At 42.0% G+C, this 126,883-nt stretch overlaps 3 protein-coding genes across 5 annotated transcripts in view; 2 read left to right on the forward strand and 1 right to left on the reverse strand.

Moving 5' to 3' along the window:
* zfpm1 (zinc finger protein, FOG family member 1) overlaps positions 1–16,899 on the forward strand; it is a 104,192-nt gene extending 87,293 nt beyond the window's left edge. For both annotated transcript variants that reach the window (XM_062961644.1, XM_062961643.1), the window contains exons 5-10: positions 6,349–6,454; positions 7,912–8,121; positions 8,244–8,468; positions 9,253–9,348; positions 10,208–10,363; positions 11,255–16,899. In XM_062961644.1, the coding sequence (XP_062817714.1) occupies positions 6,349–6,454; positions 7,912–8,121; positions 8,244–8,468; positions 9,253–9,348; positions 10,208–10,363; positions 11,255–13,590 (3,129 nt within the window). In that variant the 3' untranslated portion in view covers positions 13,591–16,899. The remainder of the gene's footprint in view (positions 1–6,348; positions 6,455–7,911; positions 8,122–8,243; positions 8,469–9,252; positions 9,349–10,207; positions 10,364–11,254) is intronic.
* Positions 16,900–29,465: 12,566 nt separating this feature from the next.
* Positions 29,466–43,848, reverse strand: LOC134293617 (thyrotropin-releasing hormone receptor-like). Its single transcript, XM_062961726.1, has 4 exons — positions 43,554–43,848; positions 38,492–38,971; positions 36,432–36,819; positions 29,466–31,097 (listed from the first exon to the last, which is right to left on the reverse strand). The coding sequence occupies exons 2-4, from the start codon at positions 38,857–38,859 to the stop codon at positions 30,678–30,680; spliced, it is 1,176 nt and encodes a 391-aa protein (XP_062817796.1). The 5' UTR covers positions 38,860–38,971; positions 43,554–43,848; the 3' UTR covers positions 29,466–30,677.
* Positions 43,849–50,143: 6,295 nt separating this feature from the next.
* zc3h18 (zinc finger CCCH-type containing 18) lies at positions 50,144–117,769 on the forward strand. Of its 2 annotated transcripts, none has more exons than XM_062961568.1 (19): positions 50,144–50,344; positions 53,873–54,486; positions 58,722–58,806; positions 59,058–59,212; positions 60,944–61,036; positions 62,697–62,854; positions 65,055–65,087; positions 66,786–66,912; positions 68,423–68,697; positions 88,104–88,304; positions 90,215–90,340; positions 96,400–96,501; positions 101,252–101,395; positions 102,899–103,048; positions 106,999–107,159; positions 109,411–109,616; positions 111,818–111,917; positions 114,911–115,007; positions 116,960–117,769. In XM_062961568.1, the coding sequence occupies exons 2-19, from the start codon at positions 53,887–53,889 to the stop codon at positions 117,186–117,188; spliced, it is 3,042 nt and encodes a 1,013-aa protein (XP_062817638.1). In that variant the 5' UTR covers positions 50,144–50,344; positions 53,873–53,886; the 3' UTR covers positions 117,189–117,769. The 2 variants fall into 2 exon arrangements, with proteins under 2 accessions (XP_062817638.1, XP_008120469.2); XM_008122262.3 differs by having other exon boundaries at positions 50,145–50,344; positions 109,408–109,616.
* Positions 117,770–126,883: the final 9,114 nt, after the last annotated feature.

Below are 126,883 nucleotides of genomic sequence, written 5' to 3' on the forward strand. Positions count from 1 at the left end.
ATGAACCTTGTAAAACTACAACAACTCCTGGGATTTGATAGCAATGACCCTTGCAAAACTACAACTCCCAGGATTCCATAGCAGTGAACCATGGCAGCGAAAGGTGTGCCAGACTGCATCCATTCCCGAAGGCCAGGCACTTATGCATGGAAGTGGCTCCAGAATGGGTCCCCGGTTTGGACGAATCCCGTCCTCATCTTTGGTTGCAAGGAATCCCCTTTTTCCCCCTGGGTTCCGGCTTCCACTCAGAGCCGCCGAATCCCTCTCCTTCCCTTCCTTTGGCGCATGCAAAGTGGGGTCCGCGCTGGCTGCCCCAGATCCCGCGTCCCAAGCGGATGCGCCCGGGATCCAGTTTCCGATGGTTATCGCGGCCTCGGCGGATCGGAGACACTGACCTCTTTGTTTCCAGAACAAGGAGCGCTTATCCGACGCTTCTCTCCCCGGTCCCTTTGTGTATGTGTGTCTGTGTGTGTCTGGCAAGGCCATGGCTGTGAACGGAGCATGCATGCGCCAATGTGGGCCTGTTTATAGGACAACAAGGGGGAAAGGATGCGCATTGCGCACCTATGGAGCGGCCTCTTTAAAGTCCGTATTCGAGAGAGATTGGTTGCAAAAGGATCTCAGGGATTTGGTGAAGGTGATCCGGATGCATCACTGCGCATCATTAAGTTTATAAACAGAGGCTGGGTGGCCATCTGCCGGGAAGGCTTGGATTTATTTATTTTATTTATTACATCATTTCCATCCCGTCCTTGAAGTCCTTATTCAAGAGAGATTGGTTGCCAAAGGATCTCAGGGATTTGGTGATGGCAACCTGGGTGCATCACTGCGCATCGTTACGTTTATAAACAGAGGCTGGGTGGCCATCTGCCAGGAAGGCTTGGATTTATTTATTTTATTTATTACATCATTTCCATCCCGCCCTTGAAGTCTGTATTCGAGAGAGATTGGTTGCCAAAGGATCTCAGGGATTTGGTGATGGCGATCCGGGTGCATCATTACGTTTATAAACAGAGGCTGGGTGGCCATCTGCCGGGAAGGCTTGGATTTATTTATTTTATTTATTACATCATTTCTATCCCGCCCTTGAAGTCCTTATTCGAGAGAGATTGGTTGCCAAAGGATCTCAGGGATTTGGTGAGGCGATCCGGGTGCATCATTACGTTTATAAACAGAGGCTGGGTGGCCATCTGCCGGGAAGGCTTGGATTGTGTCCTCCTGGGTAGCCATCTGCCAGGGTGGTTTGGATTGTGTCTTCCTGCCTGGGGTTGGACTAAATGGCCTTTGGGGATCCCTTACAAGCGTTCCATTCTACCGACCACATGTGTCAGAATGAGGTTGGATTGGATGACCTTTGGAGGCCTCTTTCAAACTCTAGGATTTGGAACAATGGTGTCCAACTGCCCCTTATGTTGGAGAAGACAAAATGATGGTCAGGGAAGGAATTATAGTTCGTACAGGAAGGAAAAATGCAATGTCTTCATCAAGATAGATAGATAGATAGATAGATAGATAGATAGATAGATAGATAGATAGATAGATAGATAGATAGATCAGCGTTTCTCAAAAGACAGATCATCAAAGACCATCAGAAAACACATATTTTGGATGGTGTTGGGACGATCCATTTGGCAGAGAAGGCTGAGGATCTCTCTGCCACTCCTTTGGCCCAATTCTATCGTTCAAGGGGCTCTTCGATTGTAGGTGAACTATAAATCCCAGCAACTACAACTCCCAAATGTCAAGGTCTATTTTCCCCAAGCTCCGCCAGTGTTTACATTTGGGCATATTGAGTATTCGTGCCAAGTTTGGTCCATGTCCATCATTGTTTGAGTCCACAGTGCTGTGTGGATGAAGAGAACTACAACTCCCAAACTCAAGGCCAATGCGCACCAAACCTTTTAGGTATTTTCTGTTGTTCATGGGACTTCTGTGTGCCGAAATTGGCTCAATTCCATCATCGGTGGAGTTCTGAATGTTCTTTGAATGTAGGTGAACTATAAATCCCAGCAACTACAACTCCCAAATGGCAAAGTCTATTCTCCCCACACTCCTCCAGTGTTCACATTTGGACATATTGAGTATCCATGCCAAGTTTGTTCCAGATCCATCATTATTTGGAGTCCACGGTGCTTTCCGGATGTAGAGAACTACAACTCCCAAACTGAAGGTCAATGCCCGCCAAATCCTTCCAGTATTTTCTGTTGGTCGGGAGTTCTGTGTACCAAGATTAGTTCAATTCCATCAAGGTCTATTTCCTCCAAACTCCACCAGTGTTCACATTTGAGTATTGGTGCCAAGTTTGGTCCAGATCCATCATTGTTTGAGTCCACAGTACTGTGTGGATGTAGAGAACTACAACTCCCAAACTCAAGGTCAATGCCCGCCAAACCTTTTCGGTATTTTCTGTTGGTCATGAGAGTTCTGTGTGCCAAGATTGGCTTGATTCCATCGTTGGTGGAGTTCAGGATACTCTTTGATTGTAGGTGAACTATAAATCCCAGCAACTACAACTCCCAAATGTCAAGGTCTATTTCCTCCAAACTCCACCAGTGTTCACATATGAGTATTGGTGCCAAGTTTGGTCCAGAACCATAATTGTTTGGGTCCACAGTGCTGTCTGGATGTAGAGAACTGCAACTCCCAAACTCAAGATTATGGATTGTCAACTAATGGAAAGGACCTCAAATTGATGGATGGAGAGGTTGCATCCTTTGAGTGAGGCTTTCCTTGAACAAGATGGCCTTTGGAAGTCCCTTCTGACTCTTACGGCTCTGCAGTCACGCCGGAAACACAATCAAAGCCCTCCCAACAGATGGCCATTTGGCCTTTGCTTGCAAAACCTCCCAGAGAGGGAGACTCGGCGTGACTTTTGTGCTCCTTGGCGGCACATTGGGACGAAGACAGCTGCTTTTTCTTGCGCCGTCAGCAGAAGCGTGTGAGTGTGTCAAAAGCGAGTGTGCGAACGTGTGTGCGAAGGGGGTTTATTTTATTTTATTTTATTTTTATCACGCCGTGAGCACTCTGCTCCTCGGAGTGATAAGCCCTAAACCGACCAAGACTGTCAGTCTGAGTTGGAGGGTTTAGAAATATTGGGACGAATAATTAGATTTCATATCGTTACGGCTGCAGCCATCGAAGGATCAGGCAGATTAATTTTTTTTCTTCCTCCCTTCCTTCCCTCTCTCTCTCTCTTTCTTTCCCTCCCTTCGTTTCATTAATATTCATTAGCGGCACATGAAGGTGGAGGGAAGGAGAGCCCAACCCAGGGCGTATTTGGGGAAGGGGCTTTTGGGGACCCAAAGGTTTTATATATGGGCAGAAAAGGGGCATTTCGGTCCCTAGTTATTGGGTTGTGACTCTGGAGACCCCGCTTTGCCGTTTCGGGGAGTCACATTCTCTCAGCCTCAAAGGAAAGCAAAAGGCAGACCCTGCCCAAAAAAAAAAATCTTATAAAGAAGCCCCGTAACAGAGTTGCCACAAACCAGAAATGTCCGTAAAGTACATCATGTCAAGGTTGGGAATCCCTGTTCTGGGACCAAAACTATTTGTATTTATTATTATTTATCACTTGTATTTGCATATTTGGATAGAATTAGTTTGTTGGAGACGGGGCCCAGGTCCAAGCAGGAAATGCTTTTAGGTTTCTTATGTATCATATATATACATACATATATACATACACACATGCATACACATATACATATGTATACATATACACATATACATATGCATACACACACACATATATGCACATGCTTATGCATACATACACACATATATACACATATACATATGCATACACATACATATATATGCACATGCATATACATATGCATATATCCACACATATACGTATGCATACATACATGTATACACACATACACATATACATACACACATATACATATGCATACACACACATATATCTGCACATGCATATACATATTCATATATCCACACATATACATATGCATACATACACACATATATACACACATACACATATACATACACACATATACATATGCATACACACATACATATATATATATATATACACATGCATATACATATGCATGCATACAAACACATACATATGCACGCACACACATATATATACACATGCATATACATATGCATACAGACACACATTTGCGTATGCATACACACACATATATATGCACATACATATGCATTCATACACACATATACATATGCATACATATACACATATATATACACACATACATATGCAGACATACACAAACACATATATACACACGCGTACACATATACATATGCATACTCACATATGTACACATACACACATATATATACACACAAATACGTATGCATATATATATATACACACACACACACACACACAGTGTGAAGGTCATTTTATACACAGTATAAATGTTCAAGGAATTAGTTGGTGTCAATCTAACTACCAAAAAGCAAAGGTGTCACACTATCTCAACCAACCTAGTGGATGTTGCATTATAATATAGTATAGTGTCCCTATGGATACAGGGGTTATACTATACTATGACCCCCCTGTATCCATAGGGATACATACCTGAGTTTAGTGTCGAAACAGAGAGCTGGGAGTAATAGTGTACCCTATTGAAATGAACAACGTCTGTTGGGTGTGATCATGAAGTGGCCCTAGAACTTTGCCAATGTGGAATTGCTAGGAGAGGACATATTTTGTTAGGAAAGCGTGGCCGGTGAAACTGGACAGCCCTCTGTCTGGAGGGTTTAGATGATGCCTCCCCGCCTGACAAGAAGGGGCTGGACTGGATGGCCTTTGGGGCTCCCTTCCAGCTCTATTGTCTGGTTCACGTGGTCCTTGCTTCCTCCCTGCCGGGAGCCAAGGTCCAGGGGATGAAGTGGCCGCTTCCTCCCAGCCGGCCGCGGGTCAGGCCGGGAAGGAAATAACAAGCTTGTTGTGATCGCAGTCACGGCTCCGCTGGCCGGCGGCCATGCCATGGGGCGGGGGGCCAGATGTGGGGCTTCTCTTCATAGGAAAGCCATCCTCAGATGCATTCAGCCTGGTGCCGACTTTCATTTCCATGTGCAAAGCTGCGCACAGACAGGGCGAAAAGTGGGAGAGATTTGGGGGAACTTGGCTGTTTTCTTCTTATGGGAGTCCTTGTCTGGTGAGCTGGAATGCAACAGAATAGTCTTGCTGCTTGGAAGCCTGGGTACTTGCGTTCTGGGGAAATGTTTTTTTGGGGCTGCTAAAATTGCAATGAATAGCCTCGCTGCTTCAAAGCCTGGCTGCTTGCTACCTAGGGAAATCTTTGGTTGGTCAGCTTCAATAGTACAGAGTAGTATCGCTGCTTCAAAGCCTGGCTGCCTTCTACCAAGGTTAATCCTTTGTTGGTCTGGTTGAATTGCACTGAATAGCCTTGCAGCTTCAATGCCTAGCTGTGTTATACCTAGGGGAATCCTTGTTTGGCGAGCTGGAGTAGCACCTTCAATCAAAGAACTGCTTTGAAGCCTGGCTACTTCCTTAGTAGGGGAATCCTTGTTTGGCCAGCTTGAATTGAACTGAATAGTCTCGCAGCTTAAAAGCCGGGCCGCTCTCTACATATGGGCATGGTGTTTTTGTTTTTTTTTATGGTCACTCCTTGGAAAGTGATTAGTTTTGTGGCCAAATTTGGTGTGATTTGGCCCAGTGGTTTTGTTGTTAACTCGGTCCTAATTATGCATATATATATATATAGGTGATAATAATAATAGTAACAACAACAATAACTGCAAAGGCTCTGGCATAAACCAGTAAAAGAGGTCCCGGTGGTGATGGCCAAAAAATCTCAACCGGCATTTGGAAACAATAGACATTGACAAAATTACGATCTGCCAACTGCAAAAGGCCACCCTACTGGGATCTGCGCGCATCATCCGAAAATACATCACACAGTCCTAAATGCTTGGGAAGTGTTCAGCTTGTGGTTTTGTGATACAAAATCCAGCATATCTATCTTGTTTGCTGTGTCATACTATGTCGTTGTGTCAATAATAGTAATAATAATAATAATAATAATAATAATAATAATAATAATAATAATGTTATACATTAAACGAAGGTGATACACACCTTTTGGTTCTCACTGAATAGCCTTGCAGCTTCAATGCCTGGCTGTGTTATACCTCAGGGAAATCCTTGTTTTTTGAGCCGTAGTCGCAACCTCAATCAAAGAAGCCTGGCTGCTTCCTTTGTAGGGGAATCATTGTTTGGTCGGCTTGAATTACACTGAATAGTCTTGCAGCTTAAAAGCAAGATTTGCAATTCTCTTCCGGATTATAAATACATTTTGTTTTTGCAATATTTTCCAGCCAAATCACCCGGTGTCCCTGATGCTGGAAAACGAAGATTGCTGGCTGTCGGCGCTGCCGTTGGTTCCTGCCGAAAGCGACGCCAATTCAGTGATCTACAAGAAAGGTTGGTATTTGGAGTTACTGTATTTACATATGGCATCCTGGGAGTTGTAGTTTCACATGGTCTCAAGCCTCCTCCGGTGGAGAGTGTCTGTGCCTCATCAAACTACAACTCCCTTTATTCTGTGAGCCGCCCCGAGTCCCCTTCGGGGGAGATGGAGGTGGGGTATAAATAAACTTATCATTATTATTATTATTATTATTATTATTATTATTATTATTATTATTATTATTATTATTATTCCATAGTCCTGAGCAGGCACCTTATGTTGGAGAAGACAAAATGATGGGCAAGGAAGGCATTATAGTTTGTACAGGAAGGAAAAATTCAAATGTTTTCAGCAATATATATATAGATGGACCGATGCCGCCACCTTCAGGCATCCATTTGTATTGCAAATCCCAAACTTTTGCAAAGTTTGTCCAGTCTGGTTCCAAAAGATAATCAGATGCACAGAAAGAGAATAATAATAATAATAATAATAATAATAATAATAATAATAATAACAACAACAACAACGACAATGACAACGACAACAACAACAGCCAGCAGAGTGTCTGCTGTGGACTCATCTTGTTGTGTTTCTAACAACAACAATAATAATAATAATGAAATGAATAATGACATAATGAAATGAAAATGAGCACGCAAAAATACTGTGGGACTTCTGAATACAGACTGACAAAGTTCTGGAACACAACACACCAGACATTACAGTTGTGGAAAAGAAAAAGGTTTGGATCATTGATGTTGCCATCCCAGGTGACAGTCACATTGACGAATAACAACAGGAAAAACTCAGCCGCTATCAGGACCTCAAGATTGAACTGCAAAGACTCTGGCAGAAACCAGTGCAGGTGGTCCCGGTGGTGATGGGCACACTGGGTGCCGTGCCAAAAGATCTCAGCCGGCATTTGGAAACAATAGACATTGACAAAATCACGATCTGCCAACTGCAAAAGGCCACCCTACTGGGATTTGCACGCATCATCCGAAAATACATCACACAGTCCTAGACACTTGGGAAGTGTTCGACTTGTGATTTTGTGATATGAAATCCAGCATATAGATCTCGTTTGCTGTGTCTTATAATAATAATAATAATAATAATAATAATAATAATAATAATAATAATATACATCACACCATCCTAGACACTTGGGAAGTGTTCGACTTGTGATTGTGTGATACGAAATCCAGCATATCTATCTTGTTTGCTGTGTCATACAATAATAATAATAGTAACAACTTTATTTTTATATCCTGCCTCCATCTCCCCGAAGGGACTTGGGGAGAAGCGAGATATAAACGAACATAAACATAACAATAATTACAATTATGATTATTAGTATAAACAACTTTCCTGGATCACTTAATATATATCTAGTTTATTATTATGTCACCTAATATTGCCTTATGGCCAAAACGCTTTTTCCGACTGTCCCGTGTCTTGTCTGCAGATGATGCGATTTGGTGCAAAACCACGACGGCCATTGCGGAAGGGGAGGCGCTGAGGGCGTTTGTCATGGCCGAGCCCATGGGGATCCCCAACCACAGCGTGAAGACCGAGAGTGGGGAGCCCGCCTTCGCTGCCTCGCTGCCCCCCGAAATCCAGCTCCTGCCCCAGCAAGCTGGCATGGCCGCCATACTGGCCACGGCGGTCGTGAACAGTAAGTGGCTTCCCCTTCCGTAATATGAAGGTACAGGAATACTATTGAATATTTAGACCTCAGTATGACCAAGCGTGTTCTGTTGTATTCTATTCGCCATGTCTCTCCTTCCTTCCGTGCAGAGGACGTCTTCCCCTGCAAAGACTGCGGCATCTGGTACCGGAGCGAGCGCAACCTGCAGGCTCACTTGATGTATTATTGCGCCAGCCGGCAGAGCGCGGCTTCGCCCGCCATGGACGAGAAGCCCAAGGAGACCTACCCCAACGAGCGCATTTGCCCCTTCCCGCAGTGCAAGAAGAGCTGCCCCAGCGCCAGCTCCCTGGAGATCCACATGCGCAGCCACAGCGGTACGGGACGGGCCTCTCTATCTCCACATGCGCAGAAGTGGTTTAGTGAACCTCTGCTTGGACCAACTCTCTTGTTTGGGCAAGAGGACAACATACATGGATGGATGGATGGATGGATGGATGGATGGATGGATGGATGGATGGATGGATAGATAAATGGATGAAAGGATGGATCGATAAACGGATGGATGGATGGATAGATAAATAGATGGATGGATAGATAAATGGATGAAAGGATGGATCGATAAACGGATGGATGGATGGATAGATAAATGGATGGATGGATAGATAAATAGATGGATGGATAGATAAATGGATGAAAGGATGGATGGATAGATAAATGGATGGGTGGATAAACGGATGAATGGATGGATAGACAGATGAATGGATCAATGGATCAATGGATGGATGGATGGATGGATGGATAGATAAATGGATGAAATAATGGATGGATAGATAAATGGATGTATGGATGGACATAAATGGATGAAAGGATGGATGGATAGATAAATGGATGGATGGATGGATGGATGGATGGATGGATGGATGGGTGGATAAACGGATGGATGGATAAATGGATCGATGGATAAATGGATCGATGGCTAGATAAACAGATGGATGGATAAATGGATCGATGGATAAACGGAGGATGGATGGATAGATAGATAGATAGATAGATAGACAAATAGACGGATAGATAGAGAGATAGACAGACAGACAGACAGACAGACAGATAGATAGATAGATGTTCTTCTACAGCCATTGTGTCTGGTTTCTGTTTCAGGAGAGAGACCTTTTGTCTGCCTCATCTGCCTTTCTGCTTTCACCACAAAAGCAAACTGTGAGCGACACTTGAAGGTCCACACTGACACATTGAACGGTAAGTCTTTTGAGCCAGCTATGCTGAAACTAGTAATGTGGGAAACATATCCTATATGGACGCCATAGCTTTTGAGCCAACTATGTCAGCAACTTAGTTTTGGAATCACCATAGCTTTGGAACGAGCTATGTGGGCATCATCTCCTGCATGGACACCATTGCTTTGGAAGCAGTTATATGGATCCCATAGCTTTGAAATGAGCTGAGGACACCAGGTTCTATATGGACACCATAGCTTTGGAGCTAGCTATGTAGACACCATGGCTTATATGGACACCACAGTTTATGTGGACCCCATAGCTTTGGAATTAGTTTTGTGGACACCATGTACTGTATGGACACCATAGCTTTGGAACTTGCTATGTGGGCGTCATCTCCTGTATGGACGCCAAGCTTTGGATGCAGTTATATAAACCCCATAGCTTTGGAATTAGCTCTGTGGACACCATGTCCTATATGGACACCATAGATTTGGAGCTAGCTATGTAGACACCATGTCCTATATGGACACCGTAGTTTTTGTGGACATGACAGCTTTGAAACTAGCTATATTGGCATTGTATCCTGTATGGATCCCATGTGTGGAGAGATGCTATGAGAGATGTTCTCCACCACATGCCTCATCTTTTACTCATGTGTGCTGCTCGAAGTCATGCTCTACTATCATCACACAAGGTATGGGCCATGGTGGTAGAGCATTGACTTTGCATGGAGAACGTCCCACATTTGATCTCAAGGTCTTCTAGCTGGGATGGGGAATGAAGCAGCCCAGTCATAGGCCTGACAGACTATGGGCAGCCTCAAGGTTGGTGTTGTAAAGCAGTTTCCCACTTCCACACGTCATGCTTTTTCTCCGCAGGGGTCTGCCACAGCTGTGGCTTCATCTCCACCACCAGAGATATCCTCTACAGCCACCTGGTCACCAACCATATGATCTGCCAGCCCGGCTCCAAGGGGGAGGTCTATTCCCCAGGCCCCACTGGCCCGGCTCCTGGCAACAAGCCCCTCAACCCAGGTAAGAAAAAAGGCAGGGTATCAATGCAATCCATCAATAATTATATCTCCAGAACCTGCGATGCAATGAAGCCAGTCCTGCCCGGTGTTCAAAGTGTATGGCTGGAGAGACCCAGACTTAAATCAGCCCCTTCAATCAGGATTGAGTGAGAATGTTCAATAATATTCCAAAAAAGGTTGAAAATGTTGTTGTTGGATATGAATTGCAATTTTCGTAGTTCTGGACCTATTGTATACAAAATTTGTATGGGTACGTTTCGTGCAGAAAACAGGGTTTTCTGCTCAGAAAACAGTTGTGCGTATGTGTTGTCGAAGGCTTTCATGGCCGGGATCACAGGGTTGTTGTATGTTTTCCGGGCTGTATGGCCATGTTCCAGAAGTATTCTCTCCTGACGTTTCGCCCACATCTATGGCAGGCATCCTCCCAACCTCTGAGGATGCCTGCCATAGATGTGGGCGAAACGTCAGGAGAGAATACTTCTGGAACATGGCCATACAGCTCGGAATACATACAACAACCCAGTTGTGCATATATATTTTTATGCATAAAACTCTGCTTTTGCAGAAATGCTCTTTTCTGTGCCAAAATCCCAAGTGCAAATTTTGTACAGAAAACATTCTGTATTGCGAATACTCACATTATTGCAATTCACTTGAAGATTGTGAAACCTACCAGAGCAGGAACTATATACAGTATATAATATAAATGTATGTATTATAGTCTCTGATATAGAGTCTTGACTGTGACTTCTAAGCTCTTAATGCCACTGAGATACAGGCAAAAAATGACTAAAGACACAACAATACTTCCCCTAGATCCCAGTTGTCTGAATGCCGTCAGCATGAGAAGGCTCAAAGGCCGTCTTTGTGTTTCTTTTTCTTCCGTCTGCAGGTGTGAACACACCCGTCCCGGCGCCCAGCTTCAAGTGCAGCTTTTGTGGTTATGTGGCGGACTGTTTGCTCAGCCTCCAACAACATGTGGTGCTCCACAGTGCCGCCGTTGCCGCAGCCTCTGCCGCAGCCTCCGCCGCGGCCATTCCTCCAGGTTCGGATTCCAAAGCTGCGCAAAGCCATCCAGATGTCTCAGCCAAGGCGGCGACACAGGGAGCATCATTGCCCAGCACAAACGAAGTGGCAAATGGCTCTCCTCCCCAAGAAGCCAGCTCCTCCGCAGCCGTATCCGACGGGGTGCTGCAAGTGCGGATCAAGGAGGAGCCCCTAGACGAGGGGGAGGCGTCCGCCGGACCCCTTTTGGCACAGACGGCGACTGGTCCCGAGTCGGAACCGGAGGCCTCTTCCCGAGCGTCTTCTCCCCGCAGCATGCACTCCGTGAAGGTCAAGTCCGAGGTCGCCAGCCCCACTCCGGGGTCCAGCCCAGTGCCCAGCGAACCCGGATCCAGCATCCCAGGCAGCACGATCTTCCTGCCCCAGTATGTCTTCGGCCACGAGGCCACGGTGGTGCCGCAGGCGTCGGAGATCCTGGCCAAGATGTCGGAGCTGGTGCACAGCCGGCTGAAGCAAGGCCACGGAGGAGTCCCCCCGAACCTTTTCCCGGGTACCCCAGTGCCCAAGGGGGCCACCTGCTTCGAATGCGAGATCACGTTCAACAACATCAACAACTACTACGTCCACAAGCGGCTGTATTGCTCCAGCCGCCGGGTGACGGAGGAGAACTCCCCCAGCGCTCGGAAGTTGAAAGCGGCCCCCTCGTCAGCTGCCCCCAAGGGCCCCCCTGCAACACTCCTCTCACCACAGCAGCCTGGGGAGGACAAGACCACGGAAGAAGGGGAAGCTGGGGGAGGGGCCACTCCACCCGCCCTAGAGATCAAGCAGGAGGTGAAGGTGGAGGAGAGCGCAGCCAAAGCCAGCCCCTCACCCGAGGCGGACGCAGCGGGGCGCACGAGTGAGGACAGCCAGAGTCCCGGGGCCAGCTCTGTGGAGGAGCCGGACGATGACCCCAGCCGCACCGTATGTGAGGCCTGCAACATCCGCTTCAGCCGGCACGAGACCTACATGGTGCACAAGCGCTATTACTGTGCCTCCCGCCACGACCCTCCGCTGCGCCGGAGCGGGGCTGCCGGGAAAGTGCCCTTCCTGCCCCAGCCCATCCGCACTCGCAAGCGGCGCAAGCTGTACGAGATCCACAACGCCGCCAGCCAGCTCAACAGCAGCAGCAGCAGCACCCCAGAAGCCCACCGCCCCGAGGTGCCACCAGTCGTCCCCGCTCTCATTTCCGTGGTCAAGGCGGCCCCTTCCCCAAGCTCAAGCCCCGATGCCGATGGGCCCATCGACCTGAGCAAGAAGCCCCGGCTTCACGGCGGCAGCGGCGGAGAGGTGCTCCCGGCCTCCCTGCTGCCCCTGGCGGACTACCACGAATGCACCGCTTGCCGCATCAGCTTCCACACCCTGGACAGCTATCTGGCCCACAAGAAGTACTACTGCCCGGCCACACCGTTACAGCCCAGCACTCTGGAGCAGCTGCAGAAGATCAAGGGAGCGGTCCCGGCTCTTCTGAAACCTCGGGGAAGCCCAGAGAGGTCGGGGGACGAACACGAGGGGCCCCCGCAGGTCAAAGTAGAGAAGGCCACGCCGTCCTTGTGCCCCGCCGCTCCCCAGCCCACCTTTCCCGGCTTGGATCCCCTTCAGCAGCGCTACCTGGATGCCAAGGCCCTCCACCTCCAAGGCGGGAAGGTGTCGCTGGCGGCGTGCCCCTACTGCCCGCTCAATGGGGCCGTCAAGGGGGACTTGGTGGAGCACTTCCGCAACGCCCACGGCCTCTTTGCTGCCAAAACGGTCTCCGGCGCCACCTTGATCGAGGCCACCCGGACGCTGGCCGAGGGCAGCCACTTGCTCCCCCCGCTGCCCGCCGCCTCCCCGCCCCAGACCCTCCCCCGGTTGCGCAAGGACAGCTTCAACGGCAAGGAGCCCCCCATCCCCCCGGTGTCGAACGGGAGTCCACGTCCCTCCGCCTCCCCGCAGCCTCTTTTGCCCGCCTCCCCCTCCGTCCCATTGCCCGTGTCTCCTTTGCCCGAGGTGCCCCCCAACGCCCTTCCCGGCTTTACGGACAAAAGCGTCCAGACCCCGCCGGGCAAAGGACCGCCGGCCCCCGTGACCAACGGCAACCACCGGTACTGCCGCCTCTGCAACATCAAGTTCAGCAGCCTCTCGACTTTCATCGCCCACAAGAAGTACTACTGTTCCTCACATGCGGCCGAACACGTCAAGTAACGCGTGGCGCATGCGCATCACTTACTAGCCGAGAAGCCTGGCTTCTTTCTGGTTCGACATGGCGCTTGGGAGCCATTCGGTTGAGAGACAAACTCTTTGGATTTGGACGGAAGGATGGCTTTTGCACTAGAGCCGCTCAAGGGCTGACCGGTTGTCCCTTCAAAGTCCAGTGAGTTCAGGGACTGAGAGGGGGGAGTTTGGGGCATTTAGACCAGGCCTGGGCCAACTTGGGCCTTCTGGGTGTTTTGGACTGCAACTCCTACCATTCCTAACAGCCTCAGGTCGGATGCAAAAGTGAATACAAAAGGGAGTCCTGAGTCTGAACATGCTCAGTACAATCACATGTCAACTCCCATTATTCCTAACAGCCTCAGGCCCTTTCCTTTTCCCCCTCCGCCGCTTAAGCGGCGGAGGGGGAAAAGGAAGGGGCCTGAGGCTGTTAGGAATGGTGGGAGTTGCAGTCCAAAACACCCGGAGGGCCCAAGTTGGCCCATGCCCGATTTAGACGAATCAGAGAGCATTAAAATATATGTATATGGGTTCTCCCTCCCTCCTTTCTCAAGGGGACACACCATCTCTTTTTCCTTTCGTAGCCATTTCCTTGTGACATTCGCCCCCCAAAAAAACGACACCGGCCTAAGTGACCCACTTCCAAGAAGGGACCCCAAAGAGACGTGGTTGTCTATTTCCTATCGACTTAAGCTCTGGCTCACATCCATCCGCCAAGCGGGTTTCCCAATCGTTCCCGTCTCCTGGCCCATGAATTGTAGACATGCACTTGCGCTGAGAAAGCAAAGAATATACAGTGCAAGGCGCAACTGCTCCTGAGCATGTGCAGAGCATCCATTCGTCACCCAAAAGTACATGAAGGGAATATAAAGTGCAAGGTGCAACTGCTCCTGAGCACGTGCAGAGCATCCATTCGTCACCCAAAAGTACATGAAGGGAATATAAAGTGCAAGGTGCAACTGCTGAGCACGTGCAGAGCATCAATTCGTCACCCAAAAGTACATGAAGGGAATATAAAGTGCAAGGTGCAACTGCTGAGCACGTGCAGAGCATCAATTCGTCACCCAAAAGTACATGAAGGGAATATAAAGTGCAAGGTGCAACTGCTGAGCACGTGCAGAGCATCAATTCGTCACCCAAAAGTACATGAAGGGAATATAAAGTGCAAGGTGCAACTGCTCCTGAGCACGTGCAGAGCATCAATTCATCACCCAAACATAAACATACTGCCATGCAGGGAATACAAAGTGCAACTACTCCGAAACATGTGCAGAGCATCCATTTGTCACCCAAAAGGAGACATATATCCATGCACGGGGTATCTGTATGACTTCCCATCATCTATTTATACATGTCTGTCATGTCTCCTCTCAGCCTTCTGAGAGGAGTGTCAATTTGTCACCCAGGATATAAAGTGCTAGGTGCAACCGCTCCTGAGCATGTGCAGAGCATCAGTTTGTCACCTGAAAGTAGACATACATCCATGTAGGGAATATAAAGTGCAAGGCGCAACTGCTGACCATGTGCAGAACATCAATTTGTCACCCAAAAGTAGACACATATCCATTCAGGGAATACAAAGTTCTAGGTGCAACTGCTCCTGAACGTGTCCAGAGCATCATTTCGTTACCCAAAAGTACACACATATCCCTGTAAAGAATATAAAATGCACGGTTCATCTTCTGAGCATGTGCAGAGCATCAAGTCATCACCCAAAAGTAGACCTATATCCATGCAGGGAATATAAAGTGCTAGGCGCAACTGCTCCTGAGCATGTGCAGAGCATCAATTTGTCACCCAAAGGTACATGCAGGGAATATAAAGTAGTAGGCGCAACTGCTGAGCATGTACAGCACATCAATTTGTCACCCATAAGTAGGCGTACTACCATGCAGAAAATATAAAGTGCTAGGCACAACGGCTGGCCATGTGCAGAGCATCAATTTGTCACCCTAAAGGAGACATACTACCATGCAAGGAATATAAAGTGCGATGCGCAACTGCTCCTGAGCATGTGCAAAGCATCAATTTGTCACCCAAACATAAACATACACCAATGCAGGAAATACAGAGTGCAAGGTGCAACTGCTCCTGAGCATGTGCAGAACATCCATTCGTCACCCCAAAGTACATGAAGGGAATATAAAGTGCAAGATGCAGCTGCTCCTGAGCATGTGCAGAGCAACAATTTGTCATCCAAAAGTACATGAAGGGAATATAAAGTGCAAGATGCAACTGCTCCTGAGCATGTTCAGAGCATCATTTTGTCACCCAAAAGTAGACACATATCCATGCAGGGAATATAAAGTGTTAGGCGCAAATGCTCCTGAGCATGTGCAGAGCATCAATTCGTCACCTGAAATTAGACATATATCCATGCAAGGAATATAAAGTGCTAGGCGCGACTACTCCTAAACATGTGCAGAGCATCATTTCGTCACCCAAAAGGAAACATATAAACATACATCAATGCAGGAAATACAAAGTGCAAAGCACGACTGTTCCTGAACATGTGCAGAACATCAGTTAGTCACCCAAAAGTACATGCATGGAATATAAAGTGCAAAGCACGACTGTTCCTGAACATGTGCAGAACATCAATTAGTCACCCAAAAGTACATGCATGGAATATAAAGTGCAAAGCACGACTGTTCCTGAACATGTGCAGAACATCAATTAGTCACCCAAAAGTACATAAAGGGAATATAAAGTGCAACTGCTCCTGAGCATGTGCAGAGCATCAATTTGTCACCCTAAAGGAGACATACTACCATGCAGGGAATATAAAGAGCTGGAGAAATGTTTGTTCTCTTGTGCAAGCGCTGGAATTCCATTTTTTCATTTTGTCGCTCTATCTTATGGGATCTTGGGATCTGTAGTTGGTGGGGAACTAGATCTCTCTGGCAGAGAATCCTAAACTCCAAACACCAGGGTTCCATAAGAGTTCATAACGGAGTTTCTTTTCCCCCAGGACTAAACTCATTCCACACCCCACATCCCTGGGCATTTCTGGACAGACTTCTGGCAGGCCATGCGCGCCCAGTAACGGATGGGGTTTCATCCTCCTCCATTGGTCCCATTGCAACCGCCTGCCTTCGGGGCTGTGTCCCCCCCCCCCCTTTGTCCCCCCTTTTGTCCCCAAATCGTCTTTCCGGTGGGTTTATGTAGAATCGATGTGGACTGGAACTGAAAAAAAAATGCAAACAAGACAGCACTGAAAAAAAAAAAGGAGGGACCGACTCTCCGTTTGGCAATTCTGTGTATAAGTTGTGTACATAAATAAATGTCTAATGAACCTGTTGCCTTTGGAGACTCTTTGCAGAAATTTGGGATGGGTTCAGACCCATTTGGATGCGGACAAACGGGGTGCATTTTTCTTGCTATACAGGCGCATTTTGGATGCTGTGCAGGGGATGCAATGCGCTTCTCTACTGCACTAGGGGTTGTCACGTACCTTTTAAGTTGTTTCTGACACATGTACAATTGCAAAACCCAATTGCAAGGTTTTCTTGGCATGATTTGTTCCAGAGAAGAGAGGGGTTAATCGTCACCCTGACTTATTTATGAGTCAGGTCTCACCTTCTTCTCAGCAGTCAGACCACTTAAGCATCAGCGAAAGTGGCACCGACAAACGACACCTCAGTCGTAAATTATCTGCTGATCCCAGCGGTTCTAAAGACTTTATTTACAAGCTATATATAACTCTAAACACCATCACTCTCTGGACACATGTTTCCTCCGGCAAGGACAAAGCATAGGGCATCCTCTCTATTTGCAGAGTCTGCTATCAGTGCCAGCAAGACACCTCCCAACATTCCACAGTTCATGACGAATGTTCCTGTAACACTCCTAAGTAGCGCGAACACTGGGAACCAACACGGAGGCCAATAAACAATCTAATATCTTTATTAAAGCAATTAAGTTTCAAACAAAAATAAGCAGAATAGATAGTCAAGCAGTTGACCTTTCAGGAAATATCAAAATTAGTCCAATAAATGAAAGTCTTATGTCCAGTATTAGAGTCCAAAGTCCAATAACCAAAACACACTCAAACTTAATGGAAGTTTGAGTGGGGAAAAGAGCAAAGTTCCTCAGGAAAGTACTTGAAGTAAAAATCCAGAACAAGGTTTCAAGGCAAAGCTATGGCTGTTCGTGATGGATCTGAAACGCAGTCCAAACTTGGCAAGAGATGAGTCACGACGCCCGGTCTAGTCAAAGGTAAGCGCGCCGGCAGGCCGCTTGGAATTCAGGAGCAAGAGACGATGAACTCTTCAACCAGAAGTTAAGTTGACACCGCACAGAAGATTCTCAGCGCAAGACTTTTAACTAAGTTCATAGCTCCCCCAAGCAGGTGTTTGACTCCCCAAAACTTCCCAAGAGAACTGAGCCGCCAAAATATCACGCCAGGTGCTTGCCTCCCTAATTCTTCCCAAAAGAACTGGGTTTAGCCACAATCGCCTCACTCTGCTAAACTGACACTTTGTCTTAAATTTTGCCTTTGGGAGCGATCTGTTTTCAAGAAAGCCCTTCTATCAAAACGTAAACCCTCCGGAGATACGGGAAGCACCGGCACCATCTCAAGGGCAGCCTTAATTGGCTCTGGCACAGAAATGTCAACAGGAGGCATCTGGAAAGGAATTGAATCTTGTTCACTTGGGAAAAAACCCAAGTCCTCTTCAGTTTGATCAGCAATGGCTGCGGGGTCAGGGGACAAAGGTGCCTGAAACATCACAGTTCTGTCCATGCAGTTGAAACGGAAGTCTTGACCCATTGGCCCTGCAGGCAATCAATCAGGGCTGGCATGTAATTAATTTCTGTGCTGCTGGAAAGCTTACCAGAACACATAAACACAATCCAACAGCAACAATTTGATTTAACATTTCACATTCTTAACAACAAAAACACTGACCGCCATGACCATCTTCTGAGGCTGAGAGAGTATGACTTGCCCAAAACGTGACCCGGAGGGTTTTATCTGAGCCAGGATTCAAATCCGGGTCTCCAATATGCAACCCATTGCACCACATGGCCACCTATGACTTGGTAAAAGTTTGTTAAAAGTTTATTTCTATGTCGTGACATTTCCCAGTTGTATTTCTTCCTGGGCATTTGGGGTTTGGGACCCTCGCAGTGGGTCAGAACGCTCTGAAATGGGTTGCAAATGGCAGCAGAACCGATGTAGAAGTTACGTATTTACATTAGCTTTCTTGGTCCTTTGGAAATGGAATTTGGAGAGATACAATGCACCGCATTTCGAACGAATCCGATAAGTTTGTGATACTCGAATGGAAAGCATTTTGATTTGTTCCAAATTATATTCCCTTCCTTCTTTTATTGTCTCAGCCCAACCAATTCCTCTTGCGCATTGCATTTTTCGCCACACGATGTCACCAAAGCCTTCCAAGGACACAAATTATTCCAGACTCCCGTGTGCCAAGGATAAGACGGAAAGTCCAGAGTGCCTCTGGGCATGTGCGGAGTGTATTTATTGATCCAGATAGAGCCAAAATTTGTAGATTCGGTTAAATCCACGTCTTGTCTTATTGTCTGTTGCTAATTTGGATGGTTAATAAGGACAAGGATACATAATAGTCCATTGCGTTTTAATATTTCGCTGCATTTTTATCTCTGGATTTTAAGAAGTTTTGCGCTGTGCTTTGCAGAAGCAATGGGGATGCTTGCAAACAATGGGAGACATTGATTGGATATATTTTCCCAATGGTATCCAAGGCAATGCACCAATTTTGCAGCAATCCTTTCAAGTTCGGACTGATGCACCACCGGTAGAAAGCTTCTAATAATACAATGCATTTTGGTATGCTTGATTTGACCCGGCTTGTGAATGCATAATCCTGCCTTTAGGCCTTCATGCGCTAACCACTGGCCTCGTCTCGACTCTGAGCTTCGGAGCGCATAGATATGTCTGAAGGAATTAAATCTGCCTCTTCCGCCACCGGCTTTCTCTCTGTTTGTGCAAAGGCCCTTATATATAAGGGAAGGGACCTCCAAAGGCCATCTAGTCCAACCCTATCTCTGTCATGTAGGGGGGCACAATCAAAGCCTTCCCGACAGATAACCATCCAATCTCTAGAAACCTGCAGCAAAGGGGAATCCACAGGAATCAGGGGCAGCAGATTTCACTGACCATAAGGAAGTTCTTCCTAATGTTTAGATGGGATATTATTATTATAATTATTATTATTATTATTATTAATTACAGTGGCTGGATGGCCATCTATTGGGGTGCTTTGATTGTTATTCTCCTGCCTGGCAGAAGGCTGTAGGACTGGATGGCCCCTGGGGTTACTCCTATTATTATTATTATTATTATTATTATTATTATGACACAGCAAACAAGATCGATATGCTGGATTTCGTATCACAAAATCACAAGTCGAAGACTTCCCAAGTGTCTAGGACTGTGTGATGTATTTTCGGATGATGCGTGCAGATCCCAGCAAGGTGGCCTTTTGCAGTTGGCAGATCGTAATTTTGTCAATGTCTATTGTTGCCAAATGCCGGCTGAGATCTTTTGGCACGGCACCCAGTGTGCCCATCACCACCGGGACCACCTGCACTGGTTTCTGCCAGAGTCTTTGAAGTTCAGTTTTGAGGTCCTGAGAGCGGCTGAGTTTTTCCTGTTGTTTTTCGTCAATGCGACTGTCACCTGGGATGGCAACATCAATGATCCAAACCTTTTTCTTTCCCACAACTGTGATGTCTGGTGTGTTGTGTTCCAGAACTTTGTCAGTCTGGATTCGGAAGTCCCACAGTATCTTTGCGTGCTCATTTTCCAATACTTTTGCAGGTTTGTGATCCCACCAGTTCTTTGCTGCTGGGAGGTGGGACTTGAGGCATACGTTCCAATGAATCATTTGGGCCACGTAGTTGTGCCTCTGTTTGTAGTCTATCTGTGCGATTTTCTTACAGCAGCTGAGGATATGATCCATGGTTTCGTCGGTTTCCTTGCACAGTCTGCATTTTGGGTCATCAGCTGATTTTTCGATCTTGGCCTGAATTGCCTTTGTCCTGATGGCTTGCTCCTGGGCTGCAAGGATCAGGCCTTCTGTCTCCTTCTTCAGGGTCCCATTCGTGAGCCAGAGCCAGGTCTTCTCCTTATCAGCTTTTCCTTCCATTTTGTCAAGGAACTTTCCATGCAATGTTTTGTTGTGCCAGCTGTCAGCTCTAGTTTGTAGTGCGGTTTTCTTGTACTGGTTTCTTGTCTGCTGTGCTTTGAGGAGTTTCTGATTTTTGCCTTCAATCAAAGCAGGTTCTTCACTTTGCTTGACATATTCTGCCAGGGCATGTTCTTCTTCTTTGACTGCTTGTTTTACTTGTAAGAGTTATTATTATTATTGTTGTTGTTGTTGTTGTTATTACTACAATTATTATTATTATTATTATTATTATTATTATTATTATTATTATTACTACTACTACAATGGCTGGATGGCCATTTGTTGGGGGTGCTTTGATTGTTCTTTTCCTGCCTGGCAGAAGGTTGTAGGACTGGATGGCCCCTGGGGTTACTCCTATTATTATTATTATTATTATTATTATTATTAGGTACCTGGTGTTGCCCAGGTTATTTGAAAAAGTCAGTGTTTAATTCTCCAAAATGCATATGGTTGTGGGTGAACGACAGTTGCATTTGGCTAGCTTGATTAGCATTGAATAGCCTTGCAGCTTCAAAGCCTGGCTGCATCCTGTCTGAATATTTGCACATAAGCGAATGGCATGTCGAGTTGGAGCCAAACATAGCCGAGGATGCATCTAGACGGTCAAATTAATGCAGTTTGGTCCTAGTTGGAGCCAAGAAAGATGCTTCTGGGCACCTTCAACCTTTAAGAATAGGAATAGTTAGTATAAATGGAATAAAAAAGGTTGATTTCCCAATTTCGCTCCCAAATTCTTGGTGATTCAGTGCTGTGGATAGTAATACGAACTAATGTTTTTTGGATGTTTAGTTTTTTCTTCTTGTGCAGCCCCTTGGATATTTTTTAATTGCGGCACTTGATTTGTTTCTCCGACAAAACGGTTTTGCATCACGAGCAGATGCTTTGGGCAGGTTTGTGCTGGACTGAAGTAATGCAATCGACGATAATAAGGTTTCCAGCAGAAAAGGAAAGAGTCCTTCCTTGGTGACTCACCGGGAAGCAAAATTGGAACAGGCTGTGCAAATGGGAAGGATGCGAGGGACACCCAAGCTGGCACGTCCTTCGGATCTTATTTCTCCAAAATTTCCCATCCAAGTAGCACGGCTGCCTTCCCAAAATGGCCATTTCCATAATGTGGGAGATCTATGGGGATAGTCTTTGGGGATCCCTTTGCTGGATGGGCATCTGTTGGGGGAGCTTTCATTGTGTCTTCCTTCCTGGCAGAAGGGTGTTAGACTAGATAGCCTTTGGAAGTCCCTTCTTGTCTCCTTGTCTGGCGGTTTTCTTGTCTTTGGAAGCGCAACCTGTCAGCAGAATCGGGGTCTTTGGGGACGGTCTGTCCTTGTTCCTTGTCTTTCAGGTGGCAAGTCGACCGTTCCTTTGGCATTTCTGTATCCGAAAGGGCGGCCTTTGAGTGACGGGTCCCGGAGGTCAGTCTTCAAGTGCCCTTTCACTTGCAATTCCCAATGGCAAAGCTGATCTGGGTAGCTTTGCTTTCTTCTTCTGACACTTTCTTATGTCGAATGCATGCATTCGGAGCAAGATTGGGCACCTAACATCCACATATTGTCTTTGCTGGATGGGCCTCTGTCGGGAGGGCTTTGATTGTGCCTTGCTGTCTGGAAGGGAAAGGAAATTGGACTGGATGGCCTTTAGGGATCCCGTTGTTGATTGGACATCTGCTGGGAGGGCTTTGATTGTGTCTTGCTGTCTGGAATGGAAAGGGAATTGGACTGGATGGCCTTTGGGGATCCCTTTGCTGGATGGGCCTCTGTCGGGAGGGCTTTGATTGTGTCTTGCTGTCTGGAATGGAAAGGGAATTGGACTGGATGGGCTTTGGGGATCCCGTTGTTGATTGGACATCTGCCTGGAGGGCTTTGATTGTGCCTTGCTGTCTGGAAGGAAAAGGGAATTGGACTGGATGGGCTTTGGGGATTCCTTTGCTGGATGGGCCTCTGTCGGGAGGGCTTTGATTGTGTCTTGCTGTCTGGAAGGGAAAGGGGATTGGACTGGATGGGCTTTGGGGATCCTGTTGTTGATTGGACATCTGTCGGGAGGGCTTTGATTGTGCCTTGCTGTCTGGAAGGGAAAGGGGATTGGACTGGATGGGCTTTGGGGATTCCTTTGCTGGATGGGCCTCTGTCGGGAGGGCTTTGATTGTGTCTTCCTGTCCGGAAGGAAAAGGGGATTGGACTGGATGGACTTTGGGGATCCTGTTGTTGATTGGACATCTGCTGGGAGGGCTTTGATTGTGCCTTGCTGTCTGGAAGGGAAAGGGGATTGGACTGGATGGTCTTTGGGGGATCCTTTGGCTGGTATTGCATTCAATCCCATTGTTGGCATCTTGGGGTGCATCCGCACTGTCAAATTGATACAGTTTGATACCGCTTGGAGTGAATGTTGAAGGAAAGAGCCATTCCCTTGAATCAAGGATAATGCAGTTACTTGCCATGGTTGTCATTTGCCATCAAGTTGTCTTTGGATTGTTGTTGTTGTTGTTGCTGTTGTTTTATTTATCTGAGTCTCTCCTGAAGGCGACAGACAGAAAAGTATTAGCGTACAATTTAAAACGTACCAACATGCAAACATTGAAACGCAATTATTTTAAAATGTCACGAGGTTCATCTGCACTGTAGAACTAATGCTGTGGCGAAGTATGGTGGTATATATTACAGTAGAATCTCACTTATCCAACATTCGCTTATCCAATGTTCTGGATTATCCAACGCAGTCTGCCTTTTAGTAGTCAATGTTTTTGTAGTCAGTGTTTTAAATTCATTGTGATATTTTGGTGCTAAATTCGTAAATACAGTAATTACTACATAGTATTATTGTGCATGGAACTACTTTTTCTGTCAAATTTGTTGTATAACATGATGTTTCGGTGCTTAATTTGTATAATGATTACTTAATTTGATGTTTAATCGGCTTTTCCTGAATCCCTTCTTATTATCCAACATATTCACTTATCCAACGTTCTGCCGGCCCGTTTATGTTGGATAAGTGAGACTCTACTGTATATTTATAATCTTATATTACCTGCTTAGAACTGGATTATATGAGGCCCCTTCAACACAGCTGTATAAAATGCACACTGAAGTGGATTATATGGCAGTGTGGAGTCAAGATAATCCAGTTCAAAGCAGATAATATCTATATATATAAAAGGGTAATGAAATTTCAGCCTAGGACAAAACAACAAAACTACACATCCCAGAAACACTAAACTTGGCAGCACAACCCCTCATCCATGCCTCTACGTTCATACAACAAAAAGCTCCAGCTACTCCAGAAAACGGCCGGGCTTTGAAACTGCAAGGCTATTCACTGCTATTCCACCTGGCCAACAAAGGATTCCCATAAGCCACAGCAACGTGTGGCCGGGCAAAGCTGGTAAGATTCTAAATGGGTTCTATAGCTGTGTGGAAGGGCCTTGAGTCTACACTGCCATATAATCCAGTTAAAATCTGATAATCTGTATTTTAGAGGCAGTGTGGAAGAGGCCTAAGTGAGGCCTAACTCTGCCTGTCCCCTGGGCTGAGTGGGTTGCTAGGAGACCAAGTGGGCGGAGCTTAGCCTTCTAACTGACAGCAATTGGATAAAAACAATTATTCCTCTCCCTCTAATTAGGACTTTATTTTTCTTTTTGTTGTATGAACGTAGAGGCACGGGTGAGGGGTTGTGCTGCCAAGTTTAGTGTTTCTGGGATGTGTAGTTTTGTTGTTTTGTCCTAGGCCGAAATTTCATTACCCTTTTATATATATAGATGTAGCTGTAAAGAGAAACGAAAAACAGAAATAGATATGGTTCGACCCTTCCTGATGCTAGGAAATAATCAACCTAAAATTGCTCGTAACCATAACCACGGGTTTAATGGGGCTTTTGAGTCGGGTAATGAAGGGCCTCTTTGTTTGGCCTCTGACAGCTTTTTTCTGGATGGAAATGAGTTTAGCGTCCAAACTCATCCAGCCTCATCCATCTCTCTCCCCATCGTTAGCCCCGGCTAATTGCAGTTTCCTTCTGAATCACTCTGACATCCACTTGGCTTTAATTGGAGCTGCAAACCGGGAGCGGCAAGGCATGATCGGGCTGTGGGTGTAAATCCCAAAGGTTATGGTGGTTTTGCACCCATTTGGGTGGCGTTTACACTGCAGAACGGGTGCCGCTTGACCCTCTTGCACTGCAACTTCCCAATGCGATGCAATCGTGGGATTTGTAGTTTGGTGAGATACTGAATGCATCTACACTGCAGAATGAATGCCGCCTGACACCGCTTGTTGATACAGTATTATTGTTCTTAGCGTTATTGTTATTAACAGTCTGCCTAATCAGATAGAAGCATGGACTTCTGAATTTATTATTGATCTGTTATTGTTGTTGTTGTTGTTGTTTCTGGTCTGCCAAATCAGATAGATTGAGAAGCATGGACTTCTCAGCTTATTATTGATCTGTTGTTGTTGTTGTTGTTGTTGTTGTTTCTGGTCTGCCAAATCAGATAGATTGAGAAGCATGGACTTCTCAGCTTATTATTGATCTGTTGTTGTTGTTGTTGTTGTTGTTGTTGTTTCTGGTCTGCCAAATCAGATAGATTGAGAAGCATGGACTTCTCAGCTTATTATTGATCTGTTGTTGTTGTTGTTGTTGTTGTTGTTGTTGTTTCTGGTCTGCCAAATCAGATAGATTGAGAAGCATGGACTTCTCAGCTTATTATTGATCTGTTATTGTTGTTGTTGTTGTTGTTTCTGGTCTGCCAAATCAGATAGACTGAGAAGCATGGACTTCTCAGCTTATTATTGATCTGTTGTTGTTGTTGTTGTTGTTGTTGTTGTTATTTTCGGTCTGCCAAATCGGATAGATTAAGAAGCATTGACTTCTCAGCTTATTATTGATCTGTTATTGTCGTTGTTATTGTTGTTGTTTCCAGTCTGCCTAATCAGCTAGATCGATAAACATTGACTTCTCAATCTATCATTGAACTGTTGTTGTTGTTTGTTGTTGTTGTTTCTGGTCTGCCAAATCAGATAGATAGAGAAGCATGGACTTCTCGGCCTATTATTGATCTGTTGTTGTTGTTGTTGTTGTTGTTATTTCCAATCTGCCAAATCAGATAGATTGAGAAGCATGGACTTCTCAGACTATTATTGATCTGTTGTTGTTGTTGTTGTTGTTGCTGTTGTTTCCAGTCTACCTAATCAGATAGATCGATAAACATTGACTTCTCAATCTATCATTGAACTGTTGTTGTTGTTGTTGTTGTTTGTTGTTATTTCCGGCCTGCCAAATCAGATAGATAGAGAAGCATGGACTTCTCGGCCTATTATTGATCTGTTGTTGTTGTTGTTGTTGTTGTTGTTGTTGTTATTTCCAATCTGCCAAATCAGATAGATTGAGAAGCATGGACTTCTCAGACTATTATTGATCTGTTGTTGTTGTTGTTGTTGCTGTTGTTTCCAGTCTACCTAATCAGATAGATCGATAAACATTGACTTCTCAATCTATCATTGAACTGTTGTTGTTGTTGTTGTTGTTGTTTCTGGTCTGCCAAATCAGATAGATAGAGAAGCATGGACTTCTCGGCCTATTATTGATCTGTTATTGTCATTGTTGTTTTTGTTATTTTCGGTCTGCCAAATCAGATAGATTGAGAAGCATTGACTTCTCGGCCTAATAATGATCTGTTGTTGTTTGTTGTTGTTGTTGTTGTTGTTGTTGTTGTTGCTCTTCTTCTTCTTCTTCTTCTTGTTTTCAGCCTGCGAAATCAGATAGACTTAGATCTATCATGAATCTGTTGTTGTTGTTATTATTGTGGTTGTTGTTGCTGTTTCCGGTCTGCCAAATCAGATAGAGAAACATTGACTACTCAATCCATCTCAATCTATCATTGATCTGTTGTTGTTGTTGTTTCCGGTCTGCCAAATCAGATAGATTGAGAAGCATTGACTTTGGGTGCATCTACACTGTAGAATGAATGCGGTTTGACACCACTTGAACCGCCATGGCTTTAAGGCTATGGCACCCCAGGAGTTGTAGTTTTCCAGGATCCTTAGCCTTTTGGTGCCTCACCAAACTACAACTCCCAGGATTCCATAGCATCGAGCCTGGGCAGTTCAAGTGGGATCATGGGATCTGTAGTTCGGCGAGTCATCATCGCTCTATGTCTGGACCTTGCTGAGGACCTTGCGAAACTACAACTCCAAAGAACACCAAGGAGATGTAGCGCAATGCTACAACTCCCAACAGAGCCTGCTATCAATTTACAGAAACCCAGTATTTGATTCCTTGGTCCCGTGGAGCGATGCGCTATCTATCCAATCAATCTATATATATATTTTTTTTTCCAAGCAGGCAATATTCAATTTTATTTTATTTTTGCACTCATCCAAGCAAGGAGGATCACTTTGCTTGTGCGTGGCACGTAAATCCTTTGAGCCACAATGAGCAAGATTAAAAGAGTGTTATAAATTTTCAATTAAAAGCGCATTTGGGCACGCAAACGTTCCGCTGGAGAGAAGCCAGCCTTGCAGAAGAAGAAGAAGAAGAGAAATAGGAATGACGGTGTTTGCTTTGAACTTTCCTACAGAACGGTGCCTGGGAGGAAGGAACGGCTCATCGGTTGCAATTGGTGCCAGACTCTGCAATGTTAATGCTCTGAGCTGCTGAACTTGTGGTCCGAAAGGTCGCAGTTTAGAATCCAGGGAGCGGAGTGAGCTCCCGCTGTTAGCCCCAGCTTCTGCCAACCTAGCAGTTCAAAAACATGCAAATGTGAGTAGATCAATAGGTACCGCTCTGGCTGGAAGATAACGGCACTCCATGCAGTCACGCCCATGGCCACATGGCCTTGGAGGTGTCTACGGACAACACCAGCTCTTCGGCTTAGAAATGGACATGAGCACCAACCCCCAGAGTGTGAGTAGAGCAATAGGTACTGCTCCAACAGGAAGATAAAGACACTCCATGCAGTCATGCCAGTGGCCACATGAACTTGGAGGTTTCTATGGACAACGCCGGCTCTTCGGCTTAGAAATGGAGATGGGCACCAACCCCCAGAGTGTGAGTAGAGCAATAGGTACTGCTCCGACAGGAAGATAACAGCACTCCATGCAGTCATGCTAGTGGCCACATGGCCTTGGAGGTGTCTATGGACAACGCTGGCTCTTTGCCTTAGAAATGGAGGTGGGCACCAACCCCCAGAGTGTGAGTAGATCAATAGGTACTGCTCCGGCAGGAAGGTAATGGTGTTCCATGCAGTCATGCCTATGGACACATGACCTTGGAGGTGTCTACGGACAACGCCGGCTCTTTGGCTTAGAAATGGAGATGGGCACCAACCCCCAGAGTGTGAGTAGAGCAATAGGTACTGCTCCAACAGGAAGATAAAGACACTCCATGTAGTCATGCCAGTGGCCACATGAACTTGGAGGTTTCTATGGACAACGCCGGCTCTTCGGCTTAGACATGGAGATGGGCACCAACCCCCAGAGTGTGAGTAGAGCAATAGGTACTGCTCCGACAGGAAGATAACAGCACTCCATGCAGTCATGCCAGTGGCCACATGGCCTTGGAGGTGTCTACGGACAACGCCGGCTCTTCGGCTTAGAAATGGAGATGGGCACCAACCCCCAGAGTGTGAGTAGAGCAACAGGTACTACTCCGACAGGAAGATAACAGCACTCCATGCAGTCATGCTAGTGGCCACATGGCCTTGGAGGTGTCTACGGACAACGCTGGCTCTTTGTCTTAGAAATGGAGGTGGGCACCAACCCCCAGAGTGTGAGTAGATCAATAGGTACTGCTCCGGCAGGAAGGTAATGGTGTTCCATGCAGTCATGCCTATGGACACATGACCTTGGAGGTGTCTACGGACAACACCGGCTCTTTGGCTTAGAAATGGAGATGAGCACCAACCCCCAGAGTGTGAGTAGAGCAATAGGTACTGCTCCGACAGGAAGATAACAGCACTCCATGCAGTCATGCCAGTGGCCACATGGCCTTGGAGGTGTCTATAGACAACGCCAGCTCTTCGGCTTAGACATGGAGATGAGCACCAACCCCCAGAGTGTGAGTAAATCAATAGGTACTGCTCTGGCGGGAAGGTAACCATGCTCCATGCAGTCATGCCAGTGGCCACATGGCCTTGGAGGTGTCTACGGACAACGCCGGCTCTTCGGCTTAGAAACCCAAGTAACAAAGGTGGAGGCATTACTTTTCATTCAACCTTTGTATTTAATAGAAGCCAATGGATTCAAGGTTCTGGATCACTTTCGGAGGAGATATTCAGCACCTCGGATAGCTCTTCTAAAATGTATTGTAACTTTTTAAGCAGAGGGCCAATTCACAGTCCCTTTATCTATTGGGGGGGGGGGGGGGGGCTGGACTAAAATTTGTTGTTGTTGTTGTTGTTGTGCGCCTACCAGCTTAGAAATTGTGGGAACTGAAGTCCGAAACACCTGGAAGGCCAAAATTGGCCCATGCCTGTGATAGGAGTAAGCAAACCATTATACCACACTATCTCTTTACCATATTTGCACCAAAGTCATCACCAGAATTCAATCCTTTATAGTCATGAGCATGTGTCCCTTTGAATGAAATTAGGATCGCATTTGGCTGCTTAGCCGCTGCGTCACAGAGTTGGCTCACATTCAATATGTGATCCTCTCCCACTCCTAAACTGTCTCCTTCCACCATCCTAGGCTTCAACATATACTCAAATACTGACAAAGTTTCCTCTTTATTTTAAAAAATTCCAGATTTCTAGAGATGACTCAGAAGAAGTTACCAACAATATCAGAATCGAACCTCTAGGACAACAAAGCAGGCACATTAAACCACCCAAAAATTAAATATCCTAAAATAAAATCAAGCTTTGCTGTCAAACACATCATCCACCCAGCAAGGAGCAGATTTGCATTCATTTTTTGCATTGCCCTTTTTTCTGAATTTCATTTGAAGGCTGTCACAACTGGTTTGCAACCCAACTCGATCCCATTTTCACAGATCTCATTTTGCAGAACCTCTTGTGGGCCGAATATATTTGGATTTATAACTCTTCCTGCTTTAAAAAGATATTTGATTCCTTTAAGACAGCATGCCCATTTCCAGGCTTAGCCATCCAAGACGTAGAACACAAGAGCAGCGGCGTGACTTCAGAGGATGGAGGAAAACACAAAACACATCAAGGCAATGCTATTATTTGTTATAATAATGCTGAAAAGCTATTTTCTGGGAGAGAAAAGACCAAGTCGAAATAGGCCGCCGGTTTGTGGAAAGAAGGAAGATCTCCATCATGAAGGATGTCAACAGAAGCAGGCTGGCAATAGACAGACAGTTGTGTTTGTGAAGGGACATGTTCTAGGATGCGTTTTGGATCTAAAGGAGAAAGAGAAGCAAATGGTGAAGAGCTGAAGATCAAGATCAATGAGGAAAAAGCCAAGACCGAGATGGGGAATTGGCTGAGAAAGTGAAGTTGCAGATGGAGAAAGAGAAGCAAATGGTGAAGAGCTGAAGATCAAGATCAATGAGGAAAAAGCCAAGACCGAGACGGGGAATTGGCTGAGAAAGTGAAGTTGCAGATGGAGAAAGAGAAGCAAATGGTGAAGAGCTGAAGATCAAGATCAATGAGGAAAAAGCCAAGACCGAGACGGGGAATTGGCTGAGAAAGTGAAGTTGCAGATGGAGAAAGAGAAGCAAATGGTGAAGAGCTGAAGATCAAGATCAATGAGGAAAAAGCCAAGACCGAGACGGGGAATTGGCTGAGAAAGTGAAGTTGCAGATGGAGAAAGAGAAGCAAATGGTGAAGAGCTGAAGATCAAGATCAATGAGGAAAAAGCCAAGACCGAGACGGGGAATTGGCTGAGAAAGTGAAGTTGGAGATGGAGAAGTCCAAAACACGTGGAGGGAGGGCCAAAATTGGCCCAGGCCTATTTAGAGAACGCTGAAGTTGGGTCCCTTCTCTTTTTCTCTGGATGCCGACTGCTGTTTTCTCCAAGTGGTGGAGTCCTTCTCCTCTGCTTCTCCAGCCTTGGCGTTCTCCAGCCGCTGGACACCGACCTCCTTCTGGACACTGGATCCACTGGTGGCCAGACAGGAGCTGGCCCTCCGCTTCGGTTGTGCCTCCTTCCGGCACTTGCAGAGGCCCTTGAAGGCCAGGCGGAACTTCTGGGACATGGCGTTGTAGACGATGGGGTTGATGGCGCTGTTGGTGTAGATGCAGAGCCTGCAGAAGAGGAGGAACCAGCGGTCCAGGTAGGGCCGCGCCACGAAGGAGTTGACCAGCACCAGGGTCCGGTAGGGCATCCAGAGCAGGGCAAAGAGCACCACCACCACCGCCAACATCTTGGTCACCTGGAGAGGAGAAGAACGGGAAAGAAAGAGAGAAGGAGAAGGATGAGAACTGGCTGAAGAGGAGAAGGTGATGGCCGGTCAATAGGAGAAGAAATTGTTGATGAGAAGAAAGGGAAAAGTGAAGGAGGAGATGAAGGATGAGAATTCTTGAAGAGGTGAAAGTGAAGGTCCCTGGTCAAGTTGGTTCCTGGTCAAGGTGGTTCCTGGTCAAGGTGGTTCCTGGTCAAGGAGTCCCCTGGTCAAGTTGGTTCCTGGTCAAGGTGGTTCCTGGTCAAGGTGTCCCCTGGTCAAGTTGGTTCCTGGTCAAGTTGGTTCCTGGTCAAGGTGGTTCCTGGTCAAGGTGGTTCCTGGTCAAGGTGGTTCCTGGTCAAGTTGGTTCCTGGTCAAGGTGGTTCCTGGTCAAGGTGTCCCCTGGTCAAGGTGTCCCCTGGTCAGGTTGGTTCCTGGTCAAGGTGGCTCCTGGTCAAGGTGGTTCCTGGTCAAGGTGGTTCCTGGTCAAGGTGGTTCCTGGTCTAGGTGGCTCCTGGTCAAGGTGGTTCCTGGTCAAGGTGGTTCCTGGTCAAGGTGGTTCCTGGTCAAGGTGTCCCCTGGTCAAGGTGTCCCCTGGTCAGGTTGGTTCCTGGTCAAGGTGGCTCCTGGTCAAGGTGGTTCCTGGTCAAGGTGGTTCCTGGTCAAGGTGGTTCCTGGTCTAGGTGGCTCCTGGTCAAGGTGGTTCCTGGTCAAGGTGGTTCCTGGTCAAGGTGTCCCCTGGTCAAAGTGGACCCTGGTCAAGGTGTCCCCTGGTCAAGGTGGTTCCTGGTCAAGGTGGACCCTGGTTGGTGAGGGATTCAGGACTCTTAAGGCTGGGTCTACACTGCCCTATATCCCAGGATCTGACCCCAGATTATATGGAAGTATAGACCCATATATTCCAGTTCAAAGCAGTGGCTGAGGGGGAAAAGGAAGGAGCCTGAAACTGTTAGGAATGGTGGGATTTGTAGTCCCAAACACCTGGAGGGAGGGCCAAAGTTGGCCCATGCCTGGTTTAGCCACAGGTCATGTTGGTTGAGGATTATGGGAGCTGTAGTGCAAAATACCCAGAGTGTCCATCTTTTGGATTTAATTTCATTTCTCCTTTATCCAGGAGTCTTTCCAAGAAAGTATTAAAGGGAAAAAAATAGTCAAGAATGAGCCCTGTAATAAAGCTGAAAAAACCTCCAGGATCCTTCTGGCTTCCCGGCTGGCATCTGTCCTCGGTGATAATTCAACACAAAAGCAACGCAAAGCCAATTTATTGGCACGCCGAGGCTGACAAAACTTGGCAAGCGGAAAGGGCAGGTGACACATCCAATGGGTAATTCTTGCTTAAAAGGCTCTGCTGCGAAAAATAAAGCCACACAGGATTGTTATTATTATTCCAAAGCTCGGCATCCCTCCGGTCTCAGATCAAGAATGGAAAGTATTTTTTTAATCTTCCCAGAGGCAGGATTGAAAGCACTCTGTACATGCTCAAGAGGACACTCTTCATGGCCGCAGGTTCCTATTGAAACAATTCTTGTCTTGCTTTGTAAATTAACATCCACGAAAGGCAGTTTTCTTTCTTTGGAGATGGCGATGGTGATGGAGATAATGCTCATAATGATGGTGATGATGCTGATGGTGCTGATGATGGTGATGGTGGTGGTGATAAGTGATGATGATGATACTGATGATGATGGTGATGATGATGGTGATAGTGATGATGATGATGATACTGTTGATGGTGATGATGATGATGATGGTGATAGTAATGATGATGATACTGCTGATGGTGATGATGGTAATGGTGATAGTGATGCTCATGATACTGCTGATGGTAATGATGATGGTGATGTGATGATGATGATGGTGATGGTAATGATGATGATACTGTTGATGGTGATGATGATGATGATGATGATGATGATGGTGATAGTAATGATGATGATACTGCTGATGGTGATGATGGTAATGGTGATAGTGATGCTCATGATACTGCTGATGGTGATGATGATGGTGATGTGATGATGATGATGGTGATGGTAATGATGATGATACTGTTGATGGTGATGATGATGATGATGATGATGATGGTGATAGTAATGATGATGATACTGCTGATGGTGATGATGGTAATGGTGATAGTGATGCTCATGATACTGCTGATGGTAATGATGATGGTGATGTGATGATGATGATGGTGATGGTAATGATGATGATACTGTTGATGGTGATGATGATGATGATGATGATGGTGATAGTAATGATGATGATACTGCTGATGGTGATGATGGTAATGGTGATAGTGATGCTCATGATACTGCTGATGGTGATGATGATGGTGATGTGATGATGATGATGGTGATGGTAATGATGATGATACTGTTGATGGTGATGGTGATGATGATGATGATGATGGTGATAGTAATGATGATGATACTGCTGATGGTGATGATGGTAATGGTGATAGTGATGCTCATGATACTGCTGATGGTGATGATGATGGTGATGTGATGATGATGATGGTGATGGTAATGATGATGATACTGTTGATGGTGATGGTGATGATGATGATGATGATGGTGATAGTAATGATGATGATACTGCTGATGGTGATGATGATGATGGTAATGGTGATAGTGATGCTCATGATACTGCTGATGGTGATGATGATGGTGATGTGATGATGATGATGGTGATGGTAATGATGATGATACTGTTGATGGTGATGATGATGATGATGATGGTGGTGATAGTAATTATGATGATACTGCTGATGGTGATGATGATGATGGTAATGGTGATAGTGATGCTCATGATACTGCTGATGGTGATGATGATGGTGATGTGATGATGATGATGGTGATGGTAATGATGATGATACTGTTGATGGTGATGATGATGATTATGATGGTGGTGATAGTAATGATGATGATACTGCTGATGGTGATGATGATGATGGTAATGGTGATAGTGATGCTCATGATACTGCTGATTGTGATGATAATGATGGTGATGTGATGATGATGATGGTGATGGTAATGATGATGATACTGTTGATGGTGATGATGATGATGATGATGATGGTGATAGTAATGATGATGATACTGCTGATGGTGATGATGGTAATGGTGATAGTGATGCTCATGATACTGCTGATGGTGATGATGATGGTGATGTGATGATGATGATGGTGATGGTAATGATGATGATACTGTTGATGGTGATGATGATGATGATGATGGTGGTGATAGTAATGATGATGATACTGCTGATGGTGATGATGATGATGGTAATGGTGATAGTGATGCTCATGATACTGCTGATGGTGATGATGATGGTGATGTGATGATGATGATGATGGTGATGGTAATGATGATGATACTGTTGATGGTGATGATGATGATGATGATGATGATGATGGTGATAGTAATGATGATGATACTGCTGATGGTGATGATGGTAATGGTGATAGTGATGCTCATGATACTGCTGATGGTAATGATGATGGTGATGTGATGATGATGATGGTGATGGTAATGATGATGATACTGTTGATGGTGATGATGATGATGATGATGATGGTGATAGTAATGATGATGATACTGCTGATGGTGATGATGGTAATGGTGATAGTGATGCTCATGATACTGCTGATGGTGATGATGATGGTGATGTGATGATGATGATGGTGATGGTAATGATGATGATACTGTTGATGGTGATGGTGATGATGATGATGATGATGGTGATAGTAATGATGATGATACTGCTGATGGTGATGATGATGATGGTAATGGTGATAGTGATGCTCATGATACTGCTGATGGTGATGATGATGGTGATGTGATGATGATGATGGTGATGGTAATGATGATGATACTGTTGATGGTGATGATGATGATGATGATGGTGGTGATAGTAATTATGATGATACTGCTGATGGTGATGATGATGATGGTAATGGTGATAGTGATGCTCATGATACTGCTGATGGTGATGATGATGGTGATGTGATGATGATGATGGTGATGGTAATGATGATGATACTGTTGATGGTGATGATGATGATTATGATGGTGGTGATAGTAATGATGATGATACTGCTGATGGTGATGATGATGATGGTAATGGTGATAGTGATGCTCATGATACTGCTGATTGTGATGATAATGATGGTGATGTGATGATGATGATGGTGATGGTAATGATGATGATACTGTTGATGGTGATGATGATGATGATGATGATGGTGATAGTAATGATGATGATACTGCTGATGGTGATGATGGTAATGGTGATAGTGATGCTCATGATACTGCTGATGGTGATGATGATGGTGATGTGATGATGATGATGGTGATGGTAATGATGATGATACTGTTGATGGTGATGATGATGATGATGATGGTGGTGATAGTAATGATGATGATACTGCTGATGGTGATGATGATGATGGTAATGGTGATAGTGATGCTCATGATACTGCTGATGGTGATGATGATGGTGATGTGATGATGATGATGATGGTGATGGTAATGATGATGATACTGTTGATGGTGATGATGATGATGATGATGATGATGATGGTGATAGTAATGATGATGATACTGCTGATGGTGATGATGGTAATGGTGATAGTGATGCTCATGATACTGCTGATGGTGATGATGATGGTGATGTGATGATGATGATGGTGATGGTAATGATGATGATACTTTTGATGGTGATGGTGATGATGATGATGATGATGATAGTAATGATGATGATACTGCTGATGATGATGATGATGGTAATGGTGATAGTGATGCTCATGATACTGCTGATGGTGATGATGATGGTGATGTGATGATGATGATGGTGATGGTAATGATGATGATACTGTTGATGGTGATGATGATGATGATGATGGTGGTGATAGTAATTATGATGATACTGCTGATGGTGATGATGATGATGGTAATGGTGATAGTGATGCTCATGATACTGCTGATTGTGATGATGATGATGGTGATGTGATGATGATGATGGTGATGGTAATGATGATGATACTGTTGATGGTGATGATGATGATGATGATGGTGGTGGTGATAGTAATGATGATGATACTGCTGATGGTGATGATGATGATGGTAATGGTGACAGTGATGCTCATGATACTGCTGATGGTGATGATGATGGTGATGTGATGATGATGATGGTGATGGTAATGATGATGATACTGTTGATGGTGATGATGATGATGATGATAGTAATGATGATGATACTGCTGATGGTGATGACAAAGGAGCAACCCTACAATTGTTTGGCATGTCCAACCAAGGATGGGTATCTCACCTGCTTCCTGGAGGAGACGTAGGCCGTGCTTCTTGGTCCGGCGGTCCGGTTCTGGTCGGCGTCCTGGCCATCTCTTATGGTTGCCACCTGTGGCAAGACAGGGCTGTGGAAGAGGACCTTCCCGATGAGCACATAGAGGACGGTGACGAGGGCGAGTGGGGTGACGAAGAAGAGGGCAAAGTCCAGCAGGTAGATGGGCAGGTAGAGGTTGCGGGAGACCTTGTAGCCGCACTCCAGCCGCTGGCCGGCGTTGACCGCGATGTCCACCAGGAAGAACCAGATGAGGCCGTAGAGCGAGGTGACCGCCCAGACCAAGGCGATGATGCGCTTGGCGCGAGAGACCGTGCACATCGTCTGGGCCCGGATGGGGTGGCAGAGGGCAATGTACCTTGGGGACGACAAAGGAAAGAGGGAAGAAGGGGCCCGGAATTAGGAAGGGAGACCCAAGGTTGCATTGCATTGCATGCATAAGTCCCTAGTTAAACCGCTAGCTGCAGGAAATCTGCTGACCAGAAGGTTGGCAGTTTGAAGCCATGAGTTGGAGTGAGCTCCCGATTGTTAGCCCTAGCTTCTGCCAACCTAGCAGTTTGAAAGCATGCAATGTGAGTAGATCAATAGGTACTGCCTCGGCGAGAACGTAAAAGGGCACCCCATGCAGACATGCTGGCAAAAAACGATCGGAGATGGAAAGGGAAGCTGGATGGCTATCTGTTGGGAGGGATTGAATTGTGCCTTCCTTCCTGGGTGAAAGGATTGGACTGGATGGCTTTGGGGTTCCCTTCCAAGTATAATTGAATAATAGACATCCTTGGAGTCTCCTTCCTTTGCCGAAGGCTTAGAAAGAGAAGCTGGATGGCCATCTGTTGGGAGGGATTGAATTGTGCCTTCCTGCCTGGGAGAAAGGGTCAGACTGGATGGCCTTTGGGGTTCCCTTCCAAGTATAATGGAATTATAGACATCCTTGGAGTCCTGGTTGAGTCTCCTTCCTTTGCCGAAGGCTTAGAAAGAGAAGCTGGATGGCCGTCTGTTGGGAGGGATTGAATTGTGCCTCCCTGCCTGAGAGAAAGGGTCAGACTGGATGGCCTTTGGGGTTCCCTTCCAAATATAATTGAATAATAGACATCCTGGGAGTTCTGGTTGAGTCTCTTTCCTTTGCCAAAGGCTTGGAAAGAGAAGCCAGATGGCTATCTGTTGGGAGGGATTGAATTGTGCCTCCCTGCCTAGGAGAAAGGGTCGGACTGGATGGCCTTTGGGGTTCCCTTCCAAGTATAATGGAATCATAGACATCCTGAGAGTCCTGGTTGAATCTCTTTCCTTTGCCGAAGGCTTGGAAAGAGAAGCCGGATGGCTATCTGTTGGGAGGGATTGAATTGTACCTTCCTACCTGGTTGGACTGGATGGGTCAGACTGGATGGCCATTGGAGTCCCTTCCAAATATAATGGAATTTACCTGGGAGTCCAGGAGAAGCCGGATGGCCATCTGTTGGGAAGGATTGAATTGTGCCTTCCTGCCTGGGAGAAAGGGTCAGACTGGATGGCCATTGGAGTCCCTTCCAAGTATAATGGAGTTAACCTGGGAGCCAGATGGCTATCTTTTGGGAGGGATTGAATTGTGCCTTCCTGCCTGGGAGAAAGGGTCAGACTGGATGGCCATTGGAGTCCCTTCCAAGTATAATGGAGTTAACCTGGGAGCCAGATGGCTATCTTTTGGGAGGGATTGAATTGTGCCTTCCTGCCTGGGAGAAAGGGTCAGACTGGATGGCCATTGGAGTCCCTTCCAAATATAATGGAATTTACCTGAGAGTCCAGGAGAAGCCGGATGGCCATCTATTGGGAGGGATTGAATTGTGCCTTCCTGCCTGGGAGAAAGGGTCAGACTGGATGACCATTGGAGTCCCTTCCAAATATAATGGAATTTACCTGGGAGTCCAGTAAAGTTTTTGAAACAGAGGCTGGTGACCATCTGTTGGGATGGCTTGGATGGTGGGAAGAAGAGGGTTGGTCTAGCTGACCTTTGGGGCCCCAAACCTTTAATGATTCTGCTCTGTGCCTCTGCTTACCTTTCCACGGTGAAGGCCGTGATGGAGCAGGAGGAGGCGTTGATGCCCAGGTACTGGAAGTAGGTGATGCCGAGGCATCCGGCCAGGCCGTAGACCCAGCTCCCGGCCAGGCTGTCGGACACGTTGGGCAGCCCGGCGGCCACCAGCACCATCAGGTCGGCCACGGCCAGGCTGACCAGGTAGCAGTTGGTCGGCGTCCGCATGTGCCGGGCCGTCAGCACCACCAGCACCACCATCACGTTGCCCACGATGCCCACCACACAGATGCCCAAGACCAGGAAGACCGAGACCACCTTGTATTGCAGAAGACCCACGGTGGCATCCAGGGACACGTTTATGGGGCTCTCCAACTTGCTGCTATTCTCCATGGTTCCAATGAAAACAATGCGAAGCTATGCTCAATTCGGGGAGATGACGGATTTATTTTCCTTCCCTTTCTGCTCCAAATCCATTGATGATGGGCACATCAGCCGGAAAACACTGGAAAGAATGCAGATGGTGAGAAATGGAAACGTACCCAAAGCCTTTGGGAGCTGCTTTGGATGCATCTGCACTGTAGCATTAACACAGTTTGATGGCACTCTCAATAATAATAATAATACAGTACAGTCTCACTTATCCAACATAAACGGGCCGGCAAAACGTTGGATAAGCGAATATCTTGGATAATAAGGAGAGATTAAGGAAAAGCCTATTAAACATCAAATTAGGTTATGATTTTACAAAGTAAGCACCAAAACATCATGTTATACAACAAATTTGACAGAAAAAGTAGTTCAGTACGCAGTAATGCTATGTAGTAATTACTGTATTTATGAATTTAGCACCAAAATATCACGATGTATTGAAAACATTGACTACAAAAATGCGTTGGATAATCCAGAATGTTGGATAAGCGAATGTTGGATAAGTGAGACTCTACTGTAATAATAATAATAATAATAGTAACAACAACAACACACAGTCCTAAATTAAGAATCTAATTTAACATCCAATAATAATAATAATAATAATAATAATAATAATAATAATAATAATAATGCTTTGATTGAAGTCAAAAATCAGAAACTCCGTAAAGCACAGCAGACAAAAAACCAGTACAAGAAAACCGCACTACAAACTAGAGCTGACAGCTGGCACAACAAAACATTGCATGGAAAGTTCCTTGACAAAATTGAAGGAAAAGCTGATAAGGAGAAGACCTGGCTCTGGCTCATGAATGGGACCCTGAAGAAGGAGGCAGAAGGCCTGATCCTTGCAGCCCAGGAGCAAGACATCAGGACAAAGGCAATTAATAATAATAATAATAATAATAATAATAATAATAATAATAATAGAAGACCTGGCTCTGGCTCACGAATGGGACCCTGAAGAAGGAGACAGAAGGCCTGATCCTTGCAGCCCAGGAGCAAGACATCAGGACAAAGGCAATTAATAATAATAATAATAATAATAATAATAATAATAATAATAATAATAATAAATAATAGCTGATAAGGAGAAGACCTGGCTCTGGCTCACGAATGGGACCCTGAAGAAGGAGACAGAAGGCCTGATCCTTGCAGCCCAGGAGCAAGACATCAGGACAAAGGCAATTAATAATAATAATAATAATAATAATAATAATAATAATAATAATAATAATAAATAATAGCTGATAAGGAGAAGACCTGGCTCTGGCTCACGAATGGGACCCTGAAGAAGGAGACAGAAGGCCTGATCCTTGCAGCCCAGGAGCAAGACATCAGGACAAAGGCAATTAATAATAATAATAATAATAATAATAATAATAATAATAATAATAATAATAATAAATAATAGCTGATAAGGAGAAGACCTGGCTCTGGCTCACGAATGGGACCCTGAAGAAGGAGACAGAAGGCCTGATCCTTGCAGCCCAGGAGCAAGACATCAGGACAAAGGCAATTAATAATAATAATAATAATAATAATAATAATAATAATAATAATAATAATAATAAATAATAGCTGATAAGGAGAAGACCTGGCTCTGGCTCACGAATGGGACCCTGAAGAAGGAGACAGAAGGCCTGATCCTTGCAGCCCAGGAGCAAGACATCAGGACAAAGGCAATTAATAATAATAATAATAATAATAATAATAATAATAATAATAATAATAATAAATAATAGCTGATAAGGAGAAGACCTGGCTCTGGCTCACGAATGGGACCCTGAAGAAGGAGACAGAAGGCCTGATCCTTGCAGCCCAGGAGCAAGACATCAGGACAAAGGCAATTCAGGCCAAGATCGAAAAATCAGCTGATGACCCAAAATGCAGACTGTGCAAGGAAACCGATGAAACCATGGATCATCTCCTCAGCTGCTGTAAGAAAATCGCACAGACAGACTACAAACAGAGGCACAACCATGTGGCCCAAATGATCCATTGGAACTTATGCCTCAAGTACCACCTCCCAGCAGCAAAGAACTGGTGGGATCACAAACCTGCAAAAGTCTTGGAAAATGAGCACGCAAAGATACTGTGGGACTTCCAAATCCAGACTGACAAAGTTCTGGAACACAACACACCAGACATCACAGTTGTGGAAAAGAAAAAGGTTTGGATCATTGATGTCGCCATCCCAGGTGACGAAAAACAACAGGAAAAACTCAGCCGCTCTCAGGACCTCAAGATTGAACTCCAAAGACTCTGGCAGAAACCAGTGCAGGTGGTCCCGGTGGTGATGGGCACACTGGGTGCCGTGCCAAAAGATCTCAGCCGGCATTTGGCAACAATAGACATTGACAAAATCACGATCTGCCAACTGCAAAAGGCCACCCTACTGGGATCTGCACGCATCATCCGAAAATACATCACACAGTCCTAGACACTTGGGCAGTGTTCGACTTGTGGTTTTGTGATACGAAATCCAGTATCTCTATCTTGTTTGCTGTGTCATACAATAAAATAATAATAATAATAAAATACATCACACAGTCCTAGACACTTAGGAAGTGTTCGACTTGTGATTTTGTGGTACGAAATCCAGCATATCTTGTTTGCTCTGTCATAATAATAATATTATTATTATTATTATTATTATTATTATTATTATTATTCATACAACGTCGTTGTGTCAATAATAATAATAATAATAATAATAATAATAATAATAATAATAATACATCACAAAGTCCTAGACACTTGGAAAGTGTTCGGCTTGTGATTTTGTGATACAAAATCCAGCATATCTATCTTGTTTGCTGTGTCATAATATAATAATAATAATAATAACGACGACGACAACAACAACAACATTGAATCATGGAATCAAAGTGTTCTCAAACTTCATCAGTTTTGCGGTGTTGATTGATGCTCCTCGGTCCAAAGAGCTGTCCAAGGTCTTGAATTATATTTGCAAAAGGGAGCGAAAGAGAGACCTTGCAACCAAATCTGTGGCCTGTCAACTCCCAATTTTGCAACGTGTCCGGGCCTTTTATAACGAACGGCATAATGAATCTATGAATCACTTTTAAAAGCCAGATAATTGATGGATCCCGGGGCCTCCAGTCGGCTGAGACCGTCCGTCTGTCCCGCTTTGTGGCAGATCGTGGCTTCCTCCCTTCCCATCTCCTGACAGCTTTTGCCTTCCCTGCTGAGCCACCTTATCAGGCAAGAAGCAACTCTTTGCAAAAATTGAAAGGGGAAAAAAAAAAAGATTGCAATGGAAAGGCAATTGCTTTTATACGGCTTTGCACAATATAGGAGAGCTAGGAGGCACACAAGGACTGCAAAGAATTTGGAATACAAGCAGAATAAAGTGCAAAGCTGTGGAATCATGAGAGTAGGATAATAATAATAATAATAATAATAATAACAACAACAATAATTACACGATCTGCCAACTGCAAAAGGCCACCCTACTGGGATCTGCACGCATCATCCGAAAATACATCACACAGTCCTAGACACTTGGGAAGTGTTCGACTTGTGGTTTTGTGATACGAAACCCAGCATGTCTATCTTGTTTGCTGTGTCATACAATAATAATAATAATAATAATAATAATAATAATAATAATAATAATAATAATAATACATCACACAGTCCTAGACACTTGGGAAGTGTTCGACTTGTGATTTTGTGATACGAAATCCAGCATATCTATCTTGTTTGCTGTGTCATACAATAATAATAATAATAATAATAATAATAATAATAATAATAATACATCACACAGTCCTAGACACTTGGGAAGTGTTCGACTTGTGATTTTGTGATACGAAATCCAGCATATCTATCTTGTTTGCTGTGTCATACAATAATAATAATAATAATAATAATAATAATAATAATAATAATAATAATACATCACACAGTCCTAGACACTTGGGAAGTGTTCGACTTGTGATTTTGTGATACGAAATCCAGCATCTCTATCTTGTTTGCTGTGTCATAATAATAATAATAATAATAATAATAATAATAATAATAATACAACACACAGTCCTAGACACTTGGGAAGTGTTCGACTTGGGATTTTGTGATACGAAATTCAGCATCTCTATCTTGTTTGCTGTGTCATAATAATAATAATAATAATAATAATAATAATAATAATAATAATAATAATAATACATCGCACAGTCCTAGACACTTGGGAAGTGTTCGACTTGGGATTTTGTGATACGAAATTCAGCATCTCTATCTTGTTTGCTGTGTCATAATAATAATAATAATAATACAATAATAATAATAGTAATAATAATAATAATAACAATAATAATAATAATAATAATAATAATAATAATAATAATAATAATAATAATAATATAATACTGGTATTTGCACGCATCATCCGAAAATACATCACACAGTCCTAGACACTTGGGAAGTGTTCGACTTGGGATTTTGTGATACGAAATCCAGCATCTCTATCTTGTTTGCTGTGTCATAATAATAATAATAATATTAATCCATTTAGAGCAGAAGAAAATCGACAAAAATAATATCCTTAATTCCCATTCTCCTCTGCCGTGAACCCATCATCCCTTTGCTTTCAAAGCATCCCAGTAACTTTTTCCTGCAGGACTTGTTACCTTATTCTCTTCCGGATCTCACGGTCTGCAAGTGCCCGGCAAGGAGACTCAATAGGAATCCAGGCAATCCCCCATTGGGATCAATAGGATTTCAAGCCTCTCCGGCACACAGCATCAATGGGAGCCTCTTTGGCTCACCGATGGGTGATATAAAGGGGATTTCTCATCAGCTGATGCAGCTCCATCCTGGCAGGAGAACCTATGAGAGCAGAGGCTGCAATATTCGCAAAGGAGGGATAAATGAAATAATACAAGCCGGGATGTTTGCTGGATTCAAGGAAGGATCCGAGGGCTTGACCGGCTTCAAGGGCTTGACCAATGCATTAAGGAGATGCCGTGACAGCCGGAGCCAAGTGACATGGGTGGGAAGGAATGCCGCCCCCGAGGATAATTAATTAGAATCTTTGATTGATTAATTATCCTCACTTTCTCCAATGCAGGATCCAGAGTAGTTTCTAATATGTAATAATAATAATAATAATAATAATAATAATAATAATAATAATAATAATCTCAGCCGGCATTTGGAAACAATAGACATTGACAAAATCACCATCTGCCAACTGCAAAAGGCCACCCTACTGGGATCTGCACACATCATCAGAAAATACATCACACAGTCCTAGACACTTGGGAAGTGTTCGACTTGTGGTTTTGCGAAACAAAATCCAGCATATCGATCTTGTTTGCTGTGCCATACAACGTTGTTGTGTTGATAATAATAATAATAATAATAATAATAATAATAATAATAAAATACATATTATTATTTGTCAATTCCTGTATGCTATTTATTCAACAGCTGTGAGTCCATGGACTGTAATAAAAGTTTATATGTATGATGATTCTTATTAATATAATAAGAATAAGAATCCATATTATTATTTGTCAATTCCTGTATGCTATTTATTCAACAGCTGTAGGTCCATGGACCTTAATAAAAAATTATATTTACTATTATTATTAATAATAATAATAATAATCTATATTATTATTTGTAAATTCCTGTATGCTATTTGTTCAACAGCAGTAGGTCCATGGACCTTAATAAAAAATTATATTTACTATTATTATTAATAATAATAATAATCTATATTATTATTTGTAAATTCCTGTATGCTATTTATTCAACAGCTGTAGGTCCATGGACCTTAATAAAAAATTATATTTACTATTATTATTATTAATAATAATAATCTATATTATTATTTGTAAATTCCTATATGCTATTTATTCAACAGCTGTGAGTCCATGGACCGTAATAAAAGTTTATATGTATGATTATTATTATTATTATTAATAAGAAGAAGAATCTATAATATTATTTGTAAATTTCTGTATGCTATTTATTCAACAGCTGTGGGTCCATGGACCGTAATAAAAGTTTATTATTATTATTATTAATAATATATAATAATCATCATCATCACCCATATTATTGTTTGTAAAGTCCTGAATGCTATTTATTCAACAGCTGTAGGTCCATAGACCTTAATAAAAATTTATATTTACTATTATTAATAATATTATTAATAATAATCATCATATTATTATTTGTAAATTCCTGTATGCTATTTATTCAACAGCTGTGGGTCCATGGACCATAATAAAAGTTTATATGTATGATTATTATTATTAATATAATAAGAATAAGAATCCATATTATTATTTGTAAATTTCTGTATGCTATTTATTCAACAGCTGTGGGTACATGGACCGTAATAAAAAGTTTATATGCATAATAATAATAATAATAATAATAATAATAATAATCATCATCATCATCATCATCCATATTATTATTATTTGTAAATTCCTGCATACTATTTATTCAATAGCTGTGGGTCCATGGACCGTAATAAAAGTATGTTGTTGTTGTTGTTGTTATTGTTGTCATCATTATTATTGGGTTGCTGTGAGTTTTTTGGGCTGTATTTGTAGAGCTCCCATAGATACATCCATTTTGAGTCAAGTTGCATAGGTTCCAGACCATACAATGATGATGATGATTATTATTGTTGTTGTTGTTGTTGTTGTTTATTCATTCGGTCCTTTCCGACCGATGATGATGATGATGATGATTATGTTGAATTCCCGGTCTTCTGTCCAGTATAGTTGGCAGTAATGGATTTGTTATAATAATAACAACAACAACAACAACAACAACAACAATAATATATTTGTGCAGCTCCTGTAGATATATCCATTTTGAGTCAAGTTGCATAGGTTCCAGACCACACCATTATTATTATTATTATTATTATTATTATTATTATTATTATTATTATTATGTTGAATTCTGTCTTCTGTTGTTGTTCTATTGTAACAACAACAACAACAACAACATATTTGTAGAGCTCCCGTAGATACATCCATTTTGAGTCAAGTTGCACAGGTTCCAGACCCACGCTATTATTATTATTATTATTATTATTATTATTATTATTATTATTATTATTATTCTGTTCCATTCCCAGGATCCCCTATCCAGGACTCCCCTAGGCAGGAAGCAGCCAGGCTTTGAAGCTACAAGGCCATTCAATGCTAATCAAGGTGGCTAATTACAACATTCCCATGTGTTGTCGAAGGCTTTCATGGCCGGGATCACAGGTTTGTTGTATGTTTTCCGGGCTGTGTGGCCATGTTCCAGAAGCATTCTCTCCTGACGTTTCCCCCACATCTATGGCAGGCATCCTCAGAGGTTGTGAGGCCAGTGATACATATATGTCTGACCTTTACATTGCTGTAAGTTTTCCGGGCTGTGTGGCCATGTTCCAGAAGCATTCTCTCCTGACGTTTCGCCCACATCTAGGGCAGGCATCCTCAGATAACATTCCCACTTTCTTCCAACAGACAAGAGTTCTTTTTCCCACCCTGGACATTATTCCACAGATACAGTAGAGTCTCACTTATCCAACATAAACAGGCCGGCAGAATGTTGGATAAGTGAATATGTTGGATAATAAGGAGGGATTAAGGAAAAGCCTATTGAACATCAAATTAGGTTATGATTTTACAAATGAAGCACCAAAACATCATGTTGTACAACAAATTTGACAGAAAAAGTAGTTCAATACGCAGTAATGTTATGTTGTAATTACTGTAAATTACGAATTTAGCACCAAAATATCACGATATATTGAAAACATTTGACTACAAAAATGGCTTGGATAATCCAGAATGTTGGATAAGTGAGACTCTACTGTAATAATAAAACTTTTATTTATACTCCGCCACCATCTCCCCAATGAAAAGAGATGTTATCTATCTATATATCTATCTTATCCAACGTAAACGGGCCGACAGAACATTGGATAAGTGAATATGTTGGATAATAAGGAGGGATTAAGGAAAAGCCTATTAAACATCAAATTAGGTTATGATTTTACAAATTAAGCACCAAGACATCATGTTAGACAACAAATTTGACAGAAAAAGTAGTTCATTACACATTAATGCACAAGCGAGTGTTGGATAAGTGAGACTCTACTGTATATAAATCCCACTTGCATAGTTTTCCAACAGACCTCCCAACCTCTGAGGATGCCTGCCACAGATGTGGGCGAAACGTCAGGAGAGAATGCTTCTGGAACACGGCCAGAAAACTCACAACAGCCCACGATGCTTTCCCACTTTTCTGCTATCATTTCTTGCTTACGTGGGAGCGCCGGTTCGAAATCCCATGACATTTGGCCTTCTTCCCTAGGATGATCATAAATGCCTTATTAAAATGTTCATTTTGGAGAGAAGGAGACGAGTTCGAGCTCCTCCTGCTCAGCAAGACAGCTTTGATTTGTGCCAGAATTTCATTCTGTTTGATGGTTCTTTTCTCCTTGAAGTTGGGACCAAACCATTCATTCGGCTTCGTTGGCATCATCGCTGGGTCCGGGCTCCCTCTTGCGTCTGCAAATACAAAAGCCACATTTTGCAACTGAGCATCCTTTATCCGAAATGGACCACAGCTCTGGTTTTATTTGGATTTTGCAATCCTTCCATAGGGATCATTAGATATCTTGGAGAGCTGCTTCTCATATAGGATTTCCAGGACTTCATGGGTGCATCCGCACTGGAGAGTTAATGCAGTTTGACGCCGCTTTAAGCGCCCTGGCTCATTGCTATTAAGTTTCTGTGTTTGCATTGCATTTTAATTCTTGAGAAAACAAAGGTAATACTGCAATAATATCTATATATATAAAAGAGTGATGGCATCACGGCGACCCACAAAACAACAAAACTACAGGCCCCCCAACCTCGAAATTTGACAACACAAGCCATCATCCACGCCTCTAGGTTGATACAACAAAAAGAAAAGAAAAATAAAGTCCTAATTAGAGAGAGAGGAATAATTGCTTTTATCCAATTGCTGCCAGTTAGAAGGCTAAGGGTCTCCTAGCAACCCAATAAAAAATAATAAAAAAACACTAAAAAAATTAATACAATAAAATACTATAATAAGAGAAAATAACTAAAAATAACACAAGAAAATAATAAAATATAATAAATAAAAATATAACTTACAATAAAATTAATTTAAAATTCAAATAAAGTCAAATAAAAATTACACAACAATTTTTAACCAATACCACCACCACTTTGCCACAGCAACGCGTGGCCGGGCACAGCTAGTTAATAATAATAATAATACTGTTTTACTGCATTTTAATTCTTATGAAAGCAAAGGTAATAATAATAATTATAATTATAATAATAATACTGCTTTATTGTAAAGGTAATAATAATAATATTAGCAATACTGTTTAATTGCATTTTAATTCTTAAGAAAGCAAAGGTATTAATAATAAGAATACTGTTTCATTGCATTTTAATTCTTAAGAAAGCAAAAGTATTAATAATAATAATAATAATAATAATACTGTTTTATTGCATTTTAATTCTTAAAGCAAAGGTAATAATAATAATAATAATAATGCTTTATTGCAAAGGTAATAATAATAATATTAGTAATACTGTTTAATTGCATTTTAATTCTTAAGAAAGCAAAGGTAATAATAATAATAATAATAATGCTTTATTGTAAAGGTAATAATAATAATACTGTTTCATTGCATTTTGATTCTTAAGAAAGCAAAGGTAATAATAATAATAATAATAATAATACTGTTTTACTGCATTTTAATTCTTATGAAAGCAAAGGTAATAATAATAATAATAATAATAATAATAATAATACTGCTTTATTGCAAAGGTAGTAATAATAATAGTAATACTGTTTAATTGCATTTTAATTCTTAAGAAAGCAAATGCATTAATAATAATAATAATAATAATACAATTTATTGCATTTTAATTCTTATGAAAGCAAAGGTAATAATAATAATAATAATACTGTTTTATTGCATTTTAATTCTTAAGAAAGCAAAAGTAATAATAATAAGAATACTGTTTTATTGCATTTTAATTCTTATGAAAGCAAAGGTAATAATAATAATAATAATACTGTTTTGTTGCATTTTAATTCTTAAGAAAGCAAAGGTAATTATAATAATACTGTTTTATTGCATTTAAATTCTTAAGAAAGCAAAGGTAATAATAATAATAATAATATTTTATTGAATTTTAACTCTTAAGAAAACAATGGCAATAATAATAACAATAATAATACTGTTTTATTGCATTTTAATTCTTAAGAAACAAAGGTATTAATAATAAGAATACTGTTTTATTGCATTTTAATTCTTAAGAAAGCAAAAGTAATAATACTGTTTTATTGCATTTTAATTCTTAATAATTATATTAATAAATATATTAATACTTAATAAATATATTAATACTATTAAAGTTTTTATTGTATTTTTATTTGTAATTCGTCCTATTTATATTTTTATTGCATTTTAAGTCTTAAGAAATAAAATGTATTATTGATACTTGTTATGTTTGTATTGCATCTAAATTACGGTAAGAAATAAAAGGTATTTTTACTACTGGGTTGCTGTGAGTTGGAAGTATTACTAATTCTATTATTATTTTCCAAGCCTAGCTATATGTTTTGAATCTGTGCTCTTTAAATGGAAATGCGCATGCGCGCCCCACATTGTCATTCCTGCCTTTTTCCTCGCTGATTGGCTAGCCGGATGTCCTGTCACCGCTCTTTGATTTCCCTATCCCCGCCCCTGTTTCTGCGCACGCGCACTTCGGTGTCTCCTCAGTCTCTTTTTTAACTCCCTCAGCTTCATTTAGATTGCAGCTACCTCATTGGCTAATCCCTTCCGTCGCTCCGCCCCCCTCTCTTTCCCGGGCTCTGATTGGCCACCGAGCCCGTCTTTTCACGGCTCCACTTTCGCCCCGCCCCCTCTCTGAGCACGCGCAGTTCGGTGTCTCCTCAGTCCCTTCTCTCCTCCCTCAGCTCTAATGAGGATGCAGAATGCAGCTCCCTCATTGGCTACCCGCTTCCCTCCATCGCTCCGCCCCCTCTCTTTCCTTGGCTCTGATTGGCTACCTGGGCCCTCTTCCCTGCCTCACCTTGTGCGCACGCGCAATTCGGTGTCTCCTCAGCTCTGTTTAGAATGCGGCTCCCTCATTGGCTAAGGACTTCCCCACCGTCGCCCCGCCCCCTCCGGCTGTCCTCTACTGCGCATGCGCGATCCGTTTTTTTCCTCCTTTTTCCTAGAGCCGCCTCGCGCTCGCCGTTGCCGTCGCGCCCGGATGACGTTGCGCCATGGCCGCCCTGCTTCGCCGCCAGTAGGGAGGCCCTGCCGCGCCGCCTCAGGGAACGACTCCTCCCGGCCTTCCCTTCGCCGCCTGCCTGCCTGCCTTCCTTCCCGCCGGGCCAGGTGAGGAGCGCGAGGCCTGAGGCCTACTGAGGGAGGGGAGGGGAGGGGAGGGGGCCGGGCCTACTCAGCCGCAAAGAGTTCTTTCTCGGGAACCAATGGAATGACGGGCCTCTGGAGCCCTTTCTGGCCGACGTTGATCCGCCCAGCACAGGGCTCTCCCGGCAAGATGGGCTCACGGGGAGGCCGCTTTCGCCTTCCTCTGAGGCTGAGAGAGAGGATCCTCGGGATGGTAGGGACCCCAAAGGCCACCTAGTCCAGCCCCCGGATGTGTCTCTAGAGTTCTATCTATCTCATAGGATTTTAAAGCTGGAAGAGACCCCACGAGCCATCCAGCCCAACCCCAAGACGTATGTTTAGAGTTCTATCCATCTATAATAGGATTCTAAAGCTGGAAGGGACCCCAAGGGCCATCCAGTCCAGCCCCTGGATGTGTGTTTAGAGTTCTTTCTATGTGGGTTTAGAGTTCCATCTATCTATCTATCATAGGCTTCTAAAGTTGGAAAGGACCCCAAGGGCCATCCAGCCCAACCCCAGGATGTGTGTTTAGAGTTCTGTCTATTTATCATAGGATCCTAGAGCTGGAAGGGACCCCAAGGGCCATCTAGCCCAACCCCAGGACATGTTTTTGGAGTTCCATCTATCGATCATACATAGGATCCTACAGCTGGAAGAGCCATCCAGCCCAGCCCCTTGGATGTATGTGTGTTTTGAGCTCTGCCTATGTATCTATCATAGGATCCTAGAGCTGGAAGGGACCCCAAGAGCCATTCAGTCCAACCCCTGGATGTATGCGTCTATAGAGATCTGTCTATGTATATCATAGGATCCTATAACTCTGTCGATTTATTTGTCTGTCTTTTTATCTATCATAGGATCCTAGAGTTTGAAGGGACCCCAAGAGCCATCCAGCCCAACTTCTGGATGTATGTGTGTATAGTGATCAATCAATTGATCATAGAATTGTTGGACTGGAAGGGACTCCAAGGGCCACCCAGTCCAACCCTGGATGTATGTGTGTATAGGGATCTATCTATCTATCATAGGATCCTAGAGCTGGAAGGGACCCCAAGGGCCACCAGCCCAACCCCTTGCTTTGCAGGCAGAAGCAATCCAAGCCCTCCCAACAATGGCCACCCAGCTTCTGCTTAAAAACCTGCAGAGAAAGAGACTCCATCACACTCCGAGGCAGTTTGCATTCCCTGAAAGGCCATCCAATCCAACCCCATTCTGCCAAGCAGGAAGACAATCCTAACAGATGGCCTCTACTTGAAAAACCTCCAGAGAAAAGCAAAACGAAATCCAGTTCCATATTCCATAGTTGGAACAGCTCTTATCATCAGGAAGTTCTTCCTCATGTTTAGGTGGTATCTCCTTTCCTGCTATTGGAATCTGTTCCTCCATTGTGTCCTGGGTCTCTACAGCTGCAGAAGACAAGCTTGTCCTCTCCTGAATGTGGCAACCGTTGATATTTAAATACAGCTGTCATGTCCCCTCACAGACTTCTTTTCTCCAAGCTAAACATCCCCAGCACCCTAAGCCAGACCTGAACCTTGCCCACCATTCTCTGGATATATTCCAACTTGTCCATATCCTTCTTGAATTGTGGTACTCAAAGCTTGACACAAGGTTGCTCCAGGTGAGATCTGACCAAAGCAGAAAAGAGGGGGGGGGGGGGGACTATGATTTCCCTTAATGTAAACAGTAGACTCCAATTGAGTCACAATGGACTAGGTAGGTCTTAGGCCTGGTGCAGCATGGCTTCTTGTATGAATCTAGATCCTTTTGTGTGTGCTGTGCCATTCATTGGTCGCCACACACTATGAAAAGATGCCTTGTACTGAATTGTACTATTGCTCTGAGTGTTGTTCATAGTCTCTGACAGTGATATCTCTTCTCAGCTTTGCATGATCCTTTCAACCAGAGGTTAGTCCTGAATCTAGAGCCACCTGGAAGGTGACATTTGTAGGGAGTACTGTGGTAAATTGAGAAGCATAATTAAGTCTAGCAGTTTAGGTTGTTCATTTATTGGTGTCCTGTCAAATTGTGTTTTTCTTTAAACTATCAGAACCATGATTTTTAACTCTTCTTCTTTAGAAACTTCATATATTATGCTAAGCTTGCAGTCTTTCACATTGTAAGCAAGTTGCCATGTTGTGTTCAGATGAAGTTACTATCTGATTTGGCTTAATAATTTAAGATTGTGATTAGAAAACAACTGGTACTGCAGGCCTTTTTGATCATGGATGTGTTTGATGTCTACTTTGACCTCTGTAGTAGTAGTATCTGAATGTTTAGTTTGTGGGCAGCTTACCCACGCTATCCTTTACTACCTAGGGCCAATGTTTAACAGAAAGCAGTTAGAAACATTTTCAAATCCTGAAACGTTAGTTCAGTTAACACTTTGGTGAAGTGCGATGGTCTAAAAATGTTTTATTCAGGATAATTCCGACCAAATCTATCCTGATGCCTGTGTCCTGAATCTGTCCTCATGCCTATGTTTGGACATGTGTATATAGTGTTGTCACAGCATGTAAAAGTTAAACTTTTTTAAAGCTTGTTGGTTGCCTACCAATATATTCCATACCATGATAACTGATCACTCAATGTATATCATTTTGTGTTGGTCAGTCTTCATCATTTGCAGAATGTTTGTTTTGGTGGTCTAGTAGTATAGGCCACAAATATTTGCTTCAGGAGAAAGGATGTATATGTGTGTGTGTGTGTGTGCGCGCGCGCGTGTGTGTGATTACTGAGCAGTATGGAGAGATGTTTTAGCCCTCTTATGGAAATCCATAGGGACCAGCAGGGTGCAATGTCTTGAGTGTTAATTCTGGAGACCAGGGTTCAAATCCTACTTGGGCATGTTGCACCCTCTCAGCCTCAAAGGAAGGCAAAGATAAACCCCCGCTAAACAAATATTGACAAGAATACTGTGTGATATGTTTGTCTCCCCTGAAAATATACTTTGTCGTCTGCCTCAAAGTCTGGTATTAGAAACCCAAGAGTGTCATGATTTTATGTGCTCTGCAGTCTAAGTCTCTGAATTTTGGCTTTAGGTGACATTCACTTTACAGAGAGTTGGAAAATGGGATCTTGTGCTACTGAAGCAGGCGATTTGAGGCAAAAATAGGCTAAATTGTCACTGTGTGCATAATGGCTGGGCCTGACCCGCCTAATAAACAGTAGATATCACTCAAGGGTCAGACGCTTGGATTTGGAAGAATACTTGAGATCTCATTTTTTTGTGTATCTACACAAGATGTTGAGCTTACTGCTTACATGGAGCTCCAGGTTGCTACCTTGTGCACTGTGTCCTTTGTAGCTGAGCATGGGGGGATTTTGCTTTGAAAACCATGGTCATGGACACGACTATAAGACGGAGCTGCCCATTCTGTCTTTTTGGATTGTAAACTGGGCTTTTGCATGTAGAGAGCATCTGTTCCAGATAGCTAAATCATGCAAGAATGATTGAGAAGCTGGTTTCAGATGTAGCTGTGATCCAATCATTTTTGTTCCCCTCCATTATAGACTAGGAGGCCCTAATGGATGCTCCCGAAAGCCCTGAGCAAAACCCCTGCTCTCCCAATGAGGAAGAGGAAGAAGAGGAGGACAATGACCAGCAGCTCTCCGACGACGAACTCCTGAAAGACAGCGACTCAGACCAGGATGGAGAAGAGGGACTGGACAACAATTTGGGGAAAGACAATGGTGCCGACGGATCACTGAGCCACAAGGGGGAAGAAGAGAACCATTCCGACGAAGAGGACCGTTTAAGCGAAGCCAAGTCTCAGGACTCTGACAACAACGAGCCAAGCGGCCTGCTTAAGGGCTCTCTGTTGGTCAAGGAGGATAGAGCCAATGACCTTGCGGACGAAGCCTCCTCTGTCACTCGGGAACTGGACGAACATGAACTGGACTATGATGAGGAGGTTCCCGAGGAGCCCAACACCGTTGCCGCTGACGACGAGGCAGACAAGGCGGCGGGAGAAGAGGAGGAAGAAGAAGAGGAAGAGAAGGGAGACGAGCCCCCCGAAGACGGGAAACAGCCTGGCGCAAAGAGCGAGGATGACAAGGACGAGCAAGAGCCTCCCAAGGAGAAGAAGAAAGAGGAGGATGGGGAAATTGATGATGGAGAGATTGACGTAAGTTCAGCAAAAATTTTTAGCCATAGATTCTGACCACCAAACTTTGGCAATTGTGGGCTGCAAAGCATTTTGGTGCCCTTTTCTTGTTTTGGACTGTTTCCATTTTTGTTTAAGAATCCAAATATTATTTATTTATTTATTTGCAACATTTATATCCCGCCCTTCTCACCCTGAAGGGGACTCAGGGTGGCTTACAAGTTATATGTACATACAATATACAGTAGAGTCTCACTTATCCAACATTCTGGATTATCCAATGCATTTTTGTAGTCAATGTTTTCAATACATTGTGATATTTTGGTGCTAAATTCGTAAATATAGTAATTACTACATAACATTACTGCGTATTGAACTACGTTTTCTGACAAATTTGTTGTATAATATGATGTTTTGGTGCTTAATTTGTAAAATCATAACTTAATTTGATGTTTAATAGGCTTTTCCTTAATCCCTCCTTATTATTCAACATATTCGCTTATCCAACATTCTGCTGGCCCGTTTATGTTGGATAAGTGAGACTCTACTGTATTAGTAGCATAGCACAATATAAGCCTTATTAATTACTATATTGTACTATACCACTATATTGCAATATTATTAGTAATATTACATGTAATATATAATATACAGTTATAATAGTTTATTATTATTATATTGTATTACATTATAATATTATCAACATTATATGTATATACAATATATTATATTATTAATATAGTATAATATTAGTATTATATGTTATATTGATACAGGAGACATAGTGGAATTGTGTCTTACTGGCCCCCCTTCTTCACTCTGGTCCTGGAGTGGCATGTTAACATTTCATGGCAGCATTGTTTTTGGTACAACTGGACCCATGACAATTTCACAGCAACTTTGCTCCCTATTGCAGCTCAACTTAAAAACAAGATAGAGATACCAGTAACCACTTGAGTCCACAGCTGATGAACTCTTTTGGGATGTTTAAGTTGGGGGAAAAAGTTTCTATGGATATTGAAATTAATTCTCTTCCCTGTCATATTTTAATGATAAGCACTGTCAACCCCTACATGTGGGATTCTCTGTAACTCTCCCAGTATTTAATACCTTGCGCTATTTGTGTGGTGTATCCAGAGTCCTAGTCCAATACCCAGACCACTTTATTAATGTTCATCGCACCTTTATCCGTTTCAAGACGGTCTTTTGAGTAGACTGTCCAGTCTTGATACTTGAGGACAAGGAAGAGGAGCAGTGGAACAGGATGTGGTTTGTCTTGTATCTAGCATTTGAAAAAGGCACTTTGCTCTGGAGTTCAAGACAGCTATCTTAAAAGCCCTGTAAGCATCAAATAAAATCGAGGCCACTAAGGCAGCAATAGTTTTCCTTCCAGGAGAGGGAAGTGAAGCTATTATGGTAAGTGGTTCAGACAGTTAAAGTGACAAGAGAGCTGACAGTGGATGAGAACAAAGCTAAAAGAGATGAGGAGCTCTGGAACTATTAGGCCTCTTCCACACAGCTGAATAAAATCCCACATTATCTGGCATATATGGCAGTGTGGACTCAGATAACCCAGTTCAAAGCAGATATTTTGGGATTATCTGCCTTGATATTCTGTGTTATATGGCTGTATGGAAGGGCCCTTAGACATGCCTTTACCTGACTGTTCATGGTTATTTATTTATTTATTGGCAACATTTATATCTCACCCTTCTCACCCCGAAGGGGACTCAGGGTGGCTTACAAATCATATGTACATACAATATATTATATTATTCATATAGCACAATATAAGCATTATATATTGCTATATCGTACTATAACACTAGCCTCTGTTGGCATTATAACTCTATCCTCAATTTTATTGGGTCCCTTTTATTCTGGTATTTTAACTGATGATGTTATTTTTATATTGTTGCTGCAGTCCCCCATTGAAGTTGACTGAATTTTACTTGGTGGTTGGTTGATATTATTAACTCTTGTTTTATTGTCTTACTGTGTTTCATTTTTTTGTATATTTTTCAATGTATTTATGCTGTTGTTTTTGTAAATTGTTTTAGTCGAGACTTGCCCCATGTGAGCCGCCCCGAGTCCCCGCGGGGAGATGGGGGGGGGGGGGGGGGGCTCCCATCTGATGACATAGGAGACATTAATAATATCCTGGTTAATAATATCCTGCCATTAGAAAGTGAAAAAAGGCACCATTTGACTTGGTATTCGGTGTGTCTCTGTCCAGTGTTATTTCAATTGTCATGCACCATATTTAAAAATAAAACTTCTTGCTTCCCAAAAGAGCAGTAAAAAGAGGATGCTGTGGCAGTGGATAATGAAATGTTGTTAACTTCCCCTCCTAAAAGCTGCTTGTAACATAGGCTGCCTATTAATCTAATAGAGCGGAACCTCCTCTCTGTACCTGGCACCCTTTGCATTGATAAATTGGGAGATCCCAGGGCAATAAACACAACCGATGTTTTGTGCCAAAGTGGGAGGCAGTGGGTACTGAGGAAAAATCAGCATTCTGTTCCAGGTGAAGTGTACATTGTGCCAAAGTCATCTGGTGCAAATTGAGCCTTATCCGAACACTCAGTTTTTGTAATATCTTGACAGTGTTGTAATTGGAGGAAAGGTATGGGTAGGTGGGGAAATGATTTCAACATGAGGGAAATGGGTATCTGTATATGGCCAGAAGCCTTCATTTGCCACCTGAATGTTGCCAGAGGCACCCCCACAACCTCAACTGACATTTTTTTAGTATACAAAGCCTTGGTGAATTTTTGGAGACCAGTATGTCCTTGTGGAATATCTTTGAGCCCTTCCACACAGCCATATAATCCAGAATATCAAGGCAGATAATCCACAATATCTGCTTTGAGCTGGATTATCGGAGTCCACACTGTCATATAATCCAGTTCAATGTGGATTTTGTACAGTTATACGTAGAAGGGGCCTATATGACTCAAATGACAAATGCAGAAATGTTGATGATTTCAACGTGGATTTGAAATTAACTTTGCTGATGAAGATGTTTGGAAGCACCTTCACAGTTCCTGGGAGTAAATATATAGATTTAAAGCTACTTGAGGAATATAACCATTTTGTGGACTGAATGTTGCCATTTTTGTGTGTGTTATATAATAATATAACATTTAATAATCATAATAATATATAATAATAATATTATGCTATACTAATAATATAATATATTGTATATGTATATACAGTGTCCCCTCACTACTTCGTGGTTCACTTTTCGCAGATTCGCTGTTTTGTGGTTTTTTGATAAACTCTAAAAGACTATTATTAATCATAAAAAATTACAAATTACAGCCTAAGGAAGGGAGGAAGGAGAAGCCAAAGGGAGAGAAAAGGAGCCCAAGCGGCAACAGGTGGAGAAGGAGGTGATTTATCAACACACGATTGGTTGATAAAGACTTAAAACAGTGTATAACTACTAAAATAATGTATAAATATTAAAATAAATATAGTGTCTCTACTTCGCTGATTTTCACTTATTGCGGGTGGTCCTGGAACCTAACCCCAGTGATAAGTGAAGGAACACTGTAATATTAATAATATTATAATGTAATACAATATAATAATAATATAATAATTATACACTATTATAATTGTATATTTATATTACATGTATTATTACTAATAATATTACAATATAGTGGTATAGTACAATATACTAATATAGAATGCTTATATTGTGCTATATGAATAAAATAATATATTGTATGGACATATGACTTTTGAGCCGCCCTGAGTCCCCTTCGGGGTGAGAAGGGAGGGATATAAATGTCACTAATAAATAATAAATAAATATTATAGCAAACTGTTCTGGAGTTTTTATATCTCTGGGATGGTTTTGATCATTTTCTCTTGACTGGGATTGTACTCATTGAAGGTTTTTTTTTTAATACAAGTCTTGCTGTATCTTATAGAAGGTGCATTCCATTCTGGATTCCTTATTGGAGACATGTTCTTTGCAATTTGGTAGTATTACATAATGTGATTATACACAGATCTTTTGAAAGCTTTGTTTGTCATGTCATTGTGACTTTTTTGTTGGTGGTTCTTACTATTTTCTTCATATAATGGCACCCTTTATGGCTGGCCCAGTATGGGCTGCATGTCTTCAGTCTTCATCATCACCATGATTGGCCTCTTCAACCAGTTCAGGCTCTTTGGACAGTTCTGTGGCCATAGCAGCACCTCTGTTTTAAAATGTCTTCCTGTTTGATCTCTTTTAGGATGACGATTTGGAGGAAGGAGAAGTGAAAGACCCCAGCGACAGGAAAGTGAGGCCGCGTCTCACCTGCCGCTTTTTCGTAAAAGGTAGGAAGCAAACCCAGGCAAGCCCTGAGCACCCCCTTCCCTTTATGGGCCTTCAGAGGCAGCTGCGTGAACATATGCATCTTTGCTCTTAAAATACATGGCTTCTGCACAGACTATATTGCCTGAAGAGATGCTGAATGTTGATGTTTTTGGCACTGTGTTGCCTGAGGAGATGTTGAATGTTTTTGGGGATGTTTTGGCATTGTTGTGCATGAAGCATTCACTTTTTCTGTGCTTTTTCCTTCCTGCAGGGCACTGCACTTGGGGCATGAACTGCCGGTTTATTCACCCAGGAGTGAATGACAAAGGAAACTACTCTTTGATTTCCAAGCCAGAGCCTTTCTCTCCTAACGGGGCTCCTCCTATTGGTCCTGGCCCTCACCCCTTGATGCCAGCCAATCCTTGGGTATAGTAATACCTCTTTTTAAAAATGTGGTTTGATTCAGAATTCTAAGAGATTAAGTAGGCCATTTCATTATTTATTTACTTACTTATTTATTGCATTTATACCCCGCCCTCTCACCCCGAAGGGGACTCAGAGCAGCTTACAAGTTATATGTACATATAATACATTAGATACTCACTTATCCAACATACGCTTATCCAACGTTCTGGATTATCCAACGCAGTCTGCCTCCTGCCCGGATCCACAACTGTTTCTCTAGTCAGAAAGTACTGAACTTTTTACAGGTTTAATTTTCAACACTGTTGTTACTGTAAATTCATTTTATGCAATTCTATCTTTATTTGTAGTCAATTTGTTAGAAGCCAATGTTTTTGTAGTCAGTGTTTTGAATACAGTAGAGTCTCACTTATCCAACATAAACGGGCCGGCAGAACGTTGGATAAGTGAATATGTTGGATAATAAGGAGAGATTAAGAAAAAGCCTATTAAACATCAAAATAGGTTATGATTTTGCAAATTAAGCACCAAAACATCATGTTATACAACAAATTTGACAGAAAAAGTAGTTCAGTACTCAGTAATGCTATGTAGTAAATACTGTATTTACAAATTTAGTACCAAAATATCATGATGTATTGAAAGTATTGACTACAAAAATGCATTGGATAATCCAGAATGTTGGATAAGCGAATGTTGGATAAGTAAGATTCTACTGTACATTGTGATGTTTTGGTGCTAAATTCATAAATACCGTAATGACTACATAACGTTACTGTGTATTTATTTATTTCGTGTCAAAAGCATTGCATAATAAATAAGTTTAAAAGTGATAAAATAAAGGAAGTCACGAGCAGCTAAATTGAACTGCATGTTCTGTCAATTTATTGTAAAATATGATGTTTTGGTGCTTAATTTGTAAAATCATAATGTAATTTGATGTCTAATAGGCTTTTCCTTAATCCCTCCTTATTATCCAACATTTTCGCTTATTCAACATTCTGCCGGCCTGTTTATGTTGGATAAGTGAGACTCTACTATATATTATATTATTAGCATAGCACAATATTAGCATTATATATTCTTATATGTTGTACTATACCACCATATGTAATATTATTAGTAATATTATATTTAATATATAATTGATATTACAGTAGAATCTCACTAATCCAAGCCTCTCTTATCCAAGCCTCTGGATTATCCAAGCCATTTTTGTAGTCAATGTTTTCAATACATCGTGATATTTTGGTGCTAAATTAATAAATGCAGTAATTACAACATAACATTACTGTGTATTGAACTACTTTTTCTGTCAAATTTGTTGTATAACATGTTTTGGTGCTTAATTTGTAAAATCATAACCTAATTTGATGTTTAATAGGCTTTTCCTTTATCCCTCCTTATTATCCAAGATATTCGCTTATCCAAGCTTCTGCCGGCCCGTTTAACTTGGATAAGTGAGACTCTACTGTATTATATTGTATTATTAGTATTTTATTGCATTACATTATAATAATAGTATCAATATTATATGTATATACAATATATTATGTTATTACCATAGCACAATATTATTATATTGTATTATATAGTAGAACAGCACAGGCAAAATACTATTTAGTCCTTGGCTCAAATATATTTCCTGCCTGCAAACTGTTTTTAGGGAGAGGAAGGTGAATATAATGAAAATGTATGTGTGTTGTCTCATTCTGGGTTGTTTCTTTTGTCAAGGGAGGGCCTGTTGTTGATGAAATCTTGCCGCCCCCTGCTCCAGACCCTCCAGCAGAAAGTGCCTGGGAGCGAGGACTCCGCCATGCTAAAGAGGTAGGCCAGTTTTTTCTTGTTTTGGTCAGAATTAAAAGGAATGATGGCTTATGGATGTGCACACCTCAAAGATTGCTGTAAAGTTTCCCTTCATTTTGGCAGCCAGTCTGCCTGGCCAAATTGTGTCTACACTGGTGACCATTCTTCAAACTCTCTGCCTTCCTCAGCACTGCTTTTCGAGATTACTGAATTGGAAATGCAAAAGGCTGCATTTGTCACCTTTTGTAGGGAACCTGCATTCCTAGCCTTTGTTTCTCAATGAGTTATTTTCTGAGCGGCACAGCCAACGTGTTCTAGACCAAGTGCAACCATCTCCCTCTTTTGTTTATAACAAGGAAACTGTAAATATTTATTTAGCTGACAAAGTCCCATAATAATAATAATACTATAATAACTTTAGTTTTGTATCCCACCCCATTTCCCCAAGGTGACTTGGGGCGGCTCACAAGGGGACCAAGCCCAAACGTATACAATAAAACACAACAATATAAAATACAGCAATATAAAATACATATCACAACAAATTAAAATATCAAATTCTACAACACAGCATTGCAAAATAAAAGCATGGCCAGTGAACAGAGGCAATATTTCTCCAAAAGTCAAGTTTACTGCACAAATTAACCCTCAAAAAAAATTTTTTTTTAAAGAAGCCCAAAAGCTACATGACTCCTGTTCTAATATCCATCATGTTCCAGTCTTCATGAGGTCACAATAACTTACTCTTGGTGGCATATAAGAGTCCACTGCAAGCTGAGACTTGCCAAACTCCATTCCATGGAACAAAAAATGCATCTCTTTTTACCTTCTAATGAGACAAGAAAGAGTCTGTAAAATCTTTTGAAAGCAGCTGTCAGCTTGGTTACAGGGTGGACCTACGTCACATTGTGAATTTTTATTTTTTGAAAAAGGAACTAAAATAAAAGGATATTAAATACTTTGGTACATCAGTTATATCTGATAACATAGGGCCCTTCTATACAGTCCTTATATCCCAGGATCTGATCCCATTTTATCTGCTTATCCCAGATTATATGGAAGTGGAGACACATATAATCCAGTTTAAAGCAGATAACCTGGAATCAGATCCTTGGATATAAGGACAGCGTAGAAGGGGCCTTGGTTGGTTGGCATTGTTGCTTGCTGTTACACTTATGGAGTAGATATGAGAAAACAAGGTAAATCTAAATAATTAACTAAGGATTGAACCATGCTTTGGTTTTTAGAGAAACTTTTTAAAAGATGGGAGTGTGGTTACCCAGGAAGAGGACTCAAAGGAGCTTGGCATAAAAGCATTAGTATACAATTTAAAATATGCAAGCATTAAAACAGAATTAAACACAGACAGCACTAAAATTCACAGTTTAGTTAATTTAGGTGTAATATAAATAGGTATAAAAATCAAACATTTACTGATAAATCAACATTTGCAAGTATTGCTAAACAGGCTGATTTTCCTTTTTGTGGAGCAGGTGAAACATCTTTTGCAAAGTTCACTATAAACACCGCACAACAGGTTCATGTAAATGTTTAAATAGTTGTTAGGTGACATTCAGAAAATTTCTACTGTTGTCATTTTTTTCGGCACCCCAACACTGAGTGAAGGGGACCCTGTTTGGGGTTGGGACCCACAGTTTAAGAAGTACTTTGACTCTCCTAGGTGTTGAAAAAAGCCACGATGCGGAAAGAGCAGGAGCCCGACTTTGAGGAGAAGCGGTTCACGGTGACCATCGGGGAGGACGAGCGGGAGTTCGACAAAGAGAATGAGTTTTTCCGGGACTGGAACTACCGCATCACTCGTGAAGTCCGAGACTCAACGTAAGGCACCGTTCAAATCACGCAGCTCACTAACGCAGAACAACAGCACGGCTGGGTTCCTGCTTAGTGGCCCAAGCTTTGTTCTGCTAGCCGTATGACCAACCACCAGGCGGCAGTGTTGGCTTACTCAGAAAGTAGTTGTTACACTCAATATCCACAACTGCTTTTCCCCACTTCGAAAGGGTATTCATTGACCTCACTAAAAAGAAGAACAAGGTTGAGTTCTGCTGGGTTTTTTGTTTGGGAACTCTGTAGCAAAACCCATGCCCACTTGCTGCCCAGTCCTGTTGATTAATCCTGGTTTTTTGCATTCTAATGCCCAGTAGATATTGGCAAATTGCACCCCACTCTTTAAAAAGTAGGTTAGATAATCTATAGAGATCTGGCAACTGTGTGTGGGCTGAGATATACAGTTGGTTGGCATGGCAGCTGATCACAGCCTCCGTGAGTCACCCCAACGGATCAATAGATCACAGGCTTTGATCTATTTAGTGTGGGTGGTGCCTTGAGTGATTGGGGGGAGCCCCAAAGTGAATAAACCAAAGAGATTTATGTACTATTTGGAATGACCTTTGGGCAAGGCTGTGCCTTTCTCTCGTGACTTTAGTTATGCCCAGAATTTGGCAAGAAGCTGTTAGGAGTACCCCAACTGGCATATGTATGTATATACAATAATGAATAATCAATGTATATGCATATAATATTGATAATAATATAATGTATCACAATATAATGCTAATAATAAAACAATATATTAATAACTATATATTATATATTACATGTAATATTACTAATAATATTACAGTATAGTGATATAGTTCAATATAGTGATATATAAAGCTAATATTGTGTTATGCTAATAATATAATATATTGCATGTACATATCATGTGTAAGCCGCTCTGAGCCCCCTTCGGGGTGAGAAGGGCAGGATATAAATGTAGTAAATAAATAAATATGTGTGCGTGTGCGTGTTTGTATATACAGTAGAGTGTCACTTATCCAACACCTACTTATCCAACGTTCTGGATTATCCAACGCATTTTTGTAGTCAATGTTTTCAATGCATTGTGATATTTTGGTGCTAAATTCGTAAATACAGTAATTAATGTGCATTAATGTGTAATGAACTACTTTTTCTGTCAAATTTGTTGTATAACATGATGTTTTGGTGTTTAATTTGTAAAATCATAACCTATATTGATGTTTAATAGGCTTTTTCTTAATCTCTCCTTATTATCCAATATATTCGCTTATCCAACGTTCTGCCGGCCGATTTATGTTGGATAAGTGAGACTCTACTGCATGTATGTATATATGTATAAAAGCTTCTACCAACAAGCTTGAATTAGCATACACAAATATATGTGTGTGTGTGTGTGTATGTCTATCTATCTATCTATCTATATATACACACACACACACAGTGTTTCCCCGAAAATAAGACAGTGTCTTATATTATTTTTTGCTCCCAAAGATGTGCTAGGTTTTATTTTCAGGGGATGTCTTATTTTTCCATGAAGAAGAATTCACATTTATTGTTGAACAAAAAAATGAACATTTATTATATACTGTACAGTAGTTGTCATCACAAACCAACATAACCAAACCAGACAAAATGTGACTCCTGTCAAGAATTTCTTGTTACTACCATTATTTCCATTTACATTTACCAATCCTGCATGCTCTGGTGTTTCGTTTGGCGGGCACCGGGCATGCTTCCAAACAAAAACTTTGCTAGGTCTTACTTTCAGGGGAGGCCTTATATTTAGCAATTCAGCAAAACCTCTGCTAGGTCTTATTTTCTGGGGATGTCTTATTTTCGGGGAAACAGGGTATATATGTATATGTGTGCTAATTCAAGCTTATGTTGCCAGTGGCTGTTAAAAATACTCTTGCACCAGACCCCTATTTGTTACTGATTTTTTTAAAAATATATTGAGTGACTCAGGAGCTTGACTGGTACCAAGAAAGATATCACCATACCAGGAAACTCCATTATTATGGTATTTTGAAAATTTCCCAGCATTCAACTTTCTTAGAATTTCCCACCGCTGCCTTTCCCCACTGAGTTCAATTTTTAGAACAAATTTCCGCTTGCTTTGAGATTCAACTTGGTGATGTGTGAAACCAGCTGACCGATTCATAAATCTTCTCTTTCTTTCTTCCCCTTCTTTCTTGTTAAAAAAAAATAACACCAGTGAGGTGGACATCAAAGACAACGCCAACTTTGGGTAAGCAGTCTCTAATCTCCGTTGTGTTTACAGCTGGGCCGTTTTGCTTTCATTTTGATCCCTTGCGATTCTTAGGAATTCGTAGATCAATGCCAGCCTTCCTTGTTGCGTAAGACTGGGCTTCCAGTTGACCAGTTCCTCCTGGTGCTAGAATATCTTACAAAGGTTTTTATCATAACCACCCTGCTTCTAAGAAATGCATCTAGGTATATACAGCGCATGCTGTGCATTTGCTTGAAACATTACCACATGGTGGTGCTAAAGTCTTTTTTGGTCCCCAGATGCTTACAGAGCCACTCAGTCCAATAACTGGAAGAGCAGTTTGTGACTAGAGCAAACCTATGGTGGGATTTACATAAATGTTGATGCCATGGGTCTCCTGTTTCCAGGGCTTGTAATTAGATTTCAATTACTGGGTTGTGCATTTTCCGGGCTGTATGGCCATGTTCCAGAAGCATTCTCTCCTGATGTTTCGCCCACATCTATGGCAGGCATCCTCAGAGGTTGTGAGGATGCCTGCCATAGATGTGGGTGAAACGTCAGGAGAGAATGCTTCTGGAACGTGGCCATACAGCCTGGAAAATGAACAACAACCCAGTGATTCCGGCCATGAAAGCCTTCGACAGCAGATTTCAGTTATCCAAATGTGAAATGGGGATTATTATTTTAATATTGTTTTGTTCTAGTGTCTGTTTTAATTTTTATTGAATTTTTAAACATTTAATAAAAGCTAAGGAATATATATTATATATGTAGTAGCATTAATTTTATTTAATGAATTACGTTGGTGGTTGTTTGATATCATTACTGTTGTATAAACCTTTGTTTTAACTTCTGTTTTATTATCTTCTTGTGTTTTAAACTGTGTATATTGTTAATGTATTTGCGCTGTTACTTTTGTAACATTGTGAGCTGCCCCGAGTCCCCACGGGGAGATGGTGGTGGGGTATAAATAAAGTTTTATTATTATTATTATTATTATTATTATTTACATATACATAAACTGCTTTGAGTCTAAAAGAGACTCAGAGTAGCTTTTGCATATGTGTGTATACATAGTGTATTTATTGTATGTATGCGTAAGTGTGTACGTTTTGTATGTTTTACATGTTTTGATATGGTCAAAAGTGACTAATCAATAAAGAATTGTTGTTGTATATATAGATATAGATATTTCCACCAAAGACAAATCCTGGGATCTCATTTCATTCTTTTGCAGCATGAATGGAACCCTTTCAGTATCATAATTCCCCCCATTTTATCTATTAGTGTGGTGTTTGCCTCATAGTATTTACCATTCTACTTTGTTGTTATTATGTTATGCTGTTTTAATGCGTTATTAATCTGCTTTTTTATTTTTAATCACTTGTTGACATTCTTTATATATTATTTTATATTGTTCTTGTATTATTATTTTTTGGGGGGGCTTGGCCCCATTTTAGCTGCTGCGAGTCCCCTCGGGGAGATGGAGGTGGGATAGAAAAATAAAGTATTATTACTATTATACTGACACAAAGACGGAGTATGATGCAGCAAACGAGATATATATGCTAGATTTCATATCACACAATCACAAGTTGAACACATTATTATTATTATTATTATTATTATTAAATATTATAAATTTGCAGTCTGATTAGGAAATGTGACTGGCACAGCTCTAATGTAAATATTCCCCTTCGTTTGATTCCTGTCCAGGTCTGATCCTTATGCGGATCCTTACTACGATTACGAAATAGAACGATTTTGGCGTGGTGGGCAATATGAGAACTTCAGGGTGCAATACACAGACCCAGATCCATACCGGAACTACAGGTTGAGCAAGGTAAGTGCTGCATCCACCTCTTTTCATGGATTCAAAATGCTCATTCTGCTTAGTTCTCCACTTTGACTCCAGCTCAGGCATATTTGGCAGCTCACTATTTGATATGTGGCTAATGTAGAAATATTTGGTATCTGTAGCAGTGTAAAGTGCTGTATCACTAATGCTACATGTGACTTTATGATAGGAAAAGAGAGAAATACGCAGCATGCTCTGGTAAGGTTCAAAAAGGTTTAAAACCCCTTTTTATTGTTGGATAAAAAGGTAGAGAGATAAAAAGAAGTTACCTAACTTTGGTAAGAAGCGTTCCTCATGTTGATTCTTATGTCTGTATGTAAGCTATTTTGAGAAAGGCCTCATGAGGCTCCCTTCTCAAACAAAATGATAATATAGCACTAAAGACTTTTGTGAAGAAGATGGAAGTGACCTCTACATGCAGACAGGAAGCAAAACACCTTTACACATATCTATCTATCTATCTATCTATCTATCTATCTATCTATTTATTTATTTGTGACATTTATATCCCGCCCTTCTCACCCCGAAGGGGACTCAGAGCGGCTTAAAAGTTATATTTACATACAGTATATTATATCATTAGCATAGCACAATATTAGCACTATATACTTTGCTTTAACCATATGTTTTATATTTTATACTGTATTTAACTGTTTGTAATAGATTTTATATGCTGTTTGTTTTTAATGATGTGTCGGCATCGAATTGTTGCCAATTGTACGCCACCCTGAGTCTCTTCGGGTGAGAAGGGTGGGATAGAAATATTTGAAATCAACACATAAATAATATAAATATATTACTATATTGCACTGTACCACTGTACTGTAATAATAGTAGTAATGTTACATTTAATATATAATTAATATTATTATATTGTATTAATTATTAGTATTATATTGCGTTACATTATAATATTAGTATCAATATTACATGTATATACAATACAGTATAGTCTCACTTATCCAACACTCGCTTATCCAACGTTCTGGATTATCCAACGCATTTTTGTAGTCAATGTTTTCAATACATCATGATATTTTGGTGCTAAATTCATAAATACAGTAATTACTACATAGCATTAAAGTGTAATGAACTACTTTTTCTGTCAAATTTGTTGTATAACATGATGTTTTGGTGCTTAATTTGTAAAATCATAACCTAATTTGATGTTCAATAGGCTTTTCCTTAATGCCTCTTTATTATCCAACATATTTGCTTATCCAACATTCTGCCGGCCCATTTATGTTGGATAAGTGAGACTCTACTGTATATTATATTATTGCCATAGCACAATATTATTATATTATATAGTACTATATTGTTGATCTAGGAAACAGAAGTGAAAACAAAGCAGGGTTCTCTCTGTTCCTAATAGTTCTATATATATATACAAGTGTTGATGCTTCTTCATCAAGACAAGACCAGCGGTATATATAGCCAAGGTGCAGGAAAACATTTTAACGTGTTCAATTTTTTTTTGTTGTCGTTCCACAAGGAAAGGGAAAGAGAACGGGAGAGGGAGACCCGGCAGCGTGAACGGGAGCGCGAGCGGGAGAGAGAACGGGAGCGCGAGCGGCGCCAGAGAGAGCGGGAGCGCGAACGGGAGCGCGAGCGCGACAAAGAGCGCCAGCGGAGGAAAGAAGAGTGGGAGCGCGAGCGGGAGCGCATCAAGAGGGACGACAAGGACCGCCAGCACCGAGAGCGGGACCGGGATAAAGAGCGGGACAAGGAGAAGGAGAAGCCGAAAGCCCGGTCGCCCCAGCCACCAAGGTACGAGGCTTCGCTTTGTGCAGGGGTCCTCAAACTTTTAAAGCAGAGGGCCGGTCCACAATCCTTCAGACTGTTGAGGGGCCGAATTATCATTTGGGGAAAAAAACCGAACAAATTCCTATGCACACTGCACATATCTTATTTGTAGTGCAAAACAACAACAATAACAATGAAAGAACAATACAATATTTAAAAATGAAAATAATTTTAACCAACATAAACCTATCAGGATTTCAATGGGAAGTGTGGGCCTGCTTCTGGCCAATGAGATAGTCAGGTTAAGTAGGATTGTTGTTGTTGTGTGTCTTCAAGTCATTTCAGACTTTGGGCGAGCCTAAGTCCAAAATTATTTATTTATTCATTTACTACATTAATTTACTACATTTATATCCCACCCTTCTCACCCCGGAGGGAACTCAGAGCAGCTGTATGTACATACAATATATTATATTATTAGCATAGCACAATATTAGCATTATACTATATTGACCTATACCACTATACTGTAATATTATATGTAATATATAACATATAATTAATATTATTATATGGTATTATTGTTAGAATTGTATTGTATAAAATGATAATATTAATGTTAATGTATATACAATATATTATATTATTAAAACTGATATAAAATATTATATTATAAATGAGGGCGGGGGCCAGGTAAATTATCTTGGAGGGCCACATCCGGCCCCCGGGCCTTAGTTTGGGGACCCCTGGCTTTGTGTTTTGTGGTGTGGATAGGCGGCTTAGCTAGCCCTTGAAGGCTGGCATTTTTGGCACTTTGGTACTTCATAAAGCAGGCGTGGGAAACTTTGGCCTTCCAGGTGTTTTGGACTTCAATTCCCACAGTTATGGGAGTTGAAGTTCAAAACACCGAAGGGCCGAAGTTTCCCCACACTTGTCGTAAAGGCATGGATTTATACATCAGAGCTTAGAGGAGAGTTGCATCTCAATTTACTTCCTAGGGAGGTCAATAGATGTTGAACTACAGTATTCTTGGCTCACATGTAACCCAAGAAATATAAGCCACGTGGTTGATTTGGACTTTTCCTTAAGAACTTGGTTCTGTGAAGGTTTTGAAGCAGAGTCTGGCTTTGATTGATTGTCCATGAAGTCAAAATGAAACCTCAAGGGACTTGTTGCATTAACAGGTTTATAAAGAATTACAGTTTTTTAATTATGTGTCTCATATTGATAAGATTGATATTTCTTGCACATAGAACATTGGTTCCAAAAGACCAGCCCATAGCAAGGGGAGTTTGGGTTTATAATTGAGTCCCAATGTCTTGCACTCTTGTTGTTTTGGTTTTATATGTATTGATGGCTTAATCTACTGCAAACAGAAAGATTGCCATCGAATAGCACAAATGACTGTCTTCCGTCTGCTTGCAAAATCTAGGAGCCATTTAACCCTTCATTTACCTGTGCTTCTCTTTCGCTCCGCCATTCCAGTCCTTGCCAAGATATTCTATTAAATTTTGAATAAACCTGGTGCTGATTTCAGTTGGGGCTTGAGTTGGTTTCGGTATCTCGGCTACGCAGCCAATTGAGATGCTGCGAGAAAGAAAATGAAAGACTTGCTTTCAGTGGGGGAAACCCAGATTTTTTTTCCCCCAATGTGTTCCTCATGCGTGATGGAAAACTTTCAGTGCCATATTTTCCCATGGAAAATTTTTCTGCACTGTCTTTGTGAGTTTATTTATTTATTTATTTACATCACTTTTACCCCGCCTTTCTCTCCGAGGAGACTCAAAGCGGCTTACAGTAAACAGGCAAAAATTCAATGCCTAAAAACAATGTAAAAACAATTCATATAAAACAATCTACAAAACAACAGTTCATATAAAACAAGTACCATTACAAAATAAAATCACATTATATAAAATTTTAAGAATGTCCAAGATTAAAATCCATTCATCCAGAATCCTCGATTCTTCGTACAGGTCATGTAAAGTCCATGTTCTTATTCATTAAAAGCTTGTGAGCACAGCCATGTCTTTAAGGCTTTCCTGAAGCCTAGGAGAGTTGGTATCTGCCGTATGTTGCTGGGGAGGGTGTTCCACAGCCGAGGAGCCACCACCGAGAAGGCCCTGTCCCTCGTTCCCACCAGCCTTACCTGCGAGGCTGGTGGGACCGAGAGCAGGGCCTCCCCCGATGATCTAAGAGTTCTAGAAGGCTCATAGGGGGAAATACGTTTGGACAGGTAAGATGGGCCAGAACCATTTAGGGCTTTGTAGGTCAAAACCAGCACTTTGAATTGGGCTCGGTAGCATATCGGCAGCCAGTGGAGCTGGCTCAGCATGGGAGTAGTACGCTCCCTGTAAGCCGCTCCTGTTATTAGTCTGGCTGCCGCCCGTTGTACTAGTTGGAGCTTCCGAGCCGTCTTCAAAGGCAGCCCCACGTATAGAGTTCCCCTATAGTTGTCTGAGCTGTTATATTGCCATCAGTCATGTTACATAGGCTAAATATAGGGTATAAAGCGCTAATTAATCTTCTGAGGAAGCAAGCATTGGCAAACCCTGGTGCTAGGAGCGATGATGGACTGACAATGCACTGTTGCGCTCATCTCTATTCCACAAAATCCTCTTGTTTCTCAATCAGTCACAAGTACAAGAGTCATGGCAAAATGCAGAAAGTTTGGACTCACAGGCTCACATCCCTCCTTTGGGTGAAACTGAATATTCAGGTCAAAATACCGGGTCAGATTTTTCTCTTGACTGAAATGATACTGGTAGTTAAGAGTGAGTAAACGAAGCTAAAAGCAGTACAGTTACACCTCATCGAAAGAAAGTTAAACTGTTGACTCAAGACATGATTTATATAGCTTTCTTTCGGCATGTATCTTTGATTTAAAATGTGTATAGTCTTTTAATTTTTGCTCAGTTGAAATGGAGACAGCATGGTATAGTTCTTTGAGTGTTTGATTATTATTATTATTATTATTATTATTATTATTATTATTATTATTATTATCATTATATCCTGCCCCATCTCCCCGAGGGGACTCGGCAGCTCACATGGGGCCAAGCCCAACCACATACAATAAAATACAACAATATAAAATACACAGTATAAAATACCACAATATAAAATACATAACAATCACAGTAAATCAGCAATACAACTTCAACAGAGTAAAAGCATGGCCATTAAAAGAAGCGATATCATTACTCTCGAGACCCGAATTCAATTCCCTGATCCTCCATGGAAGCCCATGAGGTGACTTTGGGCAAGTCTCATTCTCTCAGCCTCAGAGGAAGGCGAAAGTAGAACAAATCTTGCCAAAAATAAAATTACCATATATACTCAAATATAAGCCGGTCCGAATATAAGCTGAGGCACCTAATTTTGCCACCAGAAACTGGGAAAACATATTGATTTGAGTATAAGCCGAGGGTGGGAAATGTAGCAGCTACTGGCCAGTTTCTAAAATAAAAAAATAGATAACAATAAAATTACATTAATTGAGGCATCAGTAGGTACAATGTTTTTGAATATTTACATAAAACTGTAATTTAAGATTAAGACTGTCCAACTCTGATTAAATCATGAATTTAACCTTCTTCGATGCAAATGTGATTACGTATCCATTCAATAATAATAAGACACTAAAATAATAAATGTAATAATGATGACAATAATAGAGAAAAATAATAAATGTAATAGTAACATGAATAATAGAGTAAAATAATAAATGTAATAATGATGACAATAATAGAGAAAAATAATAAATGTAATAATAATACATAGAGTAAAATAAATGTAATAGTAATAATAATAGAGTAAAATAATAAATGTAATAATAACAATAATAATAGAGAAAAAATAATAAATTACATATACAGTAGAGTCTCACTTATCCAACAGAAACGGGCCGGCAGAACGTTGGATAAGTGAATATGTTGCATAATAAGGAGGCATTAAGGAAAAGCCTATTAAACATCAAATTAGTTTATGATTTTACAAATGAAGCACCAAAACATCATGTTATACAACAAATTTAGCAGAAAAAGTAGTTCAATACGCAGTAATGCTATGTAGTAATTACTGTATTTACGAATTTAGCACCAAAATATCACGATATATTGAAAACTTTGACTACAAAAATGCGTTGGATAATCCAGAACATTGGATAAGCAAGTGTTGGATAAGTGAGACTCTACTGTATACTTGAGTATCAGCCAACCCTAATATAAGTCAACCAGGACACTCACTCAAGTGTAAGCCCTGGGAGGCTTATTCAGCCCTAAAAAAGGACTGAAAATCTCGGCTTATACTTGAGTATATATGGTAATAGTTTTCCTTTGGGTTGCCATAAGTCAGAAACAACTGACAGCACAATAAAGGGAGTATTTGTTGCCATGTTTGTGGAAGGCACCCAGCAACAGGAATGGAAGTATATGTCACTCCCTTTCTATAATTAGCAGTTTTCCGAAAAAAATTACTCACACATAACATTTCCAATGTAACATTTCAACCAGAGATTCTAAATCATCACTAAAAATAGAATCTAGTTGTACTTTTTTAGGGAGATTTACACCATTGTTGACATAGATTCATGGTAGGAGTCACGTGAACAGCGAGGAAATTCCTATAAGGAACGCTTCCAACTTTGCTCTTGTCCCGGTGCCTCTCTTGAGCCCTTGCCCTCTTGTTTCCCTTCTGGCTTGCCTTAAAGAATCCATGGAAAATATCATGTGCCCAAAGATCTCCTTGTATAACAGCTGGGGAACAAGCCCAAGGAAGTCAGGTTGTTGCAAGATGGCTCAAAATGCACACGGATTGCTAAAAGCCCAAGTTTCCCCAACTCCCCAGTTGCTATTTTGACGTTCCCAATGGCAAGGAAGTGCATTCTTTTCTTCCTGAAGTGTCCTGGCTCAGGTTTTCCACACTTACCTACGAGTGACATCAGCTCACCTTATTTCCTGGTTATCACTCATAGAGAAAGGACTAAAGAGCAGATTTGCAGGTCTCCAGAGAGGACATTGTTGTCGTGTGCCTTTGTTTCCAACTTATATTTGTCTCTAATTTTCTTTCATAAATATAGAAATAATAATAATAATAATAATAATAATAATAATAATAATAATAAACATTGACAAAATTACGATCTGCCAGCTGCAAAAGGCCACCCTGCTGGGTTCTGCGCACATCATCCGAAAATACATCACACAGTCCTAGACACTTGGGAAGTGTTCGACTTGTGATTTTGTGATATGAAATCCAGCATATCTATCTTGTTTGCTGTGTCATAATAAAATAATAATAATAATAATAATAATAATAATAATAATAATACATTATTTATTACCCATCTCTCCTGACAGCTCAAGGCAGGGCACAACAAAGAAATAAACATATGAACATAAAATATATACAATAAATCGCATAGATAAAAACACAAAAATATATTTTAACTTTAACCAAACACAGATATGGAGTTGGTGTGCAATAGCAATAGAATGTGCATCAAAATTCATGATTGCAGATTGACTGGGTGACCTTCTGCCAGTAGTGATGGGTCTTAATTCTTAGTTTAGCTGTCAGATCTCTTCCGATATGTCATTCAAAACACACACGTGCACACACACACACACACACACACACATATATATATATACATACATACATATATAATATTGCTGAAACTAAGCAGCTAACTAGCCACTACAACATACAACAAGACTGCATCAAGCAAAGACATTAACTTAATACATACCTGTATTAACATGTATTTACTATAAACATAGATGTATATAGTACATGTAACTGTAATAATAATAATAATAATTGTTGTTATTTTATTTGTTATTCTTGAAGGATCTTAGGGTGGTTATACACAGCACAGAGTGCCTGAACAGAACATAAAATAACACAATTAAAAATGCAGTTTAATAAGACATATAAACATATTAAAAGACAACTTAAAACTCAATTAAAACAGCGCTCATCAACCAGTGGCGGTAGGCTACTGTAAACATGGCCAAGCCATAAACTACAGAATCTATTCTACAAACCTCACACTCATTGTTCATTTTCACCCCTTATTTTAAACCCTTTATTTTACTTCCTTTATGTGGTACTATAGCTAAAAGGTAAAGGTTTTCCCCTGACATTAAGTCCAGTCGTGTCCGACTCTGGGAGTTGATGCTCATCTCCATTTCTGAGCTGGCGTTGTCCGTAGACACCTCCTAGGTCATGTGGCCACTGACATGACTGCATGGAGCGCCGTTACCTTCCCATTGAAGCAGTACCTATTGATCTACTCACATTTGCATGTTTTTGAACTGCTAGATTGTCAGAAGCTAGGGCTAACAGCGGGAGCTCACCACACTCCCTGGATTCGAACCGCCAACCTTTCGGTCAGCAGCTCAGCGGTTTAACCCGCTGTGCTAATGGGGACTCCAGATAGTACTATATAACCATACTATTATTTTTAATTATATTCATCTCATTCATGCTGAAAACGTTCTTCTAATGGGACAGGCATGTATGTCCCACTTGAAGTGAATGTAGTTAGATTTTTTAGGATTTATGTCCTAAAGCTTTAAGGAAAAAAAATAACCAGGTAACACAGGTAATAACCACAATGCACTGCATGACTCCTGTGTGCATACGGGAATTGTTTTTGAAAATTGTATCACTCATGGAGAACGTGCTTCAATTCAATTAAAAGAAGAAAGGAATCCTGAGTGTTTATTTGCCCAGAGGAAGTGTCTCTCTTTGATTTCTGCAGCGACGTCAGACTCTATCTGCTAATCTGTGCAGCATAGATTGGGTTGTGTGCGCACTCCTTTATGAATGTTTCTTTATTCTAAAAGATGCCCAATTTTATTTAATTTATTGGCCTAGCCTCTTCAGCCTTGGGTAGATGACGCTCTTCGGTGGTGACCTTAACGTTCGGTGCTTTGCTTCTTTATTTTCTCTGCCTCCTTCCCCAAAGCGGTGTTCTAAATATAGCCCTTCTAATTATAGCTCTTTAATTTAGCTTTCAAATAGTAATAATCCAGAGGCTTGTTTAATATGTAACGTCTTTAGACATTCTTCCTCCCGTCGAACCGGCCACCAGCCGCTTGGCAACGCCGGCCGCTCTTACGTAGGGGAGGCCTCCGGGAATGCAGCAACTTCGTGCCGGATTTTTAAAAACGTCTTGCAAAAACCCTAGAAGGCAGATTGACAAGCTGATTCCAAACAAACAAAAAACCTGCGTGTTTCTAGTCCAAATTTTGGAATTTTACTTCTTTGGATTACAATTCCCAGGAACCAACCTGGATAGTGAATTCTAGGAATTGCAGCCCATACATTTAATCTTCCCAAGCATTTATTTATTGTGATGATGATGATGATAATACAGTAGAGTCTCACTTATCCAACACTCGCTTATCCAAGTTTCTGGACTATCCAACGCATTTTTGTAGTCAATGTTTTCAATAACATCATGATATTTTGGTGCTAAATTTGTAAATACAGTAATTACTACATAGCATTACTACGTATTGAACTACTTTTTCTGTCAAATTTCTTGCATAACATGATGTTTTAGTGCTTAATATGTAAAATCATAACCTAATTTGATGTTTAATAGGCTTTTCCTTAATCCCTCCTTATTATCCAACATATTCACTTATCCAACATTCTGCCGGCCCGTTTATGTTGGATAAGTGAGACTCTACTGTAATAATAATAATAATACTTAATTTTTATACCCCGCCACCATCTCCCCGAAGGGACTCGGGGCAGCTTACATGGGGCCAAGCCCGAATAAAAACAGCAAACCAAATAAAACATACAAGAAGTACAGACATACATACAGTAGAGTCTCACTTATCCAACACTTGCTTATCCAACTTTCTGGATTATCCAACACATTTTTGTAGTCAATGTTTTCAGTATATCGTGATATTTTGGTGCTAAATTCATAAATACAGTAATTACTACATAGCATTACTGCGTATTGAACTACTTTTTCTGTCAAATTTGTTGTATAACATGATGTTTTGGTGCTTAATTTGTAAAATCATAACCTAATTTGATGTTTAATAGGCTTCTCCTTCATCTCTCCTCATTATGCAACATATTCGCTTATCCAACATTCTGCTGGCCCGTTTATGTTGGATAAGTGAGACTCTACTGTATTAAAATACAACACTCTAAACATAACCAGGATATAAAAATAATCATACTAAAACACAGATTCGTATCTACTTCCATCCCATTTTTCTCCCAGTATAGGGACTCCAGTTAAGTCTTAACTAACCACTAAGGCTCTCGAGTGGATTGAGAATGTAGAAATATTATTATTATTATTATTATTATTATTATTATTATTATTGTATCCCACCACCATCTTCCCAAGGGGACTCGGGGCGGCTCACATGGGGCAAAGCCCAACAGCACAATTAAAATGAAAATTATCTAAAATGCAATTCACAGTATATGCAAAATAAAACAACATTATAACAATAAATAATAACATCAGCCTGCAACCAAACACAGGAAATGTGAATTATTGCTGTGCTTAAGGACTGTCCTTTGCAGGCACATTGCTTGGTGTGAAAGAAAGCTCTCCATCGTATATATTTGAACAACAGAACCATCTGAATAAGGGGTGTGTGTGTGTGTGTGTGTGTGTGTATACAAATTGCAATGGTACCTTTCGTCCACATCTATGGCAGGCATCCATATATACCTCACAACCTCTGAGAATGCCTGCCATAGATGTGGGTGAAATGTCAGGAGAGAATGCTTCTGGAACATGGCCATACAGCCCGGAAAACACACAACAACCCTGTGATTCCGGCCATGAAAGCCTCCGACAACACAGCAATAACTACTACATATTAAAATGGAGAGTACAACATCCCAGCCACAACCAAATTTCAAACATTAAAGTAAAGTACCAGTGTTGATATCAATTTATTTGGGTTGGGATTTTGTAATTAATTAATGGGGATTTTGGAATTAATCTTACCAAATTGAATGTCAACTCCTTTTTTAAAACATTGTTAGCTGCTCTGAGTTTCTTCTAAGAGAGAAAAAGGAAGATGATATTATTATTCTCACCGTCATCATCAGCTAATACAGTGACGACGACAACAATAATAGTATAATCTGGGAGAAAGGTGCTAAGGAACTGGGTTTTTTTCCCCCTTCCCTTGATTATTTTGTCATTTATATCCGGTTCTGCAAAATGAAGTTGAGAGAGTGCCCATGCCAGGAACCGCAGTGATGCAATCTGGCTGTTTCCCCATAATGAATGAAGATGCTTCCTCGCAGGTGTGATGGGTGCCAGCTATGATTTCATAGGAATGGATTGTAACCCAGGTCTAAGCAATTGCCGGTGCGAAGCAGCTGGCAAGAGGCAGGGAGGAATTTCAGAAGTGCAGAAAAGGGTTTTTACAACTAGCAATTGAGTGCGAAAGCTGCCATCCTGAGAAGGTGACTCAGGGCTAAGCGAGCACGACATTGTATTTTTCCAAAAGCACCCTCTTGCCTATCCGATGCCACCTGATGATGATGACACCCATGCCTTTTCTTGTCTGGAATTAAATCTCTGCCAATCGAGCGATGTCGTAAACTTGCACGAGAACTTGGATTTGTTTCTCATCTGTTTCCGTCGCGCCCTACCCTTCTAAAACACACAATGAAATACATATTCAGAAATGCGTATTGTTTGTTTCCGGTGGGAAGATACCTAACTGTTTTTTTCCTACCTGGCTCAGTTGTGGAATGGAAAATTTCCAGGAAAATAATTTATTTATTAATTAGTGACATTTATATCCCACCCTTCTCACCCCAAAGGGGACTCAAAGCGGCTCACAAGTCATATGTACATACAGTATATTCTATTATTCATATAGCACAATATAAGCAATATATTACTATATTGTACTATAACACTACAGTAGAGTCTCACTTATCCAACATAAACGGGCCGGCAGAACATTGGATAAGCGAATATGTTGTATAACAAGGAGAGATTAAGGAGAAGCCTATTAACATCAAATTAGGTTATGATTTTACAAATTAAGCACCAAAACATCATGTTATACAACAAATTTGATAGAAAAAGTTGTTCAATATGCAGTAATGTTATGTTGTAATTACTGTATTTATGAATTTAGCACCAAAATATCACGATGTATTGGAAACATTGACTACAAAAATGCGTTGGATAATCCAGAACGTTGGATAAGCGAGTGTTGGATAAGTGAGACTCTACTGTATATTGTAATATTATTAGTAATATTACATGGAATATAAATCTACCAATATAATAGCGTATAATTATTATAATTATTATTATATTGTATTACATAATATTATTAATATTATAATGCTGCGTTGCTCCCTGGTCTCCAAAGTCATAGTCCAACACTCAGAACATTCTAGTAAGTTTGTAAGGACACAAACTATGCTGCCCAATGCAGAAAGTAGTCATTTGTTTATAGACCATACATGGGCCAACTTGGGCATTGCCTCCAGATATTATGGACTTCAACTCCCACCATTCCTAACAGCCTCAGGGCCTTTCCAAACACATACATGCATCCACCTCCACTGAGGTCTGGGCACATACTGCTAAGACTGAAGTCCAAACACATGCATGCATCCACCTCCACCGAGGTCTGGGCACATACTGCTAACATTGAAGTCCAAACACATACATGCATCCACCTCCACTGAGGTCTGATGCAAACTGAACAACAAAATGGAATCCTGCGTCTGAACATGCTCAGTACAATTACATGTCTATAACTCCTCCCACACCAGGAAGGGGCCTGAGGCTGTTAGGAATGGTGGGAGTTGGAGTCCAAAACACCTGGAGGGCCCAAGTTGGCCCATGCCTGATGTAGACTATAAGGGGATCTCATTAGACAATCATGGAAGAGGGTGTGATCCGCTCCCGACGCGTGACAAATGCTCTCCGTAATGAACAAACCACTCCCAGCGTTGATAGTCTCAGATTTGCAAACGGCATCCAGCTCAACCCGCCCGGCATTGGATCCTCCCTTTGGAAACTTCCAAACATGGCTGCTTTCGAGTCGGTTACAAAAGCAATTTGTTCCCTCTGCGGGTTGCAGAGGATTCCCATTTTTTATCGCTTCCCATGACTTTATATGTGTCTTACTTATGGTGAGCCCATACATTTCAGATTTTCTTTGGCTAGGAAGACTTTGGCTATCCAGGATCTGATCCCAGATTTGTGTGGTCAAAGGCTTTCATGGCCTGTGAGTTTCCTGGGCTGTCTGGCCACGTTCCAGAAGCATTCTCTCCTGACGTTTCACCCACGTCTATGGCAGGCATCCTCAGAGGTTGGGAGGTCTGCTGGAAACTAGCCAAGTGGGGTTTATATATCTATGGAAGGTCCAGGGTGGGAGAAAGAGCTCTTGTATGTTGGATTGTTACAATTCATCACCTTGATTAGTATTGAAAAGCCTTACAGCTTCAAAACCTGGCTGCTTTCTGCCTGGGGTGAATCCTTGCCATGGGAGCTGTTAGCTGGCCCTGATTGTTTCCTGTCTAGAATTCCCCTGTGTTCTGAGTTTTGATCTTTATTTACTGTCCTGATTTTAGAGTTTTTAAAATACTTGTAGCCAGATTTTGTTCATTTTCATGGTTCCTTCCTTTCTTTTACATTGTCCACATGGTTGTGGATTTCAATGGTTTCTCTGTGTTGCCTAACATGGTGGTTGTGAGAGTGGTCTAGCATTTCTGTGTTCCCAAATATTACATTGTGTCCAGGTTGGTTCATCAGATGTTTCTGCTGATCCAACAAAGGGTTCCCCCAGGCAGGAAGCAGCCACGCTTTGAAGCTGCAAGGTTATTCAGTGCTAATCATTTGCAGAATCTTCAAGGTGGGAGAAAGAACTCTTGTCTGCTTGAGGCAAGTGTGAATGTTGCTGTTATGTTGGCTTCTGTACTCGAACAGACCCAAGCCTCAACTGACTTCTAACTTCTCACAATGGCTTATGTACGCAGACTCAAGCCTCAACTGACTTCTAACTTCTCACAGTGGCTTCTGTACTCAAACAGACTCAAGCCTCAACTGATTTCTAACTTCTCATAATGGCTTCTGTACTCAAGCAGACTCAAGCCTCAACTGACTTCTAACTTCTCACAATGGCTTCTGTAAGCAGACTCAAGCCTCAACTGACTTCTAACTTCTCACAATGGCTTCTGTAAGCAGACTCAAGCCTTAACTGACTTCTAACTTCTCACAATGGCTTCTGTAAGCAGACTCAAGCCTCAACTGACTTCTAACTTCTCACAATGGCTTCTGTACTCAGACGTAAGCCTCAACTGACTTCTAACTTCTCACAATGGCTTCTGTACTCAAACAGACTCAAGCCTCAACTGTCATTCCTCAATTATTTTATTTATTTACTGTATTTATATACTGCTTTTCTCATCCCAGGGGGACTCAAAGCAGTTTATAAAATAATAATAGCAAAATTCAATGCCTAACACATATAAAATTCCTATCCAGCTGTTAGGAATTGTGGGAGTTGAAGTCCAAAACGCCTGGAAGGCTGCAGTTTACCCGTGTCTGATTTAAAGCCTGAAAATATCCAAAAACACAACGGGTCTGCATTTCCAGTAGTCAAAAAGGAAATACAAAAAACCTAACCAGGATGATTACAAAACACATCCGGATTCAAAGAGCACTCTCAAAAGTTCGGCAGAAAGAGGCTTCGTGAAACATTTCACCGGAGGCGCATAGCGATGCTCGACTGGCCCATTGACTGCCACATCAGCCCCAATTAATTCTCCTACAGTATGCATAATTAAATGCCACTCTCCTTACAGGCCCGAGATGTAATCTCTGCCTTGACTCATAGCACCGGGGCCATTTATTCATTCATTCACTCACTCATGCAAAGCTTTACGGTTTTGTTGTCCCTTTCCTCCCACGTTACAAAACATTTCCAAAAAGGTCTTTGGCAAGAGAAATGCTTTGGGCAAAGTGAGCTCCTGTCTGAAAACAAGCCAAAAAACAGCCTCCTTCCATTCACCGAGAATTCTGGAAATAGAGTATAAAAAATAATATAGTATAAAAAAGTATAAACCTTTTTACTGAGCTCTCCTTTAGTTCTTCCTGTTAGAAACCGAGCTTGTATTTCGCAATCCAATCTCAACAGCATCCTCCCTCTGCATTTTGGGATTTCTTTGGTTGCATCATATATAATGTACCAAGATGAGCTGTCAATCCTGCTTTTAAATATGAACAAGAATGGATGAGTTGTTTGTGGTTATGCGTTATGCAGAGAGCTCTCGCTGTTAGCCCCAACTTTTGCCAATCTAACAGTTCAAAAACATACAGATATGAGTAGATCAATAGGTACTGCTCCGGCGGGAAGGTAATAGCATTCCATGCAGTCATGCCGACCACATGACCTTGGAGGCATCTAAGGACAATGCCGGCTCTTCGGCTTAGAAATGGAGATAAGCACCAACCCCCAGAGTCGGACACGACTAGACTTAATGTCAGGGGAAAACCTTTACCTATTGTATTATGATATATTACTAGCTGTTCATGGCATTCAAGGTGGCCTAGAAAGGATTCCCCTAGGTATGAAGCAGCCAGGCTTTGGAGCTGCAAGGCTATTCAATGATATTCAAGTTGGGTAACAATTGAGTCCCCTAGGTATGAAGCAGCCAGGCTTTGGAGCTGCAAGGTCACTCCTTCGGAAGTGATGAGTATTGTGAGCAAATTTGGTGTGATTTGGCCCAGTGGTTTTGTTTTTAACTCGATCCTAATTATGCACATTACATTTATATATAGAGAGATTATTATATTGTACTATACTATTATTTATTTATTTATTTTATTATAATATTTATATCCCGCCCTTCTCACCCAACAGGGGACTCAGGGCGGCTTACAATAAAACGCATATATAAAAATTCTACAGTGCAATATAAATCAGTTAAAAATTATTATTAACTTACATCAGTATTCATAAAACACATTATAAAATACAGGTAGGCGTGTTCAATATACCACAATATATAAAATACACTACCAGTATATTATACTATTAATAAATGAGCCCCCGATGGCACAATGGGTTAAACCCTTGTGCTGGCAGGACTGCTGACCGACAGGTTGGCATTTCGAATCCAGAGAGAGCGGGTGAGCTCCATCTGTCAGCTCCAGCTCCCCATGTGGGGACATGAGAGAAGCCTCCCACGGGATGGTAAAACACCCGGATGTCCCCTGAGCAACGTGCTTGCAGACAGCCAATTCTCTCATACCAGAAGCAACTTGCAGTTTCTCAAAGTCGCTCTTCCTTTCACGAAAAAGCGTAATGGCGAACTTAAAGCTGGACCTGAAACAAATGGGCAGAGAATCCCTCCTGACTCTTCAATAGATTCAGTTCTTTTAGAAGAAAGGCAACAATCAGCTGTTACCTGTGACCTGTTAGCAGATCATTCCAAAAATATAACATTAAAGGTTGCCACATTTGTAGTCGCAGCCCAAAAAATCCAAGCAAAATTAGTAAAGTCTCAAGTGTTTTATAATGACTGTGATTTTTAATGCCTTTTAAATTTATTTGTGTGTTTTGTATTTGATATTATTGTATGTTGGTTTTATATCTATAAGCCGCCCCGAGTCCCTCTGGGGAGATGGTAGCGGGGTACAAAAATAAAATTATTATTATTATTATATTATGAAGTCCACATAGTGAAGGCTAGAAATGGAGATAGTTTGGGATGATACAAATCAGACATTGTTATTGTTATGTTGTCACTGCTACTGTAATTTTAAAGAACTCAGTACAGTAGAGTCTCACTTATTCAAGCCATTTTTGTAGTCAATGTTTTCAATATATCATAATATTTTGGTTCTAATACATAATGTTACAACATAACATTACTGCGTATTGAACTTCTTTTTCTGTCGAATTTGTTGTATAACATGATGTTTTGGTGCTTAATTTGTAAAATCATAATCTAATTTGGTGTTTAATAGGCTTTTCCTTAATCCCTCCTTATTATCCAAGATATTTGCTAATCCAAGCTTCTGCTGGCCCGTTTAGCTTGGATAAGTGAGAGACTACTGTATATAGAATAATAAGTTTAAATGTTTATATTGGAAAGTGTATACTGTACTTTAAAAGTTGCACATTATTTGGCGCCATGGCCTACAATAAGCAATTCTGTGGTGCTTTAAAGCCGGCTGATGGCCCTAATAAAATCCTGGCCCTGCTGCTGTTTGCATTCCCCTGCCTTTTCCTGGCCTGCTAGTTGACATTTTTCAAAGGGCATGTATGTGCCTGCTTGTTCAGAGTTACCTTACGGACTTCTGGGTTGCGCAACGGCTTCCAAATCTTTCATTTCCTGGTGTCAGTCCTGGGAAACCGGCCGTGATGTCAGCGTGTGCCACCTTTCTTAATTTAATTTTCATTTTATTTCGAACTTCCTTCCTAGACGTGAGTCCTGCCCCCGAAAGTATCCTCTCTCTCAATGGCTTTGCTTCCTGTCGTGATAAGAATAGCTCGTCATTCGAGGTGCTGCCTTATGTCACCCATGAGAGAGTCACTTTCTCAATGCCAGGAGTATCGTCCTCCCGGCTGCATCATCATCATCCTCACCATCTTATTATTATTAGTCCTGCAGGGTTGTTTGCATTGGGACATACTAATAATATATTTTATTGTATGTGTATATAACTTGTAATCCATCCTGAGTCCCCTTCAAGGTGAGAAGGGCGGGATATAAATGTCCTCTCTCTCTCTCTCTCTCTCTCTCTCTCTCTCTCTCTCTCCCCCCCCCTCTCTCTCTCTCTCTCTCTCTCTCTCTCTCTATATATATATATATATATATACACAGTAGAGTCTCACTTATCCAACATAAACGGGCCGGAAGAACATTGGATAAGCGAATATGTTGGATAATGAGGAGGGATTAAGGAAAAGCCTATGAAACATCAAATTAGGTTATGATTTTACAAATTAAGCACCAAAACATCATGTTAGACAACAAATTTGACAGAAAACGTAGTTTGATACGCAGTAATGTTATGATGTAATTACTGTATTTACAAATTTAGCACCAAAATATCACGATGTATTGAAAACGTTGACTACAAAAATGCGTTGGATAATCCAGAACGTTGGATAAGTGAGTGTTGGATAAGTGAGATTCTACTGTGTGTGTATATACACTAGCTGTGCCCGGCCGCGCGTTTTTGTGGCAAAGTATGGTGGTATAATTACTACATAGCATTACTGCGCATTGAACTACCTTTTCTGTCAAATTTGTTGTATGACGTGATGTTTTAGTGCTTAATTTGTAAAATCATCACCTAATTTGATGCTTAATAAAAATAATAACTTTATTTTTATACCCCGCCTCTATCTCCCCAAAGGGGACTCAGGGCGGCTTACATGGGGCCAAGCCCGAATAAAAACAATAGCAATATAAAACACAACAATAGACAAAAAACATGCACAATTATAAAAATTTAAACATTAGCCAGTAAAAACAAATGACAAGAGCTAATAAAAACATGAATTAAAATGGAGAGGTTGTAAAAGTAGACTGAGTAAGGTGCTTATCCAACATTCTGCCCGCCCGTTTATGTTGGATAAGTGAGACTCTACTGTATATTGATAATCTAATATTATCTGCTTAGAACTGGATTATATGAGGCCCCTTCTACACAGCTGTATACAATCCACACTGAAGTGGATTATATGGCAGTGTGGACACAAGATAATCCAGTTCAAAGCAGATAATGTAAAATTATAAATGGGTAATATAGCTGTGTGGAAGGGCCTTGAGTCTACACTGCCATATAATCCAGTGCAAATCAGAAAATCTGTATTTTATAGGCAGTGTGGAAGAGGCCTAAGTGAGGCCTAACTGTGCCTGTCCCCTGGGCTGAGTAGGTTGCTAGGAGACCAAGTGGGCAGAGCTTAGCCTTCTAACTGGCAGCAATTGGCTAAAAACAATTATTCCTCTCTCTCTAATTAGGACTTTATTTTTCTTTTCTTTTTGTTGTATGAACGTAGAGGCATGGATGAGGGGTTGTGCTGCCAAGTTTAGTGTTTCTGGGATGTGTAGTTTTGTTGTTTTGTCCTAGGCCGAAATTTCATTACCCTTTTATATATATAGATATATACAGTAGAGTCTCACTTATCCAAGCTAAACGGGCCGGCAGAAGCTTGGATAAGGAGGGATTAAGGAAAAGCCTATTAAACATCAAATTAGGTTATGATTTTACAAATTAAGCACCAAAACATCATGTTAGACAACAAATTTGACAGAAAAAGTAGTTCAATACGCAGTAATGTTATGTTGTAATTACTATATTTACGAATTTAGCACCAAAATATCATGATATATTGAAAACATTGACTACCAAAATGGCTTGGATAATCCAGAGGCTTGGATAAGCGAGGCTTGGATTAGTGAGACTCTACTCCATCAAATCTCCAGAGTCATGTCATTGTGTTAATTTCCCCCAAGCCGACAAAGAACTCCTTTTTCTGATCCTGCAAAAAGGGAGTTTTGTTGGTGTCGCGGAAGAGCGGAAGGGCTTCTGCAAAACTGATGAAAATAACTTCTTCTTTTTCAATTTATAGATTATCCTGAGTAATAAAAAGCTAGTTGGAATAATTTCTAAAGGCGCTAAGGCTAAATACATGGTTTTACATACCATTATATTGCTGTTAATTGCTGGTTTGATTTGTGTAATGTTAAGTTAATGATGTTTTTATTGTGAATGTATTTTTATTTGTTTATTGTGGAAATTTAGGCTTGGCCCCATGTTAGTCACCCTGAGTACCTGCAGGGAGATAGAGGCAGGGTATAAAAATAACATTATTATTATTATTATTATTATTATTATTATTATTATTATTATTATTATTATTATTATTATTATTATTTTATGACACAGCAAACAAGATAGACATGCTGGATTTCGTATCACAAAATCACAAGTCGAACTCTTCCCAAGTGTCTAGGACTGTGTGATGTATTTTTGGATGATGCGCGCAGATCCCAGCAGGGTGGCCTTTTGCAGTAATTTTGTCAATGTCTATTGTTTCCAAATGCCGGCTGAGATCTTTTGGCACGGCACTCAGTGTGCCGATCACCACCAGGACCACCTGCCCTGGTTTCTGCCGTAGTCTTTGAAGTTCAATCTTGAGGTCCTGATAGCGGCTGAGTTTTTCCTGTTGTTTTTCATCAATGCGACTGTCACCTGGGATGGCGATATCAACAATCCAACCCTTTTTCTTTTCCACAACTGTGATGTCTGGTGTGTTGTGTTCCAGAACTTTGTCAGTCTGGATTCGGAAGTCCCACAGTATCTTTGCGTTCTCATTTTCCAATACTTTTGCAGGTTTGTGATCCCACCAGTTCTTTACTGGTGGGATCACAAACGGCTCTGGAACTCCCTCCCTAGGGAGATTAGGTTGGCACCCTCCCTACCATCCTTTAAGAAACAATTGAAAACCTGGATGTTTGGGCTGGCCTTTGGAGAGACAGCCGTTGGATGACCAGTCTCATTATAATTCTATTCTTAATGCTATTAGGTTCCTTTCATCGGGGTATTTTAATCTAATGATTTTATCTTATATTACTGCTATAGTTTCCCCCCACCACCACCACCACCACCTTTGAAGTTGACTGAATGGCATTGGTGGTTGTTTGATATTATTACTGTTGTATAAACCTTTGTTTTAACTTCTGTTTTATTATCTTCTTGTGTTTTAAACTGTGTATATTGTTGGTGTATTTGCGCTGTTACTTTTGTAACATTGTGAGCCGCCCCGAGTCCCCACAGGGAGATGGTGGCAGGGTATAAATAAAGTTTTATTATTATTATTATTATTATTATTATTACTGCTGGCAGGTGGTACTTGAGGCATAAGTTTCAATGAATCATTTGGGCCACATGGTTGTGCCTCTGTTTGTAGTCTGTCTGTGCGATTTTCTTACAGCAGCTGAGGAGATGATCCATGGTTTCATCATTTTCCTTGCACAGTCTACATTTTGGGTCATCAGCTGATTTTTCGATCTTGGCCTGAATTGCCTTTGTTCTGATGTCTTGCTCCTGGGCTGCAAGGATCAGGCCTTCTGTCTCCTTCTTCAGGGTCCCATTCATGAGCCAGAGCCAGGTCTTCTCCTTATCAGCTTTTCCTTCCATTTTGTCAAGGAACTTTCCATGCAATGTTTTGTTGTGCCAGCTGTCAGCTCTAGTTTGTAGTGCGGTTTTCTTGTACTGATTCTTTGTCTGCTGTACTTTGAGGAGTTTCTGCATTTTGGGTCATCAGCTGATTATTATTATTATTATTATTTGCTTACTTTTTAAGAGGGAGTCGATGGATCAGGTGGGTCTTTTCCCCTATTTGACCATTGTTTTGGGGTCTGTTTTCCAGCCGCCAGACTGAGCCACCAAAGAAGGAGAAAGAGGTGACTACGACCGGCTCCTCTCAGTCCAAGAGAGCGGACGAGTGGAAGGACCCTTGGCGCCGATCGAAGTCCCCCAAGAAGAAGCATGGCATGTCTGCTTCGCCCAGCCGTGCTCGGCGGCGCCGGAAAACTTCCGCTTCCTCGGGTTCCGGCTCGGGTTCCTCAAGGTACAATCCCCAAAAGGGTTAGCAGCGATGCAAAGGGACTGTGTCTTGTGTCCTAACAGGAGCCTGTTAGTTCGAAATGGGAAGGGAAACCAGGTCAGCAGCTTGACCCTGGCCCATTTGAAGTGACCGGGTGAGAGAAGTAGGCCAGGTTGTTTACAATATCTTATTGCACTTTATCACTACTCATTTTTATAGGCCGACAGTGTTTTAAGAAGACCGTCCCTTCGCCCTTTCCTGATCGCCTTTATTTATTATTTATTTTATTTATTAGCGACATTTATATCCTGCCCTTCTCACCCCAAAGGGGACTCAGAGCGGCTTACAAGTTATATATACATACAATATATTATATTATTAGTATACCACAATATAAGCACTATATATTATTATATTGTACTATACGACTATATTGCAATATTATTAGTAATATTACATGTAATATAAATATACAGTTATAATAGTGTATTATTGTATTACATTATAATATCATTATCACAAGCTGGAGCGCAAGCCAGCTGCAACCAGCTGCAATGAATCACTCTGACCAGGAGGTCATGAGTTCGAGGCCCGCTCAGAGCCTATGTTTGTCTTGTCTTTATTCTATGTTAAAAGGCATTGAATGTTTGCCTATATGTGTAATGTGATCCGCCCTTAGTCCCCTTCGGCGTGAGAAGGGCGGAATATAAATGCTGTAAGTAATAAATAAATAAATATATTATATTAGTATAGTATAATATGAGTATTATATAAATTATATATACTTTATACTATTTATGAGCCCTACCCAGAGTTCTGCACTAGTTCCTTTCTCTGCACATGTATTTTATGTCTAGTTTTTTTAAAGCACTTGATGTGTTTTATGTCATTCTATATTTATTCTGTTATATTGTTTTGATTCATGGATTGTGTTTTAACCTATGTCCCCATGTAAGCCTCCCCGAGTCCCGAGGTGGGATATAAAAATAAAGTTATTATTATATTATTATTATTATTATAATCCTGGATAAATGGGCCCCAAAGATGAGTTTGGGCTGCATAGAGATATGCAAGTTCTCGCACATGCAGAATGGGGAAAGTGGGATCCTTTTAAAACTCTTAGGTCCAAATATTCAGCCAAAAATTTGGTCATCCCAAACAAGCCAGCTGCAACAAATCACTCTGACCAAGAGGTCATGAGTTCGAGGCCAGCTCGGAGCCTATGTTTGTCTTGTCTTTGTTCTATGTTAAAGGCATTGAATGTTTGCCTATACAGTAGAGTCTCACTTATCCAACATAAACAGGCCAGCAGAACGTTGGATAAGCAAATATGTTGGATAATGAGAGATTAAGGAGAAGCATATTAAACATCAATTTAGGTTATGATTTTACAAATTAAGCACCAAAACATCATGTTATACATCAAATCTGGTAGAAAAAGTAGTTCAATACACAGTAATGCTACATAGTAATTACTGTATTTACGAATTTCGCACCAAAATATCATGATATATTGAAAACATTGACTACAAAAATGTGTTGGATAATCCAGAATGTTGGATAAACGAGTGTTGGATAAGTGAGACTACTGTATGTGTAATGTGATCCGCCCTGAGTCCCCTTCAGGGTGAGAAGGGCGGAATATAAATACTGTAAATAAATAAATAAAATTAAACAATCATGAAAAATGGTACTTTAGGCCTCCATAATTATACCCATATACAAATTGGCTTTATTTTCGCCAATTCCCAAAGCAGGATGGGATTGTGACATCACTTCAGCCATTCAGATTGCACCCTTAGGGAGGAAAATGGCTCTTTTTCCATCCATAGGTGTTCCTCCATGACGTAGAAGAAGACTAGACATGTTAAGATTTCAAGTGAGAGTTGTTCTGACTTCCCTGTTGGTTTCCCACCTTTGTTCCTTCCTTCCAGGTCTTCATCTCGCTCCTCCTCCTATTCTGGCTCTGGTTCGTCGCGCTCCCATTCGAGATCTTCCTCCTACAGCTCCTACTCCAGTCGCTCTTCGAGGCACAGCTCCTTCTCAGGCAGTCGGTCCAGGTACGTTCCTTCACGGCTGAGAGGTTCACCCATTGCCTGGTCCTTCAAGAGTGGGCAGGACAGGGCTTTCTGGTGCCGTGCACATATGTTGAACCTTCGTTGCAAGGTTCCAGTAGTTAGCTAGGGCTGGTGGATAATGCGCCTTGGTGGGCAGTGGCTTGGGGAAAGCTATCCTAGGGGTCTTGTGATAGAAATGCAGGCCATCGGTTAGGTCTTGACGTAACTTAGGCTTCTTGCATGACCTTCAGACCCTCCAAGGCCAGGTGAAGAATTGAGAAGTAAGATGTTCCATTGTCAGCCATCTGCTTTCCTAGAGCTCAGCTCAGCCTTTTCCTTGTCCCTCAGCCCTTTCTTTGAACCCAAAGGTTTCCTTTAGCTCTCATAAACTACCCTGTTTCCCCTAAAATAAGACATCCCCAGAAAATAAGACCTAGTAGAGGTTTTGTTGAATTGCTAAATATAAGACCTCCACCGAAAGTAAGACCTAGCAAAGTTTTTGTTTGGAAGCATGCCCAACGAAAAGAACACCAGAGCATGCAGGATTGGTAAATGTACGTACCATAGAGTGTTGTACATGGAAATAATGGCAGTAATAAGAAATTCTTGATAGGATTCACAATTTGTCTGGTTTTGCTGGTTTGTGATGACAACTACTATACAGTATATAATGTTCATTTTTTGTTCAACAATAAATGTGAATTCTTCTTCATGGAAAAATAAGACCTAGAAAATAAGACTTATACCTAATTAATAATAATAATAATAATAAACTTTATTTATACCCCGCCACCATCTCCCCAATGGGGACTCGGGGCGGCTAACATGGGGCCATGCCCAGAGCAATACAACATAATAAAATATAAGAACAACATATCATAACACCATTTAAAATACAATAAATAATAATAAACAGAACATCAAGAAATCAAGAAAAAAAAAACAAAAAAACTATAAATCAAGGGCAGGCCACTTGAACACAAAGATAAAACCCGGAGTGAGAGGGACAGAGAAGTACTCCACTATGGGCAGGGACATTTGGAAGGGGTAATCTGGAGGATAGAAGTTCGGAGGGGAGTAATACGGAGATATATGACAGACATTACTCACCGAAAGCACAATGGAAGAGCCATGTTTTTAATTCTCTCCTAAAAGCTAACAGAGTGGGAGCTTGCCTTATTTCAGTGGGAAGTGAGTTCCACAATCGGGGGGCCACAGCAGAGAAGGCCCTCTCCCTTGTACTTACAAGGCGAGCCTGGGATATAGGCAATGGTGATAACAGGGCCTCTCCGGATGATCGCAAGGAACGGGCAGGTTTATGGAAGGAGATACGATCACGGAGGTAGGTGGGTCCCAAACCGTTCAGGGCTTTATAGATGATGGTCTGCACCTTGAATTGGGACCGGAAGATGAACGGCAGCCAGTGGAGCTCCTTAAACAAGGGAGTGGATCTCTCCCTGTAATTTGCCCCCGTTATTAATCTGGCTGCCGAGCGTTGGACCAGTTGTAATTTCCGGGCCGTCTTCAAGGGAAGCCCCACGTAGAGTGCATTACAGTAGTCCAGTCTGGAGGTAACTAGGGCATGGACCACCGTGGTCAAATCAGACTTCACGAGGTATGGTCGCAGTTGGCGCACAAGTTTGAGTTGTGCGAAGGCCCTCCCGGCCACCGCCGACACCTGAACCTCAAGCGTCAACGCTGAATCCAGGAGGACCCCCAAACTGCGGACCTGTGATTTCAGGGGGAGTGCAACCCCGTCCAGCACAGGTTGCCACCCAATACCCCGATCCGACGCACGATTGACCAGGAGGGCCTCTGTCTTGTCAGGATTGATCCTCAGCTTGTTCCTCCTCATCCAGTCCGCCACAGCAGCCAGGCACTGGTTCAGCATCCGAGGGGCTTCCTTGGAGTCTTAATTGATATAAGACACTGTCTTATTTTTGGGAAAACATGGTAGGACTCGGAGCAATGGGTTCAAATTACAGGAAAGGAGATTCCACCTGAACGTTAGGAAGAACTTCCTGGCCATATGAACTGTTCAGCAGTGGGACTCGCTGCCCTGGAGTGTGGTGGAAGCTCCATCCTTGAAAGCTTTTAAACAGAGCCTGGATGGCCGGATACTTTGTGCTTTTCTTGCATGGCTGGGGATTGGACTCGTTGGCCCATGTGATCTCTTCCAACTCTATTCTATGATTCTATGACATTGGACTACAACTCCCAGAAATCCCAGCCAGTTTACCGGCTGTTAGGATTTCTGGGAGTTGAAGGCCAAAACATCTGGGGACCCCCAGGTTGAGAACCACTGATCTAGATGCCTTTTGAAACTAGCTCAGCTATGGTTATATTTTTTTATTGGCTGGGGCAACGGATTCCGTAACTTTCCTCCAGTGCAAAGATGTTGCTTGAACCCTAAGAAATAGAGTACAGTGTTCCCTCACTTATCTCTGAGGTTAGGTTCCAAGACCACCCGCAATAAGTGAAAATCCGCAAAGTAGGGACGCTATATTTATTTTAATATTTATACATTATTTTAGTAGTTAGACACTATTTTAAGTCTTTATCAACCAATCGTGTGTTGATAAATCGCCTCCTTCTCTTCCTGTTGTCTCTTGGGCTCCTTTTCTCTCCCTTCTGCTTCTCCTTCTTCCCTTCCTTAGGCTGTAAATTGTAATTTTTTATGATTTATAATAGTCTTTTAGAGTTTATTGAAAAACCGCAAAACAGCGAATCCATGAAAAATGAACCACGAAATAGTGAGGGAACACTGTAAAGTAGAGAGGAGATGCCCCGCAATTGCTACAGAAGTGAGAACAGAATATCTGAAAGTGAAGGGAATTAGATCCCGTTGTCACAACTGTATAGTTTAGAAAAGTTCTACTATTCCCAAAATCCTGCAGCCAGAATATCTGTGCTGCTGGGATATTCTGTGTGTTGTCTTAGATATTTCAAGTTCCATACAGGATAGTCTCTGCCAACCACATGTCATCTAGGTTCAGACTTCTAAGTCTTTCATGACAGTTGGTTGATTGAGACGAATCCCCTTCCCGGTCTCAATTCCTCCTCCGACAATTCTGACTGTCTGCTCAGAACGAACGGAATTAATTTGCTTCACAACTCCTTTTCAGCTTATTGAAGCGGCTCAGACTTTATTGTGGTATTTACAACTACAGTGTTCCCCACTACTTCGCGGTTTGTTTATTACAGACTTGCTGTTTTGCAAGGGGGGGATTATTTATTTATTTATTTAACTCTATTTCTGCCCCCTTGCTTTGTGCCTGCCGTGTTGCTCTGGATGCCTGGAGCAAGGTGCCCGCCAGCGCTGGTAGGAAAGGCTTCAATATACTGCAATGTATAAATACATACACACTTCGCAGATGTTCACTTATCGCGGTGGTCCTGGAATGAAACCCCTGCAATAAGTGAGGGAACACTGTACATACAAGACAGATTGGACAATCACCAGACTCCATCCATCTCCATCAAGCACACAGTCAGGAGTGAACATTCCATTCTTATCTCTAAACATACATCAGCTACTGTGTTTCCCCAAAAATAAGACAGTGTCTTATATTAATTTTTGCTCCCAAAGATGCTCTAGGTCTTATTTTCAAGGGATGTCTTATTTTTCCATGAAGAAGAATTCACATTTATTGTTGAACAAAAAAAAATGAACATTATATACTGTACAGTAGTTGTCATCGCAAACCAGCAAAACCAGACAAACTGTGAATCCTATCAAGAATTTCTTGTTACTACCATTATTTCCATGTACAATACTTTATGGTACGTACATTTACCGATCCTGCATGCTCTGGTGTTCTGTTCAGCAGTCATGCTTCCAAACAAAAACTTTGCTAGGTCTTACTTTTGGGGGAGGCCTTATATTTAGCAATTCAGCAAAACCTCTACTAGGTCTTATTTTCTGGGGATGTCTTATTTTAGGGGAAACAGGGTAGCAACCGGAAACTTTCCAAAGTTACACTCTAGCATTACATTCCCAACTCTATGCATTTAACCTCTTCACTTCTAGATTATACACAGCTTTAAACTCTAAGCACAATTTCACACTGTACCAATGCATTTTATCGACATTTTAGCCTCTTCCATCTTCTGGAGGGGCCCCTGGTGGCACAGTGTGTTAAAGCGCTGAGCTGCTGAACTTGCGGACCAAAAGGTGCCAGGTTCAAATCCCGGGAGCGGAATGAGCACCCACTGTTAGCCCCAGCTCCTGCCAACCTAGCAGTTCAAAAACATGCAAATGTGAGTAGATCAATAGGTACCGCTCTGGCGGGAAGGTAACGGCACTCCATGCAGTCATGCCGGTAACCACATGACCGTGGAGGTGTCTACGGACAACGCCGGCTCTTCGGCTTAGAAATAGAGATGAGTACCAACCCCCAGAGTCAGTCACGATTGGACTTAACATCAGGTGAAAACCTTTACCTTTACCTTATCTTCTGGAGGGCAGCAGAGTTGGGGAAAGCAGGCCTAAGATTTTGTATTTCTCTTCCCCATGCCAGTATCGCTGGCAAGCCCACTCCTTCGCAAGCGTGGGCCGTTGATCTGTTTGCACACAAATCTGCGTCTTTGTAGGATTATAAAACTCAAGCTTGGCATCTCAAACAGATGCAGTCACCGCTGTGGCTTTCGTGTGACAGCAATAGAAGCCGGTTTCCGCACCCGGCCCCGTGCCAAACTACACCAGTTCATTTTATATGTTTGGATTGCTCTTGACGGGTGATAAAAAGAGTGATGAAATTCCTTTACAACGTAACTGATGGTCTTTTAAATGGGAAAAAGGACAAAAGAAATCGAGAGTTGTGTCAACAAAGCGTGGGTAGTCAGTCTTATGACCCACGGAGGGGGGTTTATTTCAAACAACAGGACTTGGATACAGTTTGGAGAAAGTTTTATAGCATCTCATGATGGGCCAGGGATCTCATGACACCTGATTTTCCTCCTCCTTTCTTGACCTTTTCTCTTAGCATCTTCCAAAGTAGGTGAACAGCTTGGGGAAGTTACTTTCTCTCTGTTAGGAGTGAGATCAAAATCTTGCTAAGACAAAGCCTTCGGAAACTTTGAAAATGCCAAACTTTGTTGAAGACGTGCAACAAAAAAAACATACCCCAAATTTTATTCTTTCTCCTCAAATGTCCCAGATGGCACAGAAAGCAATTTTCACACATAATTTTTATTAACTTTCCAAGAAATACAACTCAAATCCACCCAATTAAAAAAAAAGAAAACAAAGACACACATATACTTAAGACCTGGCTTTTTATGCAAGCGTTTGGTGAATAGGAAACGACAGAATGAGACTTGAATAATGGACTATGGATTTTGGGAAACAATTTGGAAGTGAGATCATGAATTGGCCTTTACTACATAATGCTATGTAGTAATTACTGTATTTACAAATTTAGCACCAAAATATCATGATATATTGAAAACTGACTACAAAAATGTGTTGGATAATCCAGAATGTTGGATAAGTGAGTGTTGGATAAGTGAGACTCTACTGTAATTAAAAACACAAATTATTAACAATCATCACAAGCCAGTAAAAAGTCCAACATAGGACATAAATGGGCAACAATCAAAACTGATAAAAGATGTCTATCTCAAAATAGAACGTACATGAAAAGGCACACAAAAAATTTATTTGGATAATTTAGTGCCACCCATCCTCCTGTTACCTGCCAGTATTGCATTTGCCTTTGAAAGCTGTTTCTCCTCCCTTTACTTTGCTTTAATTCTATTTCAAATAAGAATGGAATTGGTGTGACTTGTCCCTGATGTTCCGCCAAAGTAAAAACCAAATTTCTGAGAATTGTTTACATTTCTGGACATACAAAAGTTTAAAGAATTCCGGTCCTTCTAAAAATTATTCTACTGTTTTGCAATGACCTTTAGCTAATTTGTTGTCATTAATTGACCTATGTGACTTGCTAATATAATGTAATTGTTTTAAGTCTTTGATAGGCCAATGAGCCTGATTTTTCCAGGGTGGTTGGACGTGATCTCCACCCCAAGATCTCTTTGTCTTTCCTCTGATTTTGCAGGTCGCGGTCCTTCTCCTCTTCGCCATCTCCTTCTCCAACGCCCTCACCACACAAACCTCTTCCCAAAGCTAAAGGAGAGCCTGCAGCACCCGTGGGAAAAGGGTAAGTTAAAGCCGAAAGAAAAAAAAATCAGGTATAAACAAATATTACCATCATCATCTCTTATGGATAAGACATCCTTCCATGAAGGTCTTGGTCCAGGTTTGAGAGTCCGATCATCTAAAAATGTGTCTGGATTGCTTCATCCAGCAATTGTTGAAATACTGAGAAGCCAAGTTGCCCATTGATGGACTTACGAAGGAAATCCTTTGGCAGGTGAAGGCATCTTGCATAATATTACGGATTTGTTTGGTTCAGCACAGAGCAAGAATGAGTGTTCTGCTAAAATGTCCTCAGGCCTAAACACCAAATCCTGTCTGATCCTGGAAACAAAGCACTTTCGCGACGGGAGGCCTCCAGCGACTAGCTGTTAGTTCTGTTTTGGAGGAAGGAACTGGTAGAACCATCTCTGAGTATCCCTTGCCTAAGATATCTGCATGAAAATCCCATTAAACTCATAAGATCTCCATTAAGTCAAGAGGCGACTTGAAAGTACACATACAAAAAAGTGTGTTCAACACCAGCTTGCACTCATAGGTGAGATCCTCCTAAAAACGCCATTGTTATTAAGTCGTTCCTGACTTAAGGCAAACCTATTCATGGGGTTTGCTTGGCAATATTTCTTCAGGTGAGGCTGAGAGAGTGTGACTTGTCCAAGGCCACCTCTTTGCTTTCCACAACTGAGCCAGAGTGGTTGTCAACACTCAAATTATTACACTATTCTCACTCTAGGTTGATGATATGTGTCTTTCAACTTTATTACATCTGCGAAATTCCACTGATTTTGACACTTAAAATCCGGGAAGCCACAGCTGTCATCACATCATCATTATTATTATCATTATTATTATTATTATTATTATTATTATTATTATTATTATTATTCAGTAGCCTTTATTTCGGTCAACAAACCATTGGCTAGGATCAAGTTACAGTACTATGATGGAGTACAACATTTGAGTTATTTATGACATTGCATTTGGCTTATGGTTAATAACAAATGTCTCCATTCTCTATTGGTTATTTGGCTATCTTTATAATTAAAACAAAAACTGATTACCAATTAGTAAAATGTCCCCTAGATACTCTTTGTTACACTCTCAACACTTACAGGTTTTTCATGAAGCACTTACGGCTTTTTGCCGCTGAAAAGAGAAATTTGGCCATTATTATTATTATTATTACTAATATTATGCCATGTCTCCATGTTGTGCAGTCCTGGGAGTTATAGTTTCCCAAGGTCCACACCCTTCTCTTGGTGCATTTACAGTTTGGAAGGAATACCCTTGCACCCCACTTTAAATGCCATGGCTCCATGCCATGGAGTCCTCCTGGGAGTTATAGTTTCCCAAGGTCCACACCAGGGATCCTCAAACTTTTTAAGCCGAGGGCCGGTCCACAATCCTTCAGACTGTTGAGGGGCCGGGTTATCATTTGAAAAAAAAAAATACAAACAAATTCCGATGCACACTGCACATGTCTTATTTGTAGTGCAAAAACAACACCAACAACAAGAACAATGAAATAACAATGCAATATTTAAAAATAAAAACAATTTTAACCAACATACATTGATCAGGATTTCAATGGGAAGTGTGGTCCTGCTTCTGGCCAATGAGATAGTCAAGTTAATTAGGATTGTTGTTGTTGTTGTTGTTGTGTGCCTTCAAGTTATTTCAGACTTTGGGCGAGCCTAAGTCTAAAATTTATGTATTTATTACTTATTTATTTACTGCATTTATTTACTACATTTGTATCACATCCTTCTCACCCCAAAGGGGACTCAGAGTGGCTTACAAATTATATGTGCATACAATATATTATTAGCATAGCACAATATTAGCATTATATATTACTATATTGAACTATACCACTATACTGTAATATTATTAGTAATATTATATGTAATCTAGAACATATAATTAATATTATTATATGGTATTATTATTAGTGTTATATTGTATTACATTATAATATTATTATCAATATTATATGTATATACAATATATTATATTATAAAACTGAGGGCGGGGGCCAGATAAATGACCTCGGAGGGCTGCATCCGGCCCCCGGGCCTTAGTTTGGGGACCCCTGGTCCACACCCTTCTCTGTGAGGCACTACTTTTGAAGGATTCCCGGCATCAACCGGGATCAACCCTTTCCTTTTTGGGATTTTGGGGTCGAAAGGTGCAGTGTCTTTCTCTCTCTCTGTGCGTCTCTTGTGGCCACGAAGGTGCTTTCCATTCGATCATGTTTGTGAAGTGTGTCCCTGTGGTATTGTGGCACCCGGGCGTGAATGAAAGCAAACACCACAATTGTATACGCTTCAATATTGATTTTGAGATAGACGTCATCCTGTTTCCCCACAGACATGCATCCACACACATCCACTCGGCATGATGCGTGCCTTGCGCTGCGAGAAAGGTTAGGCCTTGGAGGATGCTTTCCTACCTAGAGCTATTTGGGGTTGGGCTGCATGGCCATGTTCCAGAAGCATTCTCTCCTGACATTTTGCCCAAATTTGTGGCAGGCATCCTCAGAGCTTGTGAGGTCTGTTGGAAAATGGGCAAGTGGTGTATATATGTCTGACCTATGCATTGCTGTGAGTTTTCCGGGCTGTCTGGCAATGTTCTAGAAGCATTCTCTCCTGACATTTCACCCACATCTATGGCAGGCATCCCCAGAGGTTGTGAGGCCAGTGATACATATATGTCTGACCTTTACATTGCTGTAAGTTTTCCGGGCTGTCTGGCCATGTTCCAGAAGCATTCTCTCCTGACATTTCACCCACATCTATGGCAGGCATCCTCAGAGGTTGTGAGGTCTGTTGGAAACTGGGCAAGTGGTGTATATATGTCTGACCTATGCATTGCTGTGAGTTTTCCGGGCTGTCTGGCAATGTTCTAGAAGCATTCTCTCCTGACATTTCACCCACATCTATTGTAGGCATCCCCAGAGGTTGTGAGGCCAGTGATATATATATGTCTGACCTTTACATTGCTGTAAGTTTTCTGGGCTGTCTGGCCATGTTCCAGAAGCATTCTCTCCTGACGTTTCTCCCACATCTACGGCAGGCATTCTCAGAGGTTGTGAGGTCTGTTGGAAACTGGGCAAGTGGTGTATATATGTCTGACCTATGCATTGCTGTGAGTTTTCCGGGCTGTCTGGCAATGTTCTAGAAGCATTCTCTCCTGACATTTCACCCACATCTATGGCAGGCATCCCCAGAGGTTGTGAGGCCAGTGATACATATATGTCTGACCTTTACATTGCTGTAAGTTTTCCGGGCTGTCTGGCCATGTTCCAGAAGCATTCTCTCCTGACATTTCACCCACATCTATGGCAGGCATCCTCAGAGGTTGTGAGGTCTGTTGGAAAATGGGCAAGTGGTGTATATATGTCTGACCTATGCATTGCTGTGAGTTTTCCAGGCTGTCTGACAATGTTCTAGAAGCATTCTCTGCTGACATTTTACCCACATCTATGGTAGGCATCCCCAGAGGTTGTGAGGCCAGTGATATATATATGTCTGACCTTTACATTGCTGTAAGTTTTCTGGGCTGTCTGGCCATGTTCCAGAAGCATTCTCTCCTGACGTTTCTCCCACATCTACGGCAGGCATTCTCAGAGGTTGTGAGGTCTGTTGGAAACTGGGCAAGTGGTGTATATATGTCTGACCTATGCATTGCTGTGAGTTTTCCGGGCTGTCTGGCAATGTTCTAAAAGCATTCTCTCCTGACATTTCACCCACATCTATGGCAGGCATCCCCAGAGGTTGTGAGGCCAGTGATATATATATGTCTGACCTTTACATTGCTGTAAGTTTTCTGGGCTGTCTGGCCATGTTCCAGAAGCATTCTCTCCTGACGTTTCTCACACATCTACGGCAGGCATTCTCAGAGGTTGTGAGGTCTGTTGGAAACTGGGCAAGTGGTGTATATCTGTCTGACCTATGCATTGCTGTGAGTTTTCCAGGCTGTCTGACAATGTTCTAGAAGCATTCTCTCCTGACATTTTACCCACATCTATGGTAGGCATCCCCAGAGGTTGTGAGGCCAGTGATATATATATGTCTGACCTTTACATTGCTGTAAGTTTTCTGGGCTGTCTGGCCATGTTCCAGAAGCATTCTCTCCTGACGTTTCTCCCACATCTACGGCAGGCATTCTCAGAGGTTGTGAGGTCTGTTGGAAACTGGGCAAGTGGTGTATATCTGTCTGACCTATGCATTGCTGTGAGTTTTCCGGGCTGCCTGGCAATGTTCCAGAAGCATTCTCTCCCGACGTTTCTCCCACATCTATGGCAGGCATTCTCAGAGGTTGTGAGGTCTGTTGGAAACCAGGAAAGTGGGGTTTAGATATCTCCAGGGTGGCAGAAAGAACTCTTGTCTGTTTGAAGCAAGTGTGAATGTTGCCATTGGCCACCTTGATTAGCATTGAATGACCTTGCAGCTTCAAAGCCTGGCTGCTTCCCGCCTGGGGGAATCCTTTATTCGGAGATGATTGGGATGTTGTGTGGTTGAAAGGCCACATTCGAGCAGCAGTTTCTCGTGACGTTTTGCCTACGACTGTGGCAGGCCTCTTCAGAGGATCATTCTCAGGAGAAACGTCAAGAGAAAATACAGCCTGGAAACAGCACAACACCCCAGTGAAAGCTTCCAATGATACAAAGCTTTATGGACCCAATAGGAGTCAGGTCTGGCACACGACAAGATCCGACATCCTTGTCATCTCGCCCTGTTTTGGTCCCACAGGGAGAAGCCTTTGAAGAAGCCCCCCGCTCCTCCGGCCGCGCCGCCAGTCGTGAAGCCCGCCCCGGCACCCCCGGAGCCACCCAAGCCGGTCGACAACCGAGAGGCCCGGCGGAAGGAGCGCCAGCCCAGGACACCGCCCAGGAGGTAGGAACCGGCCCTGGACCGGGCGGGGAACTTCCTGGAGCAGGCTCCTAGAGTTGGTAGAGACCCCAGGATCCATCCAGTGCAACCCCCTTTGTTGTGCAGGGAAAGCACCATCAAAACCCTCCCGACAGATGGCCATCCAGCCCCATAGGCATTTGCACGTTCATGGGCAAATAGGGCTATCAATGACTCCTAGAGTAATAGGGCTGTAGAATCAAAGTCTCCTAGAGTTGAGTCCTGGGGTCATCCAGTCCAACCCCCTTTTTGCTGTGCAGGAAAAGCACCATCAAAGCACCCCTGACAGATGGCCACCCAGCCTCAAAGACATTAGCAGGTTCATGGTGAAATAGGACTAAACATTTATGGACTCCTAGAGTTGGTAGAGACCCCAGGGTCCATCCAGTGCAACCCCCTTCTGTTGTGCAGGAAAAGCACAATCAAAACCTTCCTGACAGATGGCCATCGAGCTTCATAGACATTAGCAGGCTCATAGAGAAATAGGGCTATACATTTAAAGACTCCTAGAGTTGTTAGAGACTCCTGGGGCCATCCAGTCCAACCCCCTTCTGCCATGCAGGAAAAGCACAATCAAAACCTTCCTGACAGATGGCCATCCAGCCACATAGACATTAGCAGGTTCATGGAGAAATAATGCTATAGAATCAATGACTCCTAAAGTTGGAAGGAACCCCCGGGGCCATCCAGTCCAAACCCCTTCTGCCATGCAGAAAAAGCACAATCAAAACCTTCCTGACAGATGGCCATCCAGCACATAGACATTAGCAGGTTCATAGAGAAATAGGGCTATAGAATCAATGACTCCTAGAGTTGGTAGAGACCCCAGGGGCCATCCAGTCCAACTCTGTTCTGCTGGGCAAGAAAAGCACAATCAAAGCACCCCCAAGAGATGGCCATCCAGCTTCATAGACAAATACGGCTATACATTTAAAGACTCCTAGAGTTGGAAGGGACCCCAGGGGCCATCCAGTCCAACTCCGTTCTGCCATGCAGAAAATGCACAATCAAAAGCCTCCTGACAGATGACCATCCAGCCTCATAGACATTAGCAGATTCATGGAGAAATGGGGCTGTAGAATCAAATACTCTTAGAGTTGAGTCTTGCGCTCATCCAGTCCAACTCCCTTCTGCTGTGCAGGAAAAGCACAATCAAAACACCTCCAACAGATGGCCATCCAGCTTCTGCTTAAAAGCCCCCAAAGACGGAGCCTCCACTGGACTCTGCAGCAGAGTGTTCCACTGTTAAACAGTTCTTACAGTCAGGAAGGTCTTCCTAATGTTCAGTGGAATCTCCTTTGCTATCATTTGAGCCCATGGCTTCTCTGAGTCCTAGTGGGGCTCGGTGAGTGTGTCCTTTTCCCCTCTGGAGCAGTGAGTTCCCCAAACCTTCCTGCCGGCCAACCACCAGCACTTCCCCCAAGTGCTTCATGTGTACAGGGCCGGTCTCACGCCCAAAAGCGAGCCCCGATGTCTCCTTTTTTGCAGGAGGGGAGCCATCAGTTGCAGCGTGAGCGGCAGCGGCAGCAGCTACAGCGGCTCCAGTTCGCGCTCCCTGTCGCGCTCCCTTTCCCGGTCGCATTCCCGCTCCTCCTCGGCCTCCATGTCTCCGTCACCGTCCGGGTCCAGGAAATCCAGGTGAGAGTCTTCTCCTTCTACCTGCCGCTTCCAAGGTGACGCCTGGCTCCTCTTGGGTGAGGCCGTCGGTTTCGACTCACGGTTTTGTTTCCTGGAAGCATCCTATTAAATTGCGTGATGATCTGGGTTGTGATTCAAAACAAGGATCATAGACGCCTAGTAAACAAGGGTTCTCTCAGATTAAAATAAATAGCAAATATTTATGGTTTTTCCACTTTCATGATGAGCCTGTGCTGACCGTAATAATAATAATAATAATAATATTCAATGTTTAATATTGTTCTCTTTATTGTTTAAAATCACTCAATAATAATATTATATATATATATACATACACAGTAGAGTCTCACTTATCCAAGCCTCGCTTATCCAAGCCTCTGGATAATCCAAGCAATTTTATAGTCAATGTTTTCAATACATCGTGATATTTTGGTGCTAAATTCGTAAATACAGTAATTGCTACATAGCATTACTACGTATTGAACTACTTTTTCTGTCAAACTTGTTGTATAACATGATATTTTGGTGCTTAATTTGTAAAATCATAACCTAATTTGATGTTTAATAGGCTTTTCCTTAATCCCTCCTTATTATCCAACATATTAGCTTATCCAACATTCTGCCAGCCTGTTTATGTTGGATAAGTGAGATTCTACTGTAATAATAATAATATTCAATGTTTAATATTGTTCTCTTTATTGTTTAAAATCACTCAATAAAAATATTATACACACACACACACACACACACACTAGAAAGGGATGCTGTGAGTTTTCCAAGCAGTATAGCCACATTCCAGAAGCATTCTCTCCTGACGTTTCGCCCACATCTGTGGCAGGCATCCTTAGAGAAGTTGTGAGATATATTGGAAACTAGGCAAATGAGTTTGATATATCTGTGGAATGATGTCCAGGATGGGAGGAAAAACTTGTCTGCCTGTGACAAATGTGAATACAGTGGAGTCTCACTTATCCAACGTTCTGGATTATCCAAAGCATTTTTGTAGTCAATGTTTTTAATATATCGTGATATTTTGGTGCTAAATTCATAAATTACTGCGTATTGAACTACTTTTTCTGCCAAATTTGTTGTCTAACATGATGCTTTGGTGCTTCATTTGTAAAATCATAACCTAATTTGATGTTTAATAGGCTTTTCATTAATGCCTCCTTATTATCCAACATATTAGCTTATCCAACATTCTGCCAGCCCGTTTATGTTGGATAAGTGAGACTCTACTGTATTCCAATTGGCCAGCTTGACTAGCATTGAACGGCCTTGCAGCTTCAAAGCCCGGCTGCTTCCTGGCTGACTATTTGCATATAAACAAATGGCTTGTCAAGTTGGAGCCAAACATAGCTGAGAGTGCATCTAGACTGTAGAATTGATTCAGTTTGATACTAGTTGGAGCCAAGAGAGAAGCCTCTGGGCACCTTCAACCTGGCCATGTTCCAGGAGCATTCTCTCCTGACATTTCATCCACATCTATGGCAGGCATCCTCAGAGGTTCTGAAGTATGTGGATTCCTTGCAAATTAGCTCTTGAGGGAAGAGAGTTCGAGGTACGGCACAGGCAGGTTGCCACAAAGAAAGTGAATAGGACACAGTACTTGCCTGCTTTGCATAATGAGCCTGGCTCGCGTCTGAGGCTGCTTACATTAGAGATGCGCCTGGTGACTTCATGCAAGGACAGGCCCGGGGCTCCGTTTCCCATCATCTCCAGGAAACCATTGCAGAAAAAGCTTCCTGAACCTAGCATTGCTTCTTCACCTTTGGCTAAGCACAGGGGAACGGCATGATTCCTCTGTGTATCTTGAATGACCAAGATAAAGGCCAGAAACTCATTCTGAGTGTATGCATGCAGGGACAGAGAGATAACATTATGTAACACATTTATTTTTTTTGTTCCTGGGTTATAAATACCATTTCCTAATCGATTTAATCATAAAAACATGGAGAACATTGATTAAACTGTGAAAAAAAATGTTTTTGCGGTCAGCACATTGAAAGGTTAAAAATGGCATATTTTTATTAAGGAAAATTAGAAACTGAAGGAAAGAATAGTACTATCCTCAGCCACCAAAACTGTTTCTGGAGTAGAACAATTTACTTTCAAAGCAAGTACAGTAGAGTCTCACTTATCCAAGCCTCGCTTACATTAACTGGGACATCAGTAAGTTAAATGTTTTTGAATATTTACATAAAGCTCAAATTTAAGAGAAGACTGTCCAACTTTGATCAAATCATTCTTCTCATCTTCTTCAATGTAAATGTGCTTATGTATCCTTTTAATAATAATAGAGTAAAATAATACATGTAATAATAATAATAATAATACAGTAGAGTCTCACTTATCCAACACTCGCTTATCCAAGCCTCTGGATTATCCAAGCCATTTTTGTAGTTAATGTTTTAAATATATCGTGATATTTTGGTGCTAAATTCGTAAATACAGTAATTACTACATAGCATTACTGCGTATTGAACTCCTTTTTCTGTCAAATTTGTTGTATAACATGATGTTTAGGTGCTTAATTTGTAAAATCATAACCTAATTTGATGTGTAATAGGCTTTTCCTTCATCCCTCCTTATTATCCAACATATTCGCTTATCCAACGTTCTGGATTATCCAACGCATTTTTGTAGTCAATGTTTTCAATACATCGTGATATTTTGGTGCTAAATTCGCAAATACAGTAATTACTACGTAGCATTACTGAGTATTGAACTAATTTTTCTGTCAAATTTGTTATATAACATGATGTCTTGGTGCTTAATTTGTAAAATCATAACCTAATTTGATGTGTAATAGGCTTTTCCTTCATCCCTCCTTATTATCCAACATATTCGCTTATCCAATGTTCTGCCGGCCCGTTTATGTTGGATAAGTGAGACTCTACTGTAGTCATAAAACAACACAACATGTCAATTATTATATTATATATATGTTCACTGCATCTGACTAGTAGCTATTGCTTATGTTTTAATGTATTATATGTTTTTATGTTAATAATGTTTTAAATGTATTTATGTGATGGTATGTTATTGGTTATTGCTGGGTCTCCATGTGAGCTGCCCTGAGTCCCTTCCGGGAGATGGGGCGGGATATAAAAATAAGGTTTTTATTATTATATTATTATATTGCTAGCTGTGCCCGGCCACGTGTTGCTGTGGCGAAGTCTGGTGGTATGGGAAATAAAGTATTGAGGAATTGGTGGTAGTTAAGGTCAAGGGTAAAGGTTTTACCTTACATTAGGTCCATTATAAATGGGTTATATAGCTGTGTGGAAGGGCCTTGAGTCTACACTGCCATATAATCCAGTTAAAATATGATAATCTGTATTTTATAGGCAATGTGGAAGAGGCCTAAGTGAGGCCTAACTCTGCCTGTCCCCTGGGCTGAGTGGGTTGCTAGGAGACCAAGTGGGCGGAGCTTAGCCTTCTAACTGGCAGCAATTGGATAAAAACAATTACTCCTCTCCCTCTAATTAGGGCTTTATTTTTCTTTTTGTTGTATGAACGTAGAGGCATGGATGAGGGGTTGTGCTGCCAAGTTTAGTGTTTCTGGGATGTGTAGTTTTGTTGTTTTGTCCTAGGCCGAAATTTCATTACCCTTTTATATATATAGATGGACTAGTATGGGTAATCAGTGATGCTTTTGAAAAAGGTATTGTTTGCTTTGGGACGTTAGGTAATATCAGTTTGGTGATTCGGTGGGGCTTCAGGGTACTCTCTGAATGTAAGGTGAACTACAACTCCCACTCAGGTGGGTCAGTCTCCCCACACACCCCTCCAGTCTATTTTGTTGGTCCTGGGGTTTCTGTGTGCCAAGTTTGGTCCAGGTCTGTCATTCATGGGGGTCACAGTGGCCTGTGGAAATGGGAGCCCATAGGAAAGTCATTCAGCCCTTCCTCCTCCTGGATCTTAACCCATTGGCTCTTTTTCTGCAGGTCTCTGAGTGTGAGCAGCGTCTCGTCTGTCTCTAGTGCCTCGTCCAGCAGCAGCTCCGTGCGCAGCGCAGATTCGGAAGACATGTACGCGGATCTGGCCAGCCCTGTGTCCTCGGCCAGCTCTCGGTCGCTGACCCCAGCACAACCGAAGAAGGAGAGAGGTAAATAAAATTGAGATTTCATCCAAGATCTTGGGCAGCTGCTACCCACTTCCATTCTCAGCTCAAGGCCTTTACTGCATCACAAATAAACCCACTTGGAGTAGAAAAACTTTGTTTAAGCATTACAAATACAGACTACCACAGCAAGCTATTGTCAGATCTGGCAGCTTCTGAGAAATTACAAGACTTATAAATTACTAGCTGTGCCCGGCCACGCGTTGTTGTGGCTTATGGGAATGCTTTGTTGGCCAGGTGGAATAGCAGTGAATAGCCTTGCAGTCTCAAAAGCCTGAACCCTGGCTGTATCCCAGCGCCATTTGTAGCCAAGGTGGTTGCTAGGAGATGAAGTGGGTGTAGCCTAAAGGGGGCAGGGTCTACCCTTCTGACCAGCAACCAGGGTTGAAAACGGCTCTTCCTCGTTCTCTAATTTGGACTTTATTTTCCAGGTTTTTTGTTTGAAAGACATAGATTGGGTGGCTATGTCTTTTATGGCCAAATTTGGTATGATTTGGTTCAGTGGTTTTGTTGCTTATTCAGTTTTTTGTTTGAAAGACATAGATTGGATGGCTATGTCTTTCGTGGCCAAATTTGGTGTGATTTGGTTCAGTGGTTTTGTTGTTTATTCATTTTTTTGTTTGAAAGACATAGATTGGATGGCTATGTCTTTTGTGGCCAAATTTGGTATGATTTGGTTCAGTGGTTTTGTTGCTTATTCAGTCCTACAAACGTACATTACATTTTTATATATATATAGATTGGTTCAAACATTTTTCAGGCATTATCCCCATTTGTCCAAAGGCCTTGGCATTTATACTCTTCGCAGTCTTTTCCCTCATAGGTCAAGCAACTAAAACACTATTATTATTATTATTATTATTATTATTATTATTATTATTATTATTATTGACACAAAGACATAGTATGACATAGCAAACGAGATCTATATGCTGGATTTTGTATCACAAATTCACAAGTCAAACACTTCCCGAGTTGTTGTTGTTGTTGTTGTTATATTCATTTGTATCCTGATACTTAAAGCAGTTGTTTTATCTCATTCCCCCATTTCTTACTTCCACACAACAAAGGCCTTGGGTTGCAAACTGCACTTGAAACTACAACCCATCCTGCCAGTTATCAGCAGATATCTAGTTAATGAGATATGCTGTAATAATAATAATATTTTTTTTATTATTTATTACCCACCTCTACTAGCCATTAGCTTCAGCTAACAGCTTCTGGAATATACTCAAATTAGCAATGTATACTATTATTAAAGGTGTATATGGTAGTGCAACCATAAGTGATTGACATAACACATAACAAGCTGCATACAAAATGTCACGCCTGACAATTATTATTAGTAGTATTGATAATAATCAAAGCAGATAGATGACAACCTTGGGATCAGTACAACGTCTAAATGTCTAAATTTTTTTAGGTCTATGTCTGAAGATTTATAGTTTTAATTTTAGTTATATGTCATTGTTTTAAACTTGTAATGTACTGTTTTATTATATGTGAGGCATTGAATTTTTGCCATTTACTTGAATCCCGCCAGAGGTGAGAAAAGTGGTATATAAGAGCAATAAATAAAAATATATTAGTAGTGTTATATTTATATGCCACCTTTTAATCTTAAATATTATTATTATTATATTATTTTTATACCCCGCCACCATCTCCCCGAAAGGAGCCCCGGTGGCACAATGAGTTAAACCCTTGTGCTGGCAGGACTGCTGACCTGAAGGTTGGGTTGCTGACCTCAAAGTTGCCAGTTCGAATCCGGGGAGCTCATGCAGGAACATAAGAAAAGTCTCCCATGGGATGGTAAAACATCAAACATCTGGGCGTCCCTTGTGCAACGTCCTTGCAGATGGCCAATTCTCTCACACCAGAAGCGACTTGCAGTTTCTCAAGTCATTCCTGACACACACTAAAAAAAATCTCCCCAAAGGGACTCGGGGTGGGTTACAAGGACATACAACAAAATTCACCAACTAAAAAAGCAATTAAAAACATAATAACATATAACGGTCCAATTATAACGCAATTAAAAACACCAAAGTATAAAAACAGTGTTAAATCTATATCAAACCAACTCATCAACCAGAGAGACTATGGAAGAATAGCTTGAATATATAAAGCACGGCAGGTCCTAATTCTAGGATCCCGACATTTATGTTCTCTTCCCCCTTTTCTGGCGGAGGATGTTTGGGGTTTTGGGGATAATGTTCTTCCGCTTTTCCAGTAGGGAAGCCCAGGAAAGAAGGCGGCGGCAGTGGTAACGTCAAGGAAGAGAAGCGGAAACGGGACGGCCCACCGGGACAGCCCAGCAAGTCAGCCAAGGCTGCTCCGGGGACGAAGTCCCAGCAGCCGCCCCCCACTCAGCAGCCGCCTCCGTCTCAACCCGCCGGCTTCAGCGCCCACAAAGAGATCAAACTAACACTGTTAAATAAAGTAAGGCTCCTCAAGGAGTAGGATATCCTTTCGCTTAATGCTTGACTCTTTACATGAGGTAAGATGTTAGGAATTGTGGGAGTTGAAGTCTAAAACACTTGGAAGGCCTGCAGTCCCCTGGCTAAACATTTCATAGAATCCTCCTTGGCTTTAGTGAGGACTTTTGTTTTAAATTTTTATTTTTATTTGGTAGAGACTTCTCTTAATTTTCTTGCTGGCTCCTGTTTATCACCATTTATCACTCATAGTTGATGAGTCTCCACGATAAATTGCAATTGGTTTTTAATGTTTTTGATGCTTAATATTTATTTATATCTTATTTCTGGACGTTATTACTCTTTGTGTGATTTTTGTCTTGTGAGGTTTATATAATCTGTGGAATGATGTCCAGGGTGGGAGAAAGAACTCTTTTTCTGCTCAAGGCAGGTGTGAATGTTGCAAATGGGCACCTTGGTTAGCATGGAATGGCCTTGCAGCTTCAGTGCCTGGCTGGTTCCTGCCCGGGGGGGGGGGGGGGGTCCAATCTGGAAGCACCCGTATTTACTCGAGTCTCATGCACCGTCAAATCGAATGCGCTCCTCAATTTTCACAATGCTGAAATCAAAAAAAGTATTTGATGACGAATATAATGCACAGTAGCAAAAGGTGCACTCTTTGTAATAATAAGGCTATTACTGTATATACTCGAGTATAAGCCTAGTTTTTCAGCCCTTTTTTTAGACTGAAAAAGCCCCCCTCGGCTTATACTCGGGTGAGGGTCCTGGTTGGCTTATATTTGGGTCAGCTTATACTCAAGAATATATGGTACATTTATTATTTTTCTCTATTATTATTGGAATGATTACATTTATTATTTTTCTCTATTATTGTTGCTACTATTACATTTATTTTACTCTATTTTATTATTATTATTATTATTATTATTATTATTATTATTATTAAAACATTTATTATTTCACTCTGATATTATTATTATTATTATTATTATTACATTTATTATTTTACTCTATTATGACATGTATTATTTTCATATATTTATTATTATTATTACATGTATTATTTTATTCTATTATTATTATTAAAAGGATACAGAAGCACATTTACATTGAAGAAGATGAGAAGAATGATTGGATCAGAGTTGGACAGTTATCTTAAATTTGAGTTTTATGTAAATATTCAAAAAAATTAACCTACTGATGCCCCCAATTAATGTAATTTTATTGGTATCTATTTTTATTTCTGAAATTTACCACCCTCGGCTTATACTGAAGTCAATGTTTTCCCAGTTTTTTTGTGGTAAAATCGGATGCCTCAGCTTATATTTGGGTCCGGCTTATACTCGAGTATATACGGTATATATTTTAAAGTATTCCTTCTTCAAAAACAAAGAGGTTGGAACACCAAAGCTTTCAGCAATGGAAAAGGAACCTTGGGGTGCATCTATGCTGTAAAATGAATCCATATTAATTGCATTGGTTCAGTGCTATGGAATTATGGGGGCTGTAGTTTTACAACGCCTTGAGCCTGCTCTGCCCAAGAATGCGGATGCTTCACCAAACTATAAATCCCAGGATTGCATAGTATTGAGCCATGACAGTTAAATTAGAGATGCCATCCCTCAAATAGAAGCTCCAAGTGCTCCTGAAGCAGCTTCCCCTTTGGTTCAGTACTAAGATTATCAAATTACATAAATCTAATGCACACCCTAAGGGGCCCCTGGTGGCGCAGTGTGTTAAAGAACTGAGCTGCTGAACTTGCAGACCAAAAGGTCCCAGGTTCAAATCCCGGGAGCGGAATGAGCGCCCGCTGTTAGCCCCAGCTCCTGCCAACCTAGCAGTTCGAAAACATGCAAATGTAAGTAGATCAATAGGTACCACTCCGGCGGGAAGGTCAAGGCGCTCCATGCAGTCATGCCGGTCACATGACCTTAGAGGTGTCTATGGACAATGCCGGCTCTTCGGCTTAGAAATGGAGATCAGCACCAGCCCCCAGAGTTGGTCACGACTGGACTTAACGTCAGGGGAAACCTTTACCTTACCTTAATGCACACCCTAACGTTGGCAAGGCAATTTAGCCCAAAAAAGTGAATGTTACATTCGTGTAAATATAGTATTTTTTCCACATTACATGCAGCAAGCATATGCCTATGATAGCCCTGGACCCGTGTACATTGATGCCCATTCTGTGTGTCGTTTTCTCAGGCAGCCGACAAGGGAAGCAGCCGGAAGAGGTACGAACCCTCCGACAAGGACAGGCAGTCTTCTCCGCCGGCGAAACGGATCAACCTTTCTCCAGATAGAGGTGAACATGCAAGGCATTGGTTGACTGTTGTGGGAGGGCAACCATGTGGCAACTACAAGCCCTTGAACAACTACTACTACTACTCTTTCCTCATTCCCAGTGTTGCCATGCAGAGCTTGGAAATGGTCCTCTTTTTGCCGTACAGTTCCCAAAATCCCTCCACTTAAGAGAATGACACATCAGAGCTAATCCTATATAGCAGTGGTTCTCAACCTGGGGTCCTCAGATGTTTTTGGCCTACAACTCTCAGAAATCCCAGCCAGTTTACCAGCTGTCAAGATTTCTGGGAGTTGAAGGCCAAAAACATCTGGGGACCCACAGGTTGAGAACCACTACTATATAGAGTTTCCTTACATAGAAAACAGCCCATTTTCTTATGGAGACCCAACAACAATAACAATGTATTCATCTATTACCTGCCTCTCCTTTTGGCTATGGACAGGGATAAAACAGTGAGAAAATGAAAAACACTGTTAAAATACATATAGCGAACAGACACATAATAAACAACGCTCTTTTCTAGGCACAGCAATGTTATTTTCTGCACAAAAATGTTTTTGTTTTGTGCTCCAAAAAGTATACCTTCTTTGTAACACAAAATAGTTCCCAAATGACAAATATGGTTCAGTTTTTGACAACTTTTACACCCCAAGTTAAACCGGTGAATAAAACAATATATTGTTCTTAGATGTAAAGGAAGACTGAAGACAGGACTTTGCAATGCCGCTTTCACTGGGGTCTGCAGAAGTCAGGATCTTTGTGCATTCTTTTAAAATCCCTGCACCTGTTTCAATGCAGACATATTTTGGCTTTATTATCCAAAGTTGTGCCATTCCCAGTGCTGCTGGTTCAGACTTCCGTTGGGCAATTTGGCTGCTTAAGTGTTGAAATCCCCATCCCGTGCTTTCCCTCGGCTGTGTCGCAAGGCTGTTGTTGAGGCAGGGATGCCAGGAGAGTCATCGCGACTGTTGGCAAACCCAGCTCCCCGTTGCCAGCCAGACGGTTCCTGGAGGTCGGGGTGAACAGCTTTTGACCCGGATTCTTTCCCCGTTTGCTGTCGCTCATACAACAACCGAGGCCTCCGTCCCCAGTCCTGCGAAACGCTTGCAGTTGCTTCACAGCTCTAAGGCTTTCCTTGGAGCGTCCCTCACTGTGCCACATTCCTCTCTCCCTGGAAAAAGGAATGCATTGTGTCAGTCAGAGTCATTCAGTGCCGGAAAGTCCCTGGTTGGGATGCCACGCGGCCGTGAAGCCACGGAAGGCCTGCAGGCATGCCACTCTTGGCTCAGTCCCACTTCTGCCTCAGTTTCGGCCTTCCTATCTTGCCGGGTTGTTGTAAACATCCACCAGGAATGACTGAGCATAGAATCCTAGAATTAGAAGAGACCACAAGGGACACCCTTTTTCTGGGCAGGAAAACACACTGCAAAGCTTTCCTGACAGAGAGCCATCCAGCTGTTGTGGTAATCTCTGAGCGCTTAGACTCAATTTAACCCTCTCTGGGGGAGATTCCACCAAAATGCAGCAGAGTAGCGAAAGCTTTCAAATGCAACACGGGGTGAGCAAAGAGAAGCTTTTCAGCTTAGGATGGCAATCGATTGCAGAGTCTCCGTAAAAGTTCAAAAAGTATTTATTCAGGTAAAAAGAACTCCATTGTAGATAGAAAGGCTTGGGAGTTGGATAGTCTACTCTAGACTGGTTTCTAAGGAAAAATAACAAACATCCAAATAGTTACATCTTGCCAGGAGAGACAGCAAGATGCTTCTTGTTAGCTAGAAGAACAAAGGGAAGAGGAGAGAACCAAAATGGTTCCAACCTCACGGTCCAGTTTATTGGGGCCATAAAAGACATTCTGACCAATGAGAAGTTAGTGTCCCTGGAGATTCACATTTCTGCTAACTTCAAAGTAAGGGATGTGACGTAAACAGGATAGAGTGAAACACAGTAAAGCCTGTCTAGGCATGCTTTGGAAACAGGGAAAGGATTCCCTCAATCTAACTCTATCATCTATCTGACTACATTTAGACTTGAGTAGTCCAGGATGATTCGCAACACCAGCCTCTGCTTAAAAACCTCCAGGGAAGAAGACTCCACCAGATTCTCAGGCTTGATTTGGAAGGGTTCCCCAAAGGACATCCAGTCCAACCCCATTTTGCCATGCAGAAATTGATCATTTGACTAATTGAGTCATAGAATCCTAGAGTTGGAAGAGATCCCAAAGCCATCCAGTCCAATCCATTTCTGCCAAGCAGGAAGACACCTCAAGCCCTCCTGACAGATGGCCATCCAGACTCTTTTTTAAAACCTCCAGGGAAGGAGACTTCCAGTCCGAAGCATATTCCGCTGCTCAGCAGCTCTAATATTAATAATAATAATAATAATAATAATAATAATAATAATAATAATAAAGTAGAGTCTCGCTTATACAACATAAATGGGCCAGCAGAACGTTGGATAGGCGAAAATGTTGGATAATAAGGAGGGATTAAGGAAAAGCCTATTAAACATCAAACTACGTTATGATTTTACAAATTAAGCACCAAAGCATCATGTTATACAACAAATTGACAGAAAAAGCAGTTTAATACACGGTAACGTTAGGTAGTAATTACTGTATTTACTAATTTAGCACCAAAACATCATATATTGAAAACATTGACTACAAAAATATTGACTAGAAGGCAGATAATACAGAATGTTGGATAAGCGAAACTCTACTGTATATCCTTGGCTGAAAACTTCATTTTTAATGCCTTATGTCTGAGAACATTTATATTGCCAGCCAGCAAACACATGAACGTGGTTATTGAATTGAAACATTTCTGCCCCTCTTTTGTAAGTGTTGAGATTTGTCTCGTTTGTGTATTGTAAACATAAGATAAATAAAGAGAGGGGGATTTCTATCCCTTTGTCCTAACTTCAGCCACTCCAGCCTTAAAATAATACCAATAACCATCATGAAATCATCGGATCTGTTTGTGTTTTTTCCGCAGGTCCTCGCGACAGGAAGCCGGCGGGAAGGCTCTCGTCTCCCAAACAGGAGCGCCAGCGGGGCCCCAACCCCAAACCCTCCCCGGCTCAAGCCGACAAGTGAGTTTCCTCCCTTGGCTCGTATCTCGTGTTTTGCCCTAGGCGCTCTGAAAATTGTCTCGTGCGATCTCTCCCAGTGAGAAACAAGAGCGCATAGGCCTCCTTCGCAGCAGCCGAACGGGATCCGACTTGGCAGGGAATCCCTTTGGCACCTTTGGCTCAGAGAGACCCAAGAAAATAGATCAATATTGACATAAAATGAATCTCATGGGAAGAGCCGGGTAAAGCCCCAGGCCCAGATGGATTCTCTGCAAAGTTCTGTAAACTGTATAAAGATGAATTAGGACAGAGGGTGAGAAATAGATAGATAGATAGACAGATAGATAGGACAGAGGGAGGAAGGGATAGGATAGAGGGAGTTCCCCTGGGGAGATAGGATAGAATATAAATAAAATTATTATTATTAGTAGGGAGCCCCGGTGGCAACGTGGTTAAAGCGCTGAGCTGCTGAACTTGCGGACCGAAAGGTCCCAGGTTCAAATCCCGGGAGCGGAGTGAGCGCCCGCTGTTGCTCCAGCTCCTGCCAACCTAGCAGTTCGAAAACATGCCAATGTGAGTAGATCAATAGGTACCGTTCTGGCGGGAAGGTAACAGTGCTCCATGCAGTCATGCCCATGTCCACATGACCTGGAGGTGTCTACGGACAATGCCGGCTCTTCGGCTTAGAAATGGAGATGAGCTCTAACCCCCAGAGTCAGACATGACTGGACTTAATGTCAGGGGAAACCTTTACCTTTACCTTTTATTATTATTACTATTAGTATTATTATAGATAGATTAATCAACCAGTCAATGATAGATATAGACAGATAGATGATGGATATTGCAGACAAATAGGTATAAAGAAAGATGACATTGGCCAACTCACCTTTTGGTGCCTCAATAATAATAATACAGTAGAGTCTCACTTATCCAACATAAATGGGCTGGCAGAATGTTGGATAAGCGAATATGTTGGATAAGGAGGGATTAAGGAAAAGCATATTAAACATCAAAATAGGTTATGATTTTACAAATTAAGCACCAAAACATCATGTTAGACAACAAATTTGGCAGAAAAAGTAGTTCAATACGCAGTAATGCTATGTAGTAATTACTGTATTTACGAATTTAGCACCAAAATATCACGATATATTGAAAACATTGACTACAAAAATGCGTTGGATAATCCAGAATGTTGGATAAGCGAGTGTTGGATAAGTGAGACTCTACTGTAGTATTACTGCATATTGAACTACTTTTTCTGTCGAGTATGACATGATCTTTTGGGGCTTAATTTGTAAATTCATAACGTAATTTGATGTTTAATAGGCTTTTTCTTAATCTCTCCTTATTATCCAACATATTCGCTTATCCAACGTTCTGCCGGCCCGTTTATGTTGGATAAGTGAGACTCTACTGTATTAGTATTATTATAGATTAATCAACCAGTCAATGATAGATCTAGACAGATAGATGATGGATATTGCAGACAAAGAGGTATAAAGAAAGATGACATTGGCCAACTCACCTTTTGGTGCCTCAAAGGTTAACCCTGTGCCTGGGTCTGTTTGACCGGTCAGTTCCAAAACACAGTCAATGGTCAGATTTTAGAGAGAATCAAAAAGGGCACTTCCTCATTCCAATGTTGTAAATTAGTTAAATTTGCCTCTCCGCTTTATAAGTGGTACCTTATTTCCTACTTGATAGATACAACTATTTTTCGGGTTGCTAGGTCAGCAACGAGCAGGGGCTATTTTTTATTTTTTAATCGACAGGTGCTCACCCCGCCACGGGCTGGCCTCGAACTCATGACCTCATGGTCAGAGTGATTTATTGCAGCAGGCTGCTCACCAGCCTGCGCCACAGTCCAAAACACCTGGATGGAGGGCCGAAGTTGGCCCATGCCTGCTTTAGAACCCATATCGGTTCAACGCCTTGTGTCTCACCGTGTTGTGTTTTCTTCTTTGCAGGAAGCGCCCGCTCTCTCCGCCGTCCAAGGGCTCCAGCAAAGTGACCAGCGTCCCGGGCAAAGCGGGCGAAGCGGCCGCCCCTCCGGCCCCATCGGCAGCGGCGGCAACAGCAGCGGCCAAAGCGGGAAAGTCCAGCACGTTGTTGCGGCGGGAGGAGCTCCTGAAGCAGCTGAAGGCCGTGGAGGACGCCATCGCCCGCAAACGGGCCAAGATCCCCGGCAAAGTATAGTGCGCCCGAGACTGGCTCCCGTTGTTGTTGTTCTTTTTTTATATATATAAATATATATATATAAATAAGCCGACGAGCAGACACTTCCGGATTTTGCGGTTCTTGTTTTATTTTGGCTGTGGATCCTTTTTAAACGAGAGAAAGAAAGAGAGAGAGACGGAAGATCACTTTGGTCAACTTGGGAGAGAAATCACCCCACTTGTGTCCGGCGGCGCCCTTTGGTTTCCGTTCCTCGGCCCCGTTGTGTTGTCTTTTCCAGGCCCCGCAATGCGCAGCAGACTCTCTGTGCTCTAGTTAGCCTCGCTGTGTCTTTGGAACGTCTCCAGCAACGTGGTTTCTACCGCAGGGGAAATTTTTCCCCCTTTCCTTTGTCTGTCTTTTAGCCTTACTACCGAATCCCCGCCAGGAACTAAACCAGTCGGAAGAATCCCACGTGTCTTTTTCTTCTTGGAGCAAAAGATTGTTTTAGTTGAGGGGAAAAAAAACCCCAAAAAAAGGTGTTGTCGGGATGTGTGTCCAAATGAGGAGGGTCCTTTTTTTTTGGAGGGGTTATGCTGAAAAATAAAGTATTTTGGTAAACAGTTCCTTTTCCTTCTGAAGCTTCTGTTCCCATTTAGTTTATATAGACAGTAGTCTCACTTATCCAACATAAACGGGCCAGCAGAACGTCAGATAAGCAAATATGTTGGATAATAAGGAGGGATTAAGGAAATTTTATTTATTTACAACATTTAAACCCCGCCATTCTCACCCGAAGGGACTCGGGGCAGCTTACAAAAATTGGCAAAATTTAATGCCCAAAGAATGCAATCATAAAAGCAAATCAATACGTATAGATCCATTAATCTCCTGGGCTGTGGTGCAGGCGGGAGAGCAAGCCAGCTGCAATTAACTGCAATGAATCACTCTGACCAGGAGGTCATGAGTTCGAGGCCCTCTCGGAGCCTGTGTTTGTTTGTCTTTGTTCCATGTTAAAAGGCATTGAATGTTTGCCTATATGTGTAATGTGATCCGCCCTGAGTCCCCTTGATAACATTGTTAAAATACATTATAAAAACGTTAAAAACATGTATATAATTAATTCCATTCGTCCAAGATCCTCAAGCCATTAAACATCAAATTAGGTTATGAATTTACAAATTAAGCACCAAAACATCATGTTCTACAACAAATTTGACAGAGAAAGTAGTTCAATGCGCAGTAATGCTATGTTGTAATTACTGTGTTTACGAATTTAGCACCAAAACATCACCATGTATTGAGAACATGGACTACAAAAAAAAATGACTACTAAAAGGCAGACTGCATTGGATAATCCAAAATGTTGGATAAGTGAGACTCTACTGTATATACATACATACATACACACACACACAGATCCGATGGTGCAGCGGCTTAAACCACAGAGCTGGTGAACTTGCTGACCGAAAGGTTGGCGGTTTGAATCATGCAAATGTGAGTAGATCAATAGGTACCGCTCCAGCGGGAACATCATGTAGCCAGCATGACTCCATGGAGCACCCGTGTTACCTTCCCGTCAGAGTGATACCTATTGATCTACTCGCATTTGTATGTTTTCGAACTGCTAGGTTGGCAGAAGCTGTGGCTAACCTACAATCAACAGTGGGAGTGGTACCTATTGATCTACTCGCATTTGCATGTTTTCGAACTGCTAGGTTGGCAGAAGCTGTGGCTAACCTACAATCAACAGTGGGAGTGGTACCTATTGATCTACTCGCATTTGCATGTTTTCGAACTGCTAGGTTGGCAGAAGCTGTGGCTAACCTACAATCAACAGTGGGAGCGGTACCTATTGATATACTTGCATTTGCATGTTTTCGAACTGCTAGGTTGGCAGGAGTTGTGGCTAACCTACAATCAACAGTGGGAGTGGTACCTATTGATCTACTCGCATTTGCATGTTTTCGAACTGCTAGGTTGGCAGAAGCTGTGGCTAACCTACAATCAACAGTGGGAGTGGTACCTATTGATCTACTCGCATTTGCATGTTTTCGAACTGCTAGGTTGGCAGAAGCTGTGGCTAACCTACAATCAACAGTGGGAGCGGTACCTATTGATCTACTCGCATTTGCATGTTTTCGAACTGCTAGGTTGGCAGAAGCTGGGGCTAATAGCAGGTGCTCAGTCAGCTCCCTGGATTGGAAACTGCAACCTTTTGGTCTGCAAGTTTAGGTGGTAGCGCAGTGTGTTAAAGCTCTGAGTTGCTGAACTTGCAGACCCAAAGGTCCCAGGTTCAAATCCCGGGAGCAGAATGAGCGCCCGCTGTTAGCCCCAGCTCCTGCCAACCTAGCAGTTCGAAAACATGCCAATGTGAGTAGATCAATAGGTACTGCTCTGGCGGGAAGGTAATGGGGCTCCATGCAGTCATGCCAGTGGCCACATGACCTTGGAGGTGTCTACGAACAATGCTGGCTCTTTGGCTTAGAAATGGAGATGAGCACCGACCCCCAAAGTCGGTCACGACTGGACTTAACGTCAGGGAAAAACCTTTACCTTAGTAGTAGTAGTAGTAGTAGTAGTAGTAGTAATAAGAAATGGTGCTTTCCCCCCAAAAGTCAAGGCACAGCAATTGCATTTCAAATGAACTGCAAATGTAATATTTTTGCAATATTAAAAGGCCTCAAGTTCAAGCTGTATAGGAAGCCTATTGGGTTTCTCAAAACGAAAATACCAGCAAATGCAGCTGAAATGATGGCAAAAGGGAAGGACCAGTCACGCTGGGGACCTTTCCGTTCTTGCTTAATTTGGGAGCCTTGGCCTCGGGTGTCAAAAGCCATGCGCCCCATGCACGGCTATTGCAAAGGAAGAGGCTTATGTGACGTCATGGCTTATGTAAGAGGCGGGTGTCCAAGGCCGGCCTGGGATTGGCTCACAACACCTGTGACATCAGCACAGGTGGAAATGGAACCTTTCCAGGTAACCTTTCAGGTGGCTTTTACCTGCCGGAGGAGCAGGAGACCCCAGTGGATGCCTGTGGATGTGTTTTCTTCCTCCGTCTCCTTCCTTCCTTTCTTCCCAATTGAGGGAAAAGCCACAAGGAAGTCCAGCTCAGAGGGTACTTTTCGGTTCACCGGCTTCGGTTAGAATACCTGGCTTCCTTGAGCTCCTATTTTTAAGGTCTGCCCTTTTCCCTTTCGTAACATTCACCTGCAGGAAAATCTGGCCTCGTGCCTCTTTCAAACAGATTGGGGCAAAGGAGAGAAAGTTATCATAAGTTGAGTCTCAATTACCCAAAAATGCATGAGATTTTGGAATACCTGCATTGCCATCTACGTTTTGTAGACGCAAACACAAAATCCATTTATGTTTCATAGGCACCTTTATAGGAGCCCTCGGTGGCGCAGTGGGTTAAAGCACTGAGCTGCTGACCAAAAGGTTAGTGGTTCGAATCCAGGGAGCGGGGTGAGCTCCCGCTGTTAGCCCCAGCTTCTGCCAACATAGCAGTTCGGAAACATGCAAATGTGAGTAGATCAACAGGAACTGCCCCCGCTATTCGCCCCAGCTTCTGCCAATCTAGCAGTTCAAAAACATGCAAATGTGAGTAGATCTATAGGTACTGCTTCTGCTATTAGCCCCAGCTTCTGCCAACCTAGCCTTGACTTTGGGGGGAAAAGTGCCATTTATTATTATTATTATTATCATTATTATTATTATTATTATTAAACATTGACATTGTATGACAATAATAATAATAATAATTACTACTACTACTACTACTATCATAGATTATTGCTAAACTTGCAGACCAAAAGGTTGCAGGTTCGAATCGTGAGAGCTGACTCAGCGCCTGCTATTAGCCCCAGCTTCTGCCAACCTAGCAGTTTGAAAACATGCAAATGCGAGTAGATCAATAGGTACCTCTCCCGCTATTAGCCCCAGCTTCTGCCAACCTAGCAGTTCGAAAACATTCAAATGTGAGTAGATCAATAGGTACTGCTCCCGCTGTTAGCCCCAGCTTCTGCCAACCTAGCAGTTCGGAAACATGCAAATGTGAGTAGATCAATAGGTACTGCTCCTGCTATTAGCCCCAGCTTCTGCCAACCTAGCAGTTCGAAAACATTCAAATGTGAGTAGATCAATAGGTACTGCCCCCACTATTAGCCCCAGCTTCTGCCAACCCAGCAGTTGGAAAACATGTAAATGTGAGTAGATCAATAGGTACTGTTCAGACAGAAAGGTAACGGTGCTCCATGCAGTCATGCCTTTGGCCACATGCCCTTGGAGGAGTCTACGGACAACTCCGTCTCTTTGGCTTAGGAATGGAGATGAGCGCCAACCCCCAGGGTGTGAGTAGATCAATAGGTACTGCTCTGGCGGGAAGGTAATCATGCTCCATGCAGTCATGCCAATGGCCACATGGCCTTGGGAGGTGTCTACGGACAATGCCGGCTCTTCGACTTAGAAATGGAGATGAGCGCCAACCCCCAGGGCGTGAGTAGATCAATAGGTACTGCTCTGGCGGGAAGGTAATCGTGCTCCATGCAGTCATGCCAATGGCCACATGGCCTTGGAGGTGTCTACGGACAACGCCGGCTCTTGGGCTTAGAAATGGAGATGAGCCCCAACCCCAGGGTGTGAGTAGATCAATAGGTACTGCTCTGGTGGGAAGGTAATCGTGCTCCATGCAGTCATGCCAATGGCCACATGGCCTTGGGAGGTGTCTACGGACAACGCCGGCTCTTGGGCTTAGAAATGGAGATGAGCCCCAACCCCAGGGTGTGAGTAGATCAATAGGTACTGCTCTGGCGGGAAGGTAATCGTGCTCCATGCAGTCATGCCAATGGCCACATGGCCTTGGAGGTGTCTACGGACAACGCTGGCTCTTCGACTTAGAAATGGAGATGAGCCCCAACCCCCAGGGTGTGAGTAGATCAATAGGTACTGCTCTGGTGGGAAGGTAATCGTGCTCCATGCAGTCATGCCAATGGCCACATGGCCTTGGAGGTGTCTATGGACAACGCCGGCTCTTGGGCTTAGAAATGGAGATGAGCCCCAACCCCCAGAGTTGGACACAACTCGACTCAACGTCAAGGGAAAACCTTTACCTTTACCTTACCAATATAAACCCTCACATTTGCACTTTTTCGTTAGGGATGGTGGGAGTTGGAGTCCAAAACACCTGGAAAGAGGGCCAAAGTTGGCCCATGCCTTGTGATTCCTTTCCGTGGTCAGGTCAGGCCACGGCCTTTAGTCACGATATCTTCAGGGAAAGGTTGAATCCGGACAACTTTTGCGTGCAAGTCTTTCTGGATGGCGACGCTTCCTCGTGCTGGAGCAACGTCAGACCTCGAAGCCCAGAGGTGATTTTTTTTCCTGCCTTCAAAGCAAAATAAAGCCACCCAAACATTATCTATCTCTCGACTTCCACTTGACTTCTTCACCTGCCGGAGGAGCCCCGGGTGATGCAAACGTAAACATTGCAAACCGTGCATTCACCTGAACCCAAGACCTTGGGTATCTTTCTTTCCCTTCCACTTTCCCTTTCAAAGCATGCATGCACTCTGCTAATTTTATTTTATTTTTAAAGAGTGGGCTTTCCAGTTTTAAAAGACACCCACCTAAGTGGGCATTGCAACATCGCAAAAGGAGGGAAGGAGATAATAATAATCTATATATATAAAAGAGTGATGGCATCACGGCGACCCACAAAACAACAAAACTACAGGCCCCCCAACCTCGAAATTTGACAACACAACCCATCATCCACGCCTCTAGGTTGATACAACCAAAAGAAAAGAAAAATAAAGTCCTAATTAGAGAGAGAGAGGAATAATTGCTTTTATCCAATTGCTGCCAGTTAGAAGGCTAAGCTCCTCCAACTTGGTCTCCTAGCAACCCAATAAAAAATAATAAAAAAACACTAAAAAATTAATACAATAAAATACTATAATAACAGAAAATAACTAAAAAGAATACAAGAAAATAATAAAATATAATAATTAAAAATATCACTTACAATAAAATTAATTAAAAAATTGCAAATAACGTCAAATAAAAATTACGCAACAATTTTTAACCAATACCACCACCACTTTGCCACAGCAACGCGTGGCCGGGCACAGCTAGTCTATATATATAAAAGGGTAATGAAATTTCGGCCGAGGACAAAACAACAAAACTAAACACCCCACAACCTCGAAAACTGACAGCACAACCGCTCATCCACGCCTCTACGTTCATACAACAAAAAGAAAAGAAAAATGAAGTCCTAATTAGAGGGAGAGGAATAATTGTTCTTCTCCAATTGCTGCCAGTTAGAAGGCTAAGCTCCGCCCACTTGGTCTCCTAGCAACCCACTCAGCCCAGGGGACAGGCAGAAGTTTGAAAACATGCCAATGTGAGTAGATCAATAGGTACTGCTCCGGCGGGAAGGTAACAGTGTTCCATTCAGTCATGCCAATGGCCACATGACCTTGGAGGTGTCTACGGACAACGCCGGCTCTTCGGCTTAGAAATGGAGATGACCACCAACCCCCAGAGTCGGACACGACTGGACTTAATGTGCGGGGAAAACCTTGACCCTTGACCTTAACTACCACCAATTCCTCAAGACTTTATTTCCCATACCACCACACTTCGCCACAGCAACGCGTGGCCGGGCACAGCTAGTATAATAATAATTTTATTCTTATATCCCGCCCCATGTCCCGAAAGGACTTGAGGGAGCTCACATGCAGACCAAGATGACCTAGGTACATCTACACTGTAGAATTAATGCAGTTTGATCCCACTTGAACTGCTCAAGCTCAATGTTATGGAACCTTGGGATTTGTAGTTTGGGGACACAATGGTCCTCTTTGACCGAGATGGCCAGAGACCATGTCAAACTGGAACTCCCGGGATTCACACTGTAGAATTAATGCAGTTTGATCCCGCTTGAACTGCCCAGGCTCAATGCTTGGGCAATTCAAGTAGTGATTGAAATTTTGTAGTGGGATTTGTAGTTTGAGGAGGCACGGATCCTCTTTGACCGAGAAGGCCACAGGCCATGTCAGACTGGAACTCCCGGGATTCAACTGCATTGAGCCATGGCAATTAAAGCATTCCATCTACAGATGATTTAATCATAATCATAATCACAATTAATCATCGTTATCATAATCTACAGTGGAGTTGCACCTCCTAAAACCATGTTGAATAGATTATTATTTTGGGGAGCACTTAAAGGGAAATGATCGATAGTTGCCCAAAACAGCGTGCAATTACTTGCTATTGTTGTCATTGGCCATCAAGTTGACTTTGGGTGCATCTACACGGTAGATTTAACGCAGTTTGGCAGCACTTTGACTCCGCTTAAGCGGCGGAAGGGGAAAAGGAAGGGGCCTGAGGCTGTTAGGAATGGTGGGAGTTGAAGTTGATTTGCCAGTTTGACTGTACTTCTTTGGTGTGAGAGGGGTTATAGACAAGTGATTGTACTGAGCACGTTCAGGCGCAGGACTCCCTTTTGTATTCACTTTTGTATCAGACCTGAGGCTGTTCGGAATGGTGGGAGTTGAAGTTGATTTGCCAGTTTGACTGTACTTCTTTGGTGTGAGAGGGGTTGTAGACAAGTGATTGTACTGAGCACGTTCAGGCGCAGGACTCCCTTTTGTATTCACTTTTGTATCAGACCTGAGGCTGTTAGGAATGGTGGGAGTTGAAGATGGTTTGCCAGTTTGACCGTACCTCTTTGGTGTGAGAGGGCTTGTAGACATGTGATTGTACTGAGCATGTTCAGACGCAGGACTCCCTTTTGTGTTCACTTGTGCATCAGACCTGAGGCTGTTAGGAATGGTGGGAGTTGAAGATGGTTTGCCAGTTTGACCGTACCTCTTTGGTGTGAGAGGGCTTGTAGACATGTGATTGTACTGAGCATGTTCAGGCGCAGGACTCCCTTTTGTGTTCACTTGTGCATCAGACCTGAGGCTGTTAGGAATGGTGGGAGTTGAAGTTGGTTTGCCAGTTTGACTGTATTTCTTTGGTGTGAGAGGAGTTATAGACATGTGATTGTACTGAGCATGTTCAGACGCAGGACTCCCTTTTGTTTTCACTTGTACATCAGACCTGAGGCTGTTAGGAATGGTGGGAGTTGGAGTTGGTTTGCCAGTTTGACTGTATTTCTTTGGTGTGAGAGGGGTTGTAGACATGTGATTGTACTGAGCATGTTCAGACGCAGGACTCCCTTTTGTATTCACTTTTGCATCAGACCTGAGTTGAAGTTGGTTTGCCAGTTTGACTACTTCTTTGGTGTGAGAGGGGTTGTAGACATGTGATTGTACTGAGCATGTTCAGACGCAGGACTCCCTTTTGTATTCACTTTTGTATCAGACCTGAGGCTGTTAGGAATGGTGGGAGTTGGAGTCCAAAACACCTGGAAAGAGGACCCAAGTGTGTCTATGCCTGGTGCAGATGCAAGAGAGCCATGGTGTAGATGCAACTCATACTTGGTGTAGATGAAATGGATGATGCCCTTCTTCTTGCAAGAAGAGGAGACTAGCACCCATTATCCATTCATGCACCCCAATGAATAATGGGGTTGCCAAAGGCCAGGGTTGTCCCCGATCCCTTTCCCAATCCGGGCCTGGGATGCTCTTTCTCTCTGTTGACAGGCGTGACTCCTACTCAGTGTAGCAGGCACATTCTCCGGAAATGAATGGCCGATTATCACCTCGTTTACAACTCATCAAGAAATTATGTAATTTTCGAAAAAAATAGAAAAGGTTCTGGGAGCCTCGCCTTTCCCTGCAAGGTGTGATTAGGAGAAACGGGACCGTTGATGGATATACATATTCCAAAGTGACCCATATGTTGATGGAAACTTGCACCACTTGTTGCACCAACAAGGAGTTTCTATATAGAAGGGTTCAGGGTGGGTTTGCTCTTGGCCTTCCTCTCGTGATTGAGGATGGGACGCCCAAATTATGAATTAGACACAATTTGCATGATGAAAAGTTTTTCCCCTGACATTAAGTCTAGTCTTGTCTGACTCTGGGTGTTGGTGCTCATCTCCATTTCTAAGCCGAAGAGCCGGCGTTGTCCGTAGACACCTCCAAGGCCATGTGAATGGAGCACTGTTACCTTCCCGCCGGAGCAGTACCTATTGATCTACTCACACTTGCATGTTCTCAAAATGCTCGGTTGGCAGAAGCTGGAGTTAACAGTGGGAGCTCACCCCGCTCCCCAAATTCAAACCGCCAACCTTTTGGTCAGCAAGTTCAGCAGCTCGGAGGGTTTAACCTGGTGCGCCACTGGGGGTCCCTTGGGGAGATAAAGCATACATATTAATAATAATAAAAATAATAATAATGTGTTATAATGGCATATAATAATAATGCCATAATGATATGTAATAATAATAATAATAATAATGTGGTATAATGACATATATATTATAATGATGATGATGATGATGATGTGTTATAGTGATATAATAATAATAATGTGTTATAATGATACATAATAATAATAATAATGTGTTATAATGATACATAATAATAACAATGTGTTATAATGATATAATAATAATAATAATAATGTGTTATAATGATATACAATAATAATAATAATAATAATAATAATGTGTTACAATGATAAATAATAATAATGCCATAATGATTAATAATAATAATAATAATGTGTTACAATGATATATAATAACAATAATGTGTTATAATGATATATAATAATAATGTGTT

The sequence above is a fragment of the Anolis carolinensis genome, unplaced genomic scaffold (assembly GCF_035594765.1).
Source record: "Anolis carolinensis isolate JA03-04 unplaced genomic scaffold, rAnoCar3.1.pri scaffold_9, whole genome shotgun sequence".
NCBI classification, from domain to species: Eukaryota; Metazoa; Chordata; class Lepidosauria; order Squamata; family Dactyloidae; genus Anolis; species Anolis carolinensis.

Bases quoted from the DNA above. Each gene is read 5' to 3' on its own strand.
- LOC134293617 (XM_062961726.1), bottom strand. From the start codon at position 38,859: ATGGAGAATAGCAGCAAGTTGGAGAGCCCCATAAACGTGTCCCTGGAT. The intron at 36,820-38,491 runs GTAAGCAGAGGC...GTCGTCCCCAAG, and splicing joins ACGGCCTTCACCGTGGAAAG to GTACATTGCCCTCTGCCACC. The intron at 31,098-36,431 runs GTGAGATACCCA...TCTCCTCTCCAG, and splicing joins ACGTCTCCTCCAGGAAGCAG to GTGACCAAGATGTTGGCGGT.
- zc3h18 (XM_008122262.3), top strand. From the start codon at position 53,887: ATGGATGCTCCCGAAAGCCCTGAGCAAAACCCCTGCTCTCCCAATGAG. The intron at 61,037-62,696 runs GTAGGCCAGTTT...TGACTCTCCTAG, and splicing joins GACTCCGCCATGCTAAAGAG to GTGTTGAAAAAAGCCACGAT. The intron at 96,502-101,251 runs GTAAGTTAAAGC...TTGGTCCCACAG, and splicing joins GCAGCACCCGTGGGAAAAGG to GGAGAAGCCTTTGAAGAAGC.